Source organism: Ciconia boyciana, chromosome 13 (genome assembly GCF_034638445.1).
Source record: "Ciconia boyciana chromosome 13, ASM3463844v1, whole genome shotgun sequence".
Classification (NCBI taxonomy): domain Eukaryota; kingdom Metazoa; phylum Chordata; class Aves; order Ciconiiformes; family Ciconiidae; genus Ciconia; species Ciconia boyciana.
This window is the reverse complement of record NC_132946.1, coordinates 8112252-8256430: the sequence shown is the minus strand read 5'-3', so window position 1 is coordinate 8256430 and position 144179 is coordinate 8112252. Positions and strand designations below refer to the sequence as shown.

At 37.8% G+C, this 144179-nt stretch overlaps 2 protein-coding genes across 8 annotated transcripts; one reads left to right on the top strand and one right to left on the bottom strand.

Moving 5' to 3' along the window:
* Window positions 1-26933: 26933 nt before the first annotated feature.
* Window positions 26934-39034, bottom strand: TMEM130 (transmembrane protein 130). The gene is made up of 8 exons (XM_072878163.1): window positions 38913-39034; window positions 35621-35911; window positions 33556-33718; window positions 32263-32432; window positions 31483-31567; window positions 29302-29504; window positions 28151-28263; window positions 26934-27399 (listed from the first exon to the last, which is right to left on the bottom strand). The coding sequence occupies exons 1-8, from the start codon at window positions 38965-38967 to the stop codon at window positions 27223-27225; spliced, it is 1257 nt and encodes a 418-aa protein (XP_072734264.1). The 5' UTR covers window positions 38968-39034; the 3' UTR covers window positions 26934-27222.
* A 989-nt stretch (window positions 39035-40023) lies between these two features.
* On the top strand, window positions 40024-141959 carry TRRAP (transformation/transcription domain associated protein). 7 transcript variants are annotated; one of them, XM_072877813.1, is made up of 72 exons: window positions 40024-40162; window positions 40377-40465; window positions 41122-41272; window positions 41616-41665; window positions 45791-45901; window positions 46493-46597; window positions 47417-47500; window positions 48225-48281; window positions 49008-49133; window positions 49467-49544; window positions 49771-49859; window positions 50776-50872; window positions 51239-51377; window positions 54407-54485; window positions 55530-55764; window positions 57729-58056; window positions 58178-58275; window positions 58921-59115; window positions 59654-59845; window positions 61647-61812; window positions 63055-63311; window positions 64186-64386; window positions 66403-66581; window positions 67581-67780; window positions 68527-68744; window positions 68881-69078; window positions 69723-69983; window positions 70974-71135; window positions 72438-72534; window positions 72978-73099; window positions 74555-74725; window positions 75478-75546; window positions 79433-79552; window positions 79876-79995; window positions 80355-80519; window positions 80935-81116; window positions 81409-81607; window positions 82025-82153; window positions 82789-83055; window positions 83637-83843; window positions 84738-84896; window positions 84980-85114; window positions 85299-85409; window positions 86702-86848; window positions 88941-89154; window positions 89858-89983; window positions 91925-92071; window positions 93146-93348; window positions 94042-94163; window positions 95073-95286; window positions 96242-96421; window positions 96789-96935; window positions 97624-97743; window positions 98047-98334; window positions 99788-99925; window positions 100326-100438; window positions 100945-101080; window positions 106962-107153; window positions 112148-112376; window positions 112591-112856; window positions 113642-113742; window positions 116509-116710; window positions 118461-118625; window positions 121157-121247; window positions 122855-123054; window positions 123816-124077; window positions 131502-131727; window positions 132367-132584; window positions 135284-135468; window positions 137147-137350; window positions 138331-138525; window positions 140747-141959. In XM_072877813.1, exons 3-72 carry the CDS (start codon window positions 41173-41175, stop codon window positions 141029-141031), a joined length of 11574 nt encoding a protein of 3857 aa, XP_072733914.1. In that variant the 5' UTR covers window positions 40024-40162; window positions 40377-40465; window positions 41122-41172; the 3' UTR covers window positions 141032-141959. The 7 variants fall into 7 exon arrangements, with proteins under 7 accessions (XP_072733914.1, XP_072733913.1, XP_072733918.1 ...); XM_072877812.1 differs by having other exon boundaries at window positions 40025-40117; XM_072877817.1 differs by having other exon boundaries at window positions 40030-40206; window positions 66403-66554; window positions 112148-112343.
* Window positions 141960-144179: the final 2220 nt, after the last annotated feature.

The following is a 144179-nucleotide window of genomic DNA, read 5'->3' as shown; positions in this document are numbered from 1 at the left end:
TGCCCCCTTCACTTTGCACTAAATGAGAATGTGCTTTTAGCCAAACTTGTTCTTTTCCTTAATTGTGGTATTGTGGCTCTTGGCCATCTCATGAATTTTTCCCCAAGAACTCCCAATGCTCATCCTGTCTACCTTTTCTTTTCAGCCAGTTTTTGGCCATTTTATATTCTTGAGTTTTTGGGCAACAGTCCTTTTAAAGCCTCAGCTATAAAATTACATATATCCATTTACTCTTCTCCTTTCTGTTCTGTCCTCATTTTTTAATATCTTTTTAAATTATGTTTTGCATAATGCGATATTAAACTGCAATATCTGGATCAGCAACAGTCTTACCAATATGTTTGAACAGCACTTGGAAAATCATGTCCTATATCTTTGTGGTCCAGAGTCTTTGCAGAGACTGTTTTCTGTTCTATCCTTTTCTCAATTAATGCAATGAAATTGAACTCTAAGCAATTTGTTCTCAGTTTGTTGCTTCCATTTCAGCCCTGAAGAAGTACCCATGTTCTTCAGGCTATATCTGTAGGTCTTTTTCTACATAAATTAATTGGCATAATAAAGGATATTCCTCCTTCTACAAACCTTGGTTGCACCCTTAGATTCCTACAGCTCCACTGTTGGAAAATAGGATTTGGTTATAATCCTTTTTAGGAGACTACACTAAACAAGGTCTCCTGACAGTAGGAATATACTTCTGCAATGGTAATTTTATATGTGGAAGAGGCTATCACAGGGATAAAACTTCTTGTTTGGGGTGCTGAGTTATGAGACCTGTTGCTGTGAGGTGCTGAGAACTGGCATAAAACCAGCATATGCTCCTAGATCTGCATCCAAAGCCACTGCTGCACCAATTGCTATGAAATAATTTGCTCTTGCTGTGGCAGCAATTTTGGGTAGTATTTGGCAGCTCAAGCTGCCAGAACGATCTTGTTCTTTATTGCATGGGTGTCCAGCGAGCTATGCAGCAAGCTGTAAAGCTAAAAATTCACTGTTTTGCAAGAACATGGCACTTTGAGTTTGCATTCCCAATCAATCCTTTACTGAGTCACTTTGCATTGTCATGGCTCTGAGTCACTGACACTTAATTGATGGAAACATTGTTTTATGCAACAGATGTCAGACCTTGCATAGGGGCCTGGTGAGTGATCCTGGACTCCAGGTGACTGACTAGGAAGATTCTTCATGTCAAACCGATCTACACAGAGACAACCTTACTTCCTCCATGCTGCACCTGGCCTTTACTGCACCATAAAGGATGCTTTAGTGGTCAGATTGAACACCACGGTCATCATTTCCTGCAGGAGCCCCCCAGAAGTATCTCTCTTGAGCATCTTATCTGGAATTTGAGAGGGCACCATGATTTTTCATGTGACAGAGGACATCTGGTAGGTCCCAAGATGTGAGCGAGGTCATTGTGCCATGTTGCATGAGGTATAAATCTACGCACAAGGGATCCAGAAGCACAAACAGGCTGTATCTGTGAGGCTGAGAACAGCCAGCTGAGGCTTACAGAGCATTCACAATGTGGTTTTCAATGCCTGAGAGAGATCTTACTTCCACAGAAATTTTCTTGGAGCCCCAGACTTGATGAGTGTCCCTGATTAAGGTCTGCTGCCACTGAGCTTCTCTCCTCCCCCTTTCCTACCGTGGAGCCACAGCTGGAAAGGCAGAATCTGGCCCTACTTGTCTGTGCTGATATTGTCTTCTACTTGGCATTCGTGCAATATCTCTCCCTGCTTTCTTCCCTCTCTCTCAAAATGCATATCCCTAGATATCTAAACACATCCTACCAAGAGCGCTCAGTGAGCATGGAGCAGATTGACTGTGAGCCCTTCTGATGCTGAATTCAGCTGACAATCAGCTCCTAATGCCAGCAGCTATTCCTGTTTTGTATCTTCTTCCTTCAATCTGATGTCGACAAGGTCAAGTTTAGAAACTTCTAACAAATGTTACTTTCTCATTAACAGACAGCCTCTTGGGTGGCAACTCCTGTTTTGTGTATGCCAGTTGCCATTTTAATCGGCTCTCTCTTCGGTAAGCTTCGTATTTGAATAGCTGGTAATGCCAGAGTGGTGAATGGCATTAGAGCCAGCAGGTGTCTCTGCACATGTTGTTTAGCTCTTTACATTTTTTAATAGCAATTAGTATTTGAATCCCATTTTCTAAGTGACTCTGATTGTTCTCTGCTCTTTGAGGAGGAAGGGATCAGGTGGCAGAGCAGGGGACATCAGGGGATGGATGGCGGGAGGGAGGGAGGAAGGGATGGATGGATGGATGGATGGATGGAGAGCATCATGAACAAGTTGCAGCTGGTCCAAAGAGCTGTGCTGTTAAAGGGAAACTTCTTCCATGTGGAGGAGTCCTGGTTCCAGATCCCATAATTCCAGTTTTCCTATACTGTGCCTTCAGCATCCTCCACTAATCCTTCATCGGCTAGGAGCCACTGAAGTTTGCTAGGGACTCTAACTCAGCTAAGTATCTTAAAGTTGTGTATCCTGCACAGTAAGGCAAATTAACTCCCTGGTGTATCGGCTTTGGATAACAGGCTGAGGTAAGAGCCCTGCTTTATTGTGACTGGAATGCTGGCTCTTCTCATCTAATTATCACTGTGATCTCTAACCTAGGGCTGCAGGCATGGATTCAAATATGCACTCATAGCAATTATATAAGTGAATGAATCAATTATATATATATGAGATATATAAATATGGTGATTTAAAATTGTATTGTGATGATGTATATGGACACTTTCAGTTTGAATCAAACCCCTTTTGAATCATTGGGAATCTTTCCACTGCTGTCGGTAGCCTTTGGTTTGGCTTCTTCATTATTTGTCTTCATTATTTAAAATTATACAGAGTACATCTTCCTATGAACGGTTCAGGGCTGTCAAGTCCCGGTGGGCGCTCTGTCTGAATGATGGTACTGAAAGTTAATGTCTGTTAGTGATGCAGTAAAGTGCATGAGATTGTTCTTTTGGTCTTGCTGAGGGGCAGAGTCACAGCTGTTTAAGGATGGATGAGAGTGGAATGACTTTCCACAGATTGGAAAGAGGATCTCCAGAAGAGCGTTCTTGTCCAATATGCTTTGGGATTGATACCTGGCATCAGCTGCAATGAAATGGCCTCTCATTAACGCTAATCACACTTACCTCTTACTTTTCATACTGGATAATGAACATAGTTATGTACTGGAAAGCCTGCTCTCCCTTTTTCTGCTGTGACAGCATTAGATTGCTGTGATTTATACTCTTCATATAGGAAGTAATATGATTATTCAGTTAATCTATTATTCATTTCACTCATGATCTATTCTTTTCACATTCTTATTCTGTGAGTCAATTTTTCTCTCTGCTATTTTAATAGAGTAGCATTTTAAATTGTGAGAACACCGCATTAAACATGTATAAGATTTAATCTAATTTAAAATGCTTTCTTCTAGCAGGATATGCCTAATAAGCATAAAAACAATAATGTTCAAAATGCTATGGCATATTAACATGACACATTGTGAAGGATGCATTTTTCAAATAAAGCTAGGCATTAATGAATGAATATGTAAAAAACTTTCTCATCCTGAAGCTGTATGATTGACATGGAAAAAGATCTTTTGACAGAATAGTATTGCATACAAGCTGCCTTGAAGTTTACAAATACTATTTCTTGCTGTCTAATGTGATACCTTTAAAGTAACACAAAATCAGTGATATCTCACAGTATTAATGTTATATGGACGCTGAAGTGCTTGTGAATAATTAATCTGCACTTGATTTAGTGCTGGATGTATGTGTGTGACCCAGTGGTTGAATTGGATTTTAGGTTTTCTATCTGCATTTTTCTGCACAGATCACGAGTCTGTTCCAGCCTGCAGTGGCACAGCCTGGCTGTTGCTGCTTATGCTTGTCGTTTTAGAGACTCTTGCCTGAGTTTAATTATCTGGGCAATAATTATTTTGGGAATAATTTGTTTGACAGAAAAATGAAGGTTCGGTTTGAGTGATAACTTGTTTGAAACAAGTTCAGCCTTCTACCTGTTGCCTGAGAACTGAGTAATTTTGATGTGTTTTTACATGAAATATTTGTGTTTCCTGCTTTGAAATGATGCTTCCTTTTAGCAAGTTATCTCAATGCACTCTTGTGAAAATTTAAAACCTCCCCAGATGCAAAAAGAATATTTTACTATCAATTGCACAAATACTTAGTCTAACTAAACCAAAATTTTCTATTTTTCTGTTTCATTGACTGTTTTTATGACCCCTTTTAACGCTCAGTTTTTGAACATGCAAGCAGCCTCACTGTGAGGATACAGAAAACAGTAAAACCCTGATCCTACAGAAAGTTATGCACAAACTTAGGCTTTATTATGGCTGTGCTGGCTCCTGTGCAGCCCACAGGAGCCTGCCTTTCCTTTCCATACAGAGCAAGGCAGAGGGTAGGAAGGCAGCAGGGCCCGGTCCCATACTACAAGGCTGGGCTGTGGCCAGGACGAGCTCCCCACCGTGCAGATTTGGAAGCCTTCTCAGCTCAGTTATTTTAGACAAAGCCAGTGGAAGCTGCTTTGTAATACCCAGTGGGAAAACTCATATAATTAAGCACGTCCCTATGACTCTGCAGTTCCTGAATCTGCTTTTTAAATCTCCTATTCATTATCATTGTATCAGTTTAATTATAGATTTTCAGCAGAGGCTGACATGCAACAGGAGGTCTAATTGTGCATTCGGTTTCCGGGATTGCTCATTCCCAGCAGGTAACTCCAGGCGCATATGGTGGAATTAGCCATTTGCTCGCACTGCTGACCTTCTCTGCGTGCATGATCTCGGTGACTGCGAGCCACTGCACTCCCCCACTTTCAGAAGGGTGAGTCTGAAGTGATGAAAAAGGAGACTTGGACAGTCAGATGAAGATCACTGAGACAGCTTGCTGTAAGCTGTGCCTCAAATGATGTAGAAAAATGACTGATGCTGCAAGTTCCAGAATACAAACTCCTGTGATATCAGGAGTGCTTAAAAAAAAAATACTTTCTGACAACAGGTCAGAAGGATATTGGTTCTGAGCATGGCTTGGATTCAGCAGTGTTTTTCCTTAAGTATGTTTAAGTTCTTGCTAAGGTCAGAGCTTTGCTGAATATTTCTATTTATTATTTGTATCTTGCTAGTTGCTAGGTACTCCAGTTGTAGTCCAGGATCTATTGTGCTGGTGGTGATTGAACATAAGAGAAAAATGAGAGTGCTTTGTATCTGAGGAATGTATTAGGAGTGTACTTAACTCTACATATCTCTGCCCTGGAACTTGCACGAAGTAGACTTTTATGGGAAAACAACTTTTCTGAACGTTACAAAACCAATATTTGAGAATGAGTGTGCATGTATGGCATTTTTTTAAACTGAGGAGGTGCAACTCCCCTTTGTAATTCTTTGTCCCAGGTGGAGCTTACAGAAACTGTATTACAGGGGTTCAAGAAACCCAGTCTTAGATGCTGGGACTTCAGTGATGGTTCTTGGTGTGCTGGAGAGACAGATCGGTAAACTATGGTCATTCTTGCAGGCGTACAAAGTTAAAGCAATGACCACTCTTAGAACTGGGAAGGAATTTTTCCTATGTATTCCCCAAGTATTGTTAGGTGCTGCGGATGCTCCTGCTGCCCACCCCACTGTTTCTCTAACCTTGCAATCCCAGTGAACTTAGGAAAAAAACATTGGGTAGATGGTGCAGTTTTCTGTGGCAGCAGGTGAGTGGCATAACTGGATCTCAGTCCTTCTGCCACCAGGACTATGTTTCTATTTGCAATTACATCTGTGCCTCTGCAGCACTAGAAAACAAGGTGAGTGGCAGATCTCTTCTACCCTGTGCTCTGCTTAGCAACGTGCCCCGAAACCTGCCCAGAAACTTCCAGCAGTGAAAAATGCTGCTATTTTATTACATTGCTTGGTTTTACAAAATACTGCCCTGTAGGTGACACCCTTCAGACAATTAAAAGAGCTCGCTTTGATCTATAAAGCTTTTCCTGTTTAGGATCCTGGATGCCTCAGCGCTGACATATCTCAAATTGACAATTGGCGTCATTGAGTGTTTGGGAAGCTTAGGCCCTGGGCACACAAAGATGCAGCAATTTTTTTTTTCATGTCTACCTCTCCTCGCATCCATCCATCTTAATAGAGATGTTATTTCTAGCCCTCATTGTTTTGTTTCTGCTTTCAGCAAATAACATAAGAGAAAAGTCTGTGACAATTTTGGGAGGCTTTATAGAAAAAGGTTATTGATGGCTGCTACTTCTTCTATGGGCATTTGGAAAAATCCTTGAAAAGATGTTTGGTGGCTTGGTGAAACAAATTATTACTATGGTAACAGCTGCTGAAATGTTACAGAAAAGTTTCTCTCTAGTCTTCCTTTTTTTGTTTTTATGCTGACATGAAATCATGCGGCCTTATTGCTGAGATGGTGGCATGAACGTGTCAGTAATATTTGTTATGCAGCTTAAAAAAAGAGGAAGGAGCAAGCATGTCAAAATCTTCGTATTCAGGACCTGAGCACAGCAGCAGAAATAAACACCACATTGCTGAAATAAATTAAGAAACTAGGAAGAAAAATCTATGCATATCAACTAGAAAAATCTTATTTTAAATGCTAGTGATTTTTTTAAATTAAAATATTATTTCTTACTGGATTTATATCACAATTCTACAGTTATGAGCTGCTACTGTGTTACAAAAAAATTGCCTTTACAGTAGAAATTCCATATTTCTGCCAGCATGCCTAAATCTGCCTTATGGTAGCTGGGTAAGTTGTAGAGAAGGAATCATAGAATCATTAAGGTTGGAAAATACCTCTAAGATCATCCAGTCCAACTGTCAACCCAACACCTCCATGCCTACTTTACCATGTCCTGAAGTGCCACGTCTACACGTTTTTTGAACTCCTCCAGGGATGGTGACTCCACCACATCTCTGGGCAGCCTGTTCCAATGCTTGATAACCCTTTCAGTAAAGAAATTTTTCCCAATATCCAATCTAAACCTCCCCTGGTGCAACTTGAGGCCATTTCGTCTCGTCCTATCGCTTGTTACCTGGGAGAAGAGACCGACCCCCACCTCTCTACAACCTCCTTTCAGGTAGTTGTAGAGAGCCATAAGGTCTCCCCTCAGCCTCCTTTTCTCCAGGCTAAACAACCCCAGTTCCCTCAGCCGCTCCTCATCACACTTGTGCTCCAGACCCTTCACTAGCTTCATTGCCCTTCTCTGGACACGCTCCAGCACCTCAATGTCCTTCATGTAGTGAGGGGCCCAAAACTGAACACAGTATTTGAGGTGCGGCCTCACCAGTGCTAAGTACAGGGGCACGATCACTCCCCTAGTCCTGCTGGCCACACTATTTCTGATACAAGCCAGGATGCTGTTGGCTTTCTTGGCCACCTGGGCACACTGCTGGCTCATATTCAGCTGGCTGTCAACCAACACCCCCAGGTCCTTTTCCGCTGGGCAGCTTTCCAGCCACTCTTCCCCAAGCCTGTGGCGTTGCATGGGGTTGTTGTGACCCAAGTGCAGGACCACCCAGCACTGAGCCTTGTTAAACCCCATACAATTGACCTCGGCCCATCGATCCAGCCTGTCCAGATCCCTCTGTAGATCCTTCCTACCCTTGAGCAGATCAACACTCCCACACAACTTGGTGGCATCTGCAAACTTACTGAGGGTGCACTCAATCGCCTCATGCAGATCATTGATGAAGATATTAAACAGGACTGGCCCCAACACAGAGCCCTGGGGGACACCACTTGTGACCAGCCGCCAACTGGAGTAAACTCCATTCACCGCAACTCTCTGGGCTCGGCCATCCAGCCAGTTCTTTACCCAGCGAGGAAGAGCTGAATGCTCTGCCTGCCCGCCCTGGGGTTGATTTGGCACAAAGTGTCATATCCACCTTGATGGAATAAGTGGCCCTAAATGATCAACAGTGTAAATGTCTGCATGACGGCACAAAACACAGCAGGAAAGTAAGCTCTGGGCCTCTGAGTGTAGAAGTCTCAGTTCAGTTATCACAGTGGACACTAAAGCATGTGAAAGTGTGGAAATTCAAAATTAAAGTTAATAAAAGTTTATTGCAGCCTTTCTTAAGGGAGAAGAAAGAGTTTTCTTGTGCAGTTCTAGAGTATAAGTGATCGGGACACTGAAGAGTCACTAGCGGTTGACAGTATAGGTAGACACAAAGAAGTAAATGGGCAGGAAATATGACTTTTTTGTCATTTTGTCCTCAGAATCCAGCTGGATTGTCCATCACGGATAGATACTCCAGCCCTGGCAGCTCATCTTATTGTAGGGTTGAAAGGGCCCTTGCCAGGCTAGTAGTTCATTTATCTGCTGTGAGGCAGAGTCTGCACTTTTGTACGTCCTCTGGACTCAGGAAAAATTCAGCACTGGCTCAGTTATCAAAGCAGCTTGAGAAATATGGAGTTGTTTTTCTGTGTGAGATTGGCGAAGCTTTGTAATAAAAGAAATAACTTTGCTGGGTACATTGCAAGCTCTGCACGGTGGTTTGCGCCACTCATTCTGAAACGAAAGTCGAATCCAAGTCAAGGGCAGGAGCTCTTTTTAGCTCAGTGATTGCTGAGGCTGGTGCTCGTGACCAAAAGAAAGTGCCAGTCTCTTAGGTTTTCCCCAGGACACTTGAATAATTATACATTAATTGTGTTGCAGGGAAGCCTCGAAACAAACCCATGTGTTTGAGTAAGGTGAAATGTCACAGACTCTGAGGTTTAAAACCCAAAGTTGGGGCCAGTCCAAATGTTGCACGTGATACCAACCCAAGAGCCTTTATTCAGGTGTTACCAGTTTGGATTGGTCCACAGTCTGGGACCAGATGAAACACTTCAAGTATGTCTCCAGGCTGTGTATGCACTGCTGCTGTGTGTGTGTAAAGCCTGCCATGTGTAGCAGGATGTATGATGACATACAGTTCAACTTCTTTTCTTTCCATACGTTTTAAAAATATTTTTGGATTAGGACAATGAAAGAGAGGAAGATGTTATTGAAGACACAATAATCTCATGAGAACTGAGGGCAGCTGTAACTCTGTAGTCAGAGTGAGCACAGTCCTACTGCTTAACCATGGACTTGGGGGAGAATCCTGCAAAAGCACGTGGTTTAAGGATCTAAACCCGGGTCTGACATATAGATTTATCATGTCAACAGGGAGAGAGGCAAGCTGGAATCTGCTCCCTGGAGTGGTCTCCTGAAATTGTGGGCAAGTTAATGCGCAACTTCATATCAGGTATCACATGAGGCTCAACGCTCATGCCTTGGCTTCAGTGGCCTGATCCTGACATGTGAAAAAGCTATTGAGGTGCTTTATCATTTAACTCCTCTGTGAAATTCCAGCCAGACTTACTACATATGCAAGTACCAGACATGTAGAGGGCTTGATCTCAAGGAATGACTCCTGCTCTGTCCTTTTCAAAACCCTGCCTTTAGTGTGCTTTTAGAGGTTAAACCTTTGGTGATGGTTAAGGTGATGGGCTTTGTTCTAAGCCACAATCACTTAGAAATATTTGATTTGAAAGGACACCTAGCAAACGTTGGGATATTACTGTCAGTTTTATTCCACTATTTGGGATCTTAGTCCTTCTGCAGCAGCACAGTATTTCAGGTAATTTTATTTTGTGTAGCAATGGCTGGTTGGGGCTGTCTGGCTACTGCTAATTTAGGAAATGGATTGAGGAATTTTGTGCATGGAAAATGAAAAGCTGCAAGTGGATCAGACGATTGGAGGAAAAGTGGGTTTCCATTTTCAAACACCCACTCAGCCCCGAAGCTCTGGTACCAGAGATGTTTTTTGACAAATCCTGATTCTTATCCTGTATAAATCAGTGGCAATTAGGAGCAACTCCACTGAAGTGAATGTGATTATCCATGTAAATAGAGACGAGATCAGATTTATGCTTCTGTGCAACCAGTCTTAGCAGAGAGTGGATCCTGAGCAAAACTAAAAGACTCAGGTTTGAATGCATTTTTAACTTTTTTTTTTTTTAAACTATCCTTCCCATCACTCCTGCCTCTTTAAATCCAAAATAAAATATCACATGGAGCGCTTTCATAAATAATTTACTTTCTGCCTGACACCAGTCAGGGAGGCATAAAGCTTCCTGTGTGTACATGCTGCTTCTAGAGCTCAGCGGTAACTAGATCTGAATTCAAAACAAAAAATCTGAAGATTTTTATTTTTCTATGAGGATGGAAGAGGTTCAGGGACTCTGAAGGAGTCAATTCAGGCCCCACCACGTCAAACACTCTCTGTGGTGTTTGAAAAGGCGTCGTTCATTCGTGCTGACCCCCCCAGAGGGACGAGGGATGACGTGGGGAGGACTGCCCTTGTGGTTAAGGAACTGGGTGGAACTCATGGGATTTTGGCTCAAGTCTCTGCCCTGCTCTAGGTGATGTCGGCCAGGTACAATGCAGTCCTGTGCTGAGATTTCCAGGATACCTCCAAACAAGCTGGGAAGCAGAATAGCTGCATTGATACGTTACGTCCAGGCAAAGATACCTGTTCCCCATTGGAGTTAGCTAACACAATAGGTGTGTCTTGTTTTCCCAAATGACCTGGCAAAATTACTAAATTTCCATCCTTCACAAGGAGAGTAATTATTAAGCAAGCTGTAGAGTTTGGAGCTGTTTTTCCAAATGTCCTGCATGACCTTGGGCAAATCACTTAGGCAGAAATTTAGTGAAGTATTAAAGCATTTCAGTCCTATTGAGGGCTTATCTCTGGTTCATTTCAGTGGGATTTAGGCTTCCACTTTCTACTCAAGTACCTAAATCTCTTTGTGATCCATACAAATCTTAAAGTTTATTTGAAAAAAAGGGATCATAAAATGTTTTGTCTCACAGGGATGCTTTGAGGAGAAATTAAAGATTGTGAAAAGAATAAAAGGTTTGACTATGAGGCTGTGTAGATGCGATAGAGAGAATGATCATGCATTCCCTAAAACAAAATCCAGAGTACATGTTTGGCATGAGTGTGGTACAAGTATTTCCAAGCTGGCAAGAGCACCCAGTCTCCACGTTGCACTAAGATCATTCTATAATTTACAGCAAACCTCTGGAAAATATTTCTTTCACTTAAAAAAAAAATACAAAAATTTCTGCCTGTGGCATGGCATCTGTAACATGCTTAGCAAGCAGCATGAGCTCTTTATAATTCATCAAAAAGGCCACACAGATAATGAGACAAGGCTCCTTGCTGTAGCTAAATATTTCTTCCCAACGCTGCTTCAAAACGAAAAGTACTGAGATGACGGGTGAAGAGAAGACTTGCTCCAGCACCAGGGCCTGGCGCGTCCCAGGAGCGAGCAGTGCACAGAGCAGCGCCCGTGTCTGGGGGCACTGTTTGTTGCCCTACTCCAGGGATGCTCCAGCCCAAAGTACCAAACCATAAACCTCTCCTGCCCTGCTCTGGCATAGAATTTGGGCTAAAATGTTCAAGCTGAGGCTAAACGAGCTTCAAAATGCTGTCAGAGCTGTCTTGGTAGCTCTGCTGCTGCCCTCTGCCACCAGTGTGCCTTCAACTGAGGCTGGGATGGGAGAGTTTTCTGGCTCCGGACAGACCCAGAAAATGCTGCTGGAAGAGAGAGAGAGATGGGGTTTGGGCTTGTTTTGTTTCTAGATGACATTGTGAGCAGGGCTGAGTTGAGCCTGCCTGTGGCCCTGGGGAAAGAAAATGTCCGTGGGAAATGATTCTTTTGCTTGGCACCGTTTCCAGTGGGAATCAGTGAGGATTTCAAAGATGTTCCCCCTGATGTGCTAAAGCTTAGCTTAAAAAACCACAGAGATGAAAGAGCAGCCTCCTCTGGTGCGTGATGAGATGTGACAGGGTGAGCGGCTGCTGTTGCAATGAGCTGTAATGAGTTCCTATAAGGGGAGTCACAAGCACTAAAAAGTCAAATGAACAGAAATGGCTGTGTGCAGAGTGATTTCAGTATGCCTGTGCTGTCTGTACACATGGTGCATTCAGTCCTGGTCCTTTTCACAGCTGTGTAATTCCCTGGGGCTTTGGGGGGACCTCTGAGGTGTCTGGAAAGAGAGGGGGAATTGCCACACCGCATCGGTTCGCTCTGCATGCTGGCCACCTCCCTAGCTCACTGTTTGTTTTTTCCTTCTTTGTCTTTGAAATGTAAACTGCAGAGACTTTGATACTGTAACAGAAGAGGAGAGTTAGGTGATTGTACTCTACTGAAAAGCTGTTAGGTTATTTCCTAGTCTTACAGCAGTCTTTTCCAGTCTCCTGTAACTATAGCTGAAGCTGTAATGCAGAGATATGGGATTTTCCATCATGTTGCATTAATTTGGCGGGGTTGTCAGGCTCTGTAATTATGCAAACTTTTAAAAGCACAATCTCTTTGTGGAGTTTGGGGTCTGCATTCTCCCATGTGTATTGTGGCAAACTTGTAGGTGTAATGTGAGTGTTTATATCAATGAATCCATGGTTTTCTTCTCCCTTTTCTCATGTTTTGTTTTATGAATCTTCCAGAAATTAGTAAGGAAGACTAGGAAATGATGCCCCCATCCCTCTGGCTGTGGGATACAAAGTCAAATGGAAGAGGGCTTTGAAGGAGAAAACACAACAGTGAGGAGTGTGATGGGATGGAAGTGCTTCCACCTGCTCTACCTTCCCTGCATAAGCTCTGCATTTAATTGCAAACTAAAGAATGGGAGAAGCAACACTAGACAGAGGTGTGTGAAGGATTTGCTAATAGTTATAAACAGAGGTCTGCTTTCCCTCTCCCCTCCTTCAGTTTCGAGTATGCCCTATGGTCTCAGTAACACACTGACTGAGCGACGTGCACTTCTGTCTAGTGGATGATAAATGACGGGCAGTGACTAGGAACGGTACTACCTACATCAGCTTCCTAAGTGGGGTAAGCAACCAAGCTAACTCTGTGGAGATGTAGGAGTTATTGTGGCAATAACCTGTTGAGTCACTGTTTTTTATTATACAATTATTTGTGTTCAGATCTGATGCCTAAATAATGTGCAATACTGAAACACTGCAGAAAAGGAAATGAATGCAGAGAGCATTGCTCCACATGGCACAATGTCCCTGCTGAATAAAATCTATAGCTATTTCCCTTAAGCTGTAGTTAATAAGGTTCTAAAAATGATGGGTGAACTCCTTAGGGGCTGGCATCTGAGTGCAGTTCAGAAGAGTAACTCGAAGTTCAGACACTTCTCTAAAGCTTCTCTCATCCATTTGAATGTCATGAGTCTTCAAACCTGGGCTGAGACCCCTGTGAGGACGCCCTTCTCGGCAGTATTTCAACTTCTCAGGTTCCCACTGGAGAACAGAACTGCAAAGGCACGCGAAACTCATGCCATTTCAAGCTTAAAAACAAAAGTTGGTGGTGTACTGGGAACAGGCAGAGATTTAGGGTGGAGAAGCATCTTTGTGACTGGTTTCAAACAATGGAAAATCTCATCTTTGTTTAATGTATGGAGTGTGGGAAGTCTCCAGGTAATGAACAGGGGAGGGCTTTGCAATATGTCCCTATTTACTCAATGTTCATCTTGCTTATGAAATATCCCGTCTAGTGTAAGACAGGTTAACACAGCCCAGCCCACTGTCATCGTCTTAACGTAAAGGCAAAACACACTCCCATGTCTGAGCTGCTGGGATTCCTCTTGTAGCTCAAATAGCACAGGCAGATCCTCTTACACATAGAGCCCCAGTGCTCAGTCCTTTTACATAGACTGAGAAACAGGCAGGTCCCTCTTCCAGGGCAGCAATCTGTATCCAGCTCCCATCAGCACCACTTGGATGTGGAGCACGTATCCCTGCATGATGTGACCTGGTCACGTACAGATCTAGGCTGTGGCTTTCCATAAGGCAGAACCCTTAGGAGTGACAGCAGGTTTCCGTAACAGATACAGTTTCAGTAGGAACCTTCAACTCTTAAGAGAAATAATCTTTTTTGTGAGAGAGAGAGAGCAAGCCACACAGAGCCTACCAACTCTGGATTTCTGGATTGCATCCCTCAGCACAAGAGCTGGCAACCTGTCAAGGACAGTCTTTCAGAATACATGTATATTTTTGCAAATTGGACATTAAGCATGTTAGCGTAAACCTGGTATAAATGGGAGATATTTCCAATCAAAAGTCAACATGCTGCTGATCCAGCTCATCATAGTATCTTGCCCCTGAGCCGGCAGCAGGTTGCAGTTCCTGGCTCACGTGAGACGACAGATAAGGGAACCAGGGGTTAGGGACCACTGCTTCTTGTTGACACATGTGCCTCTCAAGGTGATGTGGTTCCTTGCTGTGGCCCAGCACCAGCCCGGCAGCTGGCTGTTCAAAATACCAGCTTTATCCTCTTTGCCATCCCTGGTCTACATTGCTGACCACCCGCCTCCTGACTTTTGAGTCCTTTGACATCAGTGTGAGTTCTGAAAATCTAATTTTGTCTGAACCACACAAGACTATTTAGAAATTGTGTGGCTACAATGATGTGTCAAATCTGTGAATGTTGTCTGTTTTGGGCTTTGAAGGAAAGTACACATGAAGGAGCGAGGAGGAAGCATGTGAAAATCCCTGACTTGGGTTTAAACAATGATGACTAAGGATTGTTTACACAGGAGTTTCCTGTGTGATGAGGCAGGTTTTGAAATGAAGTGCTTTACTTAGCTGCCATTTCCATCTGCAACGTCTGGATCCATTGTATCCCTCCTACAGGTTTCTGAGGTAGTAGCCTAGCTGAGTTAGACAGGAACAAGAGACAGAGGGACCTAAGGTGACTACTTTTAATGGAGGCTTTGCACAGAGTATGTAGAAACCTGGAAATTCATATTCTTGCTTAGAGGTCTGTACCATTTACAGTATTGCAGAAAAATCTTTGTGGTCCTTTGAATGTTAGAACAGAGACTGGAAGAGTTCATCTGCGGTGCTTATGGAGTAGTCAGAGATAGGTGGAACATGCACTTTATCATATGCCTATAAATGTTTGGATGCACATATATGTTTACTGTATGTCTGTAGAGCTTTGTTATCTAAGAGCATCTGTGCTACTTATCCTGAGTTACTGGCAGACCTGCAGTGCTTCCAAATGCCTGAAACGGTACAGCTAACATGGTATTCTGGCAACCTTTTTTTTATAACAGAGTTGTTACAAAAGTCCCAACAAGGACAAAGAACTGCAAAGGTGCATTAAAGATAAGTGAAATTCCAGCAGTGATGCGGTCCTGGGTTACTCACTTCATAAAAGCCATCTTGGTAAGCGGGAACCTAGAAGAACAACTTTCAAAAGCAGAGCTAGGACTGCTCCTAGCAGGACCCCTCCTGCTTCATTGGCTGTCAGTAGCACCCATGGCCTTGCTTGCTCTCTGGGCTTCTGAAAATGTCCAGGCACTATTGGCACAGTTCTGTGAGAAAAGCTAGAAATGCTATATTATGTGCATTTTCCTCTTAAGCCACCTAAAATTAAAATAAGGCTACTTATTTGTTTTCTTGTCAGATTGTCTGCATGGCAGTTGTCTTTTAGGCTGTGACAGTGAACCTAGCATTAAATGCTGTATTAAGGTATTAGAGAGAGGAGGATAATGTAAACTGTAGTTATCAGCGCTTTGGCTTTCAGAATGTTTTGCGGGTTTGCAGGCAAACTGACTTTAAGGTGTTGAAATGTGCGGACCCTTGTTTTCCTCCCTCCCCTCGTGGCGTCTCTGACTCCTCCAGAGCACCAAAGCTCATCCTCCTCGAATCCGCGGAGGGAAGCTGAGGAATAGTTTCAGTGCAGCTTACTGGATCCTTGACGCACTCTTGAAGGCTTTTTGATTGCAATGTTATTTCCTCTCAGAGCCAATGTGATTCCCTCTGTGCCACAATAAAACCACTTAACAATCTTTCTTCCCTTTCAGGAGAAAGGAAGCAATTTTAAAAAATATATAGCCACATATATCTCCAGTATTTCTAGGCTAAAAAATATATCACATTTAAAATGTTGTGGCTGTGGCTCTGCAGACTCTCCCACATCCAAACAATGCAATGTCATGCTCCAAACCTTCATGACTTGTGAGATTCAGTGCTGGGCTGGTAACATATACATCGCATTTTTTTAAAAAAGTGCTGCATATCATTAGAAAGAGAAAATACTTATTTGTCCTCTGATATTGAGCACTGATTAGTAGCCATGTCAAATCTGAATTAGAAATATCTTAAATTGTGGCACTCACCAGCAAATAAAAGGCGTATTAGATTATTTTAGAATGTTTTTATGGCTCCATGTGAGTAATTCGACAGATGGTACTAAGGCACTTGGTTATAATGCTAAAGGAATATAAAAAATGGTCTTGCTTAAAATAAGAAAGTAAATTCTCAAAAAATTCTACAACAGTTTTACAGAAGCGTGGCATGTGCAGCATAGATAAAGAATCGAATGTGAATCTGTAATGGCATAGCCTGCCTTAAAACCCCAAGTAAAATCTCATGCAAGTAGTAATGCTGTCCCACATGCACGTTGATGAAACATTTGCATTCCATGGGTCTGTATCCCTCTTGAGGACAGATGTGAGTATGTAGGTACAGGTTGTGTTTGCGGAGTGTACGAATTAGCGAAACCGATCCAGCTGCTGTGAAATCATCCTAACTTTGAGGCACAAATTAGGCAGAAATTTTCCAGATTTGCATTTAAAAATGACATACTCGAGAGCTTTGGAACTAAGCAAGCCCCATCTGTTTTAAAAATTATACAGCACTAAGAACGTGCCCCAGTATACATCAAAATTTGGGATACTGTATAAGAAACAGCAACTTCTAGAGTAACAGGAAGATTTCAAAAAAATGATTTTGTATGTCTCTTCTTGAAGCAGTTGGTTAAATGCACTCATTGCCTAATCTACTGTTTTTAGCGCTGATCATGAACTATTTTCAAGTTTGATTTTCTGATGGAAGTGTTTCATCACATCTTATGACTGAACCATATTAGTTGGTAGGTCCTGCTCAGCTAGGAGAGGCCTCACTCTCGCACCAGCCAACCCATGGCCCATCTGCTGCATAATACCTATCTTTAAAACAAAGATGCTTTGGCTGTAGATGCTTCTAAACTTGGTTGTGGTTGGTGCTGCTGAATGGGAATATCTGATGATGTCTGAATTTTCCATAGCCTTTGCATCAAGTAACAGTTCCTCTTGGGAAACACTTGTGAGCACAGGGAGGAGAAGGTCATTGGGAGCAGTCAGCACAGGTTGACCAAGAGTAAACGTGCCTGACCGATCTGATTGCCTTCAATGGTAAAACAACAGGATTTGTGGATGAGGGAAGAACAGTGTGTGTCATTTACCTTGACTTCAGCAAGGCTTTCAACAGTCTCCCAGAATACTCCTCTATCTAGTGTGGGGTATTACATTCTGGATGGACAGACAACTCAATGGATTAAAAAACTGATTGGCTCATTGATCCTGGTCACACTCAAAAGCATGTAACAAGTGCAGTACTCCGGGGTCTGTCCTGGGGCCTGTCCAGTTTATGACCTTTACCAGGAGCAGGTGATGGAGCACACTTTTGTCAAGTTTGCAGGTGACACCAAATTCTGGGTGCTATCTGTCTGCAGCTTGAGCGCAGACCTGCTATTCAGAGGGACCTTGATAGGCTGAAAGGCCATCAGGAACCATATGAAATTCAGTAAGGACAAATACAAAGTCTTGCACCTATAAAGGTTCCAGAAGACAGAGCCAGACTCTTCACCAGGGTGTGTGGTGGGAGGATAAGAGACAGCAGGCATAAATAGACACAAGAGAGGTTCAGACTGAGTATAAGGAAAACCGTTTTCCCCGTGGGGACTCTCAGCAGTGGAGCAGGCTGCCCAGAAAGGCTGTGCAGGTTCTATCCTTGGAGGTTTTCAGGACCCAGCCAGACAGAGCTCTGAGCCACCCTGTCTGACCTCAGGCTGACACTCTTTGAGCAGCAGGTTGGACTAGAGACTCCTGGGCTCCCCTCCAGCCTGATTTATCCTGTGACTCTGTGATCCTCTAAGAGTTTAAGATTTTTGGGTTGAACATTTTTTAGACTTGTGGGTGGTGTAAACCAGAGTTGACCACAGCGGAGTCAGACCAACATATGTTAGCATGGGACTTGGCATTTCAAGTCTCCTAAAGAGTCTGGGATAGAACAGAAGAGAGGTGCAGCTCTGTAAAATGACAAACCTGCTATACATTTGTTGACAGAGTCTAACAGAGCTGCTCAGCTCTGTTTTCTTTTAAGTTTCTCTGCTGGCTCAAACACTGCAACATGTTACTGTTAATACAGAGCAGAACAGCGGCCACATATCTGGGGTTTGCAAGGGGACTTCTGTAGGTTCATTGTACCCAGGAGACACTATAGTGCCTGAATTACTGATAGTAAAGTTGCTGTTCCTAGGGAGTGCGGGAAGAAACAGAAAGGTCGGCTCAAAGCTTGTGTAAACAATTAGTAGCATGTAAACCAGGCTGTGAACTGACAGTACATCAGCTGATGCCCTGAATTCCTTTGTGTGAAGCAGCTTACTTTACTCAGAAAGCGCAGTGAGGCCCTGGACAGATGCCCTTTTGCAGGTCCAGCTGAGCCAACGGATGACGCTATTGATCCAGCTGCTCCTCAGTGCTTCTCTGCCAGAGGTTGCTGCCCATTCCTGTTTGCTGGCAGAAGGGCTTTGCATGAGCATGTATGCCTTTGGTTCAGGCAGCACCAGTAGGGCTGGCGCAAACTGACCGAGTGGTTGGTGTGAGCTGGCCCCAGGGATCTGGCTGATGTGAATTAGGAGATGCCCATGGTGTGCTCAGTGTGGCAGATCCAGTGCAGGGACAGGGACAAGCGCTAGCAAGTGCTCCCATGGCACAGCCAGAGCGGGAGGAGGGCAGCCCTCTGAGGCTAATGGCACCTTGCATGGAAGAGCATCTACCTGAAAAACGAGTGCAGAGGACCTACCGAGCTGTAAATTCACACCCCTCTTGCTGTGCATTAGCTTTCTCACTTTAAGAGGATTATTAGATCGCTGCATGTCACTGCCAGTGAATGACGATACCCACCTTTTCTGTAAAACTCCCTGTAATGTTGTACACAGGCCTTGATTACCGTCGTCTTTCTCCTTGGATCTCAGGAGTACGTTTTACAGAAGCACGGATGTTACCCAGAAAATTCCGAAACCATAGAATTGCCTCATACTTTTAATGCTTTTTGCTTCACTTTGATATTTCCCCAAAGGATGCTATGCCTTCTTCTGTCTCTTTCTGGACAGAAAGTCCCTTTGTAATGCCCTGATATTGCTGATGGGTTTTTTTTCTTTTTTTAATTTAAAAGCTTGCTTTGGAGTTGTTTCTCCTTCCATGACAGTCAGTCCCCAGGAATTACTTTGTTTTTACATAATTTGCACGTCTGTGCTCTGTCTGTGGTGTGAAAACCAGCAGAATGCTGGTTGTTAATAATAACAACTGTATATCCGTTGCTTTCCTATTGCCACTGTGACCCTCCCAAAGTCACTGACAATTCATCATCTTGTAGCAACTCAAAATGAGCAGTGCACAAGGGGTGAATTCCTGCTGGTTTAGCGTGGCTGTTAAGTGTCCTCATTGCGTCTTACACCCTGATGAGCCCTTGACACTGGAGGACAGTTTCAGTTCACCTCTCACTGAACTGTGGCCACCTCTGCAACGGGCATGGCAAGTTTTGAACAGGGTCTGTTTGATCCAAACTAAGCTCTTTGGGGAAGGGTAGGATCTGTTGGTGATTATTTGTGGCAGACGTTTGCCTGTCCTGTAATGACGTGGGAGAACAGCTCTTTAAATCACAGGACTGTCAGCAGCTGCAAACATCTGCGGATATGGGATCTGTAATCTCTCCTCTCAGACCTTGACATTGCTGTTTAATCTCTGCTATTTGTGACTACATTTTTTTTTTTAATAGGAGTCATGTAAAATCCACTGCAGGAAGGAATCACTGTGCATTTCTCATTTGAATGGCAATGGATATTGCACAAATACATGTATATGTGTGTATGTATATGTCTGTATATACACACACGTGTGTGTGTGTGTGTATTTAAAAAATAGAAACACAGGGAGCTCTAGTGCAAACTTTACCACATACTCCGGAAAGCCAGACGGAGGCAGCAGTTAGTACATGGGATGGAGCTGTGGAGTTTGCAAGTGGTACAATAATGAAAAGCAGACGTGCCTCGGAGTCCTGGGCAGCCCTGACCGTGACACCGAAGAGAGCCCAATATGTGCCTCAAGGACAACACACCTGTAGAGACGTAATCATTCCCTATTAAAGTGCTCATTGTTTTGGAACTGAGGGCTTTCTTTACTGATCAAAGAGCTGCCTTTGATGAATCAGTTTTTAAATGAATGAATTTCCAAGTTCTCATTTTTTGCTTTTCTTAGGGGACATGTTTCAGAAGCCTTTTGATCTTTGGTGATAGGTATTTAGTAAAAGGCAGGTATGCCTTTACAAAAAGAACCATGGAAGTCTTGTTGTAAAGGGTGACGTATTTAAAGCCCTGATCAGAAAACATTCAGAACACATGTTCAGCAGGTCCACTGACTTCAGTGGGCCTATGCATGCTCTCAGGGTTGCTCTTGTGCTCATTCTTCAGCAGGATCAATGGTTTTAAAAAGTAAAATCAGGCTGCTGGTCTGCGGGGAAAAAAAAGGGTAATAACTACTGCAAAGGTCAGAAAATATTTATGTGGCATCTTACACTAACAGAGTACAGGCAGCACAAATCTTTACAAATAGGCGTCCTGCTGGTACCAATTGAAATGTAGGAGGCAGTTAGTGTCTCTCAATTGTAAGTGTCATTTGATCCCCAGGGAGGCATTTAATGGATGATATTTCCCTACTGAGAGTCCTGTCTTTTCTTTCTGTACTTCATTAGTAATAGTTGAGGGCCCTCCTGTTCATAAAAAATGTATGCACTGCTTACCTGATTTTTGACATACTGTATTATGAAAAAGGATGTTGTTCCTAAAGAACTAAATAGAATAGTTTACCTATAATTATACAGTGTCTTCCTGTCTGCAAGCAGGTTTTCCCCACTACTTATTACCAAGCCAAAGGGAAGGAAAGAACAAAACAGAGAAAAGAGAATAAAACCTGAATAAAATAATGGCTACTTGCAAATCCACTTGCCTGTGAAAGCTTCCCTCCTCCCCATCCAAGCTGCGTGGCCTGGATCGGTCTTAAGGGTACTTCAGAATGCAACTCCTATCTGCGGTGAGATGTCTATGGGAAATGGATGCCTCACTCCTTCTGCGGAGGTGGACCTGTGATATGAAACACTCATCTTACCAAGTATGAATAATTTTATCCATAAGTGAAATCTTGCAGTTGTTTGACAGGGTAGAGCATTACTATCCTACTGCTGTTAAAGGGAGAAAAAAAATCACAAGTAAGAACTCAAAATATCACAAGTAGATCTACCTGTAATAATTTCAGATTCAAAACTCAAGCTGTAACAAAAATCCAAGTTTTTCCCTGGTGGCTCAGGGGAACTATATTGACCCATCTCTCTCCCCCAGGATCAGGGGCTGCCATTTGCTTTCTGATACCATCTTGGTTAACAGCTCTCCCATTTTCCCCACGATGTTTTCATTCAAGTTTACTTTCTTATAACCTGGGTGAACTCCACAAGCATATAGATTATTTAATAACAGAAATACCTTACTTTCATGGTCTAATTAAACACAACAGAACATTTTAACGTGCAAATACAGAGCCTCCTAGGAACTGCCCTGGGTGTTGGGGATAGTACAGCAACGCAGATCTGCCTTTATGGCTGCAGCATTCCTGCACGGGGCACTCGCCTGGGGCGGCAGAGAACATGCCACGCTGCCTGTCATAAACCAGTCCTGTTTGTCCCCTGTGACCCATGAAAATGCTCCGGATTCATTGTAAGTGTGAATTGCAAGTGAATTCATTGCACGTGGAAAAAATCCGATAGTGGGCTAAGAAATGGGGTTTGCATTAGACACCAGCTCTCCAGATGCAGGTGCTCGCTGTAGGCCATTTGATGTGGTCCTGAGAACTCTCTCCCATGGACGCGAGGTTGCTTACCTTTCGTTTGGACCCTTTCTACCACGCCAAGGAGCTGCTCCTCCAAGTCTGCTCCTGTGTTTGCACTTAAGCACGTGTTTGAGTGCTTTGCTGCAGCAGAATCAAACTGGACAGTTTCAATATTGGCTTGTTTTTGTTAAATTGAGCATGTTGTGTTTTGTTACATAGCTTGGGGTGGTGAGAGAAATCCATTAAACTTGAAGTTAATTAGTATAGGAAGACTAATTTATCAAGATTGCATGAATGAAAGTAAGGGCACTGCTATTTAATTAGCGAGCGCATTTGGATTTTTTAGATTATTTTTTCCTTTTTGATTTAATTCAAAATATTGTAAGTACTTTGCATGTAATGAAGGAAGAATAGATTAAGGACAGGAAACTGAAACAGCATTAAAACCTATGGCATAATTATTTTTTTTTTGCTATTAAGTACATGCTGTTGATCAGATAAGAGAGCTTTTATTGCTGTGGTCTGTTCTCATTTTATATCTAAATTGTAGCTGACAAGAAGCTTTAAATGACAGAGTCCTAATTTATATTACCAGGAAGGACTGAGCATATAGAGTTATTAAACCAGAATGTGCCGTTTGTTGCTCCTTCTGCTTCCCTGTTTCTGAGACCTCCCACTGAAGCAATGGGGACCTCCAGGTGATTTCAAGAAATGTTTACACTCAGCTGTGTTTTATACTGCGGGCTGCTTTCTTCTTCATTTTCCTTAACTTAAGCCACTGTAGACTGAAACTTCACAGTTACTCTCCTTCATGGAAAATGACACTGCTTTCATTCATAGGAACGGGCCCAGTCCCACCAGTTTCTAATCAGGCAGCATGTGTCCCACTGACGTAAGGGACTGTGAACAGGGTGTTGTCACGTCAAGTGCATTGAATAAAGTACAGAATGCTCTCTCCCAGGAGCGTTACTGCCTGCACGGCTTGCTCAGTCTGTCTATCCATCACCTTCCAGCGAGCGATGCGGGCCTCACCCTGCGTGGGGCGAGCATTTCTGCGCCTAGTGACGGACACTGAGTCATTTCTCACAGCTTCTTGGGGTGCAGCCCAAAACTACGGTACTTGTATTGCGAATAATATGCATCTTATTGACCCTGGTCGTGCATTTAGCTTACACGCCACAGCGAGGCGTGCATAAAAATACTCACTGAAAGTCTTACCGGCGGCTCCCGCCTGCCATGGTGGGGGTGTGACTAGAGTGGAAATATTCTTGTGCCTTGGGAGACACCTGCTGTGCAGTCCACAAAGCACAGCTCCCGCTGCAGGCCCTGTGCCCAGGCCCCTTGTTACAGCTGCGCTAGGTGGACGCGGTATCTAAGTTGGTGTCTGTAAAAGGCAGCCTGAATGTAGTGCTTATCTCGCTCCATGGAGTGTAAAAAGAACCAAGATTAGGTAACTGGTCTGCATGGTTCCTCAATCTTTTTAATCTTGAATTTTATGCAGGCATCTACACCTGCCTCTGCGTGAGCAAGCTCCGTGTCTCTGTATGGCTCCCTTTTGCCTCTTGTGACTAGTGATAACATCACTTCCCTGCCTCCTAGGACTGCTGTGAGTAAATGCATTAGAAGTTTATTTGGCTGGGGTAGTCGTGGGAGCAGAGAAGCCTTTCACTAGTGCTCTACTATAATTTGCTCTTGTAGTTGTGTCAGTTGTGCAACTATGGTATTTTGTACAAAACCCACTATATACTGCGACCACTCTCCTTACACACGCTGCTGGAGGAATTACACGCGCTGGCGACGAGCATACCCAGCTCTGAAAGATAAGGCCCAAGAAGTTTCTGGAACTTCTGCGTTCCCCATGTTGGTGGCTGCAATTTAAAAATCCACATTCGTAGTGCTCAGTGGGCTGTCAAAGCTGAGATCTGCAGGATTTAAACAGTTTTGTGACAGCTGCAGGATAGCACTTTTGTTTCCACGGAAACTGGCACTGGCTCTCCAAAATCAAGGTGAAGTGTTGGTTGATTATCTAATAATAATGCTGAGCATTTAAATGTGAAGTTCTTCACTTTCCTCTTGCTGAAACTATTTCCATTCCTACAGCGCCCAGCAAACGCAATAGAGGTCTTGCAAATTCAAACTGTTGTCACAGCTTGGGCTGTGTAATCTACTTTCCAGAGATGAAAGACAGAATTCAGCCTTGACCCGTTCAGCCACTGAGCCTTATGCTCTGCTCTTAAGATAAAGGGCTAATTTGTCCCCACGTCTACTGCACAAACTGGTACCATTGTTTATATGACAAATTACAGAATAACAGAAGTTCTTTTGCTTTACCGTGTGTTTTTATACTGTGCCTTTCCAGAACATTTTTGTCCTCAAATGCATTTCCTTGTAAATAATTCTCACTGCATAAACTTCTTATCTGCTCACACTCTTGCTTATCACCTGAATGTAATTGCTCTTTGGCTTTGCACTCACTGGACTCTTGTTTTGAACCAGTGAGTTTCATCGTTTTGCTGAACATTCCTTTTTCCAGGTCATTGATTTCTAAGGTTAACAAAATGAATCCTCCTGCTGATCCTTGTTACGTCCCACTAATCTCCTTGCTATATCCTGAACTGCTCAATTACCTTTTGTCTTCAATTTCAGAGGCATTTATTGAACCCACAGATCAGTCTTTTGTGCAGGAAGCAGTTTCATATTGGATTCGGGAACACGTTAGTGTGAATATTTCTCATACTTACACCTCAATTTGTTAAGGTTGTTTAAATTTTCTTGGTTAATTTGCTTCTCGACATGTCCTTTTAAGTGTACTTTCTCCACTGCTTATTTTTTGCAAGAGGTGTCTTTCTTTCTAACCTCTATTCTTTTCCATCTGCTCTTGAATAATATCTTCCACTATTTGATAGTGTTGACTTTCCACTTTGCAGCACTTTATCTTTTCTACCTTTCTGAATCATTTGACTCCTTTGCCATCCTTTGTTCATTTTAGGAAGAGAGTAAGAGCCAATGTTCTTCTGAAGGACATTTACTCTCCTTAATGGGACATTACATTCCTTAATGGGAAATTGGGGATTTTCTTAGGCCTGTCTCTCATATCACTCCATGTCCCTCTTTTTTTTGACTGGGGGTTGATATCCTCTTTAGCCAGGTTTAGCATGACCAGTCGTATCTCTGGGGAGAGCACAGAGGCACAAAACCAAAGAAGCAACGTTCACGGCCTAACACCCCATGATAACCTTTGAATCAGCTGGGTATTAATGGAAAATGGGGCAGAGCATAGATCTTATTCCTTTGATATGATCTTCCTCCAACACAACTGACCCTCGTGTCAAGTACCTATAACTGAGTCTGCTCTCTCATAGTTATTGTCTTTGCTAGGAGTGCAATATGGAGAAGAAAGGGCTTTTTACACATTCATTAGTGTGCCAACGGGTTATCTTTAGGTGCGTTATAGCAGCAATGGTCATGTGTCTGTCACAAATGTAATTAAAGAAGAAGCCCAAACTAAACTTCTGGCTGCAGAGAGCCACTGTGCAGTTTGTCTAGGGCCACTGTCACTCTGAGCTGCATTTTTCACATCAGAAATCTGTTATTTCTAGTGCCCAAGGACTGTGAAGCCATTTATAGAACACACTGACATCCCAGAACAAGTCACGTACCTTTGGCAGTGGCTCAGATGGCTGGGGTCTCAGGAATAAGCAATAAAACTGAAGCTCTTGAGAACAATAGCTTCTTTGCTGAGGAGAGGCACGTTTTTAACAGTGCCTGAATATGACTGAAGATAAGAGTTTGACACCAGGGCACTGAGAAAGAATACAAAGGACACCACTCCTAATCAACAAGCTTGCTTATAAATACAATTTCTCTTTAGAAAAAAAGACAAAAGAAGTTCTGCCTTGGAAAGTACTTTTTGACAAAAACTTTGTTTTACTGGATCATTTGTTATCTTAGATGATCCTATTCTATTTTGAATGTATCAAGTTAATTAACAAAGCCCTTCTGTGGTCATGTAATTTCGTTCACAGAGGAACTGAAGCTCTGGGCTTCTCTGAGGAAATGTAGTTGAATGTGTAAGATGAGCACCCTGAAAACCTCATGGTAAATCCCCTCACATTCAATTATCTCCCAATTAGTGCATTTGAGAAATTATAACATACTTGGAAAACCCCAAGCCCAGGATACCCATAGGCTTTAAATCAGAGGTGGGGAAGGTGTGTCACGTTTAAAAAAAGAAATGGCCACAAAAGCACTTTTGTTTGAAAGCCTCCAGGGTACTCTGAAATGCCTTGTAGCAGGGGGCAAAGCCTGGCTGAGCAGGAAGCTGATAGAAGATAGCCTGCAACAGGCATGGAGTTTATACAGCCTTGAACATTGACTATGAATTTGAATTGAATATCTGTTGCTGAGCAGCTTTGAGCTACTGGTTGTTGCATTCTTTGGAAGAGGAGCTTTGGTGACTAGTTGGGTAGTCATATAAGAAAGAAAGGAAAAATGAACAGCCTGGGAAAAAAAAAAAGCTACTTATACAGATTAGAGTGGTGTACTACTTCACAAAGTGTTGGAGATGTGGAGTCTTCTACAGCAGTTGCTGCTATCCCACCAAAATACTGCTAGCAGCTAGCTCTCTGTGAGTAGGTCACCAGCCACCACAGTCCCCCAGAAGCTCATTAACTTAATAAAGGGGTCTTTTAAGACAGGAGGAAAAAAGGCAACATAATTAGGTAGTCTGGTTCATTGGAAGCACCTAGGCCATTCTCAACCTGGGCAAGTCAGTTCCTTTTTAGAACAAATACACAATCAACAGCATTTTGGGTGACTTCCATTTCCAGTAGTATTGCTGTAACGTAGGAAAGAAAGGTATGTTTGTCTTAAACATTTTCCTCTTTGAAACAGACAGGAGAAGGAACAGAGAAATTACAAGAGGTAGTGAGTTTAGCAAACCTGCACATAAAACAATCTTTCATAAGAATACAATGCTGCATTTACAGCTGTAAATGTATACACCCATATAATTTAAAAATACAAAGATACTTTTATGGTGTTTCAGGGCTTGCTCTTTTTTAGTTCAGAGAATGAAACGCTCAAGTGCTGGACTTAAAGTGGTTAACCTCATTGCATTGGCAAAACCAAACCATTCATGCAGCGTCGGGCTTTTAACTCATCATAAGTGAGAAAGTTAAACTTGACAGCTAGTGTAACCAAAGTGCAGTTGTGTTCTTCACACTGTGTACGTTTTGACTGGCTTGTAAAAAGAATGTAGAAGTTCATGACTCTCCCTGGCAGCTTCTTGAGATGACCGAAGAAAACATGATCTGCAACATATTTGGCCACAGTCTGACTCCGAATGAGAAGACAAGTTTTTATCAGACAGTGGAGAAAAGTCAAAGTCAGCTACCTGGAAAAGGAACATCAAAGAGACCATTTTTAATTCGGGTCCTACTGGCTCAAGTGAGTCTAGCAAGAATACTTTGGGCCAGAAATGGCTTTTGGTCCTCAACCAGTTTCAGTCAGTTACCAACTTCAAATAGACTTCTGATTTATACCTGCTGCACACCTGGCTCACAGGCAGTCTCTCTAGAGGTATATTATTCATACTGTGGCATGATGTAAAGAGTATTAGGTACTGTCCAAAGGGCCACAAAAGGTACTTTTGATTTAGGAGCTCATGCTTATTACGAATACGATAATGCAGCAAGTGAAAGCTACACCAGAGATGGAGGGGAGTTGGGAAGATAAAGGTCACATACTAGGGTCAGGTGACAATTTAGTGCCGCTGTAGGTAACATACCCACCCTTTTTTACTATCTTGTATCCTCTCTCACTATCCCCCTGCTTTCTTCCATGTAACCACTCTGAGGTAGATCCTCTGGAAGGGATACTTCAATGCAAGCACCTGCTTGGGAATATTAACAAACTGCCCATGATAGCCCTAGCAACTTGAATTATAGTTATAGTTCTCCGTGACAAGCCAGAAGCATGTCTGTTGCTTAAAGTGTTTGCCTACGCTGTTCAGATTTTTCCATGGAATGGATCAGACATACCAGAGAAATGCTCCCTCCCACTCTGTTTGTCTGGGGATTAAAGAAGGGACCTGGCTGAAAGGTATCTAATTACTACCCCAGCTCAAAGTAAGAGTAACTGGATACCTCCACGAGATCTTTTTGTTGTGTGTTACTTCGAAAGGTCGTGTACAGCACCAGTCCTAGCATCACTGAAACCAGAGCGATGCAGAGCAGGACAAAGAAAGCCGGGTGGATCCCTAGGAAAGAGCACAAGGGCACATTCCTGGAGTGATACAATACACTGAGAAGAGACAACAGTGAGAAGAAAACGATGTTTTAGGAGAAGTTTTTGTATTTTTAGAACAAAGGACGTGTGTAACGGAATAAATTTTTCAGCCCAGATCACTTCAGGTCTTCCTGAAATCTCAGAAGTGGGAATGCAGAGCTGTGAGGTTGTAAGGATCTTTCCCTCTTTATCCCTCTTTTCCCTTGAACAGCCTATAAAACCTCACCCAGTTACATATGTTAGCCCTAACTCCCCAGGGTGTTTATACCTCTGTGGTACCCCAAGAGGATAGGAAGGATTTGGCAGCTTGCAGCCTCCAGCAAAGAGGATTTGCACACTTAGTCCTGAATGCACACCAGTGCCTTCTGGAGTGAGCTGCCCTGTCTGTATGCAAGTGCTGGCCCACGGTGAGATGGTATAGCCATTCTGTATCACAGCCTGGCTGTCCCCTGGTCAGGTCCTCTTCACATGGCCACCTAACCACTTTCTCAGATAATTCAGGGACCCAAGAGGGGCATGTGGGAGCATGCATGGCGGAGCCAGCAGGGATTACTGTCTGGGGGGACAGAAACCTGTAGTGAAATGGAGGCCTAGAAAAATCCAGCATTAAAAAAAATGTAACTAAACTAAACAAAAAGAAGAATTGAGACTACTTATTTAAGGGAGCGTTACAGACGCGTATGTTTTCCTAGTTATCCTCTCTAACTACAACAGCCAGACTATTTAAACTGAAAAATATGTAACTTAAGTAACGCGGCCTTTCCAGGAAACTCATTAGCTTCAAGACGCTCTTGAGACTGAGGGTTCAGCAGGATGCAAGAAGCTCAGAGCGATTACAGTAGGCACATTATAGGCTCTCCTTTCTCTTCCTGCTTCCTGTGCTTTTAGGGATCTATACCAGTTTCCAGAAACCTCATCTGTAGGCTGGTAATTGTCCCTGAGATGTTTGAGACTCTCGGTTCCCTGACAGGTGGGAATCTCCGTGCTGCTCGGACCAGATGCTCCTCACCTGTTGGCCACACTTTTATTTCATGGTACGTCTGCAGCATCGTCACGCCATTCTCCACTCTGACGCTGAGGCAATACTGTCCAGCATCACTGAAGGTATGGCTGAGATTGTAGCAGGAGCCATTAAGCACCACCAGATGGCATTTTTCACCTTCAAGTGGAATGCACTCGGCCTTTATGAGCCAGCATAATGCCAGTGGTGGGCTGAAATGACAAAAACAAAAAGAAAAAAAAAATTAGGTGAAAACTTTGCAAACATTTCAGCTAAGAGCTGATGAATGACTTGGTTAAAATAGCATAATAATTTTTAAAATAATGAAGTTAATCTAAATACAAATAGAGAATTAATTAACTGCACAATTATTTGGTTTATAGCATTTATCAGTTGAAAAAGTTCTTTGTGATGCTTCTGTAAGAGCAAACCTTTCAGCTGAGAACTAAATACCTGTGTGGGTCATAGGCAGGCCATTGTGTGTAGAAAACCCTACAGTCCTTCTCCAATAAAGATGAAAGGAACCTTTTTTTTCCGGCCCTTGCAAGGGAGTATAGGTTGTTTTTCCTTTGTCCTTTTCACACAGTGGAGATCACTGTCTGTGCTACTGAAGTACACCCAAGATTTTAATCTTCTGATTAAAAAAACCCCACAAACAAAACTGGAAAGAATGTCAGATGAGCTCTGTGCAACAGACTAATAACTGGAAAAGGTAAATAAATTGCAAGGATCACAGTACTCCCTTACAATAACAAAAAGGTTTTTATTTGCAATCAAGCAATCTAGTTGCAATCCACTTTATGGCCATGTGTCTTCTCACCATGTCTAGTTGATGCCTTTTATTTACATTTTCAGAGCCTTGTTCTGACTGATTCTGCTTGGACTCACCTTGGACTCACTATGGACCTTGATTCTGACAACAGATAGAGCTTTTCTTTACCCCATCTTATTAGCATTTTGTTCCTTATCTTTTTAGGACATTCTCTGCTAAAGAAAGCAGCATGGTTATGTGTTTAGCTCATTTTCTAGCTTTGTTTTTGATAACCCATCTCTCAAGCCTTTGTTATTGCTTCTCTATCATAAACTCCTATTGCATCAGTCCTAGTCCCATGGCTAGGAGGTTAAGCCTGGCAAACATTGTCCATCCTAAAACCAAGCCTGCTTTTAGGGATCTCAGGTTTGCCTGTAATGGTTTTTGGCTGTTCATATTTACTTGTATGCCATCTCCAGTTTCCACTCCTGCCAATGTGCCATTCATTTTCTGAATGCAAACTGTGCTGCTTTGTCTATTGGGACTATTTATGCCTTTGGCAAATGACTCTGTGTTGGGTGCTGCTCACTCCAACCTACATCCCTACTAACAGCCCTGTTTTGTTTTTTTGGGTTTTTTTTGTTTTGTTTTTTTTTTGTTTTTTCTTTTTTTGCTTCCTTTTTTTTTTTTTTTTAAAAAAAAATCCAGCATTAGCCTAAACAGCTCCCAGTAGCAGAATGTGAAAGTGTCACTCTTCTGGACAATAAATGGCTTCTGTGGTCATGGAGTTTTTATGGTGAAGGAGCTTTCCTGAGAGTTTCAATGGTATTTAAAATGCTTCTGCCATATAAAAAAACTCTGATGTGTTCTAAATACTGCAGCTTGAGAAAGCTTGTGTTAGGATCGAGGTGCTCATGACTCTCCTATATTCCTATAATCCTCACTGCATGGAGCCTCTCTGTCTTATTCATCTTGTGGCAATCTTAACTTTGCCAAAATTATTCCCCGAACACATTACTCCTATGTGCCAGTCAAGGATCGCTGCTATGTAACAGGACTCTGAATACAGTTTAATTTAATGGTGTGGAAATTGGTCAAGGAGAAAAATTCAAAAGGAAGTTTTAAAATGTAATTTTTCCCACTATCTTTCTCTGGCTAGTTCTCTTTTAACATTCTCTTTACATAGATATAAAAATAACATTTGCTTTATGTGGGAGGATTGTACTTTTCTTTAAAGATGCAGGCTCCTTCAGGCTCTTAGGGTTCATGGTATTTCAAGTCAGGAAAAAGCAATATTTAACAGTATTTTGTTCAAAGGAAATGTCTTTTTTGTTTTAAGAAAAGTTCTGTGGGGTGCAACTGACTATTTTAAGGAAACAGTGGGGAAAAACACTTAAACAGACAATGCTTTTTGGGGAAAGAAGTTGTTTGCTACTTACGTGCCGTTGATATGAAGAGATAAACTCAAGTTTTCCATTACGTGAGTCTCTCTGGAGCCCACTACATTAATACTTTTAACAGCATCTGAGAGAAAGAAAAAAAGTGTGTCACACTCCGCATGTAAACTCGAAATTCACTGGTTTTCCAGTGAAGGTTTGTTTTCATAGACTTTGCAGATTTTGGCTCCATTAGTCACACAAATAATAATACTTGCCTCACACCTGAAAAGGAAACCTAGTGGTAGAGTTGTTGTAAGTTTTCTGAATGTTTTGTGATTTCTTTTTAATATATAATCAACTACTTTATTAATCCTGTACATTTTTACTTATGTGTTTATTTACTCCGGAAGCTGGTCAAATCAAAGAGACTTTCCTAATGCTTATTTTTTAAAATGAATTTTTAAATAAATAAATCCCTAAAAAATAAATTATCCCTAATTTATTTTTTAGGGATAGCTGACATAAATTAAACAAACAAATCCTCCATAAGTTACGGTAAACATTTCATTGTAAGTTTTAAGTGTATGTGAGACTTTTACAAAAGACAGTGCAACTGCAGGTTAATGAAAAAGAAATAGAAGATTTAATATATTTCCCTCCAATTTTTCTGCACTAGAACAGTGCAAAGTCCATTTTGCAATGGCAACTCTTCATTGAATAATGTTGACCAGTTCTTGCATGTGAAACAATGCTCAAGTTATATTATCACATTAAAGCTAGATTGTATCTGTACATATATAGCAAGTTCTGTTTTGAGTATGCAAAATGTTTTATAATTACCTAACAGCTCCAGAGCAGTGGTAAAATCACCAGTTTTCTGTACTGTTTCTCTTTCATGTATGATGCTTCCAATTTGCTCCCATTCAGCTATGACTTTCAGATGCACCGTACGATTCCCCATGGTAGAGCAGTTATAGTAGACAAAGGGTTCCTTGGTAATCTGATAAACACTGTAACACGAAAAGATTTAGAATCAAAATTGCCTTTTACCAAATCCTTGCATATTTCTGATTTAGAAAGGAGCTAGCTCGAATATATTTTCTTTATAGACTATGCTACAGTCAGCTGTGATTCTAATTCTACATTATGTCCATATCAATGAGGATTAACATCTGTGGCATTACCAATAGAACTACCATCAGTATAAGACCCAGAGTACATTTATGCATTTTTAATCAAAGAAACTAAAGATAGTGCTAAAAGAATTCATAGAATGGAATAGGAATAGCCAGTAAATTATGAAAACTACCTTTATAGCAGGTGGACTATAAGCTAACTGGAGCACTAAGGGGGGGAGAAAGAAAGAAACAAAAAATTTAGTATTCAGAGACTAAAGCTTACATTTCTATTTGCATATGCTTATTTGTATTGGATATATGTTCGTCCTCAGAGAAGGAAAATAATTGAATGGCTTTTTTCCTCCCTACTGTAGAGTGACTTAAGAGCTAGATACTACTCATGGTTTTATTTCTGATGGTTATGAGCTATGTTGGGGTTTTTTCCCCCCTCCATTTTGTTATTAGGTAAGCATTAGGTGTGTGTTAATGTACACCTCCATATTATTTGAGAGACCTATATGCTTTCAAAAGCTCCTCACCCAAGGTGTGGTATACTTACAGGTAGCTGGTCATAGTAACAGCTACTTACTGCCCAACCACAGGACAGTGTACTGCTTCCATTTTCCTTAAGTGCACAAATTATTCACATATTCAACAACAACAACAACCTGGTAATGGAGATCTGCAGGTGTAATGATGTTTTAAAATAACAATTTAGAATAAGTTAATTTTTCCAGTTCATTCACTTCAGTTTGGCTTGTTGCACACACAATAATACACCTAAGCATATATTTGAACAAGAAATGTAGGTCTTTAAAACATCACCTTTCTGTGAGTATGCAGTGACTTCTGTGCCAAAGTTTTTGTAATTCACCTGGTTGATGTGCTAAGAATGTACCAACTGACAAAGGTGTATGCTTTGCCCTGTGATTTAATTAGGATTTTTCTCTAGATGAGCCTCTGAATCAGAGCCACCTCGAATACTCATTAAAACAAACAAAGTAACCACACCTACCCATCTCCAAAATCCCAGTTGTAGACAAACGATGCTGACTTGAAGTAATGACTTGGGTCATGAAGACAGAAAGAAATCCGGGTCACTGCTCCCGTGGAAGAACCACGCGTGATAAATCTATTGTCTTCTATCTGGGCAATGGTAAGATTCCCTGTTATAAATTCTGCAGAATAATAAGGTGGAGAAAGAGTGACAGCATATATCACTTTCATAGCATGCTCTGCATGAGTATCAAAATATTATTTAAAATGTACCACATAAGTCTTTCTGTGTCCTAGTGCAAGTGGTTAAATGTATTTTATATCTATTCCTCAATGTTGTTACATGTGTTAGTGAGGTAGAGAGATTAAATTACTTACTTAGGGCTATACAATGGACCATGATAAAGCTTCTACTAGAACTAAGAAAAATAATCCTGGACTGATTGAAGTCAATATCAATTTTTACTATTGATTTTAAAAGAATTGTGATTAACATCAAGTGTCTAGATCAAGGGATTCAAACCAGTATAAATGCCCTTCATGTTTGGGGTGGTGGTTTTTGTTTGTTTGTTTTGTGGGTTTTTTATGTTGCTGTTTTTTGTTTTTTAGTTTTAGCTACTTCCACAAAAATGAAAATTTCAGTACTATTAATAACAGATGTGCTAGATATTGTGAATACAGAAAGGGTGAAATTTTGATGTCTGCAAGAGATAGTATGCTCAAGTTTGTTTACAAGGACTGGAAAGGCTGATCTAAAAAAACCTCTCTAACCTATGAATAAAGATGATGTATTAGGATGATACACTTATCAGCTTATTATACAATTAATGGGATATTAATTACCAGTAACAGACTCTTACCTTGTTAACAATTCATTAAATCTAGTTAACCGTTCTCTTGATGATGCACAAATAAGAACCACAATTAAGAACCACAATTACTGCTTCAGAATGGGACTGGTTACTTACTAACTGGAGTTGTAATTTATGAGAGGTATTGGCAACTACCTTTGGGCCCCCATGAAGCCCCTGTGGGTGCTCTTGCTTGGGGAAGGCAGGAAGGTACAATGGGATCTTACCTTTCACAGCTATAGAAAGCTTCTATCCCTTTTGCTTGTGGCATGGGAATATAAGACAGTGCAAAGCGAGAAAGGAATGAGTAGGTATTCAGCAAGACAGCAGTTCTTAAGAAAGAAGAGATCTCATGTATACTTTTATAAAGCTTGGTGTTTCTCAAAGAAAAATCTCAATAGCTATTCCCCAAAATGTCAGCTATGCGCTATGGTTAGCTCTTTTGTCCTCATGCATATCCTTATCTTCGGCTTGGAGCCGTGTCTATTTTGGAGCATGTAAGTAGAGCATTGGGACGTGTGGTTGGAGGGACGTGGTTACTAGTCTCTGAAAGAAGGGATTGTGGGAAGCTGTCAGATGATATTTCCTGTCAATCCCTGTATCAGAGATTAGGTTAACCATACCACACCATTGCTCAATTTGTCAAGAAATTAATATTTATGGTTATGAATATTCCCAGTAAGCTGAAATTGCACTTGGCAATATTTGGAAATGCAGCCATGACTTCACATCCAATTTCCATACACTCACTCAGAACTTTAAAAGAAAATGTAATGGCTCTGTTGTGCTGATGGTCTAAGTTTTTGCTATGTCATGCAACAGGGAAAATCAGTAGATTGTCACTGCTGCTGGCTGTCCTAACTTTAGGACTGGAAATGCTGGGAAGCAGTACAGGAAGCATTGTTTTAGGAGTCCGGACATCACTGAACAATGCTTATGTGTGAACTGCAACTACTGAAGCATCTGATTTCTAGTTCAGTTTCTCTAAGCTGTAGAGGCAGGAAAACATGGGCAGGATCACACTTGCTTCCTGGATGTAGGTAGACTACAGCATGGCCCAGCTAGTACAGTGCCATCCAAAACCACCTTCAGTCAAAGGGCTACACAAATCAAACTCTGTTGGCAGAAGCCGTATTTATGTCTGGCTTTCATTTTTCTGATACTAGCAAAGGCAGCAAGCATCTTGATGTAAACTGACTTCCTGAAGACGTACAAGTTGTAAAGCCATTTTACCTGTAATCTGAAGCACGGTGACATTTCTAGCAACCGGCCGACATAACCAACAGTTTCTGTGAGTCACCCAGACAGATACAGGAAAAGTCCCAGGAAATTCACCAGTCACATTAATTATGGAGTTAAACCGCTGCTCAGATTTCTCTATCAGAATCAGAGGAGCATAAATCCAGTTAAAGTGATACAAGTTTGATGTGAGACTGTCATTCTTCATACTTAGACTGGCGTGAACAGTAGCTTGAGCTCCTGTTGTGATGGGACCATTGTTGGTTATTTCCAGACCGTACTCCTCTGTGGAAATGAGAAGAAAAAACAACCCAAACCCAAACCTTGTTGTATTGCATTTTTTATTTTATTTCTTTATTACACTTTTTAACAGCTGTAGTTATGTGACTCACAATGACACTCATCCCAGCAAGGACTTTACCAGCTTTTTTTTTTTTTTTTTTTACCATTTAAAAACCTGGAACGGAAACTGTTGCATGTATATATGAGTTCAAACAAGTAGCATTAAACAACATGTTAGACTGGGTCCTAGAAATGTTAATAGTAGAAGGGAGCTTCAGACCTGAACATCACAAAAACTTTGATGAAGTTTTATAGGCAGAGCTGGGCACTGGCTGTAGGGTCAGTGTCACTAATGATCTAACACGGTCACTAAACTTGCAGCTACTGGAAGAAAGTCAAGCTCAGCTCTAATCTCTGTCCTGAAAAAAATGAACTTTCAAACTCAGGTAAGATTTCATCCAATAGATTCCTTTGTCAGCTATGTTGACCCACAAGTCTCCCCACCTTTCTTATAACTGAACAAAAACCCCTCAGTACCAGCTGCTTCTTCTCTATGGTCCACCACTGACTTCCTTTTCCAGGAAAGGACCAAAAATCTCAATGTAAATGAAACTTGTACCATGCCCTAGCGGCATATCACTTACCATCCAGAGAGATCTGGACAAGCTCAATAAGTGGGCCCATGTGACCCTCATGAGGTTCAACAAGGCTAAGTGCAGGGTCCTGCACCTGGGTCAGGGCAACCCCCAGTATCAATGGGGGATGAAGGGATTGGGAGCAGCCCTATGGAGGGGGACTTTGGGCTATGGGTGGATGAAAAGCTGGACATGAGCTGACAATGTGTGCTCACAGCCTAGAAAACCAACCATATCCTGGGCTGCATAAAAAGTAGTGTGGCCAGCAGGTCGAGGGAGGAGATTGTGCCCCTCTACTCCGCTCTGGTGAGACCCCACCTGGAGTACTGCATCCAGCTCTGGAGCCCTCAGCACAGGAAGGACATGGATCTGTTGGAGTGGGTCCAGAGGAGGGCCACAAAAATGATCAGTGGGATGGAACACCTCTCCTATGAGAACAGGCTGAGAGAGTTGGGGTTGTTCAGCCTGGAGAAGAGAAGGCTCTGGGGAGACCTTACTGCAGCCTTTCAATACTTAAAGGGGGCTTACAAGAAAGATGGGGACAAACTTTTTCACAGGGCCTGTAGCAAAAGGACAAGGGGTAATGGTTTTAAACTGAAAGAGGGTAGATTCAGACTAGATATAAGGAATAAATTTTTTATGATGAGGGTGTTGAAACACTGGAATGGGTTGCCCAGAGAGGTGGTAGATGCCCCACCCCTGGAAACATTCAAGATCAGGTTGGACAGGGCTTTGAGTAACATGATCTAGTTGAAGATGTCCCTGCTCACTGCAGGGGGGTTGCACTAGAGGACCTTTAAAGGTCCCTTCCAATCCAAACTACTTTGTGATTCTATGAAACAGCAAAGCGTGAGAAGTGCAGGACCTGTAATAGTGAACCATCCCCACTGCTCTGGATTGCTCACCGTTATCTTCTCTGGCACATTTACACAAGCTACTTACTTTAGCTCTTACAACTACTGCAATGGGCAGAGTGTGAGTGAGGTTGGGTTTTATGGAAAGGATACATTCACTTTTTTCAAAAAATAACAGTGCAACAAGATTAAATGACCTGCATGTGTTAAAAAAAAAACACAAAAACCAACCAAACAAAACTCCCAAAAAACCAACCCCAAAACCTCAAAACAAAAGGAAAGGCAACAACCACTGAAAGCTGTGAATTGGGGCAGAGCTGGGAACGGGATCTGGTTGTTTGCCTCCAACACAGAGCATGTTCCCTGCCTGCATCGGCACTCTGCCTGGCTATCCTCTCACTGGGGCAACGCTGGGCAGAACAGCAGAGCTGGGGGAGTTCTCATGCTGGTGACTTTCCTTCTCCTCTCTTTCAGCAGCCATCAGATTGCTAACAGGGACCTGAATCTTGAGCTTCAGAAGTTGCATTTCTCACTCATCCATGACCTGTAATGTGGAGGGAGCTCTGGGGTCAGCTAACCCCTGTGCTGCCTTTCCTGCGTCCATCAGCTTGGGATGGGGTGGAAGGAGAACCCAAATAATCTACTTAGTGCCTGCATTTTATTTCACAGATCGCAGGTGCTGAGCAAATCTGGATGCAAAAAGACTGTGAGAAATAACTGTAACATTCCTGCCTGAGCAAGAACTCCACTGTTCCCATTTCACAACACAAAGAATGGCCCTGAGTTCAGATTTTTGAGTTAACAGAGTAATGCTTGTGATTTGATGAAATCTAGCACAGAGAGGTTTCAGGGCTCTAGAAGATTCAGCCTACCCTCTGCTTTGTTTTGGCAGAACTTGGGAAAAAAAAATAGGTAGCTAGCTCATGCTTATCTAGCACTTCTCCTTGGAGGTTATCAAGGTGCTTTACAAAACAGGGCCATACTGAAGCCCAATAGCTGCAGCAGTTGGAGATTAAGTGGTTAACGCAAGGTCACCCAGCGAGTCGCCGGCAGAGCAAGACATTTCGTCCAGTTCTGGGATTTCTTCTACCTTTCCGACCTCTCTTTGCAGAATGCAGCACAGCGAGGCTACCATAGCGAGGGACAGTGGCTGCCCAGGTCCCTTGTGACCCACTGCACTGGGTCAGCGGAGGAAGCAGAAGTGCAGCTTTTGGGTTAGGAAGTGCAAAGCAGAACCCTGGCTCCCCGGGATGCCCCAGCTTCACTGCAAGCACCAAGGTCGCAGCGCCTGAGAATAAAGTCTGGGGAGGCGAGAGGGTGCCCGGAGCTGCCTCCCATCCCCTGTCACGGCCAGCAAGCCCGGGCACGGAACCACCACCATCCCCACAAGTAAAGCAGCCCACGCCTGAGGTCTGCCCCCCTCGCCCCGCCGCCGCGGCTGCCCTCGCCCCCCTCGCCCGCTTCCCAGGAACCGCTCCCCGGCGGCGATGACAGCGCAGACCGGCGGCCCCTTACCTGCCGCCGGGGCGGCGCGGCCGAGCAGCAGCACCAGGCAGGCCAACCGCAGCATGCTCGGGGCGGCGGGGGCCGTGGGCAGGCGCCGCCGTCCGGGGCCGAGGCCGGGTGTCGCCGCGCTAGGGCCGGGCGCTGCCCCCGAGGCCGCCCGCGGTACTGCGGCACCTCTGTCCGCGCCCCCGGGACGCTCCCCCGCGGCAGCGCCCAACCAGCCTCTCCCGGGGGAAGTTCCTGCGGGGTTGTGTTGCCAACGTAACGGGCTGCTGCAAAACCGCCGGGGTTTTTAAAAAAATTAAAAAATAAAAAGCATAAACGCTGCCCATCTGTGGAGAGGGTGGGAAAGAGTTTGTATTTTGGTTTGGCGGCTGACATGGCAAAGATAAAGTATTTTTCAGGCTCTGGTGGTGTGAGGACGCCTCAGCCACGGGCAGTTTGGCTGCGGTTATCCGGTCGCTCAGCGCCCAGGCTGGTGGCTTTTCCTGAAGAGCCTACCACGTAAAGCGTGCAATGGGAGCCTCTGGAGGGAGCCAGAAGAGCGGCTCTCACAAACGCAATGCAGGTGTTTTGGGTTTTTTTAAAGTACTTATTCGAGGCCCTTTCTTATTCCTGGCTGCACTTTTTTTTTGTACGGATCAGCTCCCCCACTACCGGCTTTGCTCCCAGTTCCCCGGCGCGGCGCAGCCGCTTCTGCCGCCGCTCCCCCGGGTCGCCGCCGGGCCGCGGCTGCAGCGGAGGGGCGGGTCCTCGGCGTGAGGGGCCCGGGCGTGCCGGGGGGACCGAGAGCGGCGGCGTCCGCCCGGGGTAATTCCTCGCCTGCTGTTAGCGGCGTCGCGCCCGGCGTCCGCTGCGAGACCCCGGGGCTGAGGGGAGGGACGGGGCTGGCCGGCCTCGCCTCAGGCAGCGCGGCCCAGCGGCGGTGGCGGGAGCTGGCAGGCGCCCTCCCCAGCTGAGGCGAAGCCGCCCCGGCGGGGTAGGGCAGGGGGTGGCCGGGGATTGCGGCTCCCCCCGCGCCGGGGCGCGGTGAGGGGACCGGGCGGCGCCGTGGGCCTCAGCGCCCGCCTCCCCCCAGGGAGATGCGCGGGAGGCGGGTTGCGGGAGGAGGCGGCCGGAACTGGGCTCAGGCGCTTCCGTTGCGCCCATGCGCTGCCGCCGGCCTCCGGGAGCAACAAAGGAGGGAGCTGGGGGGCCAAGACCGGCCGAGCCTGGTGAGCCGCGGGGTGAGGAGTGCCGGCTGCGGCGGCAGCGTCTCGGTGGGACCCGGACCCGGGGGCGGGGTGAAGCGAAGCGGCGGGAGGTGAGGCCTGGCGCGGCGCAGCCTGTGGGGCGGAACCGGCGCGCCGCGGGGAGGAGGAAGGGGCCGGAGTCCCGCCAGCACGGCGCTTGGAGGCCTCGGGCTGCGGCTGGGAGGGCTGAGGGTCGGGGGGAAGCGTTGTTGCGGCGGTTCACGGGTGCCTGTGTTCACAGGGCGGCCGCCTCGGCGGCGATGGGGTCGGCGTGATGGCGCCCTGGCAGCAGGGAGCGACCTGGCGGCGGCCAGCCCTGCGGTGGGGAAGGTGAGAGGACGCGGGGCCCTCCGGGCAGCGCCCCGGCCCTGGGGCAGCCGCGGGGGGACTGGGTGGGGCTGTTTGCGGGGCACCCTCAGCTGTTGGTCGCGGCGGGCGCCGTGAAGGGCGGCTCGGCTGAAGCGGTCTGTGTAGGAGAGCTGACAGGAAAGCACTGAGGTGAGGAGAGAGGTCGCCGGTCTTTCAAGCTGAATTGGATTCCAGGTTTCTTTACCAGCGAAAAAGGCAGCTCGTGGCGGCAGGACAACTTCTGGCACCTCTGGGAGTGAATCCTGCCGGGGTGCGTCTAAGGGTAGCTGTAAGTTTGGGATCCAGACGGGTCGGAAGACAAGATAACAGGTGTGCAGCGCCGGGAGCATCCCTGAGCCTGCTGCTGCTTCTGGGAGAAATGAAACCAAACAAAACGCGTAAATGTTTATGCTGTAGTGTGAAGAGCCCAGTAACCACTTCTATCTAGAAGTGTGTTCCTGTGATATTGAGTGCTGTACAGGCTAGGCATTCTATTTGTAAGCCTAACTAAACGTGACGGTTGTGGTTTTTGGAAAAGATTTGTCCTCTTTGGTATGTCAAAAGAGTGGATGTAGTTGATGTGATAATTGCTGCTAACCAGCCATATAAACTAACACATATTTTTTTATTTTTTGTAGGTGTGTGGGTTTTGATTTTACGCACTGAAAGCTGATCCTTCCTCCTCCAAGATGGCATTTGTTTCAGCACAAGGGCCTACAGTGGTGGACCAAACCACTTTGATGAAAAAATACCTTCAGTTTGTGGCTGCTCTTACAGATGTCAATACACGTGAGATACTTTTCTTCTGTTGAAAGTCACAGTTCTTCAGTAGTTTGTTTCACATTCGTTGCAGTATTGTTTAGACAGTTGATAAATGTGTGTTGAATTCACTTTGAATTTTGTTTGAGTTTTGATTTTTAAGAAGCAAAGTGATGAGTAATACTTGCATGAGCCAAAGTGAGCGAGCTGTGTGCGATTGTGTGATGGTTGTTTGTGAGAATGGTGTGCCTTATAATTGGGCAGTGATAGCTAAACTGATAAGATCTGATTGCTTCTTTGATCAATGAGCCTGATGGTTTACTTCATGATGTAGTTTTACATTTGATTTTTTTGTTTGAATTTCCATTTTCAGCTGATGAAACCAAATTGAAGATGATGCAAGAAGTCAGTGAGAATTTTGAGGTAAATAAATTAAAAAAAAACAACAACCCACACAACACCCTAAACAACAAAACCCCACCAAAAAACCCCAAACTTCTGAAATGGCAGTCTGTCTTGTGCTTAATGTACGTTGGTTTGATTTCTGATGTTATGTGGTTAAAATATTAATATTGGTATCTTGTGATTTATGATTTATATTGTTATAAGTAATTGATTTTAGGTTTTTATTTAGGAATTAGTCAGGTTACTGAAGAATTACAACATTTGGACTTAGGGAGCTCTTTCATTCTCTAATCTTTATTCAGGAAGCATTTAAATAGAGGTGAAGTAATAGATTTTTCTTCCATTTTGTGGAATGATATGAAATATCTGTATTTAAAGCTTTCTTTTATTTATTTCAAATGTGTATTGTGCCCTCACGAAGTCCCTTTGATTCCTCTGAGTAGTTTCATAGTATAGAAGTAAGGGAGGAGTTGTCAGATGCAGAATCTGACATCAGGAGTGGAGATGGCTCCAGCGACATCTTTTGCATAGTGATGGACCATCAAGTTTAGATGAGCAGCAGAAAAAAAAGTGAGACACAAGTTAAACCAACCCTGTGTTAGCAGAAATTATACTTTAGTTGAATACTTAGTTATTATGTGTCTGTTCTGAAATTACAGAGAACTTGTTGTTTTGTAGAATAAGTTCAATATCTTAGAATTACTGTAATTCTCTCTGTATCTGGTTTTTTAGTCATGTTGCAATAAAAAAGAGTGCTACCACTGTAACATATTCTGTCCTTACCGGCTTTATTTGAAGTGATCTCGCTCAGTCTGTGATACGGAAACACAAATACGCATTCTAGTCCTGTTTAATGTCTTTGGATATTTTTAAGTAAGCTTTATGCAAAGTTACATCTAACAGGTGCTGGATATTGATAGCTGTGCCAATTTTAGTTGTTTCTGAGTTATCAGTGGGGTTTCCTGTCCAGTGAATTTTTTTGTTTAGTTCAGGTTAACACAGTAGAATAATAAATTTAGAGCTGGTGTAACTGTATTATAAAAAAATGTTAAAAGGCTTAATCCTTGCTTAGTGTATATAAGCGAGTAAGTAGATGTCTGTGACAGTTCTGCATCTATATGTACATGGGGTGAGCAGAGCTTCGTATTACCATAAGTGATTATCTAAAAATATCCTTGTGGAGTTTTGTATCTGAGCTGACCTACTATCTCTAAAACAATTTATCTGAGTAAAAGAATAGCTTTAACAGCTTAGTCTAGTGATCTGCTTAAAATCTGAAGGCTTAGTTGATTCTTTTTGCTCTTGTCTTCAGTAGGGAAGAACTAGTTCAATAATTGTTTTGATAATGTTCAAGATGGAGTAGCTTTCTTCTCTTGGAACTCACTTGGTTCTGTAGCATGATCCTACATAAAGAGATGATGAATTGACTTATGCTGAAGTACAGTTCTATTTGTTGGAAAATACTTGAGGGAGCAAGAGGAACCACTACTACAGTTTTAGTTTCCTTTTTTCCTTTGGAGGTTGCAGGCAGTATTGTTGCATGTTGTTATGCTGGATGGTTTCTTTTCATCTTCTGTTTCCATAGTCTCCTTATTAACTCTTCCCTGTTGCCTACTTCAGCTTCCAATAGCTATAAAGTTCAGCAGGTTTTATTTTTCAAGTGAAAAAATACTTTTTTCAAAAATCAGCTGTTTGTTGAAAGTTACAGTGTTCAAATTCTGTTGGCTGCATTATTGATCTGGATGTCTCTCTAGTTAGGGAAAGAACGGAACATGAATTGGTGATTATGGAGGGCTTCTTGAAGTGAGGTTTAAAATTGACGTGCTTCGCCATAATGTTATCTGCTTGACAGTGCCAGCTGTTGGGCTAGTTGTTAGGGCATTGTTCTGGGCTAGCAGAGGATATTGCTCTTCTAAACCAGTTTCTGGATGGAAACATTTGATAGTTTTGAATCTTGCTTCTTGGAAATTATTTGTTTGAGGGGGGAATTTTTTCCTTCTCCGTTTTTTCATAGAGATTCTGGATTCCAAATGGGGAGAGAGGATTGTATTCATTGTCTTTCCAGTCTCTGTTTTGGAGGAGAAAAAGCTTCCAGAATCAACCTCCATTGCTGCTGCTGATGTCTTGTGCCAGCAGCATAATTCTGAACTTGGTTAGAGTAGTGGAGGTTTTAGTTTCTTGTATGGTGCAGAACAGCAATTCATAGATGCCAAGAGTGCTGCTAATTTTCTGCTCTTTGCTGTTTAGCAAAGATATTGGGAAGGCGCTTTCAGAAATTTAAGCTGGGTTTGTGAAGGTATACTTTTCCCTGAATAGATTTGTGAGCCACTTTCTAAGAATGGGGTAATACCTGTTTCATGTCTTGTCGGAAACTTCCCTCCCTCCCTCCCTCCCAGGCAGGACCATTCGCATGGCATAGAGTTGGGGAGGTTAGGAGTCTTTCAAAATTGGAAAGATTATAGGGGAGGTGGAGGAGGAGAAGATACAGACAGACTTTCTTTGGACGACCTTTGAGGTGAAGAGAAGATGTGGGCTAATCTGCTGTTGATAATATCCTGTCTTGCATTGTCATGGTTTAACCCCAGCTGGCAACTAAGCACCATCCAGCCACTTGCTCACTCCCCCCCCAGTGGGATGGGGGAGAGAGTTGGAAGGGTAAAAGTGAGAACTCGTGGGCTGAGATAAAGACAGTTTAATAGGTAAAGCAAAGGCCGCGCACACAAGCAAAGCAAAACAAGGAATTCCTTCACTCCTTCCCATGGGCAGGCAGGCGTTCAGCCATCTCCAGGAAAGCAGGGCTCCATCATGCGTAATGGTTACTTGGGAAGACAAACATCATCACTCCAAATGTGTGTTGTGTCCCCCTCCTTCCATCCTCTTCCTCAGCTTTATATACTGAGCATAATGTCATATGGTGTGGGATATCCCTTTGGTCAGTTGGGGTCAGCTGTCCCAGCTGTGTCCCCTCCCAGCTTCTTGTGCACCCCCAGCCTCCTTGCTGGTGGAGTGGGGTGAGAAGCAGCAAAGGCCTTGACTCTGTGTAAGCGCTGCTCAGCAGGAACTAGAACATCCCTGTATTGTCAACGCTATTTTCAGCACAAATCCAAAACATAGCCCCATACTAGCTACTGTGAAGAAAATTAACTCTATCCCAGCCAAAACCAGCACATGCATTTAAAATGTTTTTGCGCCCTTCTTATGATATCCATCTACTTTCTTGAAAGCCCTTGAGATAAAAAAAAATTTTGCACAGTGCCTGGTGTAATATGATTTATGGTTGCGTGTTTTGAAATCTTACTGCAAAGTAGAGAATAGTAGTGGAAATCTATAAAAGTAGGTGGCTTTATATAACTTATATATTATTCAAGGAATAACGTGAATAGGGCCCTGAAATACCTATATAGATTTTTCAAAAGAACGCTGCATTCTTATCTGTACTGTTATTAACAGACCAGTATGCTTTTGTATCACAGACACTTCAGAGAAATGCCTAGCAACACATACATAAACTACAATTGGTTTTCCAAATAAACCTCACAGTGGCCAAGTTAGATTTTTTTTTAAGGCAGATGCAGCAGTTGCAGATGGAGGAAGCTTGCTTATCTAATATTTCTTCTGGCTTTACAACAAGTGGACAGTAGTGCAAGATCGTTTTCACAGTGGAAACTAATGCTCAGTTTGGGTGATGTATGCACGTACACATATTTGCAGAAACAACTAAAATCTCAAATTAACAGTGTCTGAAAAGTCTTGGGAATCCTAGAACAATGAAATGCAAGTGTGCTTGTCAATCTTTCTTGTTCAAGAACATCTACAGTAGTGTGGGTTTTTTTCCCCCATTTAAAATAGCTGTATGTTATGCCAATTTTATTCTCTATGTGAGGTGACAGTGTTAAAATAGAAAAAAAATCACATTACAATGTAGGATTGGAGGAAAGGGATTAATTTGTGTTCACTTTTGTTTGTTTCACTAATAGTGCTCTGTAGTGTGTCAGCAGATGTGTAATCGCTGAATCTATTAAAAAGTCACTGAAAATGTTTAACAGAGACTTCGAATGTAACTTGATATCATCTGTGTAATGTCTATTATATCTGTCTCCCCATTTTTTGGTGTGGTTTTTTTGTTTGTTTGTTCTTAAATAGAATGTGACATCCTCCCCGCAATATTCTACGTTCCTGGAACACATCATCCCTAGGTTTCTCACCTTTCTACAGGATGGAGAAGTTCAGTTTCTGCAGGAGAAGCCAGCACAGGTAAACTGTCTGGAGCATCTCTTACCTTTTTGCAATGTGTGCAGCGGACTACTCGTTCAGTGAAGTACTTTATTAACCCAATGAACTGATTTATGTATAGACTTTGTTGTTAAAAATAGATCTGTCATTTGGAGAGATATTGAAAAAGTCCAGTTTCTAAATAAGTTACTTAAGAAACTTTGCAAATCTGTGTGTGCTTCTATGAAAAATGAGGAAAAACTAGGTGCAACAGAATTGGCTTTCTCACTAAAAAGCGACACACTGTTACCAGTTACTGACTTTACTGTGGAATGAAAGGCAGAAGTTGAATCTATGTCATTAAATACTTTTGTGTTCCTTAAAAAAAGTCTGATAACTTGCATTTTTCAACTGTAAATTGGTTAAATTTGCCTTATTCACATATGTGAGTAGTAGGAAACATTATGTGTTTGTATATAAGCATATGCCTGCACGAAGTAAAATAGCTATTTTTCTTTTTAAGCGTGCAGAAGTATTAAGCTGAAAACATGTTGCAACCAATTTTTGTTGGTTTTGTGGGCTTTTAAAAAGTTTTATGTCTTTATTTTTTTTCTTTTCCTTTTTTTTTTGCAGCAACTCCGAAAGCTAGTGCTTGAAATAATTCACAGAATACCAACAAATGAACATCTTCGTCTTCATACCAAAAATATCCTGTCTGTGATGTTTAGATTTCTAGAGGTATTTTTTTTTCCTTTTAAAATGGTTTCAGATTTTCAGAAAGATTTTCCTCTCCTTTCTTCATCTCCAAAAATTGCTGGGGATCGGATTTTAAATAGCTGTGCTTCTGGAGCAAGAGTGGAAGGCTATTCTACTTAGGCTTCACAAGTGTGATATCTTACTACCTACAGGTTTTTTGCGTGTTCTCTTCTGCCCTTCAGAAACTTTGATTTTACAAATGCAAGGAACTGTTCTCATGCTAGACAAGATTTCATTCATGAACACTTTTCTGGCTTATATAAGTGCAGATCCCTTATTCTAGAGATTTTGTTTTGATTCTTATTTGGAATTGAAAACTGTCATTTGAAGCCCACAGAAAATAACCTGCTCTATGTCAAGGTGTCTCGGTGTTTAAATAGGCCCCCTTGTGTGTCTCTGTCTGTGGGACATCAGAAACAGGTCTGATGGTGTAGGGTGGTTGAAACTTCTGTTTTTTGTTCCAGTAGGGGTGAATTTAATTTTAGCCATACTCTAAGGCTGCAAGGTAAAGTTATATCAAAGGAAAGGCATCTTGCTCGTGCAAGTTCATATTAATGGGGCACTTGTAGGTTGCTGAGATGAGTATCATTTTATAGGGTTTTGAAGTACTATTTAATTTTAGCCATACTCTAAGGCTGCAAGGTAAAGTTATATCAAAGGAAAGGCATCTTGCTCACACAAGTTCATATTAATGGGGCACTTGTAGGTTGCTGAGATGAGTATAATTTTATAGGGTTTTGAAGTACTTACTTCAGTTGAAGACTGCAGCAGTAGGCTTACTAAAGATTGTCTTTTTTTCAGACAGAGAATGAAGAAAATGTACTGATTTGCTTAAGAATAATTATTGAATTGCACAAACAGTTCCGACCAGCAATCACTCAAGAAGTAAGTCAGAGATCTTGTAAATGGTATAGAACTCACTGCCATGCTCTGCAGAATTGTTCAAGTGGATTGGTTTGCTTGTTTGTTTTTTCCTGCTGTCCTTTTATGTTGGCTGACCTGTTGTGGTAACGACATATGTAACTTTTTTTTTTTTTACCTTAAAGAAATTTTTAAAAGAAGATTGCATAGTGCTAGTACCCGTGGGGAAAAAACAAACTGTTAAAGCCTAGTTGTTTTTGCTTTAAGTGTTTATGGGCAATATGATTAGACTAAGGAATAAAATTCCCACAGAAGGGAAGAGAATTGATGCCTTTTTATTTTGTGAAGGGAAAATCCTGGAAAAGGAATATTATGATTGTCTTTCCTCCCACCCCCTTGCTTCTCTCCTGTGACTCATGAAAGAGTGTTTGAGAGTTTGCAATTTTATTCTGTTGCTTTCTTTCCTTGATTGTCTCCTAGGAAGACTTAGTTAGTTTATAGTAATTATTTCAAATAATACTATATTGGAACTATGTTGAGATGATAGGTAAATTGGATTCTTTCCAAGTGCAATTTGAATTAATATTGGCAGAACAGAAGGAAATAGGAGAACACTTTCAGATTCTTTTTAAATATGAAAAATATGCTCTGGTGGTGACTAAAGATTTTACATAATTGTACTGTTAATACAGAGATTCTAAAATTGTGAATTTTTTTCTTTATGGTAAACTGACTGCTTCCTTCCTAGATCCATCATTTTTTGGACTTTGTGAAACAGATTTACAAGGAACTTCCAAAAGTAGTGGTAAGCTTTTTATTTCCTAAATTGCCCTTGCTATGGTCAGAAAACTAGTTTTGATTTCTTTAATTTTACCTCTGAAAGATATTAACATATTACTTTTGTATCTAGTGATACAAAGTAAATATAGTTTTAATAAAAATATTTAACAAAAATACATCTAAAAGTGGAGAAATTTAGATTTTGATTTAGAAAACTTTCTGTTTCTAGCACAGTAATCAGTTGAGTGCAGCGGTGTCCATGTATCCATGTAGCCAAATGTGTTGTGTTTTTGGGTTTGTGTGTGGGTTTGTGATGTGTTGTGGATTGGGTTTTTTTTGTTGTTGTTTTGTTTTTGGGTTTTTTGGTTTTGTTTTTAGGGAAGGGTGAGGTGATGTACTTCCCAGCAGATAGAGTTCTTCAATGTGCTTGATCTCTGTGGAAGTCATTGCCTGCTCTTCCTCACTGATACAGAGTATCTGTTTTTCTTTGGCAAAAGGACCACCGTGGTTGGGGATGCTTTTCTGCTTCTTGATGTAGTGGGAGTGAAAGATTGCAGGGTATGTGTGTAGTCCTAGTAGATACTGCATTGTAGTCCTAGTAGATACTGCATTGTAAACCTCATGTACAGAGAAGAAAAAAACACCTGCAGTAAGTTGTGGGGAAAAATTATATGGAGGAATTCTAATGAGATAAATGGCCTTTTGACTATTACTAGCATTATTATATTTTTCTTCTGCTCTTTTCTTGTAGAATCGGTATTTTGAGAATCCTCAGGTGATTCCAGAGAACACCATTCCTACTCCTGAAATGGTTGGCATGATTACAACAATTGTGGTGAAAGTAAACCCTGAGCGAGAAGATAGTGAAACAAGAACAGTGAGTATTCTAACTACTCTTTAACTATGAGACTGTCTGTATCACAGTACCGCAAATCATAAGGGCAGCTAAAGGTAATAGGCTTTCTTTTTGCTTGTTTTTCTTATCAAGATTTATTTGTAAAAGCTGATTGAAACTTTTCAGATATTTTCTATGCAGCTGTAATTACAGGATTTTTATTTGATATAATACCAAATGGTTTTGTGCTTTTAAAATGTTATTATCACTAAATATAGTGCTATTAAAATGAGCAGTTCCTTTAAAAATGTATTTCAAATACTTTTTTTGAATTAATAATTAAACTGTTTATAAAACATGTATTCTTTCTTTCAGCATTCTATAATTCCCAGAGGATCTTTATCTCTAAAGGTCTTGGCTGAGCTACCTATTATTGTTGTTCTTATGTATCAGGTTAGTAGACTCCAGAATTTTGCACGTCAATATTTTTTGTTACTGAATGGCTTGTGTAACTTCTGCTGGCTAACATTAGTAAAAATGAATGTAACGTATTTTTGTGATTAAAATATGGTCTAAAAATAAGCCACTGAGATTTCTTCATTTTTTCTGATTAGCTCTCAAATAAGTTGCCTGCAAGTGTGACTTGTAAATTTCTCTAATAATACTTTTTTTTTTTAAGCTCTACAAACTGAACATTCATAATGTAGTCGCTGAATTTGTGCCCTTGATTATGAACACTATTATAATACAGGTTTCTGCTCAAGCAAGGTAAGAGCATTTTAACAGTATTTTGATGGTATTGGGGATAAACTACTTAAACCTGCCATTCCGTATCCCCCGAAATATTTTTGTCTTATATCCTGTGATTTCTGCTTCTAGTCTTACTGCTTTTAATCTCAAAAGTAGCAATGATTATTTGACTTAAAACTGTCAGAGTTTTGTAAGTGAAGCTATTGGCAAATCTGAATATTTCCGTTATATGTGACTGATAAAAGTTGTGCAGTACGTCCCAATTTATTATTTGATAAGGCATTTTTAAAAACAGAATTTCTGACAGAAATCCATATTACCACAGATAGTATGTGATGGAGACCATGTTGGCTAGGACACTTGCTGTTGTTTAATCTTTACCATACTACCAGTGGTATATTTTTGCTCTTCCAAGGTATGGCTTAGGTGAAGCCTTGTGATGTTGCAGATACGGGTGCTGCTTTTCCTGCTTCAGTGAGAGATGTTTCTAAGGAGCAGCAAGTGGTGCTAAGCAGGGCAGCAGTAGTAAGATCTCTGTCTTTCCCTATCTGCCCAGATGATCTGAATAAGTGGTTGAAGCTTGAGAGAGACAGACAAGTCTGTAGGAGGGAATGTTGCTTGGAGGAAAAAAAATTGCCCCAGTTAGCAGAATGGAGCCAGATGTTTGATGCTAAAGTATTGGCTTGGCTTTCTGCAGAAAGTTGAAAATTGTATGACTGCCTCAGGGCTGTGTGTTTCTGCTGAGAGTATAAGATGCTGGGAATTTGAATGGCAGAGAGCTTGTTGAAAATGGGCTCTCCCATGATGATTTTATTCCCTTATGAAGCAAGAAGCTCACTACAAGATGATGTAATTTGAAACTTCTGTGAATTTTCTGAATGAAGGTGTTAAAGAGGAGGAACAAAATTGTAACCACTGTTCAATTTAATTTCAGGCAACATAAACTTTATAACAAGGAATTGTATGCTGATTTTATTGCTGCTCAAATTAAAACATTGTCTTTTTTGGCTTACATCATAAGAATTTACCAGGTAGGTTGCATTTTTGTTACTTTGTTACTCTTAGTGCAACAGGTCTCTAGTTACTTTATGGCAGGCAAGTGACCAGCATGACTGTAGTGCATCAGGGATGGGAGAGAAGAACATTTATTTGTGTAACAGTTCTGAAGATAGGGCTATACTTGGTTGTCCTTTCAGAAGTATCCTCCTGTGAATGCGAAGTAAAAATGTGCTGTTCCCCCCACCCAAAGCTTTTATGGAATGGTTATTGTATTTTAGTTTTACAAGTAGACTTTATTAAAGAGAAACAAGTGAATAGTAATTGAATGTTATTTTGCAAATGTAAAGCAAAACTTTAAAATAGAATGTCATAATAATTCATGTTATTTTTTGTTATAGGAATTAGTGGCTAAATATTCTCACCAAATGGTAAAAGGAATGTTGCAGTTGCTCTCCAATTGTCCAGCTGAAACAGCACACCTCCGGAAGGAGCTTCTGATTGCTGCTAAGCACATCTTGACAACAGACTTGAGGAGCCGTATGTAGTACTTCTTAAAAATGTGTCTATAAATGGGAAAGATTTGAACTATTTCTGTGTATTTAAGAGGCATATTGCTTACTGTTTGTTTTGGACTATTACATACTTCTGCTTATTTTGGGAGTGGGTGTGATTTTTGATTTGCCGTTTTTCTTTTTCCTTAAAAAAATAAAATCATCTAAATAAGATGGCATACTGAACAAGTGGCTTTTCTAGCTTTCCAAATATCTGTTGTTCCAAGTAATTACCATTTGATGATAAACATTTGTGTTGGTTTGTAATTGTGCCTACAGTTGTATGAATAGTTCAAAATATTAATCGGTTAACCTGAGTGGAAGTAGTTCTGTCAAAACTTGATGTCATGTTTGACTCGGCTCATAACATTTGCCTCTAGCAGAGGAAAGCTAATTTTGGTCTGCGTGAATTAACTAGTTTTGGTGGATATGTTCCGTTTTGGCAGAATTGCAAAAGTGGGGATGAGTGTACTTTGTGAAGTATTAACTTCTATCTTTCCATCTTTACTGTGTGGTCCCCTTTCTTTTCTTTCTGCTAACAATTATGGGGCAGTGTGATGTCTTACAGGTCTTGTTAGCTTGCCAAAAAAAATAGCTTGTTTCCTAGTTCTGGAATTTAGTATTGTGGTTACATGGAAAGCTGTTTCTTTGGCTATTTTTCTAAAGAAATTAGCTTAATTGTTCTCCATTTCTCAGCCTCTCCTTCATAACTTCTGAACTTGACCAGTTTCCACAAAATTCAACAGAGGAGCGAGGTCTTAAAGACATGATGTTCTGCATCCTTTGTGAACTTTAGTGTTTGGGTAGCGGAGAAAACCCCAGTTAGTGTCTCCATTGGAGGAATAAACAGCAGTGTGAGCTCAGCAATTCGTCGCCCTTGGTCAGCTGGCTGGCGTTTTAGCATATATGCTGCTAACTCATCCCTCCAGCCCTGCTCTTGGCTACCTGGCAGCCCCAAAGTGGATTAGAGGAGGAAATGCTTAGAAACGCCAAGGAGAAGGAGGAGCATAATATCACAGGAGAAATTAAGGAGCGTGAAGAAGAGGAGAATTGGGATATAAAGTATGCGGAGATCTGTAGAAGATAAGGCTTCAGTCATTCTGATGGTGCAGTTCAGTTTATTTGGAAAAATGAGTGTTGAGGGAAGTGTTTCATGTTTGTGGGTATTGCCATTGTCCTCAGTGAAATAATCTTTCAAACTGAGTCTTCTGTGTTGATTGAGAGTTGATGAATAATGCCATAATATTTTATTGTGATGCATTTTGTCTGTGTGGAACTTTGTTTCTGATTCCTAAAAGAGAGGGCAGAAGTGAAACTGTACTTGCGCTCTCCACTCTCACTGTAAAGATGGCCTCTGTCTAAGAATATTTCATATCAGCAAAATGTGGTATGCACATAAATATTAGATGGAGGTTTTAAAACCTGGCTTAGAAGACAGAATTCAAATTGGATTTAGAAACTTACCTGTTTTCATCCCTATCAAGCCATTTCTTTTGAGAATTTTAACTGAGATGTCCATTTCAAAAAGCTAGAATAGTTTGTATGGTGTTTCTGAAATTCTAAGGACTGAATGGTGTGAACATTTCTTAATTTCAACGTAAAATATTCTTATGCTACAAAGTTTAACAATGAGAGAGTTCTATCAGTGGTCTGGTAAACAATTTATTATTGCTTCCTTTGCTTTAATTTCTCTTGCTAGTTCACATTAAGAGTAATAGCACAACACAGGAATATTAATGTTAAATGTTTCAATACACAAAAACTTGTTACTGTTTTTCAATTTGCATTTCCTTTGCTTTTTTTCATTGTCAGGATTTGTGTCTCAATCTCTTTGCTCTGCTAACACTAGTGTATCTAATTCCTTTTTTCAAACAGAGTGGTTTGATCAAAGGCAGTTCCTTTCCAACCATCTTTTTGACTCAGCTTTTTTCTCCGCAGTATTATTTGTTGGCTATGGCTGAATTTATTCTCACGTCATGACTGCTGTGGTGGTTGCCTTGTAAAATAATGGATTGTCTTTGCATCTAAAAATCTTTATTTCCATTCCTTATTTGCTTTTTCCACTGTGAGTCTTTCAGATCTCTACCCCCTTCAAAAAACAATGCCAATGTGCTCATTTTCTCTTTCTCTGTGTGTTTGCAGAATGTGACGTTCTCTTAAAAGCAAAGACAGCTACCACATTGTCCCTTTCATTTAAGTGGACCTCACTGATTCCTTGTCTATTTCAGATTTTATTCAGAAAATGCTGGATTTTTATCTTCTAATATTGTTTGGAAATCTGTGGAGAATGAAGGTTGCTGGATGCTCCTCTTTCTCTTTATTTGACTTTTGGCTTATTTGTTAATAAGTTTTAGCTTGTTGCATTATTTGGAGGTGGGAGCAGTTAACCCTTCCAGCCATTTCCATCATCTGCCTTTAGGGTGGAGTGACCTAGTCAATTCCATAAACTTGTTGATTTCTATATTTAAAAAGAAAACGCTTCTTTGGTCTTGCTTTGTCGCTTGATTTTGTTGCCGAAATCTTTCTTTTGTTCCCTGGACCCCAATTTGCATGTATTCCTCGTTATGTTTTGGGGTAGCGCTTATATGATAAAATGCCAGACAAAAGAGAGTTGTGTTCTACCGTGCTACCCAACTTGTCCTTTCCAGTAACTCATTAGTTACATTTAAAAAGTTCCACAAAATTGAAAATAATATAAGCATTTTTTCTTCTTTCCAGCTGTATCTGTTTTTGTTGTGTCAGTGCTGTGGCTTTGACTGTGTGCTGTAATGTTACTCAAAGGTCAAGTGTCACTGGAATTCATAGTCATAAGAAGTTAACTGAAAGTTTCCTTGTAAATGACGCTGCCTTTTGTAAGCTTCAGGAATGAATTTTATTACAAAACCATTTTCTGTCTTGGGTTTAAATACCTGAGTTAAGTGGTTTAATGCTTAACTATCTTATTTTGATTATTTCCTTTGCCAGTCATTATGTATAGCTTTTTCTTTTTTATCTTTTTTTTTTTTTTAATTATAGAATTTATTCCATGTATGGACAAGCTATTTGATGAATCTATACTAATTGGTTCTGGATACACTGCCCGAGAGACACTGAGGTATGGGAGAAAGTTTGGAATAGCTATCTGAGTGCCTGCCAGGGCTGGTTTCTTTCAAGTTTTTTATTAATATTTACAACGATGTCTGTATAGGGTCCTAAATCTTTGCTTTAAATAACTGATTTTATTAGATTCTAATACTGGAAGGGCTTCTGGTGATGTAAAGAATGGTTGTTGTTTAACTCTCTGATGACGCAGCATGGTAGCATGAGTGTAAGGGAAAATGAGATAAACGGGTGAATGAAAACTGTTTCACTTTTTAAATTGCAGAGCACAACCAAAACAGGGGTCATGGTGAAATCGACTCAGTATCTTCCCAGTATTTCACGAACCAGCCTAAATCTTGTGTCCAGTGTAAAATCCGAATGAGATTTAAACTGTTTTGTCAATAAGGACCTTAAAATTTATTCATTCGCAACTGAAAAAAATAAATGGGAAGAATACTTACTTTCTGTGTCTTCAATAGTCTACTCGTTTTTAGGTGCTTTTGCTGACCAAATTAAAATATGTGAACTAGGAGAATTATTTCCTCTTGCTTAAGTATAAAGTGTACCTTCTTGACAACCTGTATTAGATTTAGGAGTATTCACTCTACTAGATGCTTAAACCTGGTGTTTGAAAATAAATGATTTTAAAAATTTATCAGTTTTCGTAACTACTTTTGAAATCATGAATCATCAATGATTAGTTGTGAAAGAGCTTACCAACACTACTTAAAATGTGGCTTAAAACATGCTAATTTGCTCTTAACTGTGTATAGATGAAAATATGTGCTTAGGATGTTCAGCAATGGGGGAAGAAAGATCAGAGAGGTAATATTAGTGTTGTGGGACAGATTAATGCATCTTCGGTTAGATTATACAGGTTATAATTCTCTTGTGTAACTGAAAAAGCCTTGTAAACTCTGGATTTGCATATAAAAATAGAAAATTTGAATTTAGAATCTTGGAAATAGCTCCAGGCAGTAATTATTGGTTAAGTCCAATTAACAGCAATTATAATTGTCCTCAATGTGTTTTCTTCATTTCTTGTTTTTACTGATAGACCACTTGCATATAGTACACTGGCAGACCTGGTGCATCATGTCCGTCAGCATTTACCACTCAACGATCTCTCCCTTGCTGTGCAGTTATTTGCCAAGAACATTGATGATGAGTCGTTGCCTAGCAGTATCCAGACAATGTCTTGCAAGCTTCTGCTAAATTTGGTAGACTGTATCCGGTCTAAGAGTGAACAGGAGAATGGAAATGGTAGAGATATTCTTATGAGAATGCTGGAGGTATTGATTTGTTTAAAACGTTTGATAATGTTGAATATCCTATTTTATAGTATGTTGTTGATCACACTTTACTTTTTCCTTTCTTCAGAAATGAGAATATGTAGAAACAGTCTGCATACTGCATTTGATTTTAATACTTCAGAGAAGGGCTTTTTAAAATGCCATGCAACTGGGATAATATCTCAAGAATAGTGGAGATGCTTTGCCAAGTCAGCTTATTCATTCAGTGACTGGTTTCAAAGCAGGAAATTGAATGTCTGATGCTGGGGGTAGCTTAACTGTTGTTATTATTTTAAAAAAAAAAATATTTTAAATTGTAGTTGTAATCTCCTTTTTTCCCCACTTAAGGGTATGTAAGAATGGTATTTTTTTAATGCCTTCTGGTTATATTTTTTGTGTGTGTGTGGTTTTTTCTTTTTTTTTTTTTTTTAATCGTGAAAGAGGATTATCTCACAGGTCCTTGGCATAGCCCAATACAATCTGTAAAATGTGAAATGTCCACACTTTCGAGACCTACTGATCTTTTTGAAGGATCTTCTTTATATGGGGGAATTTTTGCGGGATTTTTTTTGGTTATTTTTAAAAATCAGGGATGCACCCTAAAAGCTGTCATCCATGGTGTAGTAGAAGTGAAACACTACTTGCTTGTTGTAGCCAAGTTGTTAATGGAAAAATGTTGCCTAGTGTTTCTCCTGCCACAACATGAAGATGCACTCAATTGTAGAGTAAAACTCTTCTAGGGTAAATACTGTCTTAATAATCTAATTTTGGAATGTGAGAGCACATCTTGAAATCTAAATCAAACTGGTATTAACACTTTAAGATAACCAAGGAAAGCCGTATGGCTGCTTGTTGTAGAAAGGGAGATCTAGGAATTCTGAATGTAGTGGATCTGCTCCTTCTTTGACTCTGTCATTGACAGACTGTCATGGTTCTGAATGCACCAGGGGAGATATCTAGTCATTTTAGTAATCTCCAGATTATTTGGTATTACCCCTGAACTTTTTTTTTCTTAAGGTAGCAGTAGTTTAGGGAATGGCTTTCATCCTAAATACAAAATACAAGTGACCGTGCAAGTGAAAAATCTTGATGTTATGCATTGTAATGGGTCCTTTGTTCCAGATTTCTCAAAATGAAGTAGCTTTCTAGTAGGGTTTGCCTTCCAAATAAACTACTTTTTTTTTTTTTTTCCTTTCTACTTTTAAAAAAAGCTGTAATGTAGCACAGGTGTTTTGTCATTTGTTTATCAAATTAAAATTTGTAATATGTGAATTCAGAGAAGATACATCTAGGAAAGAAAGGAGCATACAGAACTGTGGTGGTAGTGGGGAGGTATCAGAGCAAGCCGAGCAGATCTAGACTTTAAAATCTGGGATGTACAGAAAACTTTAAACTGAAACTTTGCGCAACATAGCCCCTGTTTAGTATCAGCCAAGAGGCAGAAATGTTGGGGACCGCTGTTCTGCAGGATTGATCATTGCTTTCTAAATCTGATATGCTGCATAAAACTAAAACTTAAACCTATAATGTGTACATCTTTTAATACAGCTGACATATATTACATATAAATCTGAAAAATCCAAGCTTTTTATACTTAATAGTAAATATTCATAGACTGAAATACTAAGTCTTACTTTAAAAAATGAATTCAAATAGCTTTTCATTTTAAATTAAGTAGTATTGTAGAGAGATCAATTTTTAGTTGATGGTTTTACTAGTTTTCAGCAAATATTTTTACTTTTGGAAATTGTTAAAAGTAAGCAAACTCCTTTGTTTACTCTTAAAAATGTTTGCTGTCATTTGAATGACTTCAGAAATACTTAGTTGTAAATTTTATTGATCTCGGTATGCTGACTTGAAGTATTAGTATTATCAAATTTAGAATGATTTTTGAAGAAGAAACTTATTTTCTTTTTTCTTCCCCCTCTGTGCTCTTTCATTTGGCTTTCCTCTTTGTGCCTTAGGTTTTTGTTCTGAAATTTCACACTATAGCACGATACCAGCTTTCTGTAATTTTTAAAAAATGCAAGCCACAGTCTGAACTTGGGGCTGCTGAAGCCGCATTACCTGGAGTACCGACAGCAGCAAATGCAGCACCTGTTCCTGTTCCATCGCCTGCCCCAGCCACTCCAGTGGCCCCTGCACCAGTACCTGTATTTGAGAAACAAGGGGAGAAAGAAAAAGAAGATAAACAGACATTTCAGGTCACAGATTGCCGAAGCTTAGTAAAAACTTTGGTCTGTGGTGTCAAGACAATCACGTGGGGCATAACATCATGCAAAGCTCCTGGTGGTAAAACTGCATAATATTTAATTACATTTATCTTTTGTAATTCTACAATTAAAACTCTCTAGCATGATAGCAAATAGTATTTTTAATGGTTAACTACTGTCTTATTCTTTATCTTTTTCAGAAGCACAATTCATTCCCAATAAGCAGTTGCAGCCTAAGGAGACTCAAATCTATATAAAACTGGTAAAATATGCAATGCAAGCTTTAGATATTTATCAGGTATGTAACCTGGACACTTAACACTTTTATTTATACAGTTACTGTGTGTTAGATCTTTTAATAAGGATTTATTTGTCAGATAAAAGACCGATTTCATGTGTAGTATATTTTCATTAAGTCTTTAATTTCAGGACTACAGCTATTGGGAAATTTTATGAATTTCAATGTACTTATCACTTGTAAGGAACAAATTATTTTCTTAACAGCTGTTATTGTTTATGCAGGCAGGTCAGACTAAAAATACTTGTCTTTCATGTAGTGGATTAAATCTTTTCTTCAAAGACACGGTTTAGCTATCGGTTGAAGCATTCACATGGCTATGCTTATCTTCTGTAGTTACACAAAGTACTGATGAAATGTAAATGTACATGATTTGGAATGAAGTAACTTTACAAATAAATTATGTTAACTCCTGCTGTTGTCTTTTTCCACTCCTGACTTCACGGTTTTGAAATCTGTGCTGGAAACACTCTATTTTAATATTTTTATTGTCACTATTGGTTCTTGTGCCCAACTTCTAATTGTATGGGGCTTGCATGTGAAACCTGTAAAATGTCAGTTTTTTTCAAAAGGTACTTTAAGAATAGTGGGGAAAAAGTTACTCAAATTCTGTAACCAATAGATGCGTTTTCTAAATTGCCATAGGTCCAAATAGCAGGAAATGGACAGACGTATGTTCGAGTAGCAAACTGTCAGACAGTCAGAATGAAAGAGGAGAAGGAAGTTCTGGAGCATTTTGCTGGTGTGTTCACAATGATGAACCCTTTAACTTTTAAAGAAATCTTTCAAACTACTGTTCCTTATATGGTGGAGAGAATCTCAAAAAACTATGCTCTTCAGGTATTATGTTTTTGTTTACTTTTTTCAACTGATAATAAACAGCCTGTAGAAAATAGCTTATACCTTAAAGTGCATAATGCTGAAGTGGAATTATAAATAATAATGTTGAAATTAGCATGCCAGATTTGAAGCAGTCTATAAAAATACTTTGTGAAGATGGATTTTCAAAAGCTTTCCAGACTAAGTGATACAATACAAACATGAGCACTTTAGTTTAGAAGATATGAGTGGACTTTATTCTTGAAAAGTATTGAACATAGTGGAGTTCTTGTTTTGTTCAAGTTGTTGTGTTAATGTTCTGACCTACTGTTTTACAGAACACAAGTCCTATAATATACATTTGAAATTAAACTTTAAAATTGAATACTTAAGTTATATGTATGTTTGTTTTCCACTGAGGATAACCTGAATCACTTGGGTAGCAGTGGAGATGTGGAACGAAATTTGTCTTAGTTTTTAGTTTTAAATGGGTAGTGCATTTATCCCTCTGTTCTTTTCATTACAGCAACAATAACTCCTTTATGGTTTCCTTTTATAGATTGTTGCCAATTCCTTCTTGGCAAACCCTACTACCTCTGCCCTCTTTGCAACAATTTTGGTTGAGTATCTTCTGGATCGGCTGCCAGAAATGGGCTCTAATGTGGAACTCTCCAATCTGTATCTCAAGCTGTTCAAGTTAGTCTTTGGCTCAGTTTCACTATTTGCAGCTGAAAATGAACAAATGCTGAAGGTAAAGGTCGTTTGTGTTAAAAACAAAAAAATCTGTTTTGGCTCTTAACACATTCTTCAGATGTCTGAAGAAACTTAAGAGTTCTATGCTGTCTAACATTTGATAGTCTTTTCATGTTTGAACCACTATTAGTGACACATCACCATTTTTTCCAAATGCCAAGTACATTGCTTTATTTATAAGAGATGCTTTCTGTGAATATTTGCTTCATATTTGAAACTATAAAGTGATGTACTAATTCTGAGTATGACTAGTGTGTGCTTGTGGCCTGATTAGGATTGCCATAAACCCGTGTAGCTTCATGGTCAGGAGATGCATATCTTCTTGCATATTTTTTCCCCTTTGTTTCCATATTAACTTTTGCTTACACTGGAATGCCTTTTTTGTGTGTTGGTGAATCTTGTTCATTCATGTCATTCATGTTCATTCATGTCATTCATGTTCATTCATGTCATTCATGTTCATTCAGGTACATGTATTTGATGACATGTACCTTTTCAGTTAGATATTTCTGCACTCTTGAAAAGTCTTAAGGAATTAGGAATTAAGGAATGCTATTTTTTCTATTGACATGTTGTCTGTGTATTCCAGGGGTTTGTTTATGTTGATGAGTTAATCTCATTATTCAGTGAGTTTAGAAATACTGAGCTTGAAGCAAGAGTGTGCTTTTTCATAAAAGTAACAGCTGCCTATATCCAGAAAAAACATTAAGATATTAATTGAACGCTGCTCCTTCTCTCATCATTTCTCTTCATTTCACTTCCTTCTACCTTTAGAATAAACAAAATTTCTGATACAAGTAACTATGTGATAATGGTTTCTGTGCTTAACGATTTGTTACAGCACGATTAGTTCAATTTTCTGGGTAGAACAGAGTAGGGACTACTAATTTTTCAGATTCTTTGAAAGATAAAAGTAATATGAAGCAATATTCATAAGTAATATGAAGCAATATTCATATAATAATGCTTAAATTCTTCTAGTTTGTCATCAGAATCAAGGTCATTTGGATTTTATAAGCTGGAGATCCAATTTGAAGAGTGTGACTTACTACCTTCACAGTTTCACGCTTCTGTTACGTTTTTTTGTTTCAGCAGGATTGATGATGTGGGCCTTGGGTAGACAATTTAATTGAATGATGAAGGCTATTTGCAGCATTTGCATAGCAATGTAGAAAGCTTTTAGATGTTAATAAAATCCAGAATTATGTCACTGTTTGTCCCTGATGTGTGGCAATCCTTGTATTTATCAACTATTTTTAATGATTCCTGCAAACTGTTAACGTCCTCTGCTCTAGAAAGGCCACCTGTTTTGTAACCATTTTACTTATAAAAGTTTGCTTTCAAAGTGAAATTTTAGCATTCATGAAAATTAAGAATTGGTGATGAAGTTAGATCAGGAGTAAATTAATAATGTGAAATGTCGTCTTTTGTCATTCTGATATTTCTGATTTCTGCTACCTTAGGTTCTGTTTAGCAAATACTTTTCATTGCGTCAGATTTGCAGAAGGTTTTTTTGTTTTAATTCAGTTACTGCTTGGAGTAGCAAGCAGACTTGATTATTTGGCTGATATGAAAGCGGGGTTTAATTAATTAAAGAATGCTCTGGGTTCTTGATACTATTCAAATACAGATTTACTTTGTAACGATTTTTCAACACCAGTATAAAATTAGTGTGGTATCAGAGTACTTGGAATAGCTGAAGGTTTTTGATCTGAAAAACTTGTCTCATGCTAAACTCTTGTACAGTACAATGATAAAATTGATATTTTATTAATCTTCAAGCTTTATTTTTTTTATAGCCACATTTGCACAAGATTGTGAACAGCTCTATGGAACTTGCACAGACTGCCAAAGAGCCCTATAACTATTTCCTGCTGCTCAGAGCACTGTTCAGATCTATTGGAGGAGGCAGTCATGATCTGTTATATCAAGAATTCTTGCCGCTGTTACCAAACTTACTGCAAGGTAGAACAATACCTTCTTTCCCCACCCCAGTTTCTGATCTTATGTAAATAGTAGTAATAAAGTTATGTTACGTAATTAAAAAAATAAAACTAAAGCCCTAACCCTGATAAGTAGCTTCTGATTTTGAGCTTAGCAGTTGATTAAATATCTTGAATGTGGCTTATTTTCATTTACTATCAGCTGCTTCAGGCTCCATAGTTTTGGCTGCTTCACAATTTCTGCTGCTTGTTTTTCTGCTTTCCGTTGTGGGGCTGTTGGGGTTTTTTTGTTTGTTTGTGGTTTTTTTTTTTTTTTTTTTGCTATGGATAACTTTGTTAGCATAAAGCATTGAGGGATAAGAGTAGTAGGAGAAGCAATGTTGCCAGGCCATCACTGGTTTTCTGGGAAAAGAAGCAGAGAAGCTCTGATTGTTCTGCAGTTGAGGGCATGTGTGTGCACCTGCAAGTGCATGACAAATATAAATGCAAATAGTGTCAGTTTGCAAAAAGAAATGGAAATATCAATCAGTTTGATTAACTGAGCATTTGTGCTTGCAAGGACTGTGTTCCAGAGATACTGAGGATGAGCAAGGAAATGTGGAGAACTACTTAAACCTAAGGACAAGCTAATCGGAACAATTCCAGGAACGTGAAATCCTGTGGTTCCCATCTACAGCTGTAGGGGCAATTTTTACTGTAGTTAGCAAATATGTATGTTATCTATAAATCATTATGTAAAATACATGTCAGTATAGAAGTGCTAGCTAGGTTTATGGAATGTAATGAAATCTTGATGGGGAGAAAAAATAAGTTGGGGAATGTGTTTAGTCTGTATGGGACAGTGAATGAACTTGAACTCATTTAATGTTTCTTTTCAGGAGTCCAGATCTTTTAAAAACAATTTGTTCTGTGTGGATTTTTTTTATTGATACAAGGCTGAGGTTTGAGTCAAATTATCTTTCTGGTTTTCATCCGCTGTATTGAAATGCTACTTTATTGAGTCTAACATTAAATTTTAGAATATGCATAGATATTCTTTTTTTGTATATGCATGTACCTACAAAAATATCACTGCATAAAATTCTTAGATGTAAGCTATAATTGTGAATGGTATTGTATTTTGTAAATATGTTATTTACAGAGCTACAAGCTTTACAGAATTTAAAAATGTCAGGTTATTCTGAATTTAGGAAATAGCAATTTTTAACAATAAACTGTGGACTGTCTTTTTCCTTTGAGTGTATAACTTATCAATGATTTTCAGGACTTAATATGTTGCAAAGTGGCCTTCATAAACAACACATGAAAGACTTGTTTGTAGAGCTCTGCCTCACTGTGCCAGTTCGTTTGAGCTCATTATTGCCTTATCTGCCAATGTTGATGGATCCCTTGGTGTCGGCTCTCAATGGATCTCAGACCCTGGTTAGCCAAGGCTTAAGAACTCTTGAATTGTGCGTGGATAACTTGCAGCCAGACTTTCTGTATGATCACATTCAGCCAGTTCGAGCTGAGCTAATGCAGGTAAACATGTTGTTTCCTGTTAGACCACAAGAGGTCATTGATTTGCTAAATATTACTAGAAACTTGTGTGAACCTCTGGTTATAAAAACTTGGAAAATCTGTCATGAGAACCATACTAGTCTGATTTGTATGTAAAAGGCCAGTTGGTGTTATGCTGTTAAACTGAAAACTCTGAAAAATTTAAAAGTGAGTTAATAATTTCTTCTATACCCCCTGTTAAGGGGTTAAAGTTAAGACTTGGGACTCAATAGCAAGAATATTATTATGTTTAAGATGAGTTAGTACAGAAAATGATTAAAATTTGTTAATTTAAACAAACAAACAAAAACTTATTACCTTCAGTATATCACGATTGGCAGCCATATGAAGTCTTAGATATACAGTGAAGCTGATGTGACTGAAATTTGGAACAATGTTTTAAATGTGGCTATTTCTCCTAATACAGTGCTTGCATGTACTTTATCCTTTAAATATAATATTTACTTTATTTGCTTTTTATATTTCAAAACTAGCTCTTTGAGGTTAATTCACTTCAGTCTTAACTGGCCTGCTCTTTTTTTTTTTAAATTCATAATGTTGTTTATGTAATATTAGTCATAAACACAAAATTACATTTCAGTGTGGCAAAGATTTCGTAGCTGATCACAGTAATCTAATCTAAAACTGCATTTAGGACAACCTTGTTACAAAGCAATTGAACTGTTGTGAGCTGAGACTGCTTTTATTCAATCTAGATAAGTATTTTCTGGAAGGTATGCAGCATCAATTACCCAGATACAAGAATAAGTGTTTTCCTTGATGTTTTTTTACATTACAACTTGAAAAATTTTGAAGTGAGACTGGTCTGACCATGTAACATTTAAAATACTTACAGGCTTTGTGGCGTACACTGCGCAATCCTGCAGACAGCATTTCTCATGTGGCTTATCGTGTACTTGGTAAATTTGGTGGAAGTAACAGAAAGATGTTAAAGGAATCACAGAAACTACAATACGTAGTCACAGAAATCCAAGGACCCAGTATTACAATTGAATTTTCAGACTGTAAAGCATCCATTCAGCTCCCAATGGAAAAGGTAAAGGCTTTTTATAGAATCTCTGTTTTAAGAGTCTCCGTATAAGGCAGGTAGACGTACACTAACGTCTTGCTTCATTTTGACATGTAAAATTAGCAGAAGCTTGCCAACCTGTTCTTTCTTTATTTTCCCTTTAAACTGTTTTATATGTCACCCCCAAAATAATAGATTTAAACATGCTGTTCTGCTTTTACCAAGTGATAGGATAGGGAGCTAAACTGGCAGAAGTAAATGCTTTTTGTGCATTTTTCCCCCTTCCTAACTTTTGGTGTACTGCTCCGATTAGGAGCGGGAATCTACTCTAAAACCTCCATATTTTCTTTTTGAAGTGTACTGAAAACTTAATGTAGAAATTCTTCAGTGATGACTATTCTAATGACTCCAATGACTTGGTTTTTGTTTGTCTCTGGGTATAGTACTTCTTATAGCTGCAAAACCACTTTGTACTTGTACTGGCTTTTATCCGACAATCTCAGTGTATCACAAATGTTTAGTTCTCACTAATTACAGCAATCTAACATGCATCTGTGTCTTGGGATCTGTGAGTGAAGCTGGATTCTTAGTTAATTTGGCCTGTAGAGTTTTAATACTTACTTTTCAATTACAATTTCATAAGTAGGTATGATCTGAATGTAGTAAACAGTTTTCTTTACAGGCAGCTGGCTCTCTTTGGCTCCATACAGCCAACAGGCTTAAAAGTAGCTTGGAAAAGTTATTCTTAAAATGGAGATAGCCTTACTGATTTCCCCTCTGTACTGAAACTGATGAGTTGAATATCTGTAAATACTGTAATGGCTGACATTTTCCTATCCTGATAGGTTTAATTCAAACCAAGTTTTCCAAAGTATTTATGCATCTAACATATTGGTTAATAATATGGAACGATCTTCAGATTCTTGGTGTTGACCAAGAAACAATGTTATCTGCTGAATACTTTGTATCTATAAAGAGGAAATGTCAAATTAAAAGGAAAAAAGTGGAATAAATTGAAAATGAGAAATCCATGTTTTCTTTTAGTGCTTTGGTAGTCTTCTGTGGGCTGTGTAAAACTCGTTTTTCTTTTCATTGAGATGCTGATAGTTAATCAAACAGTGATGACAGCTAGTTAAGTCAGTAAGTGGGAAGATGGTTTTCCTTTCAAAGAAGGAAAATGCCCACTTCTTTGTAGCAGAGCCTTTTTCTGCAAAATTCTGTTTAAGCGTGGATGGTTAGATTTTATTTACAGTTGATCAGGTATTCCTTATTTCATGCACTCCAAAACAATTTTTATGTGTTTGTTTTTTTTTACTTAATGCCTGTCTCATTTGTTTTTAATTTCTTATTTTATTTTTTGGGGGAAGGATAGAAAGTATCTAGCTGTGTTTATCTATATGCAAAATAGAAATTTTCCAAAAATATGTACCCTCCCTTTTGATAGCTTTCATATCTTAAGAGATTATTTGAATTATTCTCAAATGTATTAAATAAATCTTCTTGCAAAGGAAAGAAAAATACTATTTCCATTAAGTAAATGGTGTTTGGAACTTGCTTACAGGGACATTTCATCATGTGTGATGTAGCTCTTGATTTGCATGGAAAATATGATGAAGTAATTTGTAAGATAGAACATTTTTTGATACCATTTATATATGCGTATGAATGCATTGTGTACCTACAGTATATAGGGATTCGGAACAGCAATTATTGCTGGAGGGAAGGTGAGGAAAATTTTCTTGAGGGGGGAGAGAGACTGCGAAGGTGTACCTCACTCATGACTTCAAATGCTTTCTGACTGTGGAAATAAATGTATCTGCCATGAAACTTTGCATTTATAAAAGCACAGCAAATACCATAATAGTTTCAAGTCCATGCTCTCAGGCGTTCTCTGCATTTCTTAACTTAGGCAGTCCAAATTGTACCTACTTTTAAAGTTACTTTTAATATGTATTAAAGATACTGTTCCCTTGATTAATCACCTTATTGTAAACATTAAGAACAAGAAGTGTTTGGTTACTATCCATCTTTTTTTCATTATAGGCAATTGAGACTGCTCTGGACTGTTTGAAGAGTGCTAACACAGAACCGTATTATCGGAGGCAAGCGTGGGAAGTAATCAAGTGTTTTTTAGTAGCTATGATGAGCCTGGATGATAATAAACATGCATTATACCAACTTCTTGCACATCCCAAGTATGACAATTCTTTAAACCTAAATGTGTATGTAAAATTTATAGTGTCTTTAGAACAACCTAATTTAGAGAAAATGGTTAGTCTAGGAAGTGTATTCTTCATGGGATTTTTACCTGCTGGTTTACCCTGCTTCCTTTTAAATCAATGCAGGAATTTCCAGTAAGAGGAATTTTGTCAGCGTATTGTTTAATGCCAATGACATGTGTTAATGTTTCATACTTTAATTTTCTTCCCCTACTCTTAGTCCAATGTATAATCTGTTACATATGATCAGACATTTTTTAAATTAATGTTAGTTTAATATATTTAAATAGTTGGAAAATTCTGGTGCTTAATTGCGTTTTAGAGATTAACTTAGTTTGTGATGTTTTGTATGTGCGTCTAACTTTTTACAAAAGTGAAAGAGATACAAAATTCAGTTTCATTTAGTGACCAAACTACAGAGTAGTCACACATGTAACCTTGTAACATAGTCACACATGTAACTGACATCTTTCCCACAAAGTGTGTGCTGACTTCAACTCTTGCAGTGTTGTAAATGTAGCTAAAGAGTATGGTAGCTTTTATAATTTGGACTTGTTAGACTTGACATAAATACAGGTTTGCAATGAACAGGTTTTTTTGGGCAGTGATTTGATAAATAATGTTTCAATCTTTCAAGATTAAAATCAAATGTCATTTTAAAAAAGGGAAAAATGTCAAAATATTGAAAGTGACATTCTGTAATTGAATTGCAGTGCGATGCTTGTATACCTATTATTTGTAATGTACGTGGCTTCTTCTGAACCACTGGCTTTAAATGTTCCTGATGAAATTGAGCTATCCATCATGTTTGAGACCAGTGGTTGACAAAATTAATATGGACTGAGTGAACTGGTCTAGCTCTATCAAAATGAGGGGACAACGGGAGGTGGAGAAGGAGTTAGATATCGAGAGCAAACTTTTAATCAAGTACTTGACAATGCTTATGATTGAGCTTCCAGTACTGCAGTTTAGGATTATAATGAACTTAATTTTGTCTTTCAGCTTTACTGAGAAGTCCATACCCAGTGTGATTATTTCACATCGCTACAAAGCTCAGGATACTCCAGCTCGTAAAACTTTTGAACAGGCATTGACAGGGGCATTCATGTCAGCAGTCATCAAAGATCTGAGGCCTAGTGCTCTGCCTTTTGTAGCCAGCTTAATCCGCCATTACACAATGGTGGCAGTTGCTCAGCAATGTGGTAAGTAAAGTGGAATAGAGATTGTGTAGACTGTCATGAGAGGGGTGGAGAAGTTTATACTTTTTCTACTAGTAATTTGTTTTAAGAAAGTCATGATATTGCAGTTGCTTCTAGATAGATATGTTTTTTGTTTGATGGTTGAATTGTGTTTTAATTATTTTGAGCAGTGGAAAATTATTAAGAAAGTTTTAAAAAACAAGCAATCACCTTTAAAATGCTACAGCCAATGAAATAATTACAGCTTGGGACAGTTCATAGTTCTAGAACATTTGTGTAATGATATACACAGTTATTTTTGCAGATGGTCTTTAATTGGGTTGTTTCCACTTGTGGTTTTGAAGGACCATCAGAACTAAGTAAACATTAGAGCACTGCAGTGTCTTGTATCTATGAAGTAAACTTTTTGTTTGGAGTTGGACTGTATGACAAGTAATTTAGGAAAAGACATACTATAAGCATATCACTCTTCATTGTCACGTTAATGTAACTTGAATTTTTATGATTCTTCATTTTAATTAAATCTTCTTGCAGTGCATACTGTAGTGCGTATAAGAAAATATTCAAGTAGAAGAGTGAAGAATGCCTTCCAATCCATTTATATGCAAATAGACACCGTGCTTACTGGTTTTGCCATCAGCTAGTCAGAGGAGTAGTAAAATCTAATTGAGAGACTATTCATATTGAAATATCCATTGTTTTCTCTCCGCCCCCCCCCCCCCCCTTTTCTTCCCCAATACAAATTACAGGTCCTTTTTTGCTGCAGTGCTATCAGGTTGGAAGCCAGCCTAGCACAGCCATGTTTCATAGTGAAGAAAATGGCTCAAAAGGCATGGATCCCTTGGTGCTTATTGATGCCATAGCAATCTGCATGGCATATGAGGAAAAGGAACTCTGCAAAATAGGAGAGGTGGCTCTAGCAGTGATATTTGATGTTGCAAGCATTATCTTGGGTTCAAAGGAAAGGGTAATATATATATATATATTTTTTTTTTTAAAGTGTATTTAAATGATCTAGTTTCAACCAATGCAACTTTGCTTCTAAAATTTTGGAGGCTACCAGTGAGCTGAAAAAAAAACCTGATACATTTCTTTGTTTCCAGGCTTGTCAGCTTCCCTTGTTTTCGTATATTGTGGAACGTTTATGTGCTTGCTGTTATGAACAAGCTTGGTATGCTAAACTAGGAGGTGTTGTGTCAATTAAATTTCTTATGGAACGACTGCCACTAATTTGGGTCCTCCAGAACCAGCAGACTTTCCTGAAGGCACTTCTCTTTGTTATGATGGATCTAACTGGAGAGGTATTTAATGAATTAATTATATCAAATATTATGGGGGAAACAAACTTTTGTTCTTAATTCACACAGATTGAACTCTTGCTAATCTTGATTTTACTTAACTTCAGAATGTATCATATCTGTGATAGTTACGAGTGAATTTTAGTCATTTTAACTTAAACCAAGACCTGGAGTTAGGAATGAGGTCTGTTTTTTCCACAAAACTTTACCAAAGTTGTTGGAATTGCACTTGCTTCTTTCAGAGTAGAGGTGTACAGGTTGCATTCAGATTGGTGAAAGAACTGTCACTTGCATGAAAAACACTGTTTCATTTGAAAGCTGTTTATCTTATCAAAAAGCTGTATGTAGTTATGGATACCTAGAGAACTGGCTGCTTGAGCTTTTCTCAATTGTGAATCATATGGTGACAACATTGCTAAGGCTTCCAGTGATTGAGTTAGTTTATAAAATTGTGTTGCATTGCAACTCACAGTTTTGGAACGATTGGTGGGAAGTCTAGTTGAAGACATGTTCTGTTTAAGCTTTGTATGTTTTTAGCCACTTGCAGAGGATTCATCAAAATCAAATGCTGTTTGTTGATGAGTAGTGTGTAGATTTGTGATCTTTGTTCTGTACTTATTTGATAAAAATAATCTATGATACCTTAGGTTTCCAATGGAGCAGTTGCTATGGCAAAGACCACATTAGAACAGCTTTTGATTAGATGTGCAACTCCTTTAAAAGATGAAGAAAAAACAGAAGAAATCCTAGCAGCACAGGAAAAGTCTTTCCATCATGTAACACATGATCTCGTTCGAGAAGTAACCTCTCCAAACTCTACTGTGAGAAAACAAGCCATGCATTCATTGCAGGTACTTGCACAGGTCACTGGAAAAAGTGTCACGGTGATTATGGAGCCGCATAAAGAGGTAAGCAGAAATACTTACTGAAAGTGAGTTTAAAGTTGTTTATGAGTTTGGATTGGCAAAATGCTTTTCTGAGTAAGTTTTCCCACATTAGTGAATTAAGTTCATAGTGCTTCGATAGCGTATGTTTGTCATTTGCTAGGTTTCATTGTTCTAAAGTACACTGTGGCTGGAGTACTATAGAGATCCATACAAGCTGTGCCTGACTACTTAGCCAGTATTTATACTGTCTTCAGGTTGATTTACTTCCTGAAATTAGGGACTGCTCATCCTACCACCAATCAGACATAGGCTAGGCCAGGTAGATACTGCATTTTGAACCTCAATTTTGGGTTGCTCTCTAAATATGAGACCTATCGCTATGCCTTTCCCTATCCAGAAAGAGACTATAAAGATCAAAGCTGGTTGAAATAGCTTTTTGCTAGATACTCCTTAAAGCTAATATCATTCATTCTCTTGAAAGACAAGTAAATGTACATAAGCCCTAAGGGCCACCACAACATATGAAATTATAGATGTCATTATTGTAGTTTGGGAACATACAGAAAAGCCCCCTAATTGATATCTTATTTTGCTAAAGGTGTTTGGAGGAAAGTGAGAATTTGGTGTAATGGAAAAAACTTACATGAATGTTTTTGTTTTTCTGATATTTTAAGAGCTTAAAATACTCTTGTTTCTTGACTTGAACATTTGAAATTTGAAATTTCTTTGTTGTTTATAATGTTATGTGAAGTTACTAAGTATCATAGATCTGTTCACAGAGAATATGTAACAATTACAGATACTGAGTTGTTTTGCTAACTGATTGTGAATTAAATTAGTTCAGAGAAATACTTTTCTTCTTGCTTAGTGATTTCTAAAGAGGTACATCTGGACCCACACTAGCAAATGGATAGAAACATGCAGCCATGACTAATGATGTCATCTTAGTGGCTAGGCCTGTGGGGCCATTTGAATAGGCTCTAATTCAGGGATCTAAATTACGTTGTATAGGTTCTCCAAGACATGGTTCCTCCTAAAAAGCATTTACTTAGGCATCAACCTGCAAATGCCCAGATTGGCCTGATGGAGGGAAATACATTTTGCACAACCCTGCAACCTCGATTGTTTACAATGGATCTAAATGTTGTGGAACACAAGGTTTTCTACACAGAGGTACTTTCTTTTTATGTTCTCATATTTGAATGTAGATACTTAAGTAGTGATGGTGTTAGAACTTTCATTGTTAAAAATACATATTTCCTCTGTGCATTTTAAACTTTCACCGAAATGTAAGAATTTACCTTTTGAAACGTGAACTGAGGTCTGCCTTTACCTACAACATAATAGCTCTGAGCTAAGCAGAATATTCTAATGTGTGTGAAATATATTAAATGAACTTTGGTGTTATACTGCTAGTCTAGTAGCGCTAACTTTCATATTTAGGTCTTATTTTATGCACAGTATATCTATTAAAAAAATTGTTGTACCACCAAAGCATAGATATTGTTAGTTAAGGTTTTTGAGTCCCTAACTGTTCGAGTAAAATCAGATATAAAACTAGTGTGTAGATTTAACTTAGAGAAACTGTCTAGTCCCTTGGTTTCCTAGCTTTCTTGTCCAAACATAAGTTCAGAAGGTCTTTAATACCAACAGTAATTGCAATTAGCAAGGCAGGTATGGGGTATAGTTGTCAGTGCAGAAGATCCTCTATTGTTTTTGCCTTAAGGAAAAAAAGTGCTGTAGATGAAAAAATGTCTGTAAAGGTGAGAGTGATATATTGGTATTATGAAGGTCTGAATCTTAATAGTGTTCTTGGATATGGGTGCCACCTGGACATTGTTAACTTGCATAACTTTGTTTCAAAGTGTTCAGTGTTTTCTAACAAAAAACATAAACATATATATTGAAAATACTCATCTGCAAAAGAGAGCTCTGTAGGAAAGAATTGTCCCTCTGGCAGTGACCCATGACCATTAGAATTACTGAAGACATTTTCAACACATTTTTTCCCTATTAATCTCCTTCTGTTCTCTTACACTTCTTACATTTCTGTTCTCTTACATTTCTTTCTGTTCTCTTACATTCTCTTAATTTTCTTCAATATTTTTAGTACTATTACTGCCATTCAGGAGGCAAGCTCTTCTGTAGACTTACTGTTTTATCATATGAGCAGCCTGATTGCAAATAGACCAGCTAGGTATTGGCCAGCGAAATGCAAAATGGCTAATTTTTGCTTGACTTATCTCTGGTGCCAATGCTAATGGGCTCTCTTGCCTCTGGCTAACCACAGGTTTTCATGGGAACTTATACCCTAATTTTGAGTAGAATTTTTCCCTGTTGGTGAAATTTGGAGGTTGATTAGTGTGTTTGGATAAACTTGGCTCTTTGAGGAAATGACTCAAAAGTTGACTGATAATACCATTTCAAATGTGATTCACAATGCAATGCTAAAATGACTGTTTATTTTTTCCCTAGTTACTGAATTTGTGTGAGGCTGAAGATACTGCTTTAATGAAACTACCTTGTTACAAAAGTCTTCCATCACTTGTACCTCTTCGGATTGCAGCCTTAAGTAAGTAAAACTTCCTAAACAAAATTTGATGTAGATAAGTGTCCTTGTGAGCAGCAGGCAGTTTTCTTCCCAAGATCAGCAGAAAACTTGAGCACCTGAAGACTCATAACTGCTCTCTAGAGGTCACGCTTGGAGAATAATGGAGAATAATGGAAAAGTATCGCTGCTGTCTTAATGACTAGGAATTAGTTTCTGAAATGAACCCATTTATAATTGACTAATTACGTTATATAGCATCAGGAAAACTTTAAAACATTGTTAATGGAATTTCCATTCTTTTACTATTTTATGATGCCTGTTGCTTTTGGCAAAGTGTGCTATGCTTTAGCTGTCTGTAATCTAAGATGACATAAACTTGAAGAGAAGAAATGTAGAATTAGGGTTTTTTCCCCTCTTTTGAAATTTAGTTAACAAAGAGAACAAATTTACTTTGATATTTGCAGATGCTCTAGCTGCCTGCAATTACTTGCCTCAGTCGAGAGAGAAAATCATTGCTGCACTTTTCAAGGCACTTAATTCAACAAATAATGAACTGCAGGAGGCAGGAGAAGCATGCATGAGAAAGGTTAGTGTATTAAAATGTTGGTTTTGAGGCCCTTGTTCTCTCTGCTTTACTTCCTTGTTACAAAGCTTCTTGGGAAAGTTCTCTGCAGGAAATAATGGCTGCTCTGTTAATTTTTTGTCAGTGACACCAATATAATTAAGTTTCTGTCAGATGCATTTTTTGGGGGGGTTTGAACTTAGCCATAAAAATGTATTCTGGTTGAAATTAAGCATTATAAGCTCTTGGACAAGGACCATGGTAAATCTTCCAGTCTTTCTGTTTGTCTGGTCTTTGTATCTTCTTTTCTAAGTAAACAGTGTCAGTTCTTCCCAGAAGTTTTGCAAATGTGCATGCCTGGCTTTATTGTAAAGGCTTTTCTCTTGTTTCTTCTTTGTTCCTAAAAGAAGCAGTACAGACCCCATAGTTGATTTTGGAAAAGTAAGCAATACAGCAGAGTTAAACTCTGCATCGCAGTATGGCAGTTACCTTAAGGAACAGGACTATGGCTGTACTGTTTAAGGTCAGAATTAGTATCCTTACATGGTGCTACACTACACTGTCTGTTCTGTGGATGCTAGGTTATGGTGTAAAAAAGCCGGAAGGACAGGGAAAAGGATATTATCTCATCATGATTTGTTGCCCAGTAGATATGCCTAATTCTGATTCAGCAAGATTTTAATACCATTCTTCTAAATACAGAAAATTATAATAAATATACTTACAGTTTCTTTGTAATGATGTGTAGATTGGATGGCGTGTAACAGGGAACATAATTGTAGTAATACTGGTGGTTTACACTTGTTTAGGCCATTGACTGATTAGAGGTCAGACATTGATTTTTTTTTTTTTTTTTTTAATGTCACTCTGGTCATGAAAGGGAATGTACTTATTTATGGCTTGCTGACAATACAGTTGGGTTGAGAGGTAAGAGGGAGCAAATAAGGGTTGTTCTGACCGATGCATTTGGTATAAGACTTTTCTGATCCTTTTTTCCTGTGATAAATCCATGCCCACAGGATGTTTGGTTATGACAGGAAATATTCTCTCTGGCTGCTTGCAGCCAGGTTCTCTTTTATGTTACTCAGGATGCATGCAGATTGTAACACAGAAATTTGCTCTATTGCCTTCAGCCAGATTCACAGGCAGTTCTTAATAAAGCAGTGTCTGAGTAGTTTGTCCATAGCTGTATATTTAATTTATAGCTGTTGCAGTTTTTCAATCCGTCTGTAAGTAAGATCTCTTACCTGATTATTTTATGGAATATCCTACTATGCATGAGAAATACTTAAGTGCTTCCCAAGTCCATCTTGTCACTATATATATATTTCCAGAAATAAATATTGTTTAAGCTATAGCATTTTGAAAGTACAAAATAAAAGAAGAAAAATCAAGTCGGCAGAATTTATTTTAAGAAGGATACTAGCACAGAAGTCGCTTCCCTCTCCATCTGTATTTTAATCCTGTACACTCTTGCAGTTCTTGGAAGGAGCTACCATAGAAGTTGATCAAATTCATACACACATGAGACCGTTGCTTATGATGTTGGGAGACTATCGAAGTCTGACACTGAATGTTGTGAATCGTCTGACGTCCGTCACTAGACTTTTTCCAAACTCTTTTAATGATAAATTCTGTGATCAGATGATGGTAAGCCCATTCAAGTTTTCTTTAGCTCTTGCAGAAGAGATTTTCTTTTACTTAATATTCATATTGTTGAAAAGTTGAAGAATAATTCAGTAGGGACTCAATGTATATATTGGAAGTAAAAGATTTTTGTTTTACAATTAATAGGAAAAAAAAATCTTTAAATATTTTGAGTTAATTTCTGAAGAGCTACTAAACCAGAAAGTTAAGAGATGTTCTCTTCTAGTGAAGACATACCTAGTTATGCGAAGGTCTGCTTGGACAAATTTATCTCTAAGCAAGGTGCCAGCAACATAATGTACTAAGGAAACCCTTGAAAATATGTTTTACTTCCTAGTGGGCTAAGTCTGCTTTAGTGTTTTCTTGATTTATAAAATGATGGAAGGTATTGCCCTTCTTATTTGCAGCTTTTAAACTGTGTATGTGAAATCTTTATCCTTTTGCCATGGATATTTAAATATTTAAATGCATACATATCAAGCAAATCATTAAACAAGTGTAAGCCTATCAGACTTCAAATTTTTTTGCCTTTTAATGTATGTACTCTTATAACCCCTGCTTTCTTGAATATGGAGAGGACATTTAGCAACAGGAAACTCTTCAGTCTGAGGGAATGAAAATAACTACTCATTTTTCCCTTTGTTTCCTTCAATCGTTTCTGCCTCTGCTTCTTCTTTTCTTGTAGTGTATGCTGTCACTTGCTAAAATGGAACAGTATAATTAGAAGTATAATACTAATTATCTTCTCTTTACAGCAACACCTGCGTAAATGGATGGAAGTTGTGGTTATTACACACAAAGGTGGACAAAGGAGTGATGGAAATGTAAGTTAATGAATACTTTTATGTGGGAAGACAAGAAATAAATAGTATTAATGTTTTGGAATTACAGAACTCCTTCAGTTGTAAATGTTGCCATAACTGATTACACACTGATGTTTTGTTACAAGCTAATGAACTTACATGTATATTGAATATTTATTACAAATCTTAGTAAGAGGAGCTTCTTATCTGCTGACAATGGTTACTTTAGAGCCTATTCTATACACGTTGGTGTGGGAACAGCTCATTGATTTTTATTTGTTTTTCCTCAGGATTTTCTGCTTAGAAATCTGTTCTTCATTGGAATGGCTGATGAGCTCAGCAGCATAATCCCTCTTTTTTTCAGTAATATGTTTGATGTTCCTAACATAGTCTTTTGAAAATTGTACAGAATAATAGTATAATCCCAGTTAATTTTAAATATAATTTATGAAAAACAAGTTCAATATTTACCTATTGAGATAACATTAAAATCTCTCTCCTATCCAAACTAATGGCCTCAATGTTGAACTATGGGAAGCTGATCAATTTTCTTATAAATATAAAATTGCACAGTGTAATGACAACAGTGTGCTCTTGGCAATATGGCACTGAAGGGAATTCCTGCTTCAGTGTTGTTTCATGTAGATTACCAGAAGTCTCATAATTCTATTAAGATTTTATTAATAACTTATATTAAGTGTTGAGATTTATTATTGCAACTAGGAAAAAATTGGGGGGAATTTTATTAATTTCTTTGTTTTTCGAATTAGAATTAAATTAGATTGGCTTTTTATTTTCCTCAAAACATGGAAATGGCTTAATGGCTTTTCATTACTCTTTCCTGTCATTGCAAAGAGAGTGTTTAACTCCGAATTTAGTCATTGCTTTGTATTTGACCTAGATGTTCTCTAATGGACTAGAATTTGTTTCTTACGTTTAAATTTAAAAACAGTGCATTTTTCAATTAAACACATTTTATTCAGGTCAGAGTAGGTCTAAGGCCTTCATATTCTTCTTTTGGAATTCATTTTTCCTCAAAGATGATGATTACAGATATCTTGCAGATCTTTTTATAGCAATAGTCTTTCAAACCACAATGTGGCACCTCTAGAACAGTTTTTAGTTGTGCCTAAATCACATTTAATTGTGAATTCTTCTGCTTTTAATGTTTTCTGTTGATGTTTTCTATGTAGTTGTGTGTTTAGTCTCCTAAACATGTAATTTTTTTTTTAGTGTTGGTTTAAAACCTACGTATGTTGAGGGAGAGGTGTGCACCAGACACTAGAGAAGGAATCTACTGTCACATCTTGAGGAAGGAGAAATGGAAACATTTTCAAATAGAATTCTGTGATTGCAAAGCTGATTGAAATATTACTCTTCTCCCTTCCAGTTGTTGGTCTAAAGTTTCCTTAAAAATAAAAGCTCTAGGAAACTGGAAGAGGGCACAGACGGTGTGGTCTTTATACTTGCCATGGCAGTCTGTGTTCACATGTCCATATGTACAGTGCGCTGTTGCTGTAATTGTATCTTCTAAATGTGGAAAAACTAGGATGGTGAAACTGGTGGTCAGAGTTACTGTAGCTGGCCTTTCACTTACTCTGATTTCTTCTTGACCATAGTGAGATTCCAAAATCTGAGATACTCACTTAAAAGCAATGTTGGGGAGTGTTTTTTGGAGTAGGTTGCAGCATTCAGACTGAGTGTGTGGTTAGATCTAGGAGATGGTAAACATGCAGTGGAGAATGGAATTGGTCAGGAAAGCCTTATGTTTGCTAGCTGAAATGGTACAGAGCACTGTTACAGTAACTTTTTTGACCTAAAGAGTTTTCATCTTTTTCCAGCATTACTTCATAAAGGTGCCATTTGATGCTGATGCTGGTGTTGTCATGCACTTCTCCAGCACAGTGCAGATAGTGGGTAGTCAGCAAGGCTTCTTAATGAAACAGTCTGAAAGTCTATGGCATGAGTTTTCATATGTAAATGGCAATTCTAGACAAACTAAAAACTTCAGACACCTCAATTAAATATGTATTAATTAACAACTATTGTAAAGATCCACATTGATGCCAGAATAACCAAGCTCTTTGTTCACCTAAATAATTTTATGACAGTCCTACTGTGTTCCTGAACTGTGACTTGGCTGTTTAGATAAATGAACAAATTAAAACATAACATATTAAGTAGCGATTAAGATCTAATTCATTGGCCCAATGAGCAAAATCTTTTATTTAAATCCCTTCTTCCTCTCTTCCCTGCCTCCCCAAGGAAAGGCCTCTCTTTTTTAAGTCATGTCCGGTAATTGAAAAAACAAGTTTTGAATAGATGTTTACCTCCAACTGTCCCTCTTGTGAACAGTGGCACCACGGTGGAAATTCTGCATTACAGCCTATTAGAAGGACCTTATAGCTTGGTAGTTCAAGTCTTGAAAGTGGTTTCATAATCGATGCTGGACAAATTTGTCTTTGAAGGTGCTAAAATATTGTTTCCCCTGACTTAATCACCTCCAATATGTTTTTATTCAGGACAAATATTTGAGAAGCTATGTCTAAACAATGTACAAGTAGAAAAAAGGTTGCTTTTCATCCTAATTCTTAGGATAGCAATTCAGAGCATGGGAGATACTCATTGTCTCCATTTCAGTTTGAGATGAAAAAATAACCCTACTGAAGTCAGTTTCTGACTGCATCCTGAAGAATAGCATATATTGATTTGTTCATTTATTTGATATTTTTGTGGGCTTTTTCTTTTCATGCTGTGACTTCTGTTTTGGTTCAGCCTGCCACGGAAGGGGTAGAGGTGAGAAACTCAGTGGAGGCACCAGGAAGTTCTTTGTTGTTGTGGGTTTTTTTGTTTGTTTTTATTTTTTCTTGTTCTTTTAAATTGTGGTTTGTTAGTTTTATTGTTGTGTTTTGGGCAGAGTGCATTGTGCCTTTGAGTGCAGTGCTGTGAATTGTCTTCTGTTTGTCTGTGGCAGAGTTGTTTTGATAACATTGCTATTAAGGATGTTAAGCATGTTTGTACTAGGAAGAGCAGGATTTTTAGTTTCTGTGAAGGCATAAGTGCTTTCAAAAGACTTTATACGTGTTCTCAGTCCTGCATTTCAATCCATGAGAGTAGTCTTGAGGGGCTCTGTCTAGGCAGATCGTGTTAAAGGAGTGGGGCCTAATGCTTTGTGTTTAAATTCAGTTGAGGAAATGCAATGCACTTGATAATATTATTTTGTATATTGCATACTAGAAATTGGTTTTAGAGGGATGGCAATGGTGGATGTTTCATTTTGTTTTGTTTTTTCCTTTCCCTTTTCTTACTGAAGGAAATCCACACTCTAGTTAACTGAAATACAGTCCCCATTTAAATTACACAATGAAAGAAAAACACAAAACTAATTTGGACTTCAAAAGAATTTAATATCTAGTGGGAGAACAGAGCTGACTTTTCTTTGAAGTAACCAGCTGTTTGCAAGATATACTGAATGGTGCTGTGAGAAAGCTGTCTGTTTTTTCCTTCGTGTCTAGTCTAGGGTTGTGGGGTGTATATAAGAAATTGTTTAGAAAGGAAGGTCTGGCTTTTTGATCCATGAGCCACTTGGTGTAGTACAGTGAGCACTCCATAACTCCCCCATCACCATTATCATTACACAGTGTTTAGCTCTGACCTGTAAAACACCACTATGCTGACAAAGAAAATAAAATTATACCATGATATTACAAGGGGGGAAGGGCAGACTTCCACAAGAGCAATTTTCTCCATACATCATGGTAAGTAGATGCTGTATATATGTTAACCCTTCGCATTTGGTTGCTGGCTATGCTAATATAGAGAGGAAAAAAAAAGACAGGATGTGTGGTACTGTTTTTATATGTTTAGCTGGTAATATGAATTTAATTGTGTTTCTTTTTATGTGTAGGAAATGAAGATTTGTTCAGCAATTATAAATTTATTCCATCTGATCCCAGCTGCCCCTCAGACTTTGGTTAAACCTCTGCTGGAAGTAGTGATGAAAACAGAACGAGCAATGTTAATCGAGGTAAAAATGGAAGTTAACATTGCTGATATTTTTGCTTTATAGTATTTTTAAACATTATTATATAATGTTTAATGACAATATTTTAGACATGGTATAGGAACATTTGATGTAATAAATATGCTCTTCAAGCCTTTTAGGTGTTAACATTTGTCTTAGACTCTTCAAAATGAAGTTTTGAAATTGTCAATAAATTCTCATCATAGAAGTTCTGAACACTTTGTATTTGCATAAATGCCAAGTCAAATGTATTTTTGAGTGCTAGTAAATTAGTAGAAAATACTCTGTACTCTGCATTTTGAATTTAAGCTTTATGACTCTTTCAGGCTGGCAGTCCATTCAGGGAACCCCTGATAAAATTTTTGACACGTCATCCATCCCAGACTGTGGAGCTGTTCATGATGGAAGCCACTTTAAATGATCCACAGTGGAGCAGAATGTTTATGGTAAGCTGGTTGGGGAAGGAAGCAGGAAAAAGCCCCCTTCTACACAAATCTTATGAATGAAAAGTTTTTCATTTTTTCCATCATTTTTTCGCTGTATGACCTTATAGTCCTTAATCATGATCTCACTCTGACTGTAGGGTGCCTATTCTCTGTTCTGTATTTGTTTGTCCCGAGATGTTGATTTCATACCTTTCCAGATCGTGTAGGATTATTACTGAAGTGGTAGAGGTTATTTTTATGTATGTGAAATACAACCTCTGCAACTTTAGTGAGGAATATAAAAGCTACAGGATGATATAGCCTTTTGGTATTTTTGCTTTTAAAGGTTGTTATTAAAATTATTTCTTCCCCTTCTTCAGAGTTTCTTAAAACATAAAGATGCCAAACCTCTACGAGATGTACTGGCAGCTAATCCTAACCGATTTATCACTCTACTGTTACCTGTTGGTACCCAAGCAGCTGTTAGACCTGGTTCTCCAAGCACTACCACAATGCGTCTCGATCTTCAGTTTCAGGCTATCAAGGTATTCATTTATTCTTGTTTGTCTCTGCACTTGATAGTTAAAACCTCTTTAGCTACAGACCTGTTACATACAGGCTTTCAAGTGTCTGTGTATGTATTATAGCTTGTAGAAGAACACTTGTAAAAATGTAAAGTGTTTGTAGTCAGAGTCACTCTAGGAAGGGAAAGGGCTCAAATGAACTATACTTTTTTTTTTTTATCAAGTAAGATACAAGAGGAAAACATGGCAACAGAAACTTTTAAAAAAAAAATAAATTCCTTTTAAAAATTGATCTAAACTAGTTTTTATTTGACTCTTTTTAAAAAAATATTTTAGAACCCTTAATTGACCTTAAAGAAGTGCTTTTATATTATTATTTCTACTGACAGATCTGTTGCATGTTGACTGTGCATTTGTCTTGTTTTGCTTTTGACAGATCATAAGTATTATTGTTAAGAATGATGAATGTTGGTTAGCAAATCAACATTCCTTGGTGAATCAGCTGAAACGTGTATGGGTGAGTGAAGCTTTTCAGGAGAGACATCGTAAGGAGAATATGGCTGCGACAAATTGGAAAGAACCTAAGCTATTAGCATATTGCTTACTGAATTACTGCAAGTATGTAAAAACATTTATTTCCTATAGCTTGCGTACTTTTTGTCCTTTTTTTTTTTTAAATTTTGAAAATACTGTAAAGGTATACAGGGGTAGTAAAAACGGTTTGCAGTTATTGAAGAGAAAGTTTACTATATTTCATAATACTGCCATTAGCTCTAAAACCATGCCTCTGGTGCTGCCTGCTCTTGGCACTCTGCTCATTTAAAACTGAGATTAGTTTCTTCACCAAGTCATCAGCATAGTAGTTTGAGTATTTTTTCACAGAAGCTTTTTATTTTATGTGTTTTTACAGAAGGAATTATGGTGATATAGAGTTGCTCTTCCAGTTGCTTCGGGCTTTTACGGGTCGATTTCTCTGCAATATGACTTTCTTAAAGGAATACATGGAAGAAGAGATCCCCAAAAACTACAGTATTCCCCAAAAACGGGCTTTATTCTTCCGGTTTGTAGACTTCAATGACCCAAACTTTGGAGATGAGCTCAAAGCCAAGGTAACTAAAGCAATTAAATCAAAGAAGCGTGGTATTTAGGTTTAATTTTCTTCTTGGGAACTAGGGCAACAAAACTTGCTTACTTAAATGTCAACGAGTTTGATAATTGGCAGAGCCATTTAGGTGAAAATATCATACCTGAAGAAGAGCGATAATAAACAGACAGAGCAATTCATCTTGCTTTCAGTGCTGACTGCTTTAGTTTACGCTTTCTAAGAATCTTTGCCCTTGGAGGGGGGAAAGAGGAGGAAAAAAATCTGTGTGTATCTGTTTTTTAAGGTTTTATTTGCAGCTTCCTTTTGTAATGCAGTGAGTATGTCTAACATGCAGGTTTGCATATGAAATTACTTGAATGTTGACTGCCATTAGAAGAATCCAATAGTTGAGTATTACTGTTTTTTTGTTTATATTCTGTAGGTGCTGCAACATATCCTGAATCCTGCTTTCTTGTACAGTTTTGAAAAGGGAGAAGGTGAACAGCTGTTGGGACCCCCAAACCCAGAAGGAGATAATCCAGAAAGCATTACTAGCGTTTTTATAACAAAGGTAACAATCCTTGTTTACATTAAAGCGTTTGAAAATTAAAACACAAAGTTGTTCCTCTCATCTGGCTTTTCAATCCTGATTTGAATTAGTTGTGCTATTTCTAAATAATATGATCAGTTATATCAAATCACATCATAACTTTGAACTGTTGTGAGATCCATCAGTCATCCGTAGGATCGGACTCCAATTTTCAGTTTGACATCTCTTTGACTTGAATGTCTGTCTTTGGGATTACAGCCATATAAGGCCCATTTCTAGACTTTTTCATAAGCAAAGCTTACCATGACTGAACATTGGTATCTTTGTAATTCACTTTGGTTTCACTGAACCAGTTAGCAATTATAAAATAGATGTTGTTGAAGATGAGGGTTGGGGGTTTTAAATTTTTTTTTTTAATAGATTAGCACTGTGGAATTTCCTAGATGTGCTCATTATTTAAAAGTTCTTACCTCAGGAGGTTGTTTTGTGGGTGTTAAACTGAATGAAAAATTTGGTTATAGTTGTTATTTTTCTTAAAAACCACTCAAAAAGCAAAAAACTAGAACTTTGCTTTTATAGATAATAAAGCTGGGGTGTTTTTGTTTTGTTTTTTTTCTCACCTTCCTCCTCTCCTCTTTAATCATCCCTGGGACTAGGTACTTGATCCAGAAAAACAGGCTGATATGCTGGATTCTCTCAGGATATATCTCTTGCAGTTTGCCACACTTCTGGTTGAGCATGCTCCACATCACATTCATGACAATAACAAAAACCGGAACAGCAAACTACGACGCCTAATGACATTTGCTTGGCCTTGCCTCTTGTCCAAGGCATGTGTGGATCCAGCATGCAAATACAGTGGACATTTGCTTTTGGCCCACATCATTGCAAAATTTGCCATACATAAGAAGATAGTTCTGCAGGTATTGACTATAGGCTTGTATTCGTACATTTAAGGGATGTTGAAAAGTTCTGTAGTGTGCTTTCTTCTATTTTAAAATGCAGAGTAGAGGGTGCACAGTAGTTTTGGATACTTAGTATATGAGTAACACTTAAATTCATATGCAACAAACAAATACAGAAGCAGCAATCCAAATATTAATACAAATTTATTTGGGGATAGAAGAGTATAGAAAGAAGTTTAAGGATAAGTGAAAACAGACAGGGTAAATGGGACAATGAAAAGTCCTTTTGGTTGAATTAAAAAAATTGGTAATGTCTCTTCATTTAAGAGACAGACCTTTCACTTGAGACAGAATGTGGGGACCAAAGGAAAACTTCAAATTGGTCAGTGGAGAGGGAGGAAGAAAAAGGGAATGTAAGGGAGACGACTATATGCTGTATACTTCTGATGATGAAGTACCATTATATATTTACCCAATTATGGACCTTTAGGAAAAAATTATGTTGTTTAGAAAATGTTAGTTATAGTTTCTCTTTCTTTATAAATGCTTTATTTTTGTAAATATGTATATTAATATTGATCAGAAACTTTGCTGTTTAGGTTTTTCACAGTCTTCTAAAAGCTCATGCGATGGAGGCCCGAGCTATTGTCAGGCAAGCGATGGCTATTCTGACTCCAGCTGTGCCTGCTCGAATGGAGGATGGACATCAGATGCTGACTCACTGGACACGAAAAATCATTGTGGAAGAGGGTCATACAGTTCCCCAACTAGTACATATTTTGCACTTGATAGTACAGCATTTCAAGGTACTTGTGCCAGTTATTCTGGTAATCACTGTATCTCAGGTATCAAGGAGGTATAATGCAGTTTAATTAGAAAATAATGTAATCTGATGTATATGGTTTAGCTTCAAAAGGCATCAACTGTCGGCAAAGATATGTATTTAAAACTGAAAACAGCTATTAAAATTAAAGAGCAAACCACTTATTAAGCTTAATATCATGATTGAAGTGAGAACTCAGTGTTAGGTGAAAGTCTGCAAGATTAATTCATTGGACGTGCATTAGCAGTGCTCTTTAACAGAGCTGTGGAGATTCTTTAAGAGTGGTTTAAAAAAAGCGCAGAACCATATTCTTTTCCATCCTCCAGTAATCCTTGTTTGTTTGACTTTATTCTGTGGGGTTAACTAGGTAACTTTTATCTGCAGCTAACGTATGTTGGGAAACATTAAACAAATGGGGGAATGCTGCAGAATGTCGATATAGGAGCATTTTTGAAAATGGTATTAAAATATGATCCAAAGTGACAGCTAGCTAATATGCGTTTAAGTCACTTTTCAGGAATCGATGCCTCAATGCTTTTTGAAAAAATATCTGAGTGTGTTCAAATATGAGTTGTAGCTCTCTAAAAGGATTGGCAAAAATTTTGAATTATTGGTCCTTGAGGAAAAATCCTGTCTTTTCAAAAGAACATCTTCATTTGGATACATGAAATCAGTAGTTGCTACTGAAAATTGTAGCCAAAATTTTATTTTCAAAGCACCAGTTACTTTTCTGGATTGCAAAATTTGAACATGGTACAGATTTAGCAAACTTTGGGATTAAAGACTATTTTACCGTTTTGCTTTATTTTAACTCTGTAGTTTTTGTGTAGGATTTTATTGGTTAGTGGCTAACATGACTGTGAAATCATCTTTTCAGGTTTATTATCCAGTGAGACATCACTTGGTTCAGCATATGGTTAGTGCCATGCAGAGACTGGGCTTCACTCCCAGTGTTACGATAGAACAAAGAAAATTAGCTGTGGATCTTGCTGAAGTAGTTATTAAATGGGAATTGCAAAGAATTAAAGACCAGCAGGTAGGAAGTCTGAATAAACTGGTAAAGATTGAACTGTTATACAGTAAAATGCTTTTTTAACATGCACATTGCTGCTATTTTAGCCAGATTCAGATATGGATTCAAGTGCAAGTGGAGAAGGAGCAAGTTCTACCTCATCGGCTGTTAAAAGAGGATTGTCTGTTGATTCTGGCCAAGAAGTAAAACGATTCAGGACAGCTACAGGAGCAATAAGTGCCGTAAGAAAAATTCAGATTTTGTTCAGAGACTCTGAAATTATAACATGCAGTTTAGTTTACTTTGTTTTTTCCACGTAACTTGAAACTCCCTGAATTGAAGGTTATACTTCAGAAAATATTTTAAATCTGTTCTGCTTGTTGTTATCCTTCTTCAGTGTTGCTTATGGTTTTTGTATACATGCAGGTATTTGGACGTAGCCAGTCCTTGCCAGGAGCTGATGCACTTCTTTCCAAGCCAATTGACAAGCAGCATACAGATACAGTCGTGAATTTCTTGATTAGAATTGCTTGCCAGGTAGTATGTTTATTCTGATATGCAAATACCAATGCAGCATTCGTAGCCAAAACCATAAATCCCTCTTTTCATAAGAGTCCTTTTATGCTTGGATTATTCTAGTGTTTGTATACTTTCTTTTGCTGAAAGGTTAGAAACTTTAATGTGAAATTGTACAAAAAGTAAAATGTTTTTATTTTAAGGAGGAAAGAAATTGAATTTGATAACCAGTTTCTGCATGTTTTTCATTTCACAAATGATGCATATTATACATGAGAGGTATGCTTTAGCTTCTTATTGTTGGCAGTGTACATTTATAGCTTGATGCAGGGGACATGCACTTTGAAATTAAAACTTTAAACGTGAATGGTTGCAATCCAGATTTTGGAATTGAAAGATTCTCCATTTCACTGTGCTGTTGATCACTTCTAGCATTTTGTTTGTTTTTTACTTTCTCTTTTCAAGCAAGTACTGTATCAGGAGTGACATGATTGAAATAAACGTGACTAGTAGAATTTGGCTGGAGCCAGCCAAAGACTTCAAAAAGTTTCCATAAGTGTTCTTTCTTAATTCATTTATATATTTGCCTGATGCTGCAAAGTATACTTGTTCTATTGCCTAGATGTAATAGCAAGAATATTTTTACCCAAAACCTGAAGAATATTTAGATAATTTAATAGGGAAAGACTATGTCAATTACATATCTAAGGATAACAATTGTAATTGTATTTTCAAGATCAAATACATGGAATTACTTTTTTTCATGCCGCGTGTAGAACTAAAGCTTTTCACCAAATTTTGTTAAGAATTAACTTTTTTAGAATGGGGAAAATTAGCTGGGTGTCATCAAAGATGACAAATTTTATGGCTTCTGCTTCTGCAGCAGGCTTGGCTGGAAAGTAACGTGGGATTTTATACTCCACAGTCCATTGCACAGAATAGACATGCTCTTGAAGTATAAGGATGAATTGAGTAAAGAGCTGAATTCGAGTAGAGTAAAGTAACGTTTATGGATACCTTGCAAACAGAAAAGATTAACCATTTTGAGCATGATCAGAGTTGCAGTAATACTGTATGGGATTAAACTTTTTTTTAATATACCTTTGATGGGTGATTTGGGGTAATTAGCTACCAGTTTAGACACCAGTTCTGATGTTTACTATTAGTTGTCAGCTTTTTATGCAGTTAAATACTCTGTGACTATACTGATAAAAACTACTTAAACTCATCCATTTCAGAAATAAGAAATTATATGCAAATTAATGAGTTGGTTACAAAAGGGTGTCATTTTGTTAACTCTGATTAATTGCTAGGTAAATGACAACTCAAACACTGCTGGATCTCCTGGGGAATTGCTGTCTCGCCGCTGTGTCAACCTTCTGAAAACAGCTTTACGACCAGACATGTGGCCAAAATCAGAACTGAAGTTGCAGTGGTTTGATAAGCTGCTAATGACTGTGGTAGGTAACATTCTAGTCCTGTAGGTCTTTACGTTTCACTAGCACATATTTGAATACTAATGATATCTGGATACTGATTTTTACAGTCTTAATATTTTTTCTTTGTAGTGAAATACATAAATTGTTAAGTATGTGAATGGCATCAGTGGTTATAACTCATATAGCTGCAATTCTTAAAAATATTAAAATAGACTTAGGAGCAGGTGGAGTAACTTCCTGTATTACTTTGATTTTAAAATAGATTGTAGTTTGCTTGTTTGGATGGCCTACTGGTTGTGTGGGGTGGTTTTTTTTTTTTTGTTAGTGGGAAGTTTTACAAATTTATTTTATTGGTTCCTAGTTTTCTGACTATGTTATGGTAATATGGAGTTCAGCCTTTCAGCTAGCCGAAAGGCTAGCTTCCTGTATTTGGTGATACTACATATTTTGTTTATCATCTGTATGCTATTTGTATGCTTTTTGCCATATAATAATTTTTTCTATACCTATTGTGTTTGTATCATACTATTTAATAGACTAGCAACTCTTGCTATGTTAAATTTTTAGGAGCTCTCTTGATGTCACTCTTCTGTCTGAATAAAGGAGTAATATATCCTACTTTTGGAAACTTTAAAATGTCTAAGATTACATGAAAATTCACTGTGGCCCATTTTTTCCCAATGTTGGTCTGAATGTGCTATACTTTCATAATGCTGTTTTCTTTATGGAGATAGTCCTTGAAAGGGCAAGTATCTGCTTTCCTCCTTCTCTCCTTCTATTGGAACAGTGTTTTATATAGCTCCATTTGTTTTGGGTTTACAAGTGTTGATAGTGCTCCGGGGATCTAATATTTGTTACTTTATTCATCTTTTCCCAAGTAGTGTGCAACCTGAGTGAAAATTGCCATTAAAATTCATAATTTTTTTCCTGTTGATGGCATTTGATAGCCTACAACAGGAAGAACTGCAGTCAATTCCGACCATTGCTGCACAAGGATTACCTCCTACTCATCTTCCTCACTTACACAACTGCAAAGCTATTTAAGTGCCAATTGAAAGAGGCTGTGCAATAACAGCAGTATGCCTTCAGGAAAATCACGACTTTTAAGTGATTCCTCTGTACTGAAGACAGAGAAAGTTGTGAGTATCTACGTGCTGGCTGCTGAAGAGCAGCTGCATGTTATGTACAGACCATCGTTGCCCTCCCTTTCTGGAACAGAGGGGAAGATGGTGGAGTGTAAAAATAACTTTAGAGAGTGCAATTCGGAGAGTTCATATGCTTCCAGAACGTGAACCACTATCTTTTTTTTCCTCTGCCTTTCAGACAAATCTTTCAGTTTGTCCACCTTCCCCAGATTCATGAAAGATGATAAAGTGCACTGTATCTATGAGCGAGCCAAAATCAAAACCTAGCCTGCTCCACTTCTCCTTCCCCCACCTCAAAACAAATGCACTATACCACCCCTCAGACCTGAGGAAGGTGGACGTGATTGATGTTTACTTAATACAAGGATATAAGCCCTCTGGAACAGGAATTTTGTATCTTAATTTTGTCCTGTGTGGCATCAGTTATTCAGGAGGTTCAGAAAAAAGAAAATAAAGCTTCTGCAGCAAACAGACTAATTGCTATCTTAATGATAATTTTGTAGGTTTACAAAGATATGTCTAGGAATATTTTATGTTCTTTTTTTTTTTCTTTAGTTCCAAATATCCCCTTTTCTAACCTTTAAGCTGTAACGTATCATAGAATATGCTGTTTTAGCTCTTCACTGAAGGCCTGTCTCTGACAGATGTTGACAAAAAGATAAAACATTATCCTCTGTCGAATGCATTTGTAACCAGCAAGGTTGCGGGCAACTTTCAAAACTGAGGACCACAAAAAACATCAGAAGGAACATACTGTAAATACTTAAGCAACATTTTTATGGTTAAAGATTTTATAGTGCCTTGTATTTTACAGTTTTATATTGCATGACTTACCCAAAAGTTTGATGTGAAACATCGCTAGTGTGCAAACCTCAACTTTGTTACAGGTTTTCAACAGATTTGACTAATCTGTGTAATACTTGTGTGATTTCTCCCACCCACTGCATTTTTGTATGTGTTCTCTTTAGGAACAACCCAATCAGGCCAACTTTGCCAACATTTGCACTGGCTTAGAGGTCTTAAGTTTCCTGTTAACTGTACTGCAGCCCCCTGCTATCCTTAGCAGCTTCAAACCCCTGCAACGAGGCGTAGCAGCTTGTATGACTTGTGGAAACACCAAGGTTTTGAGAGCAGTCCACAGTTTGCTTTCTCGCTTGATGGGTATTTTCCCTACAGAACCAAGTATGTGATATTTTCTTCTTCCTTTTATCCTTCATTGCTGCATAACTTAAGTGATTAAAGGCAGGGTGAAGATACTCTTTGGAACGTGCTGATACTCTGTTTTATGATTCCTGCATTTAATGGCCCATTTTAGCTTGCACTTTCAACCTCTGTTTAAAAAAAAAGAAAAGCTGAAATAAGTAATCATGTGGAATACATCATTATCCATTGACATAAAAAGTTAATAACCTGTGGCTGTCATAACTTTGGTTCAAGAAATGCATGCTATAAATTTAATGTATTTTTTCAATTATAATTATAATTTCAGAAGTGCAATTTTTTAGTTGTTAAGCTTTGCTGTTTTGCTAAAACAAGGAAGGGAGATAGAGTGTAAAAAAGAAAGACAATAGGTAATATGCCGTGTCTTAATATAAACTAATTCAGATAATATTTTCTGGAAAAAAAAAATCAGTGATCTAAGACTTGTCATCAAAATGAGTTCTTTAGAAGTAGTGGTACACTATTATAGAAGACATATTGGTTATATAATAAAGAGGTTTATATAAACGAGGGATCTGCTTGTGTTACCTTGGTTTATTAGCAAGATAATGGTTCATCAGTTCCAATGATGGTATAGATGACTGTATATTCACAGTGTAACTGTTCCTTGCCTGTTCTGTGGCTAGTGTTACCAAAAGTAAACATGATTCTCTACACTCTGCAGGTACCTCAAGTGTAGCTTCAAAGTATGAAGAGCTGGAGTGCCTTTATGCTGCAGTTGGAAAGGTTATTTATGAAGGACTTACTAATTATGAAAAGGCCACTAATGCTAACCCTTCTCAGCTCTTTGGTAAGTTTCCCCCATCCCTAGTAGACATATGTAGAGTGCCCGTTAATGGGTATGATCTTTGTCACAAGCTTTATTTTCCGTAAGGAAATTGAAATCTGATATCACACAGAAGAAGCTGTGGGAAGCATTTGGAGCTAACTTGAGAGATGAGCCTGGGATGTCTGTCATCTGTGAAGAAAGGGACTGGGGGGTTCATTGCATTCTGTCTTCTCCTGGTAGCTGACTTGGGAGCAATTATTGGAAGTGGGGAGCTGCAGCTGTGCTAGGTGGAAGCCTTCTGTATTCAAAGTGCATAGGAAAAAGATGCAACATTCAGATTAACCAAAATATAAAGTAAAAGTTACTGGAAACTTGTTACATAGAAAAACCAAAATCCTGCGGGTGCTACTCTGAGATACAATAGAATATTTCAAGGAATCTGTGTAAACATTCTTACATGTTATTGCCTTATACTTTCTTTTTCAGTTGTTTTTAAAGCCTCATTTATCAGCTGATTTAAATAGTGCAGGAAGATTTATGTATTTATAGATCTTGAATTCTCAGTAAGTAAGAAATTACAAAAATACTATTTTTTGGTGAGTGAGCAAATCTGAATCTTTAGCGTATACCATTCTGAAGAGCTGAAATGTTCTTCTCTTCTTGTTCTTTGTACTCACTTAACTGGTAGAGAGCTCAGCTACGCATTACAATTACAAAGATATATTGAAATGATACATTTTGACCCAGAACTGGTTGTGTTGGTAATACAGACCTGAAATTGCACAATTTTGGAAAACTTGCAGATTTAAATGGCAAATGTCCTTCACTATTCTACCCTGTGATCTCTGTGGATAGTTGTAATTTTGCTTTGGGAATTGCCTATTTGTCAGATGTCAGGATGTGCTTTACAACAAACTAACCAAGAAAGATGTTTCTTACACTGTGTCCAGAGCTCACTTAAAAGCAGCACTACAATCTAACTGTCAGGTGGTGCGTATCTTATTAATTCTGTGTTTAAGAAGCTGAACTTTGTGTGCCAAATTTTGTACACATCTGAGCCAGAAAAGAAATAAAAACTTCTGAAGCAGCCATTCAACGAACAAAGCAAACTTCTATAAATATTGTTGTAGGCTTTTCATGAATTATGAAGTTGCAGTAAGGAAAGGGATAGCTGTAGGTTTTTTAGAGGGTATAGTTTGACAGGATATATGTACTTTTTTTAAAGAGTTAAGTATTTTAAAGCATAGATATTGCTAAAACTGAGTGGTTTGCATGTATATGGATAAGTTTATATTAGGATAGGCATTGTTAACGACTGTGTAATTTGAAGGGACTGTGATCTTGTAGGCATCGTGCGTTCGTAAACTGTGCCAAAATTACCTGTTTTAATAGTGTTAATTTTTTTTGATCTACAGTAACTGATTTATGAATCTTTATAAAGGTTCTAGATTATAAAACCAACATTATTTTTATTTTTAATTACTAAACCCAGGCCTATTCATGTAGAATTTTTGCTACTTTTTGCTACTAAAACAAATGTGCAACATTAGGAGTAGTTTCATTTTGCTTGGTTAACTATATTTATGTGTTTGGTTTTTGTTTTGTTTTTGTTTGTTTGGTTTTTTTTTAAGGACTTGGAGAAGTATCCGCTCTCAATCCCTCTCTTTCTGCCCTCCCTTTCTTCCCCCTTGCCCTCCATCACACACTTACATACAGAACTTTAGTCTTCGACTAAAGACTAAAGTTGACATGGAAATTTTTCTTCAAATCTATCCAGATTTCTAGTGTTTGTAACTTGGGTAGTCTCATGCTTCTTTCATGGCAGGACAAAATACAGCTAGAATGTTTTCCTGTGTTCTTCGTTCTTTCATAGAACAAGAACTTCCACACTGAAAACCTGTATCTTACTCAGGTCATGCTTAATAGTTGTTTTACTTCCTTAAGTATTGTTTTTATCTACAGGTACTTTAATGATTCTGAAGTCTGCATGCAGTAACAATCCCAGCTATATTGACAGATTGATTTCAGTTTTTATGCGATCTCTGCAGAAGATGGTCAGGGAACACTTAAACCCCCAGGCTACAGCAGGAACAGCAGAAGCAAATACAGGTATTACGTGATATAGTCTAAGGATGTTAATGATTAGAAGTATTGTAAAGTATTAAAATTTCTTCATCCTAAAGGGATTCAAATGATTTTGTAGAGTTTTGTGTGCATTATTACATGTTGAAAGATGCTTCACCATTAGTGAGAAACATTATTGAAGTATTGAAGGATAAAAATGCACTCTGAGTTCCTGTTACCTGCTTAATATATGAATTTCAGTATTAACCCAAACATTTCAGTGAATGGTTGGTGAATATTTGTTGAGTTACAGCATATACAGAAATACTGAAATTCTTCAAGAGTTTATAGTGTTGAGGGGAGAGAGGCTGAATTTTTTGAATTGTTCTGTGCTTTCATGTTTGTTTTTTTTTTTTACTCCTTCCTATTTTATAGTATTGGAACAACTGTTTGTGAAGTTAACTTTAACAAAAACTGATGCTTTTGTTTTTATCTTAAAATAGCATCTATTTCAATCTGTACAATTCTGTCTATCATCAAATTAATTAGGTCATGAGTCATTGAAAAAAATCAGAAGTTCTTGTAGAAGAAAATTCAGTGTAGTAAAGAGCACTGTAATTTATTAATGAGTAAGCTACTGAAGAAAATACTTTGAAAGAATTGCTGCTGTTAGATTCCCAGCCCATATTTTAATTAGGTAAATGAGAACCTTGCAAATTTTATTAACACTGAGAAACAATTGGAAAATTATTAAACTTGACAGATAAGCAAGTCAGGAAATTAAGAGAACAGAGTAGGTGTGCTGCATCACATAGTATGTATTTCACAAGTTTAATTGCAGTTTTTCAGTACTGGCATTCCATAATACCTTTCACCAAAGATTTACTGAAATGAAACCACACAGGCTCGCCTTTAGGATTTTGAATAGATTTAGTTGTTTTTGGAAGGAGTCTGTCTCAGTTGTTTAGGAATGAAAAGTAGTAATTCTGAAAACATTATTTCTAGGTAACAGATATTGTTGTTGCTATTTGTAAAATTACAGTAGCTTATCCTGAAAATTTCTTTACTAGGCATTTTAGAGGTGTATACACAATTCTAATCCTTTTTTTGCATCCATAGCAGGTACAACTGAACTGGTAATGCTAAGCCTGGATCTTGTGAAAACTCGCCTGGCTGTGATGAGCATGGAAATGAGGAAAAATTTTATACAAGCTATTCTAACATCTCTCATTGAAAAATCTTCTGATGCCAAAATTCTTCGTGCAGTGGTAAAAATAGTGGAAGAGTGGGTGAAAAACAATTCACCAATGGCAGCTAATCAGGTAAATTGAGAAGATAAAATCATTATTGCTCTCAAATACTAAATAACTATAAGCCACTGTTATAATTAATCAGTTTTTGACAGTGAGGTTTGTAAGGATCTGTTATATATGTTTAGATGCCCTTGATGAGGTTTGGAATATTTTGTATCCCCTGTGAAAGTAGCTGGAGTTAAAGATGCTTAGCATTTTATAGGCTTATATTAGGTGTTTGATCTCAAATACTGTTTTGCTAAGAACTTGTTTTAAAGTAAAAGTTTTAAAATATGTTTCACATGAACTTGGATAGAGAGATTCTTCAGGAGGAGGGTGACTAATGCTGGTTTAAATCGTGTTATTCCTGTAACATGCTGTGGCCTGCTCAATTTGCCTATTTTCTGTTAGAGTTGTGTACTTGACAGTCTAGTGCTGTATAAAAGGACCTACACTTTTTAAAATATACGTTAGATTTTGGTAATCATTGAACAACTTAAACCTGTTTTTAGTAATGATTTTAAAATTCTGTAGCATGTATTAGAAGGATAAATGCTTGTTATTTTTCTTTTTAAGAACTATGACCTTCTACCAAGCTATTTTTCAGTACTTTAGAAGTGAAAGACTGATATAAAGGATGGCTGAGGGGTACTTTGAATGTGCCGGTTCTCTGCATGTTTTAAGATGAATTAACAAAATTAATCATGTCTTCTTTTAACACAGACACCTACTCTCCGGGAGAAGTCCATTTTACTAGTGAAAATGATGACTTACATTGAAAAGCGTTTTCCAGAAGACCTTGAATTAAATGCCCAGTTCTTAGACCTTGTTAACTACGTCTATAGGTAATTATAGCAATTAATCATTTATTGCAGCCTTATTGGTTCATAATTTGTACCATATATGACCTTTATAACATGCCATCAGTCTTTTTAGGTCTGAATTAAGTGATTTCTACACACCACTGCCCCCCCCACCCCACCCCTCCTGAAGTGCAAAATCAATTAATTTCACCGAGACCGCAATACGTATTTATGGAAGACAATTTGAAAACAGAAGTTCCTTAGAAAGGATTTTCATTTTGGATCCACTGAAATATCTCCACTGCCCCAACCTCTACTTTTCCCAAGATACCAGGGCATCCTCGTAGCTGGTTTTATTCTAAACACTGTGGTGGCAGCTGAAATCTGTCTGTCTTTTCACATCCGTAGGGTATAATAGAGGATTTTTTTTTTTTAATTCCCCTTGGAAATTTATTGTAAATTATACTTTCAGGAGAGTTACTTTGCTAGCTAAACTGGCAGGTTTTGTAACACGATGAAATAATTAAAGTAGTTACCTTATCAAAAAATGCTAGGTATTTAATTTTGTGCTGATGATTCACATTATTTTGAGTTACTGTTTGTTGCTGTTCCATTTTCTGGGTAACTGCCCTGGTGTGGACATGGTGGTCAGAAGTTTTTATCAATTAATATCATTTGGCATTTCAAACAAGATACCGATGTGGCTGAAATTGTTTCACAATTATGATAAGATTTTATCCTGAAAGAGTTTTTACGATAGTTCTGGGGCAGTTTTCTAACACGCAGGAATGTTTTCTTTGCTGTTTCTCTCAAAATGCTGCACCTGGCTGCATGCCACACCATGTGGGCTTCTACAGAATGTCACCTCTTTTGATTTTTAGTGTTTTGCATATAAAACCTAGAAGGCTTTTCTTTCTAATGTCTCTGTCATTTCATCTTTATTCATTTTAGGGACGAGAATCTTTCTGGTAGCGAACTTACTGCTAAACTTGAGCCAGCATTTCTTTCGGGTTTGCGTTGTGCCCAGCCACTCATACGAGCCAAATTTTTTGAGGTCTTTGACAATTCTATGAAACGTCGTGTGTATGAGCGCCTACTTTATGTGACCTGTTCTCAAAACTGGGAAGCAATGGGAAACCACTTTTGGATAAAACAGTGCATTGAGGTAGGGAAATTATTTTTATCAGGAATACAATTATAATTTGAGAAATATGTTTTATTCTCCATTTTTCGTGGCTGTGTGTAAAAGCATTATGCAATGTGTCTTGTAGTATGTATTTTCTGTATCAAAGCCAAATACCAAGTCTGCTACCTCAGATACTTCCAGTGGTGCTTAAAAATAAATACAGTGTCTAAACCATGAGATGCTGATGCTTGGAAAGTGGCTTTAATATCAACCTTTAAAATCTGTTTTCTCTGCGAAAAGCTTAATGACCAGATTAATACTTCTTAAGAAAATCCATGTCTTATAAAAGAATTGTTATAGTAGATGATTTCAAGAAAACTGTTAAGGCTAGAGTGTCTGCTCTGGTGGTATGACAACTGTTAGGTGGGATTGCATTGCAATTAAATTGCATTTTTGGTTGGTTTATTTAAAACAAGATGGGACCAAACTTTTTTTTAAAAATCAATTTACATATTAAAACATGAGTTTAAAGTGACTGTGAGGATAACTTGGTACTCTTAAAAACATTAGAACTCCTTCCAGAGAAATAAGAAACAGCATTGTCGGGTTTTTTTTCCTTCCTTTTTGGGAGGACTTTCACTGTAACGGGCAGAGTCTTGTACACATTAGCTGATTGAGGGCACTAAATATATGTGTTTAAAAGTACAAAATACAGAATTTAGGCATAGAAGATTCCTATTTCTTCAGCATTTTCAGGAGAGGCTTGAAAAACAATCTTGAAAGTATAGTCTTGAACTTCAAAATAGTGACAAAATGGTATGAGATTAAGATGAAAATGTATTAGTGTATTTATTAGATAAAGGTGATAAATAGGCCTTGAACATATTATTGCAATTTTTATCTTGTTGATAAGTATTAATCCATAGTGATGTTTTCCTTGAAATACTACAGTAAATGTATATTTAAAAACTGTCCTTGCTTTTTAATGTCTTAGCTCCTGTTGGCAGTGTGTGAGAGAAATACTACAATTGGGACAAGCTGTCAGGGTGCTATGCTGCCCTCTATCACCAATGTTATCAACCTTGCTGACAGTCATGACAGAGCGGCATTTGCTATGGTAACCCACGTCAAACAAGAACCTCGTGAAAGGGAAAACAGTGAATCCAAAGAAGAGGTAACTTACAGAAAATACCGTAGAAAAAGAGATCTTTTTGATGGAATATAGCTCTTCCTAGTTTCTTATTCAAATAAGTTTCGAGAATATGTCTTGAAGATGATGTGCACAGATTGGTCAATATATCTTGTGTTTAATACATTGTAGTTTAAGCGTGCATGGGTTTCTCAGAACTTGCATTCATTCATTTAGCATTCTCTTTACTGTAGCACTATAGCAATTCCATATCTGAACCTCAAGAACTTGCAGAAATAAATAGTGAGAACTGAGATAAGTTGATTGGAAGGGTATTTTGTATTTGTTTGGGGAAAAAACCAAAAGTACTTAGAAAATATCTGCATGCTTTGCGTTGTTTACTTCTGTATAGGATGTTGAAATAGATATTGAATTGGCTCCGGGAGATCAGACCAGTACACCTAAAACTAAGGAACTTTCTGAGAAGGACATTGGCAATCAGCTGCACATGTTGACCAACCGGCATGACAAATTTCTTGACTCTCTTCGAGAAGTGAAGGTTGGTACAGGCTTCCTGACAAATCATTTTAGTACTGAAGTCTTCAAACTGACCTGACATGCTTTTTTTTTCTTTTTTTATCTCACATTTCTGATTTTTTTAGCTGATGTTTTTTTTTCTGTAGATATCTCTTATAATCTAATGTAACTTCTTATTGCATAGGGTAAAAAAATTCTTAAGCCTTCACTTAATCGCTATTTGTTACTGTATCCCTTCCTACAAAGTTAAATTTCATCCTCCTCCACCTGTAAGTGTATTTTAACTGTTCAGTTAAGAAAATAGTGATGGCAAAACCAGGGTATAGGATCAAAAAAGTGTATCAGCATCTTATGTTTAAATAATTTCTAAGAAGGTATTTTTAGCTGAAAGCTATGTTGAAATAATTCTCACAGTAGTAACAGCTCTATCCAATTAACTTGATCATTCCTATTACCAAAGTCATCAACTTCCCCCCCCCTTTTTTTTTTTTACACAGTTACAGTAATGAATTGGAGTCTCAATCAACATGAAAATAGTATTAAATTCTTGTTACAGTAGTCTGTATTGCTAAAGGAAACATATTTTTGATATGTTGGTTGGAAAAGGCATTTACATTACTGCTTAAACAACTCTATAACTGTGAACTGTTTTTCCATAGTATTAATTGTATTTTTCCTATTTGTATACATCTCTTTCTTTTTGTTTCTAGACTGGAGCATTGCTGAGTGCCTTTGTTCAGTTATGTCATATTTCTACGCCATTAGCAGAGAAGACTTGGATACAACTTTTTTCACGACTTTGGAAAATCTTGTCTGACAGACAACAACATGTGAGAATCTCTCTGTCCTCACTTACAAATTCCTCTTTGTAAATGACTGGTGTTTCAGGAAAATGTATTTGTGTGATAAATGACTTGTTCACTTGCTTTGAGGAGTTTGCCATTCTTTGTGACTAGTGAATGCTGTATACCTCTATCAGTACATCTTTTGAAATAAATAAAGCCCCTCAATTTACAAAGAGAAATACACTTATCAAATGATTGTTCCCCTGTATTAACAAGATTTTTAATATAAATTCTCTAATTGAATAATCTGAATGAACAGATAACTATCCTTTATGTTTTTTCTTCTAGGCTCTAGCAGGTGAAATAAGCCCTTTCTTGTGCAGTGGTAGCCATCAAGTACAGCGAGATTGCCAGCCGAGTGCACTGAATTGCTTTGTGGAAGCAATGTCACAGTGTGTTCCTCCCATTCCCATCAGACCTTGTGTCCTGAAATACTTGGGTAAAACTCACAATCTCTGGTTTCGTTCTACACTGATGCTGGAACATCAAGCCTTTGAAAAAGGACTGAGTCTACAAATTAAGCATAAACAGGCAACAGAATTTTATGAGCAGGAAAGCATAACTCCTCCTCAACAGGTAGTGTTATATTAATCGAAATACCTTATGAAATGTGAAGAGAAAAACACAGTTGACGGTGTAGTACAATAGTATCATAGAATCATTTAGGTTGGAAAAGACCCTTAAGATGATTGAGTCCAACCGTTAACCTAGCACTGCCAAGTCCACCACTGTACCATGTCCCTAAGCACCACATCTACAGGTCTCTTAAATACCTCCAGGGATGGCGACTCAACCACTTCCCTGGGCAGCCTGTTCCAATGCTTGACAACCCTTCAGTGAAGAAATTTTTCCTAATATCCAATCTAAACCTTCCCTGGTGCAACTTGAGGCCGTTTCCTCTTGTCCTGTTGCTTGTTACTTGGGAGAAGAGACTGACCCCCACCTGGCTACAACCTCCTTTCAGGTAGTTGTAGAGAGCGATGAGGTCTCCCCTCAGCCTCCTTTTCTCCAGGCTAAACAACCCCAGTTCCCTCAGCCGCTCCTCATCAGCCTTGTGCTCCAGACCCTTCACCAGCTTCGTTGCCCTTCTCTGGACACGCTCCAGCACCTCAATGTCTCTCTTGTAGTGAGGGGCCCAAAACTGAACACAGTATTTGAGGTGCGGCCTCACCAGTGCTGAGTACAAAGGGACAATCACTTTTAAATCTTTGTATTTAGAAGCTTGTTAAAGTAATGTCAATTTTTTTTAATTCAGTGAAGAAATTCCTGTCCTTTTGTGTTTGTGAATACAGACACTTGTAACATTGACTACTTTTGTCTTACCTACGTCTCATGCTTTTCTTTCATGTGTCACTGATATTTTCATATTTTTCTCTTTCTCCCTATTCTCCATCTGCTTTTGACACTAATTCTCTGCAGCACCATAGAACTAGATGAAACCATTTCTGCCCCTAATTTTAAATCTTGAGTAGAAGCCTGTATTGTCTCTGTTTCCCTCAAAGGGAGTATGCTTTCCCTAATCAAATCTGTTGGTATATGACCTTAAAGGATTATTAGCTAAACAAAATTGAGTTCCCTGTAAACAGGTGCTTTTATGTTTAGTAGTTTGTCGGGTAATTATGATCTACCTTTGGCATGTTTGTGATCAGCTGAGGAAGCTAAATATTACAGATTCTTTTTACGTTAAAGACCGAGTTGTTGGCTTGTTAAACAATTTTGTTTTCTATGACTTGATCTGATATATTAGGAAAGACAAGCAAGAATCAATGTACAAGCCATAGGGGTGTTTTTTGTCATGTGATGCAGTGTTGTTCTTAGTACTTGGTTGTTACTAATTGCTTGCCTTCTAGAGTTTTAAAAATAGTTTATATAAACAATTCTCTATTTCCATGTCTTTCTCAATTTGCCTCAGTGTAGAACATGTGGTTTTGCTTCTACTATGCATCGATACTATGCATATGATAAAGCATCTACTATGCTTTATAAGGACGGCTTGACTGTGGAGAATTATGTGTGCTTAACATTCTAGGAAATACTGGATTCCCTTGCTGAGCTCTACTCTTTGTTACAAGAAGAGGATATGTGGGCTGGACTATGGCAGAAACGCTGTAAATTCCCAGAGACAGCAACAGCTATTGCCTATGAACAACATGGCTTTTTTGAACAGGTATGCTCTTGATATTAGAAACTATTTGAGTAGTTCTACTGTCAGGATGAATATTCTGGTCAGCAAGCAAATATTTTGAATATTAATAAACAACTTCAGTCTTCTAAAATAGGAAGTGCTACAGCTTCTCTACTGTCTGTAGTAGTAGTTTAAGGCCATGTAAAACCTAGATAAGGTGAGACTTTTGAGCACATCCATCAGTTTTTCATTACATTTGTAAAGCTGCCAAATAATTATATTCAGGAATGAGTTAACACACACATTTCACCTTTTTTCTTTTTTTTTTTTTTTTTAAACTGAATTTATGAAAGTTTTCTTATAACTTTTTTTAAAAGGAAAGAATGTTGACTTAATGTGTATACAGCAGATGGAAAAGTAAAATGGTTTGAATTTTATTTAGGCGCAAGAAACTTACGAAAAAGCAATGGAAAAGGCTAAAAAAGAGCACGAGCGGAACAATGCTTCCCCTTCGATCTTTCCTGAGTATCAGCTCTGGGAAGACCATTGGATCCGGTAAGACTTTAAAGCTGATGTGGAACAAGTATTTTTACCCTGCAATAGAAGTAAAATACCCTGCTAGTTTAAAGCATTAGTTAAGAGAATAAACTTCGCTCATGACTTAGCTCAGATATAAGGGAAACTTAAGGGAATAAAAAAAGCTATTTTTTACTCCCTTAACAAACCCTCAGAAATGGTATGCCTGAAGTGTTGTAAAAATGTAACTTGCTATTGGTGGAAAGAGATTGGTACTAAAATTTGATTTTCCTATTTAAAATGGTTGTTTTGGGAGACACAAAATACAGCTCTTCCCTGTTCATAGATTTATGTATTATAACTGGTAATAAATAATTAATAAAAAAATAATCTTCCCATCTGGATAAAACTTTTGCAGTGCTTGCAAAGCTGTTCGTAGACAAACAAATATGCAGATAATATTCTGATACATAACATTTATAGTCACTTCTATTGAAATTTTTTTTTTTTGGTAACCAAATTGACAATGGTTTTGATTATCTTAGTTGCTCAAAAGAATTGAACCAGTGGGAGCCTTTGACAGAATATGGCCAGTCAAAAGGTCATATAAATCCTTACCTAGTACTAGAATGTGCATGGAGGGTCTCAAACTGGACTGCTATGAAGGAGGCTCTGGTGCAGGTGAGTGAGAGCTTTTTATGCTAATGTTTAGTTTCTTTGTTCATTTTACTGATTACATTTCTACAAAGTCAGCATTACAGTTCATTTCACAGAGATAGTGAATGCTCTTTGGAAGTTTTCTTTGATGTCCCAGCACACTGCTGGGTATTTTGGCAATTGAAGCATGTAATTTCAACAGACAAACTTGGTTCTCTTTTTCTATCTGTTTATAAAGCTGTACTATGTACGAAATTTAGCCAGGGCAGGTGAAAGATATGGTGCATGGTAATGAGTCATTAAAAAGCAAAATGCCTGCCACAGAAGTGTGTGCCAGCAGGGATATGTGGAGAAGCTTAAAATGGGACCCTTGCAAGCATATGGTATTATTTAAAATAATGCAGTATTGGGGAGGGACGTTTTTTGTATTTTACACCTTTACAGGAACAAATGTTCCTTTTGTGAAAGGGAATAAAGTACAAAAATACATCTATTATCGTCTCCCTGTCTGTGGGCAACGTAAGTATGCTTCCAGATGTAAAAGGGCAAAAGGCCATTGCCTCTGTTGTTTTTGTTTGTTTTAGCACCTGAAAGGCAAAGCCAAAGCATTCTCAACTTCTACTGTCCAAACTTAAAACTGCCAAACACAATTTATTCTGTTCATCTCCACAGCACGTGAAGGGGGATTAAGGCATGTATGAAAATGTGAGGGTCAGGGACTTGTCAGCTAGATTTGGTTTACATTAAATACCTTAGTGTATCTGAGGATTATTTGTAAGGCTGTGTTTCAGGATCCTTGTTAAAAAAAAATCCCTGAAAAGGCAACACATGAAATCTCAGTTTCAGTGTTGATTGGTTGGTGAGGCTGGTGTACACTGCAGATTATACCAGTAGTTGTCGTTTTAATGATGATAGTGACAAATTTGAAGTTGTTTATATGTGGTGGGAAATGTATTAGGATTACTTACTTGGCACATGCTGATTTTCTTGTTTCTTGGATTTTATAGCCATGCTTAGCAGAAGCATAATAGAAGGTTTGTTGTTCTTGCAGTAGCGAAATTTTTCTGTACTATCTGTCTGGGGATTGCTTCCTATATCTGTTGTCTTTTGCTTTCCTTTTAAGTAATCAAATACTTTATTACTGCAAATTAACTGCTAGATTTCTAACTTTATTCTCACTTTGAGTCTACTTTAGTTCCATTTAAAATAAGTCTCATTTGATTTTGCAATGAATCCATTACATATAATTTTAAAATATCTTGGGAGCACCAGAGGTTGGAGCCAGTGTGGTCAAGACTGGAAAATGGAGATCTTATGAGAGATGAGGGACAAGGAGACCAGGTAATGAACCTCAGGCAATGAGCCTGAGATTGGGAAGCAATGAGAAGAATATGAGGTGAGGATGAAGGAGGTTGGAGGAGTACAAATTTGACTAGGAGTGGCAGGGTTAACTGGGTAAATGGACTGAAGCAAGAAGTTGAAGAAAGTGATTTCCTTTGAGAAAGTATAAAAGACTTGGTAAAACTAGCAGAGAGGAGAGAGGCATTGAATTAAATGTTGCAGGGTGCATCAATGAGACTGGCTGTGCAGGAGATGGGATTTGAATTGATTGACAGGAAGAGAGATGGGGATTGGACTTGTCACCGGGATTATTACAGTAAGGAATAGGTTACTTCTGGGGGAAAAATACTTCGATTCTGGAAAAGTAGGTTTATGAAGTAAATAGAATCATAATGCATAAGCACAAGGGCATGCTTAGCTTTTAGATGATTGACTTTCAAATGCGTTCCCCAAACAATTTTTTTCTGTGTATAATATTTATACTAGAAAGCATACAAGTAAAAATACTGAGACCACTTATAAGAAAGAGTAGGCTTTTATGAAGTGACACTGTTTAAATCTGCAGTCTTTACTGGAAAAAAAGAAATAAAGCTAAAAATTATTTTAATCTCCTCTCAAATTGTTACAATTTGTGCTAAGTTTTGTGCTGGAAGTAAATATCATAATGATTTTACAGACTTCTAGATACATATGTTCATGGCAGAGTGCTGAGGCTTTGAGATAGCACTGCTAGTAGGAGTTGTTTCCTGTAAGTTCCTTATTTGATGTTCTGTGGAATCAGAAAACTTGAGTTTGGAATTTTCTGATGTTCCAAGGTTTCCTCAGAAGCTTAATGCATTGATGATTATACTTTTATAGTTTAATGTAAAGTTTACAGAACCATAAAATAATTTGAGTTGGAAGAGACTTCTGCAGGCCATCTGGTCCAATGCTCTATTCAGAGCAGGGCCCAAGTAGATCAGGTTGATTTGTCTAGTAGAGTTTTAGTATCTCTTAAGAATTGAGATGCTACAGCCTTTCTGGGCATATTCTTCACCTGAAGTAGCATAGATATGCCCTGCCTGTTGTATTTTGTTTTGGAAACCGGCACAGTACTTAGCTTCTTTTGTTAGAAACTAAGGAACTTGTGTATAGCAAGTGAGGTAGTTACCATCTTCATTTGGTAATGGATAATATGTGTTGTTTGTACTTTCCTGCTATTGACCTTCCTGATTCATTATGGAGTTCATTATTGTGTTCTGCTTGTAATTCATTTTGCCGAACAACATGCACTGGTAAAACATTTAACCTTCCCTTTGTCCTTTCCTGGGTTTCACTCGTGAGACTGTGTGTTCTGTGCTATCCATGTGCTTGATGAATGAATGCTCCATAAAGTTTTGGCTGTTACAGAACAGTTTGAAGGCAGGGGGCACAGTACATACAGAAAATAACATTTCGAAAGAATTAAATCTGGAAGATCTTTTTAATTTCCCAGTGTTCATAAACATTTTTTTGTGAATGTGTGAATAAAGTTTAAATGGCTAGGGAAACATGCCGAAAACGACCTGCCATTTTCTGAAAAGGTGCAACAGAATATACATGGGTAGATCTATTTTTCTGAGAGCAAACTTTGAGGAATTCTTCCACGTGCAAAAACAATGGCTATATTTAGGTAACTTCCTCCTTATTCTCTCTTAGGCATCTTATTCCCAACTGTTTTAAGAACCATCCCATGTGACTAAGCTAGTGGTTATTGTTCTTGAGGTTGCTATAAAATGTTAGGCTATACAGCCATCTCAGGCTTCTTGGGACAAATGGCAGACTTCTGTATGCGATATCACTGTTCTATAGAAGATTGACTTTTTTTTTTTTTGTTTAGGGTTTGGGTTTTTTTAGCTTTAAGGAAAGATACCCTCCTTTCATGGTAGGTAGAGTTGTTCATCTGTGACTAGTTAATGTAGAAACATAAACCAGATGTAGAGCCGAAATCTGAAAGGTGAGAATACTGCATTAAATCACAAGTGGAAAGGAGCTTGCTGCTCTTCATTGCACCATTATTATGTAGTGTGACATTACTGGAATTACTCCGCTAAAGATGCCAGAGTTTGGAATAAGGAGGTGAATTGCATATTTAAGACATAATTTTACCAACAAAGCTCTGAGCGGAGCCTTAGGCAGTGTGTTTTCATGTTGCAGAGAGAGAGCCAGAAGAATTAGTTCCTCTCTTAATTGGGGTTTATTGTTTCATTGGTACTGTTTAAGTTTTGAACCAATACCTAAAAGTATTACATATTAAATTGACAGTTGACTGTCTAGTTTCATAATATTTGCAAAAGGTAAAACATGATTATGAAAAATGCTGAACATCCTTTAATTCCAATATCTTGCAGGATTAAGTTCCTATATAAAAAATATCCTAACAGCATGCTTCATTGTGACAGCTTAGTCTTGTATGATAAATATGCTGAGTTGTATGTCTCTCTTACTTTCTTCAAAATCAGACTGAATATTACATTTTTTTTAAATGTAGTATTTTTATTCTTCTGTAACACTTTTTTTTTTTTTTGTCAGGAGGGAAAATAGGTGGATACAATCGGTATGTTTTGCTTTACAGGCTAAACTATGAAAACAGTAAAAGTTGTTTACTTAATTAAAGGTAGTGTTGTCTTTTGATGGAACCTAAATTAAAGGTGTCCAACCATTGCAACATTTGAAATGGAATTTTTCAACATTTGTAGTACTGATGGTTCAAATTAAATAGGTGTCTCTAAAGATGGATTTTATCATTTATCAGCCTATGTGAAGCCAAGTCTGTAAGTAGCAAGCTGCATATGCTACAAAAATTATCTTACAGGTTATATTTACATTTTAATTAACTTTTGTTCCTATAACAATTGGTATTTTGTGTCCTATTTAAGTATGCAACTTCAGTGGCTAATTATAGAAATAATATTATTTGAGAAACCTTTAAAGCCTAAAAGAAGAATTGTATTGTACAGTATATTATAAACCTGGAGTTTGAACAGAATGGAATAGATCATGTCTGACAGGTTCTGGTTCTGGAGATTTGCAAATTGAGTAGAAGTGACAACCATGAGTAACTGCTGATAAGCATTAGCTGCAGTTATATTAAATGAGATCTTTTCAGTAATGAGACATTTACTAAATGACTAAGGAGAAGATGCTGCTGAAGCCATAAATGGAGCTTTTGCAGCTCTACTCAGATTCTTGTAAAAGTGTCAGGACATGTTTGCATAAATATTAGGATGTGTAAGAATAATTGATTCTATGTTGCTATATGCACTACTCCAATTTTATTGATATTCTTTAATGTGGCTGGTTTTTATCAAGTTCCGTGGTTGATTCACAAGAGAGGTCAGAAAAGATGGGAAATGTGTATCGGTTTTCTTAAATCTTTGTGAAACATTTTTAATAATCTACTTATTAAAGCGGAGCTATTAAAATAGCAAGTGGCCTTTGATAGGACCCAAGACTCATTTCCATTTGCTCACATTGCCATTGTGTTTAATGATCCAGTAGATAATGTAATAAAGAAAGAGAGTATTTTCACTGTGTAAGTGTAAGGTTGCTACCTGGCAGTTTCTCTTTGCTGGCTCAGGTGTAAAAGTCAGTTGAGGATAACAGAAATATCAATTGTAATGGTTAAGATACAGTATATCAACAAGAAGATAATGCAGAGGGATTTCTGTGTTACATATCAATCCATAAAGGGTTCAATGTAAAGCGGAAGAAAGAGAAGTGAAAAAGTTCTAGATTTAAGGCTTGCAGTGTCAGCTAGTGAGCATTGGTTAAGTGCAAGTTTACTGTAAATTACTCACAGAATTTAGTTGCTAGACAACTCAAGCACTTTGCTGGTTTTAGTTGCCATATTTCTACTGTTCCAGGATTTTAAGAAAATGGTTTAAAATTACTTTTAAAATTATTTTAGCCTGTGACCTGACTTTGTACCTGTACTCAGAAATTCCTTTGACGTAAATGGGAAGGTTAGTTGTAGATGACTTAAATTATTAACTGTTTATTCTCATAAACTTAGTAATGTCCTAGAACAGGCAGTTAGGAAGTATAATGCAGGTGTAATGCGCTTGACATATAGGGATGGGATCCTTTTAAGTGAGAAGTTGACATTACTTGTTCTGGAGCCCCTGAAGCATTTCAGAGGTAGTATGCGTTATCTGCTGAGAAGCACCTTTTTTCTTTATACGGGGTGAATTAGTTTGCAGTAAGCTTCATGCTCCTGTTGCAAGAGTGCTTTCAGCTTGCTCAGCTGTCTCTGAGCTACACTACAGTTGTCAATGTAAAAATACCCTAACAGCAGGTTGTATGCAGGCACTTCTACTCTTGTGCTGAATTTACAATTTATTTGCTAGCCTGCCCTTGCCAATAACTTTGAGAGCTGAAACTCCTCTAATGACAGAAATTTTGATATTTTAGTCTGATATTTTTAGAAATTGAGTTAACTTTTATAAAAAATGAGTGTTTAAGAAGGCTTTTAAAAAAATTTTTTTTAAAGTCTGCATTTGAGTATGAATAATCTTTACTAGACTTTTTTCCATTTCATTACCAGGTGGAGTTGAGTTGTCCAAAAGAGATGGCATGGAAAGTGAATATGTACAGAGGATACTTAGCAATCTGCCATCCGGAAGAGCAACAGCTTAACTTCATTGAGCGTTTGGTAGAGATGGCGAGTAGTTTAGCTATTCGAGAATGGCGAAGGCTTCCTCACGTAGTCTCGCATGTTCATACTCCCCTTCTCCAGGTAAGAATGAAAAGATTTTTATTGCCAGTTATTTTTGAGTAGCAGATTTCAGGACTGTTAGTAACTGCGAGCATAAAATATTTTACTATGTAGTACTGATTGTTTTTTCGTAATGGTATTTTTTTGTTAAAAGTTGCAGAATGTGCATTTTGATTTGGATTCCTTTTAAAGCTTTTTATAATTTACCTGAATCCATTCTGTTTGTGGCATGCAGGGGTAGCTATTGAAAAATTGATCAGATGGCTCAACTTTTTTTGTGGGCTAATGCATAATGCACTGCAGTACTTGGAGATCTTGAACATTCAGTGGGTTTTGAAGTGAGGTCCAGTTTGGGTGGGTGTATTATTGCATTATATTATTTGCAGAATTGTTGAAATAACCTCCTAAGTGTTCTTTTCAGTTAAATGCAGTATGGAATTTTGTCAACCGTAAAGTACTTCTATATTTTTTGGTTTTAATTTTTTTTTTTTTAATCTGAGCTAACTGTTAATGTCCTGTAAGGGAAAGGTGTATTTAGAAATGCTGGTGTTTCTTTGAGGAGTAGTGTTCTAAACAGGCTGAGCAAGTTCTGAACATACCAGTGGCTAAAGCATTAAGGTCAAAGAACCAAAAACTGTTAAAGTCTGTTGTTAGTGAAGGACTTCTCAGGTGAGCACTACTACCTTTAGTAAAAATACTGTAGGTTCTGGCCAATGTGAGCCTTACCTTTTCTTTGTCATTTCTATATGATATTGCTTAATGTTCTGATTTGCGTCAGGGGAAGAAAGTAGGAAGGAATCTAGTCTTTAAGTATATGATATTTCTCATTGGACAGGGAGTTAATTGTATACAAGTTCTGCTGAAAAGGAGAGTGGATTCTATTAGATAAACTAGCATGTATACCTCAAAGCTTCATGTGCTGGTCTTCAGCTTTATTAGTTGTCTAGCTAGCTCATTTGGCAGGTTCTGTTCAACACTGCATTAAGATCTTGTAGTAATGTTGTAAAAAGAATTCCCATGTTGAATCACATTACTTCACAGACTGACAGATGTTGTGGATTGGCAAGAACGATCTCTGCTCCCCTCATCTAATCTGATGCCAGCTACAGGAAAGAAAATTTCTTTGGTCTGAGTGGAGGGCCATATTTCAGTAATGCTCCTTGTCTACATGTGGGTGCATATCGTGCAAATTTAGCTGTGCTGATTGAAAAGGTTACTGCTTCCAACTAATTGGTTCATTTTAATTCCAGTCTGTTGTGGAGCCCTCATGTGAGTAGGTCAGCTGGAAGATTTGAGTCAGTGGTAACCTCTGTCAGGGACCTTTTGCTGAACTGAGGAGGAATGGACTGCTTGAATCAGAAGCGGATGGAGCCCTATGGCCTTACTAGTATGTGATCTGAAAGAGATCTATATACTTTCTGGACAAAAATGGACAAAGCAAGCATAAACTTTTGAGAGAAGCTTGCTTCTAAAGTAGGGGCAAAATTCTGGCAATGAAGCAGTGACCTGTCCTGTCGAGAATGAAATGAGGGACAGCTAATGAATTTGGGGCTACTAGAACTTTAAAAACAAACAACCCCGCCCCAAGCTGAGTATTATCTGATCTTAAGCAGCTTAATTCTTTGTCAAGAACATTTAAAACAGGGGAAGAAGCTTGTAACTTGAATTTCATACTGTCCTGTAAAATTACTGCAGTATATTGTACATGACTTAACAGCACTGATGTTCAAATAAACTCTTGTGTGCATGCTTGAATCCTTGACTTATAAAGGACGAGTAACTTTCCAGTTGGATAACCCAGTGCATACATAGAGGATGGGCAAAGCCAACATTTTTTGTGCCATTTTTCTTAACTTTCTTATCCATTTCTAGGAGAAGGTAGAGCTTACTGGCTGCTTCTGAATCATAAATGCCTTTTGCTCAGAAGGGGGCATGCTATTTTCTGTTTCTTTAAAGGAGTATGCTTGGAATAAGGAAAGTAAAAGATTACTTTTCTTTCATCCTTGCTAAACAGGTTCTTAGTGCTTATTTAAGTACACCATAGTTTAGCCCTCAAATCATTAAATATTACAAGGCAAAGAATGTACTGTTTTCCAGCATTTATTTAAACGTAAACTGGTTTTAAGATGCTGTACACCAGATGCGTCTTTATTTTTGCTTGTGAGAAATCTTTTATTTTGTTCATGCAACATTGACAATTCAATTTCAAGACAAGATGTGTTTAAATCCTGTGCTTTTAGTCTTCCTCTTTGGCATACGTGTTACTCACAAATGGTCCACTTGGAAAACTAGGGAAAAGTATTTGTTTCTTGTCCTGTCAGGAAGAGCTTGTAAGAACTTGGGACCATTTTTTTTTTTTTGGTCCTCCAGAAATATTTTGGTGAAGCACCTGGCACAACTCTGATAATATAGAATATGCAGTTTAATTATTGTGTTACATGAAATAACGTGTTGCATGGTGAAAAATGTGTGTTTTGTCCTCCTGTGAAATGAAAAACTTGTGAAAAAGTTGTGTCCTTTGCAACTTTTACACGTATTTCTTCATAACAAAAATGGACTCCTGTTTCCTTTTGAAATGTATGAAATGTCAATGCTTATACAGTATGTGATCTGGACAAAACATGCCATTCATTTGTCATTTAGGCTGACTGTGTCCCTGTTTAGGTGTCCTGATAAACATGCACCTGAGGAAGATTAGCTCTTGTTACTGTTGAGGGAACTTTTGATCTCCAGGGGAGAAATTCTGCAATATATCTCAGTGCAACACAATCTGAAATTTCGTAACAGGGATGCATTTCTTGATGGATCATTGCTCAGAGAACTATGAATGAACCTTACCTGTAGAAATGCAGAGCATCTTGCTTTCTGAGTTCTGTTTGATATAGTGGCTTCTGTAATTCTGTTTAAGTTCAGTAGTTTCACCCTGTGTGTCATGCCCAGTGTGATTCATAAGCAACTAAATCTGCGTGATTTAAAGTATCTCTACTAAAATGACTGTACTTGTGGGTAGAGCTTACACAGCTGCCCATACCTCCGTACTTTAATATGAGTCGATACATCAGATAAAGTGAATAAATATGGAAGTTTTTCTCCACATTGAGAGGAAGTTGTCAAGTAAATAGATACAGTGTTTGATTTGTTTGAGCTGACACAGTACAACTAGAATGCTTCTTGATGAAATTAATTCCTTGCTGCTAAGTTTTCACTGATATTTCAAATTTTTCCTCCCCTAAGACTGGCAGTATCTGCAGCACGAAAGGATTAGTATTGCTAAATAAAGTATTTAAATGCTTTCAGATATCAATTAAAACAAGCTTTTAAAATCATCTAATATGTATATATCCCTCATGAAGAAGTGATAAATTAGTCAATGACTGACAGAGGTACAAATGCAGCCATGAATTTGCACTGCAGTAATTACTTTTTTTTTTTAATATCAGATAGTATGTGATTAAATACCTGTGAGAAAATTAAATTTATGTGATGAATGGGTGTAGGATGAAGGTTAAGCTATTGTGAGAGCTGATACTGAGATGATTGTAGGAAAATATTACTTTGTTTAATTTATTTTGTTTCAAGAGATTTCACTCTGTAGATTTGGACTGCCTTTTTTTTTAAATAGCTATTTTATTTGGTTGATTAACAATGAATACAAATGTTATCTGCCAAGAGGTAGCTTAGAGAATACTACATTGGTTTTATTGTACTACAGGTAATTAAATTCCATTAAAGTTTCTGGGCCTTTTCTTCAGGTTGTTGAAGTTTTAACAAAATGGCTGTTGCTTTTAGTAGGCTGGAGACTACTGCCATCTTCTGTTTGTTCCTCTCATTAATTTGAGGATAGTAGATGTCAGTGAAAAACCATCCCTAACTTAAGTAACTTCTCAAAGCTAAGGTCTTTGCAGAATATCTTAAAGTAACACCTTCAGGAGCACGTAGATAATATTTCTGTACATTCAAGTTTCTATTAAGAAGTCAGATCATGACCAGGGAATTTATACTAGTAAGTTCTGTTAAAAGTTTTAATTTTTAATTATTAAAAAGTCTGTTAAAAGTTTTTTGTTTAAAGTCAGTATTTTTACTTCATCCTTGTATTTAGCACACAGTATATATATTTACTTGTGCTTTTCTACGATTAGGGTTGATGTAGTAAGTCCAAACCTGTATGCTAGAGTTTAATTCTAACCTGTGTTTAGACGTGTGTGGGGAAAAGGAGGGGAGTGAAGAGAGAGTGTAGATTCCAGTAAAGTATCTTTCCTTTGGTGTTTCTGGTTTTGTTGGGGGTTTTCTTGGGTTTTTTTGTTTAAAAAGAAAAAAGAAAAAATGCTTCCTAAAAGCAAGACACTACCATTTGAGGGATAATTTGTGAGAGCATTTGCAGTTCAAAATAAAATAAAGGATGAGGGAATTTTTATCTTAATACTATCAAGGAAAGACAAGTCATAGTTGACCAAAGTTAAACCTAGCAAGCAAACCCATAGTATTATAGGAAGAACACATTAAGTATAGATCAGTAATGTCTGTTTGCAACCAATAATGTTAGGGCACTTAGGTTTTGTCAGAATGAGGCGTTCATGAAATAAACTGCTTGATACTGGTACTCCATCCCTGGAGAAGACGGGAGCCTGAAGTTATGCAGGGACCTTTTGCAAGCATGTAAGAAAGTACTTTACGGCACCTTTATTTTTTAAAATAATTTGTTTGTTTATTAAGACTAGCGACCATTGGCATAAATTTTGTGCTGGTGATTCAGTGGATGAATTCAACATTTCAGTCAGTGACTAAAGTGTTGAATCAATCTCATGGATTTTTTTTTGATGTGTTTTTTATTAATTAGATTGGTTAAAGGTCATTTATGCAACTAATAGACAAGCCCCTAGAACAGCATAAATAGTTTCATCTTTATTTGATCATTTAAAGGTGGCATCATTCATAGAGATCTTTTTCTAACAGTGAAATTGCCCACCTTATTGTACTACCCTTTATGATAATTCTTATTGTTTACTGTTTTCTAGGCAGCACAGCAAATAATTGAGCTTCAAGAAGCAGCCCAAATAAATGCAGGATTGCAACCAACTAATCTGGGGAGGAACAACAGCTTACATGATATGAAGACTGTTGTAAAGACTTGGAGGAACAGGTTACCTATTGTCTCAGATGATTTATCCCACTGGAGCAGCATATTCATGTGGAGACAACATCATTACCAGGGTAAAACTGCCTGGTCCAGCATGCATTCATCATGTAATTTTCCAGACAACACATTGTTTGAAGTTTTGGTTGTTTTTTTTTTTTTAAACATACAAGAATGTTGATTTTGACAAGTGTTTATTTTTATTCAATTTCCATTTAAGTGTTTCATTATCTTAAGTCATCATTTCATATGTATTGCTGTGTAAGATACTGCTGTATATATAATTTCATTTATAATGACAAACATTTCACGTTTTGTTTCTAGCTATTGTAACTGCATATGAAAATAGTTCTCAGCATGATCCTAGTTCCAATAACGCTATGTTGGGAGTTCATGCTTCTGCATCAGCAATTATCCAATATGGAAAGATAGCTCGAAAACAAGGGCTGGTCAACGTAGCTCTGGATATACTGAGTCGCATTCATACAATTCCAACTGTGCCCATTGTGGACTGCTTTCAGAAGATTCGCCAGCAAGTTAAATGTTATCTTCAGCTGGCTGGAGTCATGGGCAAAAATGAATGTATGCAGGTATGGTAGCTTTATGTCTGAAGTTGTTGTTGGAACTTGGAGGATTACAAGGGCCACTAGATACACTGATTTAAATAAACTGCCTGTATACAGGACAGGGTCTGAATTTCATTGGCCATGTTATACCATGCATAGTGTTGTTTTTTTTTTTTTTTAAGTAATGCTGTTAGTCAAAAGCAGTCATTGTCCTCTTTGAACTGAATTCTGTGAATATATTAAAAATTAGCCAAATAACAAGTAAAGTGGAAATATGTTTTTTGAAATCTTACAAGATAGATAAATGGAAGGGAATTTGAAAATTATATTATTTGCAATAGGAAGAAGCAACACTATTGCAAGACTAACTGAAGCTCTAAGTCAGTTTTGAGTGTCTGACTCATGAATGATGGATGCTGGCATACTGAAGTGAAATCATATCTGTTAAAAGGAAAGGAAAAAATGTGATTGTAGGCAAAACCCACTGACATGATTTTAAGGTCAGCAAGCTGGGACCTTAATAATCATAATGTAAGATAATATAAATAATAATATAACGTTAAAAAAACAAGGTGGAAAAGATAACCCATCACCTGATGAATGTTGTCTATAGTATCTAATAGTTTTGCATAGGCCAGTGGAAACTTAAAATTGCTGTCAGTCCAGATTTTTTAAAATGAAAGTTAAATACTAGAAACTCATGCCACTTAAACTTCAAGAGACTATTTTGGCTGGTTTTTTTATGGCACTTTCGTTTTAATAAAACCTTCCATTTTAGAAGGCTTTTCTCACTAAGGCTTATTTAACAGGGTCTTGAAGTTATTGAATCAACCAATCTGAAGTACTTCACCAAGGAGATGACTGCTGAGTTTTATGCATTGAAGGGAATGTTCTTGGCACAGATTAACAAGTAAGTATGTTGGCTGGAAGAGGCACTAGCACACATCTGAGAAAAATGCATCTGAAGTATTTCAACAAGGTATTTGAGCAGGAAAGTTGTTCCATATGTTTATACCAGCCTAAAATTTGTCACAACTGTATAAGAAAGGCAAAGTGTACGTGAGAGTTCCTTTGCAGTTTGAAGATGTCATGGTTGGTCATATTTCTAAGTATTGTAGGAAAGAACTAGTTAAAGCAAACATTGCAGTAATTCTTTTAAAAAAAGTTTTATATTTCAAGGGATGAGATGGGAAGAGGCAGGAAGAATAGGTTTGTCCAAAGCTTTGCAGCTTAAGATACATTCTCCCCCGCTCCCCCCCAATTCTGTGAGTGCTTAGTTAGACAAACTGATGTCTAACTGACGTCTTAGTGTAGTTGACAAAAGGAGGGTGCTTTAGTTATGTTCTTAATGTAAACATCACACACAAAACCAAGGAGAAAAAAAATGTTCAGTCTGTAAGCTTACAGCTACTTAAACAAAATTAGTTTACCTCTTTTTTTCTCTCATTTCTGTTTCATTGTTCATTTTATATGTCCCATTAATAGCTGCAACTGGTCAAGGCATAGGAAAATGTGTGGTGGCATAGTTCAGAGTGCTTAGACAAATCTGGTGTGCCATGCAATATGGAAATGCAACACTCATTTCAGATAATTGAATTGAAAAGACTAATGTAGTGTGCATTGGAGACATCTTGCATTGCAGCAATCAAACTCCTAGGTACAAGCCTTGCTTTCACACAACTACTTTTGTAATATTTTTGCTTTATGCTGATAGGCTTCTCTACTATTTTGAGGATGATCTCTCTTTAATTCAGTAAACAAATATCTCAGCAGTGAAATTTTGTTCGGTGATGCCAAAAAACCCCTTCAGATTTCAACAGCTTTTAGTATGCGTGGTATTTAATGGCAGTATTGCTACGTTACATATGGGTGGAATAATTCCTTTACCACTACACTGTGGACACTTATGGAATGAAATCCATCAGGTTTTAAGCTGTACACTGCAACCTCACATAGCAATTTAAGTCAGGAAATGATGAATATCTTCTTCTATGGGTACAAGAGAGAATTTTAAATAGGCAGAATGTAATTATTTTGATGGAAAGTGCAATGGGCTTTTTTTATGGCCATAAGTGAGCTTAATTTCAGTTGAGGTGTGAAGAGAAGGAAATGTACTTCCCCCCGCCCCCTTTTTTTTTATTTTTATTTTTCGTTGGTTTTTTTTTTAAAATTCATGCAGATAAAGTAAAAGGCAGCTAAACTGTCTCTGTTCATTCTTTCAGGATAGAATGGATAAAGGTTTCTGTTTAAAACATGGTTCTGATATACTTACAGTTTCTTAATTTTGCCAAAAAACATACAGGCATTTCTTTGGCACCACAGCTGAGGTCAGGAATTTAGGAAGGTTACAGTTACGAACAATGGCAGTGTTGAACCTGAGAATGTGTGACTACTGATTGCCTGTGTGTCAACTCAACTGGAAGTTAAAGGTCACCTCTGCTCTTGCATCTCCCTGTGCTGCCCATTTGCTGAGCAAGGTGATAGAAACCATTTTTAAAAAGTCATCTCAGGTGTCAAGAATGATGGATTGTAGAGAAGGAGAAAAGAAAACTTGCTGAAAAGTCCCCGTTTTATAAAGGGGAAGTAGTGATACAATGTCATCTATCAGCTTGCTGCTGTGGTAGTTCACTTCAAAACCTGGAGCTAGGGTGCAGAAAGCCTCTGAAAGCAAGTAACATAGAAACTAATATATACTGTGAAAGACAGAGTTGCTTTCCTTTTTATTGTTTTGCCTCAATAGCTTGTAGTTTTAATTTATCACTGTAATCCTCCAAGATAATATTTTTATATTAAAAATACAGCTAATTTTAAAAAATAAGTCAAACAAGCATTATGTTACTTTTGTACTGTTTTATTTCAATGCTTATTTTGTAAGGGAGAAGTGGAGCACTTTCCATTAATAAAGAATCTTGGAATGCATTAAAAGTTTCTTCATTTCAGTAATGTGTATGTGAGTGTTTTCATCCCTTATTTTTACACCTGAAAAGTTACATAGCTTTAAAGGCTGTATATATATTGGGATGAATCATGCCAAATCTTGAACTAGGAACACTTGAGGAAACCTAGAGAAGACTTCAGAAGTATCAAACAAATAATCTTTTGGTTACCAAGAACTGTGTGATTAACCTTAACCTGTTGAAAAATAGACTTAAAGCTGTGGGGATGAGGAACTGAATTTTTCCAGATAGCGTTGATTATAAAGTTTTTTACGACTTGGGTGGGAGAACAGTTAACTAAGATGTAGTCCTCCGAAAGATAGCTAATATAACATCTTCCCAGTGTTGCTTTTTCTTACTCCCTTTTTTGCTCAGCAGAGAAGCACTTTTTAATGCATGTGCTTCTGCTCTTCTTGTGTTATCATTTGTTCTTCTTTCTCCCAGTATCATTGTTTGGGTTGCAGTTGCAGTGCACTGCAAGTTTTCTAGTTTTTTTCAGGGACTACCTGGAGATCTTAGACACTTAGATAATTGTTTCCATTATGAAGCATTTCATAGGTGCTGAACTTTAAGGAAAGCTAAGACAAAACAGTTATAAGAGACCTCACTAGAGAACTTAATGGAAAAATATCATTGAGTATTAAGAAAGTAATTGAGTACCCTATCAGAAATCTGACTGTTACCTAATTTAGTAACCTTTTGTTAGTATAAAACTAATATTCTTACTTGTCACAATGCAGGTCTGAAGAAGCAAACAAAGCTTTTTCTGCAGCTGTGCAAATGCATGATGTGCTAGTGAAAGCATGGGCAATGTGGGGTGATTACCTGGAGAATATCTTTGTGAAAGAACGTCAGCTTCACCTGGGTGTGTCTGCTATTACTTGCTACCTGCATGCATGTCGTCATCAGAATGAGAGCAAATCAAGAAAATACTTAGCAAAGGTAAGACCTAGATATTTAAAAAAGAATTGGAGCTCCACCCCTTCAGAAAAGGCTGGAATAATGTTCAATGGCCAAGTTTGTGCAAGTAGAGAAATATCAGTTACTGATGGAAAGCTTTAATTTAGACTGGAAGTCTGCATATGGTTGCTGTTGGGTCATTGCATGTAACTCATCATGGGTTTTTCTACTTCATTGGGATATCTAGGTTGTTTTTTTAAGGTGTGGAACCTCTTTGGGGGGGAAAGGGGACAAATCATATTCAGCATTTCTCAGGTATAACGTGGTGAAATATCTGCAGCAAGGCATCCTTTGGTGCTTTAAAAAGTAACATAATTTGATGTCTGTTTATCATTACTATGGTTAATTCATATTAACTTTTACATCAGTATTGCATTTTATTCCAAATAGGCTTTTTCTGTAAATTTTTCCTCTAATTCAACAATTTCAGCCAAAGTTCTTTGCGTTACATATTTCTCAGTTTGGGGATATTTACTTTAATCTCTCTTATGAAGAAAATTTTAAAAATTATAGCAGACTGTGGAAGACAACCTATTTTGAACATGAAACAAACACAGAAAAAAATTTTTTAGATTGAGGTTGGCCTCCATAGCACTCTGAAGTTTATTATTCTCTCTCTCTGGTTGCGTAACTGTTAGTGATTTTTAGTCAGTGCTTAATATATTTGCATTTAAATGAAATTGTAGAAAAAGTATCTTTAGGGGTGGACAGTTAAAATAATTAAAAACACCCAAAGAAATACTCAAGCTCTCACTTCAAAGTTAATTTATCTGAATAGCATATTTTAGGTTATATAAACATGCCTCATATTCCACCCACTCCCCCAACCAAAAACCCAAAGAATTTGTGGAATGCAGTCATGTTCATTGGCATTTTTCTGTCTTGTTTCATAGCTAGTAGTACACTTACATTTATTTTTTACATCCTTTAAATATTATTTCTAGGGGAAAAAATGACATTGGCCAGGCATAATGAATGTACATTCTTGCGTCTGAGGAGGCTTTCACATTTAAAAGGGCTCCACTATCATATTAATAAAATAACTGTGGGCTTTTTTCTGCATCATATGATTGATTGTCGTGGTTTAGTTTCAGTTGGCAACTAAGCACCACCCAGCTGCTCGCTCCCCCTCCCCGCCCCGGTGGGATGGGGGAGAGAATCAGAAGAGCAAAAGTAAGAAAACTCGTGGGTTGAGATAAGAACAGTTTAATAATTGGGAAAAAGAAAACGTATGTAATAATAATAATAATTATAATAATAATAAATTGTAATGAAAAGGAAAACGAGAGAGAGAGAGAGGAACAAAACCTAGGGGGAAAAAAAACAAAGTGATGCAACCGCTCACCACCCACTGACCAACGCCCAGCTAGTCCCTGAGCAGCAATCCCTACCCCCTGGCCAACTCCCCCCAATTTCTATACTGAGCATGCCATCATATGGTATGGAATAAATAGCCCTTTGGGCAGTTGGGGTCAGCTGTCCTGGCTGTGCCCCCTCCCAGCTTCTTGTGCACCCGGCAGAGCAGGGGAAGCTGAAAAGTCCTTGACCAGTGTAAGCACTGCTTAGCAATAACTAAAACATCGGTGTGTTATCAACATTATTCTCATACTAAATCCAAAACACAGCACTATACCAGCTACGAGGAAGAAAATTAACTCTGTCCCAGCTGAAACCAGGACATTGACGTGTCTTGAATGTAAGCCCTGAGATGTTCTCTTGAATTCTCTTTTAGGTTCTTTGGCTACTGAGTTTTGATGATGATAAGAACACTTTAGCAGATGCCGTAGACAAGTACTGTATCGGTGTCCCACCCATTCAGTGGTTGGCCTGGATTCCACAGCTGTTGACATGCCTGGTTGGCTCCGAGGGCAAACTCCTTCTGAACCTCATTAGTCAGGTAGGTACAGAAGATGATCACTAATTTTTTATTGTCTGTAATCCTTGTTTTCAAGATGAGATACAAATATTTTTCAAAGCCAATTAAGAAAATGCTAAGTTTTAAAAATGCTATTGTTTGCAACTGTTGATGAGTTAAAAAATGCTAATTTTCTCTATAAGTAGAGTATTTTAAATTTCAAAGTGAGTATTACTTAATGAGATTAAATCCAGTGAAATTGTATGCCATATGTGCATGAGGCATTATAACTTTCCCTCTGGAATTCTGTTTATTACATTTTTGTGAACACTATAGAACACATTTAGAAATACATAGTTAAATGCTTGTAACATAGGAGTAGGGATAAAGAATTGTTAGCTTTAGTGACTAAAGGGCAAACTATTTCATTAGTGCTTTGTTTTTAATTAGACTTGATTTTTAAAAAAACAAAGCTCTGTCTGTCACCATCAGAAATCTTTACCCGGGCTTTGTAAATTTTCACTTGGAAGTTTACCATGACAAATGATTAGACAAATAAGCATAAGGTTTAGGGAGTTAGATGAAGAAACTGACTTCCTGGATTTGTACCTCTGAACTGACAGATAGGAGTTTTGATTAATCTTGCTTTGGGATTTTAAGACTTTTACTGCGTATTTCTGTCTGCTCCGAAGCAGAATCTAAGAGTAGAACATATACCTGTATCTCAGTATAAAGTTGGTTTAAGCATGTCTGTAGACTAAGGGAAAATAAGTGACTTCTTTCTGTTAATATGTTTTTGGATACTGTTTTGTTATGGCATAGTGTGAACAGGGTTCAAACATCATGTTTTCAGAGATGTTAACTGTTCATGGTCTAACTTCAGCTCTGTTTTAGCATGCACACAACCTGGAAGTATTTTGATGTTTGTTCATTCAAGTTAATGTAAAACAATTGTGAAGTCCTATTAACGTACAGGTGAACGTATGAAGCTCTCTCATTAGCCTGTAGCCCAGGCCACCTCTGTCTGCAGTGCTCCACTGTTTACTGAAAACTGGCAAAGGACAGCTGTTGTGCTGAATTCTTCACAGTATTATTCTTTCCTTCCCTCCACTTGATTTTTGAGATATGGACTTGATGATCCCTGTGGGTCCCTTCCAACTCAGGATATTCCATGATTCTGTGATATTCAGCTCCTTTTATACTATCCCTTATGTTTGCCCTTTCGAAGCTCTGAGAATGTGTATTTTTTTAGAGAGACAATATGTCCATGTGTGTTTGCGTGTGCACTGATACTTGCGTACATAAATCTAGATAAGTATGTGTATGCATATGCGCATATATGTTTCCTTCTCTCTCTCTCTCTCCATAAAATTAAAATGAAACTTTGAAGAGACCATGCACCCAAACAGTTTAAGAAATCAAAGTAGTTCAGGCAAAGTTGCTGATGCGTATGGCTTGGTATTGTCCTGCAACACCAGTGTGCTCAGCTGTCTTCTGACAGCAGACAGAAAAAACTTGCTTCAATGAGCTATTTGTTGAGATCTCTATAAAATTTTTAGAAGTGAGTGCTTGCTTGGAAGTGCTACTGTAGTTGGACCTTAGGCTCATAGATATCACAGATATTTTTGTTTATCTTGCCTTTAAACTTCAGGTCCATAGAAGGAATATAAAATTAAAAAATACAATTTTTTCTGTGTTACTAATTGAAAATTCTAAGTTTGCAGAAGTACTAGAACCTAAACCTTACAGTTGTCTTCGAATTATTTACTCTTGAATTACACCATGAAGCATATGTGTGTCAGGTTAGTAATCTGCCATAAATACCATATTACTGAACAATTAAACGCCATTACAAAATTTCTACCACTTACCATACCCATCTGGATGGAGGGAGAATCCATGATTTAGTAAAACTGTGGCTGGAGAAGCCTCTAATCATGTCTTAAGATGTGCTCTATCGTGGGTAGTACTTAAACACATCTTTTCTTTCCTTTAATAGCTACTGAGATTTACAGACTTTAAAGGGGATGCTGAATGCTAATACCTCTCTAGCTTTTTTTTTTTTTAATGGAAGCCATAAAATCTTTTTTATTTCTGGGTGAAATTGGTATCCCCTTACATTAAGTACCACAGTTAGGTGGAGTAAAGTTACTCTCTAATGGGCCTTCTTATCGAGTATCATGGGGCTTGCTGGGAATTGTGGCCTAATTTAAAGACTAACCGCTGTCATTATGTGTGTTTTTATTCCATTATGTACATGAGTAAGATCTTTGAACTGGCCCAGCTGGTACTCTGGCATTATGCTGTTTTCAGGTTTATTAGGCAATATGATCTGGAAGCCCTAATTAGGTAATGCCTTAACAGTGTGTGGAGGGAGTTGCCATTTCATCCTCTTTGGGTGTCTGTTACTGAAAGAAGCTTTAATTTCCTAGTTTTCAATAAGCTGTTATTTAAAACAAGGAGCTGATTGTTACTGAATTGCACTCATTTACAAAGAAAATCTGTACGTGTTGATCTGACCTATAGTCAGTTTTCCTTAGCTGAGAAAGACTTATATGTGTATCTCCAAATAGGTGGGAAGAGTCTATCCCCAAGCTGTCTACTTCCCTATCAGGACCCTCTATTTGACCTTGAAGATAGAACAACGAGAGCGCTACAAAAGTGGTGAGCTTGAAAATGATGAAATTGTTTCATCTCTTTGTAACTTAGTTATTATTTTGAGTTTCACCTGATTTTACTGGGAAAATAGATTCTCTAGAAAACATACCAATTTACCAAGGCTAAGGAGAAAAATTGTTGATAAACTTTGCTTTCATTCATTTGTTTCTGTGAAGTTAAATCTACAGATGGCTTGAGCTGTCATGAATTTTCTTGAATAAAATATTCACCAAGAAGTGTTTCATGTCCTTCATTCTCGTATCACCTTAATTATTGAGAATCACATGTTCTTTACAGGGTTTTAAAAAATTGGTGGAGAGTTAGAAAATTCTTGGATTACAAATTCAGAAGAGCGTTGTAGTTTTCTAAGATGTTCTAGTCTCATTTTGATTGGAAGCATGAACCACATGACATTCTGTTTCTTTTCAAATGAGTCAAACTTATTCTAAAATAATAACTTAACAAAACGTGAGTTCATGTAACTCAAGTGAGGTAAACTGCTTTATTTGAATAATCTGTACTTTAACCATAATAACTTCTTATGGTGAATTTTCAAGTAAAAATGATGAGTATCTAAGTTTACACAAAATCAATTTTAGCTTTGAAGAAATGTTTGGGAGGTGGGGAGAACATTAAGTAATTTGGACATCACCTTTTTTTTTTTTTCAAGAACAAATCTTATTTAGAGTTATGTCAAACGATTCCACAGAATTTAATTGTTCTTTTGTCTCCTGGGAATCCCAGGAGAGCTACTTGAAGAACCCTCCCTTCTGTTCTGTATTCTTTGTTACAAAGTGCATTGTTTATTTAATTGCCCTTTTCACTTGGGAATTGGCTCACTAAATTTCTGCATAAAACTTTGAAGGGTGCTAATTAAATAATGTCTTATTTTTCTTTGGGTGCTTCTTTGGAGGAGGAGGAGGTGCCCACATACCATAATACTTCACTACATTCATATCCAGCAACAGAGGTTTCTGTGCCACATTCTTTGTATTGCCACATGTCCATTTAGTGATAACCAGTAAAATATTTTCCTATAGGTTCTGCCACAAACTACTGCTCTGTCGATGGGTTGTGTGAAGTAGTGGGGGGTCATCTGATAAAGCAAAACTCTCTGCTTAATCACTGTCTGATGTAGTTGTAATGCAAGAGATGAGTTATACTAAAAGATACACTCTATGACAGTTTGTGTTTTGTTGGCACCAGCATGGTTATTCTTCAGTTATGTGTGAGAGATCTCTCCAAAAGGGAGGCGAGCAAAACCCTGATAACTTAAATAATTTGATCCTATATGAAACAGTGTCAGTTACTTCAAGAGCATGGTTTGGTAGTGTAAAAGCTAAGGCTACACCTCTTGGGAGTTTTTGAAGAGTGTTTATATTGCTCTAAGTTTGGAAAGTCTGTGCCATTGAACAGCATTTGGAGCAGAGTTTTCTTTCTGAAAAACATTTTCTTTGTAAAAATCAAATTTTCTGAAATTCAATAGATAATACATGATTAATAGTTAATGCAAATCTAAAGCAAATTCTTGGAACAATTTACTTCATTTCATGCAGGCATGTATCAAGTTTATGAAAGGTAATTTTATTTTTTTTTAATTTTCCGCTTTCCAGATTCTGGGCAACAACAGCCAAGTTCAGTTGGAAATCAGTCCCACTCTGCCTCAGATCCTGGGCCAATCAGAGCCACCGCACCAATGTGGCGATGCAGCAGAATTATGCATATGCAGCGAGAATTACATCCAACACTTTTGTCTTCTCTGGAAGGCATTGTAGATCAGATGGTCTGGTTCAGAGAGAATTGGCATGAAGAGGTATTTGGCTTTAATACACCTTCATATGTATGTATCATCGAAGGAAAAGTTAGCTGCAAAATATTTATCTAGAATTGTTTTTAAACATTAAAACATAACTATTTGTTTTGATTAGTAAACTGATGTATTTGTAGAAGTGATTGTTCTGATTGGAGTTTTAAGGAACTTGGTTATTTCTGGAAGCCATACAGAGGTTTCCCAAAATTATTAACTTGATGAATGCCTTTAGGGTTTAAGTTGTTGCTTGTACTAACTGAAAATTTATATTCTCAGATTAAGTTTCACAGGTACCAGTTTCCTTCTTGATCTGGTGGTCTGTGACAGGTGGTGATTATTGTCTGAAGTTTGAATTATAATAGAGCAGATGGACATGCCGCTCCACTTTTAATTCCCTCTCAAAGTGTCAGGCTATTCTGTTCTGTCTACCTAGCACAGTGTTTGTTTGAAGAAGGATCCCTCATATCACATCATTTTCTAATATATCACAAAATATGAAATCTAAAACTTAGCTTCTGTTGAAAGAGCAAGGTGTACTTTGTGATGCAGCATTTCCATTGCTCAGTTTGTTCGTTTGCAGTGCTAATAAGAATCAGTGCTGTCTTTCTGATTGACCCTCTGATGCAATTTAAAAATACAGTTTTAAATAAATGTTTCTGAGAGGATGACTTTACTATATAAAATGCAGTGTGGGAATAAATACATGGTGTCAAATCAGAAGGCCTAATCTTCCTGACTATTTTGTCTCTGTTTTGAATCCTTAGGTTCTTAGACAACTGCAGCAGGGCTTGGCGAAGTGCTATTCAGTTGCCTTTGAGAAAAGTGGAGCCGTTTCAGATGCCAAGATCACTCCTCATACACTAAATTTTGTCAAGAAGTTAGTCAGCACTTTTGGAGTAGGTCTTGAGAATGTCTCCAATGTGTCCACCATGTTTTCTAGTGCAGCCTCAGAGTCACTAGCTAGGAGAGCACAGGCAACAGCTCAAGATCCTGTGTTCCAGAAGTTAAAAGGACAATTTACAACAGGTAAATGTTTAAAATGTTTTTTTTTAAAAGTTACTTTTAATCTCCAGAGAAATTTCCCCCCCAAAGTTCAATTGTGAAGGCATTCTGCTTTTTTATTCTTCCAATATTTTTCGTGAGAGAAATATAGAAAACAGCACCTTTCTGTCATTCAGAAAACCTGAAATAGTTTGTCTGTTCCAGTCTTCTGTGGAGTAATAAAGATAATTCAAGTGAAAAACAGATCTCAACATAGAGAAACACAACATATTGTTATGTTTTTGTTACCTAAAACTGTGGTCAAGTTACATATGTGTTTAAAGATAAATTAGATTACTTTGCTATAATATTTTTGCAATTTGCGTAGAACTGCCTGCTATAGATGAGGGACAATAATGATCTCTCTTTTACGGTGATGCCAGAATTTAATGAAACTTTCACCATAGAACTCCACACTGACAATATTGTGTGAAGTCTTTCAAAACAGCCTACTTCGGATGAATAAGATTACTTTAGTGTTTTGGATAACTAGATTATAAAAATCCTATTACACAAATTTACACCGTTGCTAGGTAAATTGAATCAATAACTTTAATCAGATCTAATAAAAAAGATACTTAAGGGAAGTAGCTTTTTTGCTTAATTCGTTTTCCCTTTATCAGTGGAGTTACATGTTTGAGTATCTGATGTCGATTTAAAATTCTAAGAAAAGCTTGTGTACAGTAGAGTGTGGTTTTGATATATTTGGTGAAAGGTTTTAAGGCCATGAAGCTATACATGACAGAAGGTGACATTGATTGTCATCAGTGTTTTGGATTGCCAGGATTTTGAGTTTTGCATAAATTCCTATCTAAACTACATCAGCTTTTGCTTAAAGATAACTGTAGAATTAGGTGAAAAGGAATAGTTAAATTCAGGTGTGTGTGTTTTGTTTTTTTACAGAAAAATTCAAACTTATTAGTTGTTCAAAACTGGAAAGATAGAATTTTTGTGAAGATGTGGGTTTTCGTCTTTTCCTGAATGTACTTTTTTTCTTTACCCTACTGGGACTCCGACTTAGGTGATTCTGGCATGAGTTAAAACTCTATCATCTTAGCTTTTATAATGATGTAAAAAACACTCCCTTTCCACATCAGGCTGGTTCCTCTGCAAAAGTGAATCTTGCATTGAAAAGTTACTCTTTTTAGAATTCTAAGTTACATAAAGTTGCCTTAACTTAAAATTATTTGAGGTCAACACAGCTACTGAGCATTTACAGAGTTCAACAAGTAGACTTGCGGTGTTTTTTCAAGCATTTTACTGATAATGTTGTGAAAATAAGTGAACTGATGGGAATCTTGTGAGAGTAACTCAGTTGTAGAGATGACCTATATATCTTGTGCATGCTTCCTTTATTGCACGGTGTCCTTTTTGAGGCACAACAGTTGCATGACAGCAGACAATGAAAGTCCTGTATCATATGATTAAATTTTTAATGGATGAAGTGTACTAGGGAGGAAAATGGAAGTAGAAACATTTTGTGTGTCTTTGATGGAAGCTTACAGGGGGAAAAAAAAATACATTTAGTACAAGTTTATACTCGTTTTTCATTTTTAATAGCGGTTTATATGTCTTTACATTGCAATAGTAGTATACTCACTTTTTTTACTGCTATAAGTGTTGCTGATATGCTCAGTTTTTGTTGGTTTTGAGGTATTTTTGGTCTGTCATAGTACCTCTTGGTTTCTTTCCTTTGAGTGTTAGAGAGATCTAGGGTTTCAGAAGGTGTAAAGGAAAATGAAATACAACACCAGGCTCAAGTCTGCAAAATCTAAACTAATGTTTCAGCACATTTCTAGAGAAACAATTAAGAAAGTTTAATTACAATTCAGTTACAGTTTTTAGTTAAAAATGGAGAGGATTTTCAGTTTTTATATGCTGCTGTGCATTTTTTGCATGTCTTTATAATATATAAATGGCATTTAAGGTTTTCAGGTTTGCTATCTAATCGTGTAATTTATAAAGAATTAGATGGAACAACATATAAAACAAAGAACAACAACATAGGCCTGAACATAAAAATCATGTAAAGTTGTAAAATGTGAAGTGTTTCTTAGTAAACTTCAGTTTAATAATAAGTAATTACTTTCTGTATATTTTTGTTGAAGAGTTCAGTTATTTTTCAAGTATTATTAAACATGAATGTCTACAGGTTTAAAATAATTATTTTGCTTAGCACTAGATTTGATTTTATTTTAATCTAATAAATTCAGTGTTTCAGTTCACGAATTAAGTGTGGGAAAACAGAAGAAATTAAACTGATCGATATAGTTACACAGTTTTGTAATTTAATTCATTACAAAGAAAATGAAAATAAGTTTTTTATTAATTTTGCAATAACAGTAAAATATACATAAATTAATGAATAGGATTGTAATTACTGTACTAAAGATAGCAAAGGCTGTTTTAACATTATGAAAAACCATTTGTAAGTCATGCCTACTGTATCCTTTTCTCACACTAGAATGTTCGTTTGTTTTTTCTGATTCTCAGTACTAGTTGCATTTAGTTGATGGACAGATAATTACAGTGGTTACCTTCCGTTTCAAAAGTATCCAAGCTGAGGATCTGTCTTGGAGTAAACTGTTTTCTTCAGTTATTTCCAGATTAATTTTGACAGCTATATTTTATAGACACTTTCAACTATGTTTGGTTGCATAATCTCTTCCACCAATGTCTGAGTTGCATCTTAATTCCTGTTTGGAGCCACTGGGGACTCTCACACCATTTCTTACATTCTAAATACTTTGTCTGCAGTCATCTGGACCGTTGGAGCTTTGATAGGTCATCTTTTTCCATCCTAACATAATTTTTAAAACCAAATTTTACTTTAAATTTTTTTTTTTTTCCCCTGGAACTTCAAATGCATAGTTCTCTGACCATCTGTTCTTTGTTCCTTCTCTCCTTTTCTGCTAAACCTTTGACATCAAAGAACAGGCAAATGCTGAGAAATACTCCCTTTGAGAGCTCTCTTAGCAGTGAAAGGAGGAGAAAAACTGCCTCAATTGTTCTTTTGTGGGCAGATGATAGTTTAGAGTTTGGATCCTGCTTCTTTTTGCAACCATCTCTCCACTGAAGCTGAATACGAATGGAAAATTCCAAAATAAAAATATACCCTTAAAGGGCAAGATAATTTTCTTGAGAGTTTTGGCAGCCAGTACAAGGAATTCTCTACTGCGAATGGAAACTCTGTAATCAGAAGGAAGCTTCTTGAAGTCCTACTGTTTCTCTGAAGTGTGGTGAGAGGGCAGGGGGAAGAGCTCTGTTACTAATTTTCAGCTTTTTTAAGGATTTTTTTTTTTTCTTAAGAGTGAGCATAGCATCACTTGGGTAGCTCTTTCTTTACTTCTGTTCAGTTTTAGATAACAGGATGTTATCCAGAAAATCCAGATCGAGAGATTGGAGTTAGCATCATATTTGACCTTGGTCTGGTCTTCGCAGTCTTGGTTTTCTGGAGCTGAGTGATAAACCAGAAGTTCTGCTTCGTAGTTCTGCTTACCTGTCACTGAGATTTTTCGTGTTTGTTGGTGCTCTCCAAAAGTTCTTGTGAGATGAAAAAGAACCTTTGGGAAAGCACAGAGTATATAAATGGCTGAATAATAACTTCAAAAGTAAGACAGCTCTTCTCTCTCAGAGGATGCTTGGATCTTCTTCAGTATCATATGTATAAAGGATTTGAACTGCTCTGCGAACCTAAGCTTATGTTTCAGTCCCAGGTGGCATCTTACGTGATGGGTGTCCTGACTCTTTAGCTGAAGATCCTTGGGTCATGAACTTAATCATGAACCTTAATCATAGGCTTTGTCTATGGTCGGAATAGTCTTTAAAGTCTTGCAAATGAACTGTTGCTTGCTCTAAAAGCATTAATAGTCTGTTACTTTTAACTGATCAGAACTGTTTTCTGCCAGTGTAGCAGAAGGGGTTTTTTTAGTTGTTAAGTCTTAGTTTGGGGGTGTTTTCTTTGTTTGTTTTTTAATGCTATGTTAATGTTCTGTAGGTCAAGGGTTTTGGGGGGACAAGAGGTTTGGTACTCTAATTTTGCTAACTCAAGTGTATTCTTCTTTTGTGTTGCTTCATGAGAAGTGATGATACAGCCCTCACTCAAAAAGTATTAAGCTTTATCTAGTTGTGTTAAGAACCATCAGGATTTTTTAGGTCTGTTTCACTGGCAGGAAGATTGTGCCTCCTGTTTATCCTTTCATTGAGAGCGGCAAGAACTTGCCAATTACGCTGGGTTGGATGGATTCAGGTAGCAATCTTTGAGGCATTCAAGACTTCGAATGAATGTATGTGTTTGAAATACATATATCACACTGTAAAATCTTTAGCAGCATTGAGAACAGAGAGCAAACTTTTACAATTGCAGTCTGTATCATGGTCTTCTATGAATATCTCCATTAAAGATGAGGGGGTAAACTTCCTATTCTGTTTAGGAAAAGATGGTGTAAGTAGTAAGGTATTTTAGACCAGCATGTGTTAGCTTGAGAAAGATGTTCTGCAGTAGCAAGTACTGAAAAAAGTGGATTTGTTTGAAACAAAAATACTATTTATATAGATTAAGATGTCTGCAAAGCAGAGAGACTTTGTACACACATAATGTCTGGTCTTGTATTTCCGTTTCTTCCAGCTGAAGTGATTTTTGTTCTCAGATGGGCTCTCTGTGACATGAGCAAAAAGACTAATTGAACTCTGTTTTTCCCATCTGCCACCGGCAAACAAAACAACAACAAAAATCCTAAAATAGGCATTTCAACAAACTAGAGCTATTCTTGTGGTGAACTGAATGACTTTTTTTGTAAGGAATATATATTGATGCATATTTTTACTACTTGAGTGATTCACATTAGCACAAAAACTAGTTGCAATTTGGGCATACTTTCCTGTACTTCAGGAATTCAGGAGATAAATGATTCAATAATTTTGTCACTTTCATGAAATGATTTACTCCCACTGCTCACTAGAGGGTAGGCTTGGGATTATAATGAGTGTTTTACAGTGATACTGCAACAGATGCACTGTCCATACCAGGTAGAAAAAGAAAAGGGAATATTACAGAGTTATACTAATTTGTAACATCCATAAATATGAAACTGTATTTTTCATTATAGACCTTTTTCTTATAGAAGCGGAAAGGATTTTGTATGTGCTGTATTTTTCTCTGTTTTGGGCTAGTAGACTTAAGACTTTCACCAAAAGCTTTTAGCATATCAGTATATTGTGGATACACAATGCGCTATGTTGGGTTATGTGTTCTCTGATACTTTGTTTAAGTAACAGAATAGCAAAATGAAAGGAATCCTAGGTTGCATTATTTTATTTGGTAGTAGTATCCTGTACACATAAAGAAGAGAACTTGGAGAACAAGAGTCTATGTATAGAATTATATGAATTATTCTGTTTAAAAGAACAAATGTTCTAACCTTGTTTGTAGGAGTAAGTCTTGTGGATAATCAGTTTTCAGTGCTTTTAATTGTGGCTGAGAAAAACTTTTATATGTAGTAGTACCTGTGTGCATGTACTTAATGCACTATTAGCATACTTGCAGATAGATGCTTGTAGCATATTTATGTGGTCAAATTAATTTCCCCTCTGAGCAGCACTCATGATTGTTTTGTTTTGGGTTTTGTTTTTTGTCAATTTAGGAAAATATTGCGTGTATGTAACATAGTGAAATGTAGATTCTGCAATAAGATTCAAACTCATTTTTGAGACTGTGTTAATTTTCTGTTGTACTGAACCATAATGAAGATTCTGTTTGTTCTGCTTTAGCTGTAAATCTCAGAAATACTGAACTGATATTCTCTGTTTCTTGCTGTTGCTTTTTCACTTGTAACATGTTGAACTTAAAATGGCATCCTTTAGACTCTGTTACAGAAATGCTTTTTAAAAATTCAAGTCTGTTAGTTAACTTGCACAATTTGGGATGCCATAACTAATGAGGTTTACAGAGAGAGCAGTTTATCTTCTTATCCGATTGTGTTTAATCTCTTGTTGTGGTACTGAAGTGCTGAACCATAATTTCATTTGTGTATGTGGTTTATTCATTTTCCCTCTTTTGGGAAATTCAAACACATTTATTTATTTATTTATTGGCTGTGTTCTGAAACTGTAGTGAAGCAGCGTTGAGAAGATGGCATTGAAGTTGGCCCAGAAAATGGTTGATATTATAGTGATTTCTGTTACAGAATTATCCATGTAGTGTATTGAAGACCGTGTATTGACCTTGAGAAAGTTCTTTCTTCACTTGCATGTGGGCTAGAGGAGGTAGTTCCATGCTGCAGTACTGTTATGTTGCAAAGCAAAGAGCAGGCTGTTTGCATAATATTGTCATTTTTGCTTAGGCTGTCATATCTGTTCTTCCTGTGGTGGCATGCAATTGTTATCTAAGCCAGGAAAGAATAAAGAGATTTTTCTTGCAGCTCAGTATAGGAGAATAATAGTAATAGCAATTTTACTACTTGTCCTGCAGTTGCTCACAGATTCTATATTGTATCCTCAGTTGAGGCTCTTTCATCCCTTTTAAAAGTAAAAAGCCTCCACTGATTTTAAATAAACAAATCACTTTTAAGGAAAGAGGCAGAAAATTATAGCGCTAGACTGTAAAATAAACTTACTTTTCCTCTTTCACTAAATGATCTGATCTAATCGATTGGTTTATTACTGCTTTCTTTCTATACAGGTCTGTCTGGTTGCAGTATATAGGCAGTTAAATACCGTAATAGTATTTAAAATTTTCACAGTATGTTTTTCTAATGTTTGCATGACTGAAAAACAGGAAAATCTTGAAGTTTGTTATTTACTAAATAATAGAGAATATTTTAGAGCTGTGTGCAGAAAAGAGGTAGTAGATTCTGACAGGTTTAAGTTATATATAATTTTAGGACTTTACTAAAAGATTTTCTGTAGAGATGAAAAATTCAACAGAGCCTGTCTTTTAAAGGCAGTACAGCTCTCTGTGTGTGTTCAGTATGCACTATTGAACTGTATGATTTGTTCTCCTCCAGCATCTACTGTTGTGTTATTGCTGTTGTATGATCCTATACAAATTATGCTCTGACTCTTCCTTAATGATTCTTGTCTCTTCTGTTTTTGTCTGAACCTGCTGGTTTTCCTTTGTGTTTAGGGTAGCCATGTTTCTCTGCTGGACTTGCTTGGTAGTGTGCTTTCCCTTTTTGTGTGAGTTGCTGATTGTAGTAGCTTTCCGTTTTACTGTAGTATTCAAGGCCAGTGTGATGCTTTTCTACATAACAGGTATGTGTGCTGTATGTGGGACTCGTTAAAGTATTTTGCTTGAGGGCATGTGGCTGAAAGAACCTCTTTGAAAATGCAGACTTCAGACACTTGGTAGTTAAATACCCTGTATAGAATTTGAAATGCTAAGGATGTATGTTTTGTTTTTTTTCTTTTAGACTTTGACTTCAGTGTGCCAGGGTCAATGAAACTTCACAATCTTATCTCTAAACTGAAGAAATGGATCAAAATTCTGGAAGCAAAAACTAAACAGCTTCCAAAGTTCTTCCTCATAGAGGAAAAGTGCCGCTTTCTAAGTAATTTTTCAGCTCAAACTGCAGAAGTAGAGATACCTGGAGAATTCCTTATGCCAAAGCCAACGCATTACTACATCAAGATAGCAAGGTAACCTAAAAAGACCCTTTGGTAGTTGTAATTCTGAAAATAGAGAAAAAAATGAGAACCTCCTCCATCCGTCCACTCTGCAAAAGTAGATGTTGTGTACATTTCATATATTTAAATTATGTATATAGAGTCATACTTTGGTATAACACCTTTATTTTTTTTTTATCTTCCTTCGGTAATTTTACATTGCCTCACTAAGCAACTGTACTTAACGTGAAGTATGAAGAGTATATTTGGTTTTCTTTTATGTTGATATAAGTTGAAATTAGTTCTTCTCTTGTAGTCAATAGAGGTACTATTCTTCAAAATAGTGATAAAGGTCTGATCTAATGATTAATTTTGCTCAAGAACTGTGTTTTCTTAAAAACAAATAAACAAAATCAAACAAGAGCTTTTTGACCACAAAAGAGAAACCATGGGCTAGCTGGATAATATAATTGTACCTTGTAATACAGTTGCACTGCCTTATTTCTTTGGAGGTTTTTTTGTTTGTTTGTTTTGTTGGTTGTGTTGGGCTTTTTTGTGGTTGGGTTTTGGTTTTATTTGGTTTTTTTTTGTTTTTGTTTTGGTTTTTTACATCATGATTTAATATCAGAGGAGATTAGCTCAGGTGCTTTAATATCCCTTTCTTCCTGATAGGTTTATGCCCAGAGTGGAGATAGTTCAGAAACACAATACTGCAGCTAGAAGACTCTATATCCGAGGCCATAATGGAAAGATTTACCCATATCTGGTAATGAATGATGCTTGCTTGACAGAGTCTCGTAGAGAAGAGCGAGTATTACAACTTCTTCGCCTTTTGAACCCCTGCTTAGAGAAAAGGAAGGAAACCACAAAAAGACATTTGTTTTTTACAGGTACTGAAAAGAGATATTTTTTAATTAAAGTATGTTATACTCAAAGATTATAATTGCTAAAGTTTTTGACAGTTACTAATCACTGATACTGAAGTTTTTTGACTATTCAGAAGGTAAATTCACATCTGTCTAGGTGATTAGTCTTCTCTGGCATTGTAGCACCCCTCTGAAGTAAAGTTGATTGCATGTGATTTACGGTGTTTTTAGAAGAGCTTATGTGCATCATTTATGGTATAAAGTTCAGTTGTGAGTAACACACATAAGGCAGAGGCGTGCCCATTGGATCTGTTGCTATGGAAATGGATACAGGTACTTCAGAACAAGCATTTAGAGACAACTGGGGAGGGACAGAACACAACTTTTTCTCCCCAAGTTGCAATATATGAATATTGAATTTCTTTTACCTCTTCCACATAACACAGAAGAAGAAAGAATTTTTTTTGGTAGGGCTTAGAATTTGATATATAGTTTCTGAATTCTCTGATATGAGAACATATCTTTGTAATTTTTGAAGTAACTTTATATATCCATGGTGATGTTTACTTTCAGGAATATGTACTGACTGGTTAGTTGTTGCCAAATAAAATCCATTCATAATCTAGATATTGGATGCAGGACTTCTGTTGATCATACTTCTATGATTCTGTAAAAGGTTACTTGGTTTGGAGAGTGTACTTTGCCAACAGCACCACCTGGCAATGCTTAAATATTACAGAATTAACAAACCTAATGGTAGGGAGGCCTTGATGAGAGTTAAGGAGGGTTCCAATATGATTTATGTGTATAAATTGCCAAAATACTCATGTAGTAAAAAGCTCACATATTTAGGCATTTCAAAACAGAAACAGTGAATGAAGGCTGAACACACAGTCTTAACTCTTCCTCTTTCCTTGTGTGTCTTGGCTTTTTCATATGTTGATTATAAATAATTCATTCATGAAATGAGAAACAGAATATCAGAGTCTCGCCTGGCAACATACTTGATCTGCTTGTGATTCAAATACTAATGTAAATGCTTTAAAATAGTTAAACTCTTGTGTTTTCCAGATACTAAGGCTGTTGGCAAGTTCCAGCTTACAGCTGTGTAGCTACTTCATATTAATGAAGTATAAATACTTTTCATTTCAGAAGGTCAATGAATCACTTACTAGCTTCATATAAATGAGTTCTGTACATTGCATTAGTCAGTTCTAATAATCCTTGGTTGGTGAGCAGGAAATATATTATGGATAAGGGAAACTTTAATCAAAGACACTAAGACAAAGCTGCTACTTTGCTGTTGTCCTGTTAAAAAATGCTGAGATCTGATTTTTAAAAAGTATGGTTTTATCAGTCCTCCTTTTCGGGCTAATAGTATCTATTGACATGAAGTTGCTGTCATGAGCTTAGGTGGCCAGATGATGCGAGTTGCACTTAGAGAGCTAGAAATGCGTATTTTGAGTTCTAACTTTAAAAAGACAAAAATGTACAAGCCAAAGGATTTGTTATAATAAAAGGTAAATATAGTATCTCTACATATATGAAGACAATTTTGCATCACTCTGAGGCCAAAATGACAGAAATGCAATACATAAAGCCTTGAAAGATGTGATAAACAAGGCCACTGATACAGAAGTATATCCTCTATATAACATGATTAGTAAAGTAACATGTTTTCTTTCAGAGAGCTGTTTTTAAACTGTAGTGTTTTTGGAAATAATTCTGTACCTTGTGGTTTGATACTATGTGAAAGAACCTAAAGAACATTCATTTTTCTGCTGCCAGAGGTTAATGGAAGCAGACCAGAAGAAATAGCTCATTAACATCCCTTCTGCAGAACGCATTTTCTTCTTTAGGATTGAAGAAATTACATCAAACAATTTAAATGCATTTAAAAAACTTTTCCGTGTATTTCTGAGGTTAATTATTACAGCTTCTGAGGGAAATGATGAGAGAACAGTTTTGGTGGTAACTGGAGGTTGCTGTCAAACAGTACAAACAGTGTCACTGGAAAAGCTAGCTAATGGCAGAGACCTGGTCTGTCTTGATGTAGGTGGGGATGCACATAAGACTCAGTAGCATGATAGATCTGTTGAGCACCATAAAACAGCAAACAGGGTTTTTGCAAGTTTACTGTTCATCAAGGAAGAGCTCAGCGGCTTAAGTTTTCTTATTATTGAATATTTTGCTGTGTCTTCCCTATGTTGTTTTCAAATAGTGTCACTTAAACATCTATTCCTCAACTATGTTCAGATTTTTTCCTCCAGTTATTCTGAATCACTTTAAATACCCTATTGAGTTTAGTAGTTTTGTTCTTCAGTCATTTTTATTGACATAATGCCAGTGTCATGTAATCAGATATTACGAACCCATCTGCATCTGAACAAAACATTACCTTCTTTTCTGCAGATAAAGAAAAGTAGGAAGAATAACAAGTGCTCAATTTTTTTTGCTAATACAGTTGATGTTTCTGTTAAGATAAAAAAAATCTATCATACTTGCTTTTTAACTGAGTTTGTGAATTAGTTATGAGTGTAGTAATAAAAATTTTCTCTTGTTACACTTCAGTTGATTATCACAGTTGTGTGTTAAGGGCTGATACTTGCATGCTAATTCTTCTCTTAGTATTTGGGTTATGGATTAACTGTTTTGTTTTATTTTGCTCTCTCTGCTCCTGACCCCTGCCACCATCCTCTCTCACCCTTCTCAAATACTCCTAGTTCCCCGTGTTGTAGCAGTTTCTCCACAGATGCGTTTGGTTGAAGACAATCCCTCTTCTCTTTCCCTGGTGGAGATCTATAAGCAACGCTGTGCCAAGAAAGGCATTGAGCATGACAACCCTATTTCTCGTTACTATGACAGACTGGCAACGGTCCAAGCACGGGGGACTCAAGCTAGCCATCAGGTACTAGAATATAAAATAAATTTTAATCAAGGGCTTTTCTTGAGGACTCTACTATACTGTGTCCAATCCCCCCCCTCCCTGACTCTTCACCTCTTATTAGGTGCGAGACATTTTGCAGAGGTGGTGTTTTGATTTTGGGGGGTTTATTTTGTTTTTGCTTAATGTATTATTGGGAACTCTTATATCTCTTTGGTATTTTAGATTGTCTTGGAAAGCTTCAAAAAAGCTGTATTTGTTTTACTCTAGGTTGTTTTGGGTAACTGCAACTGAAAACAGACAAGGTGTTGATTGCTTTTTGGCCCTTTCCTATAGTGCTTTGAAAATAATTGATAACATGAGAAACAGCTTTCCTAATTTACATAAGCAGTTACAGCATGGTATGTGATGCAGGCTTCCCCATGTTCTTCTTATGTATCTCCTAAAGTTTCCAGTGGATTGATTTCATCTAAATCGAATGGAAACAGTTGAGTAAGCTCACCCTAATAAATGATAGTACTCAGAAAGAACAAAGCTGCCTCTCTCTGTAACCTCCATCAAAAATCTAATTGTGATTAATAAGGTTATTTAATGTTTTTTTAATCTTAAGGTTAACGCAAATTCTTACATAAAATGCCAGTCCCATTTCACATATAGCTATTAGAAAATCGAAAGTATACATGTATCACAGACATCATTTAGAAAAACTATCTTTTCAGGCTTTCTTTGTTACAAAATAAAATGAAGTGTTACATAACATCTGTTTCTATTTTGAGAATTTTTCCTTCAGGTTATGGAACTCTTTAACAGCCATTTAATTGAAGTCAGTATGACTATCATGCTTTCTGGTGTAATAAAACAGATCCTAACTTTATTTCTTTTTCTAATTAATTAGGCTAGTATATGCTACAGTAATTAAATATTTTGGTAGGTTGCAAATGTTTACATCTAGGGAAAAAACTATTGCACAGTGTTCACTTACAGAAACAGTTGAATACAGCTCTCGGCTTTTATATGTCTGTATTTTTGAAGTAATTTTGCTGTAATACGTGTTACAAATTACTTTACCCAATGTCTTTCCCTATCTTGTGTAGTAAAAATCCTTCACCTTTTACCCTGTATATGAAGAAACCATGCAGAGAGCCATCTTTAGGTTGCATGCTTTGTAGGTCCCATGTATAATTTCAAATCTCGTCATTGTGCTTAAAATAAAGGGTCTTATTGCTGCAAAATGCATACCCAGCTTGCACTGAAGCTAGAAAATAGTGAAGTATGTTCCGTTAGTTTCCCATAAGAAGTGCAGCATCATGACTTGAATGTCTCTTTAGCTCACATCTGACTTTCTTGAAAGTCTTGAATAGAAGATACTTCAAGTTGGGTTATATAACTTTTCAGTCTCAGGTTTTCTGACATGCCTGTTTGTGGTTCTCATGCTTATATGGCTTTATTAAAAATTTAGTCTTTTCAGATAAAGAATGTTTTTCTAGCTGTGCAGAGGATGGGCTAACAAAATATTATGTGTGTTTTGACAAAGAAGTCAGGAAACAGTGTTGGATTGAAAGTGTCCAAGTTCAGGATTTTTTTCCTAAAATGGGATATAGCAGTTGAGATAAGTTGTTTGGTAGTTCCTTTTGGCATATTTGTCTGTTGCTAAAAAGTGTATTAAACATGATCTCTTTCAACTAATATTTTTAATATGTAGGTTCTCAGAGATATACTTAAAGAAGTACAGAGTAACATGGTGCCGCGCAGTATGCTTAAGGAGTGGGCTCTACATACATTCCCCAATGCTACGGATTACTGGACTTTTCGAAAGATGTTCACTATTCAGTTAGCCCTAATTGGCTTTGCAGAATTCATCTTTCATTTAAATAGACTCAACCCTGAAATGCTGCAGATTGCCCAGGTATGCTTTAGTTTGTTCTAGATGCATGCTGTCGTCTTTGATCAAATGGAAATTTGGACTATACTTCTGAAATGAGTCAAAACGGTAATTCGACATACATAATTAACAGTGCATTTCAGTAGGCTTTTCATTTATATGTGATTGCACATCATGTAGGTAGTAATTTAAACTGCAGTCCCTGTGGACATCAACTCTACCTTTTGTGGTGAGAATTTAGAACTTTGTCTGTAAAATTGTTCTTAGATATTGGAACTGTTCATGTAAATGACTGATAAGTCTCTCTTTTTAGTCCTCCTTCAGATATATTGCTTTGAATATATCTCTGTGTCAAACAGATTTTAAAAAAAAAATAATTTAGAGCTTCATTTTCTTAAAGGGGAATACCCTTTTTCAAATACTGTTCTCTTTTCAGCATTGCCATCATGTCAAGCTACAACTCCTATTAATAGTGATTTTTCTGTTTTAACCCAACATTTAAAATGAAGCTTGCCACCTTAGTAGGGCAAAGGTGGTATATATTAGTCTTAATGACATTTTAATGCATGGAGGGCTATACTCTGTATAGCAATTAAGATTCTTTAATCCCTCTAGATGAGTGTTCAGATGCTTACCCAGAGTGAACAATGCATAGAGAACGCTTACCCAGAGGTGGGATGCATAGAGAACAGAGACCTGTCTATCTGCATGACTCCTTATAGACCACGCTACAAAATAATCTATTCCTTAAGTTTGATATTACAATAATATGTATTTAGTAAGGGGTTTTGAACACATTTTGAGAGAAATACATAGCTCACTCTGCGCATGACTTTAATTTTAACTTTTTTGCTCAAAAACTGTTTGACTGAAAGAGCAAAAAGCCATTGGAGTACTATTTGTACTCTGAGTATTAACAGTAAACAAAAATCGAACTTCTTTTAGTTTCATTAATGAAAATCTGTTCCTTTAATTACTTTTGTGCATCTTGCTTTTAAATCCAGGATACTGGCAAGCTAAATGTAGCTTACTTTCGCTTTGACATTAACGATGCTACTGGAGATTTGGATGCCAATCGTCCAGTTCCATTCCGGCTTACACCAAACATTTCTGAATTTCTTACCACCATTGGCGTGTCTGGTCCACTGACTGCATCTATGATTGCAGTAGCTCGCTGCTTTGCACAGCCAAACTTCAAGGTTTGTATACCTTTTGAAAGGTTGTTTGCAGGCATGGCAATTTATAAACTAAACAGCACTTTCTTGGTTTAAGGTAGAAACTTAAGGTAGAAGCAGAACAGTCAGTATTTGTTTTTAAATCTTACCCTAAGGTCATCACAGAGGCCAGCTGAAATGTTTGCAATTTGCCTTTTTGGAAAGAATAGGAGGAAGATAGGTGTAATTCTACCCTTAATTTAATTTTTTTTGTCCAAACCTGTTAATTCAGGCTGATTGTTTCAGTGCTCTAGCCTCATAAATCCTTACAAATTCTGCCAGTGTTAAATAGTAAAATGACAAATGCAACATCATTTAGAATCTTCAAAATAATCTGTGAATAGAAATGTCTCTTGGCCCTTTGTTAGCAGAATAGAATGCTAAAGATATACTGTTACTTTGATGGATTCTAGCTCTTAGCAGGGTGTAGTTTTCTAAAGAAATTGTCTAACTTCCTTTTAAATTCTAATGCTTTCCAAAAATGATGCATCTTGCACTTAGGCAAGCAATTTGCACCAGAAAGACATTCCACAGAACATACAGTAGCTACGGTGTGAGCTAGTTACTCTTTAAAAGATGGAAAATATCCTAAAGTGATTTTTTTCTTTATAATACAGAAAGCTGTGTTAGAGTATTTTTTAATAATTCATCATCTTACATTACAAAGCATGTCTATACATGCAAATGAATTCACAGACGTAGCCTGTAATTTCAACATCTGAATGATGTATGCCCAATTAGACTTGCCACATCAATTTGGTGCGGCCCCACCTCGGGTACTGTGTGCAATTTTGGGCACCTCAGTATAAGGAGGACATCAGACTATTAGAGTGTGCCCAGAGGTGGGCGACCAAGATGGTGAGAAGTCTCGAGGGCAAGACTTATGAGGAGTGACTTATGAGGAGTTGGCTTGTTCAGCTTGGAGAAGAGAAGGCTGAGGGGTGCCCTCATCGCAGTCCACAACTTCCTCAAGAGGGCCAGTGGAGGGGCAGGTGCTGATCTCCTCTCTCTGGTGACCAGTGACGGGACGAGAGGAAATGGAAAGAAGCTGCGTCAGGGGAAGTTCAGGCTTATGAAAAGGCTCTTCACTGAGAGGGTGGTTGGTCACTGGAACAGGCTCCCCAGGGAAGTGGTCATGACACCAAGCCTGTCAGAGTTCAGGGAGCATCTGGACAACACTCTTAGTCATATGGTTTAGTTTTAGGTAGTCCTGCGAGGAGCAGGGAGTTGGACTTGAAGATCCTTATGGGTCCCTTCCAACTTGAGTTACTCTATGATTCTGTGATTTGTTGAAGATCAGAGCACAGGTGCCCATTTATTCTTTTTGGAGCGATGGGTGCCTACATCAATTCAGGCATGTGGTGATTATTGCTTTAGATTATCTATCTTTTGGACTTAAGAGGAATGCTTTTAACGTTTTCTGCATTTATCTTTTTTACAAATGTCCATGAAATCTATTTAATATGTGTTTGTATATGTTGGCCTATAACACCTATATGTGTTATAAAATGTTTTATTTGTTATGTGCAAACAGTGAATTTAACTCAGACTGGATACCTAAAAGTTTGTTTTAGAAGCTCAAGACTGTTGGAGTTGACAGATTAATGTCAGTAACTCAGCTCCGTGATGAGAAGAAACCAGAAAACTATTTGTTGCAGGCGTTTCTTTTTCATCCAAGGATAGAACTGGCCTGTATATACCTATGTATATACATATATATTATATACATACGTATGTATGTTGCAGTCAGCATTCTTTCCCTGTTTGGCAGAAAACAGTATTCCCTGAGAGTGTAATCGTTGTGCAAAAAACCCTCAGCTTTGCAAAGCACTCAATCTTTGCACAAGTCTTCTGTGTATGTGTGCACATGTGTGGGAAAAGTCATAAATTTAGTGGAGTCATTTAAAAATAGAATATACGTGACTGTGTGTATGAAGAACTTAACATATGTTATAGTTTATGTGATTTTTCATTTCTGTAGGAGTCATTGTGTTGTGTTTTCATAATGAAAGCTTTTTATGAAAAGAAACACCTTGAGAGGAAATAGTAAAGACAGTTGAAAGGCACACTCATCTTGAAAAGACTGAGATTGCAATGCGGGACCAAAAGTACCAAAATGCTGTTGACTAAAATCTAGTTACAATTCTGTAATCCCTGATGGTTCTTTGGATTAAGTATAATAGTCTGATTTTTCTCCTTCATATAGGTTGATGGCATCCTAAAAACTGTGCTACGGGATGAAATAATTGCATGGCACAAAAAAACACAAGAGGATACTTCTTCTCCACTCTCAGCAGCTGGGCAACCTGAAAATATGGACAGCCAGCAGCTGGTTTCACTAGTTCAAAAAGCTGTTACTGCTATCATGACTCGACTTCATAATCTTGCTCAGTTTGAAGGAGGAGAAAGCAAAGTCAACACTCTGGTAGCAGCTGCAAATAGCTTGGATAATCTCTGTCGGATGGATCCTGCCTGGCACCCCTGGCTGTAACTTGAAATTTTTCAATAGCTTTTTTTGCTGCTGTTTGTGGTGCGAGCCATATATTATGTTAAGAAAATGTGAAAAAAGCTTTCCAGACCATGGCTTACCTGTCACACTGCATTTTGTTAGTCTTCATTTTAATCGTGTTTACAGTAATATGACAATTTTACTGTTTTTAATTTCATGAGGGGACATTTCCTCCTGTTTAAGAAAGGTTGTTTAATATGCAACAACAGCTTTCACAAATAGCTTAAAATGAAGAGAGGAAACTTAAATAATGTACAGAAAAATCTTATTTTATGATGAGGACTATAAAACTAGCATTGTTAGATTTAGGGTCTGCCATTCCTAATAACCTGCAGTATATAAATTTTTTATACAATAGTAATTATTAAAAAAAAAAGACAGTATTCCCAGTTACTGAATTTTACTTTGTGAAATTTTACTTAATCACTGTCCCTTCATTATATCAAATTGAAGGCACAAATAAATACTCTGCCTTTAAGATTGCTTCAGATTTACACGAGCAAAGTTGGTTTGTACAGAGAATTTTGTACCAAATGTATAGAGGTGACTTTTTGTTAGGCACTGAGAAAATGATGATCATATTGTGCTAGCTTTTCTTGGAGCACAAGCTATGTATAGTAAAAGTGTAAACCATTTGGAGTATTTGGTTTAGTTGTGGACAGTGTTGGGGGGGGGAGTTTATAAAAAGGATGGAAAAAATCATCCTTTGATACATGTATTTGGCTGTAATAGATAAAAAAAGTAAAATCTTATAAAGTTCTCTTTTTTAAAAATGTTTAGAATTACAATAGCTTCTTTAGAATGAATCTGTTTCTTTGTAATTTAAGAAAAGATCGGTTTAATGTTTCACTCGTCTTTCTGTTGTGTTAGCATTTTTATAAAACTTCAGTGTTGAGAATGTTAAATTTGTACAGAGTGATTTTTTCAAAATAAATATTTTGTAAAACTCTCTATGGTATTCATTTTATTTAGAATATTTTTAATATTATACTATGGACGAAATAGAAAAGACCCAAAAGCAGGTGTAATCTTTAATAAATGAAAATAGCCTGTATGTTAAAGGGTGGTGACTGTATTAATGAGACATGGATGTGATGTTCTCATGTATGGTGTTGAATTTGTTTACAGAAGAGCTGCAGATAGGAAGTATGTATATGACAAGAATTTCTTCATTCAGTGTACAGTCTTTCTTCCTAGCTAGTCAATTAATGTGTTAACCATCTGTTTTCTAAAAACCTTTCTTTAAACAGAAGGCTCTATTTCGTCTCTACAAGAAATTTGGCTTTTAAGTAATTGTTCAGAGGTCAAGATTTTATCTGCAGATGAACTCTATTGGGGGACTTCTGCTATTCCCACAGAAACAAAAGATGATCTTGATTGCTATAGCAAAGGATGGGTTGGTCTGTCTTTTTTTCTTTTTTTTAATAAGCAGTCAACAGGTTCTTTAGAGATTTCAGAATAACACGAGAGGCATAATCGAAGTTAATCACCACCATTGAGTAGTGTACTCTCTGTGAGACAAGGGGAATTTCTAAAAGCCAATCTGATGACTCTTCCTGGGTGGGTGAGCTCACCTACAAGTTAACAGATGAACAACTTTAACTCATTGGTTACCTGCAGATCAAGGCTTGCGGTAGGTATGGCTGTAGTCAAGTCATTATTTAAAAACAAAGCAACGTGTGCTTTCCATAGGTCTCTTATGGAGTTGCAAAAAGACCTCTTCCTTTTATCTTTGCAGCTATTAGCAGAACCAATCAATTGATATGGACTTGAGTGTCAGCATTATGCAGGGGTACATGTCCCTCTCTACTGTCCATCTTATATGACAGTTCTGCTAACACCATAAGCAGCACTGAACCTGGTGCAGAGAGAAGCGAGGCTGCTGGACAGAAAGTGCTATGTATGTATGTATGTATAAGTGTATATATAAATACACACACAGAGTTTGCACCTATGAGTGTAATATGAACTCAAAACTGTTTAGTTAAGTTGATTAATTTAAACCCATTTGAAGGCTAGTGTTAAGTAGGTTTTTACTGTATGTTTGGCTGGGAGGCATCACTTTGTCATGTGATTCAGGATTCAGTTATCTGCACAGTCTTCATTACCTTTCAGGTGGGTTATTCCAGTGTTGTACTGGGCGTGAAGCCTTTGGTGGTTAGTACAGAATATTTTGCTATATGTTAGTTATGCATAAATGTTACAGTATGTGCCAATTAAACAGCATATAGGATAATGTATAGTTTTGCTAGGTTAAATTATGAATTTGCACCTGTTCTTTACTTTTTGACTAGTAACAAGCTCATCTAGTATTAGAAATGAAGATACCTTGCACTCCAACTTAAATGCATTTTTTTCCCTTTGGGATATAACTATAATATAGCAGGAAAAATAAAATGAAATTTTGAAAATGGAAATTAAGATATTATTGACTTGTAAATGAAAAGGAAAGCTTTACCCTTAGCTCTCGTAAATGAAAAGTAAATGCACAATAATGAATTTATGGAAAAATGTCATATTTTCAGAGAAAAAGCCTGGAAAATAAACGAACATTCCATTTTTGTTGTAAAATACAGCACAATATTAAGGAACAGTGATATATTTAGCTTACTCTATGTAGGAGTTGTAATAATCTAATCCTAGAAGTTTTGGAATAAAAAGGGAATTGGAAATACTTTTTCACTAGCTTAAACTGCAACTGTGGTAATGCTTTATATGTTTCTCTGAAATTATTTCACTTAGAGGATTTCCTATGAAAGTTTCTTTTCAATTCTTTCCTAGGCGAGATGGACCAGAGCGTTTCCCAGCTGAATCCCTACTGCCTTTCCCATTAGTTCGTTTGAGGACCTTAGCAAGAGCAAAGTGACTCTCAACAAGCAAGTCATGACTTTCCTAGGTTCCTACCTACTTTTTCCCTGGGTCCAGAAGAGTCAGTAGCAGATAATGTCCAGCAGAAACAGATGGTAAGCATTCAGCCCTCAAAAGTTTAAAAAAGAATGATAGCCAGCTGGTTGACCCTGAACCATAGCCACGTGATGACAGGTAAGGCAGGTCAGTTTGTGGACTTGCGATCCAGGCATTTAGATCAAGGGGATCAAGTCTTTCTGCGTAACATAGTTCTTACGTGGAT

Bases quoted from the DNA above. Each gene is read 5' to 3' on its own strand.
- TRRAP (XM_072877813.1), top strand. From the start codon at position 41,173: ATGGCATTTGTTTCAGCACAAGGGCCTACAGTGGTGGACCAAACCACT. The intron at 75,547-79,432 runs GTAAGTTAATGA...TTTTATGTGTAG, and splicing joins GACAAAGGAGTGATGGAAAT to GAAATGAAGATTTGTTCAGC. The intron at 101,081-106,961 runs GTGAGTGAGAGC...TTTCATTACCAG, and splicing joins TGAAGGAGGCTCTGGTGCAG to GTGGAGTTGAGTTGTCCAAA.
- TMEM130 (XM_072878163.1), bottom strand. From the start codon at position 38,967: ATGCTGCGGTTGGCCTGCCTGGTGCTGCTGCTCGGCCGCGCCGCCCCG. The intron at 35,912-38,912 runs GTAAGGGGCCGC...TCATTTCCACAG, and splicing joins CCGCGCCGCCCCGGCGGCAG to AGGAGTACGGTCTGGAAATA. The intron at 27,400-28,150 runs GTATCCAGTTAC...TTCCTTTTCCAG, and splicing joins AACAAAAAGATCTCGTGGAG to GTAGCTGACTTTGACTTTTC.